Below are 144,179 nucleotides of genomic sequence, written 5' to 3'. Positions count from 1 at the left end.
CAGTTTTTTTAAAGTATCTATCTTTTGTTTTTTATGCTTTTGGTGTCCTATTTAAGAAACCGTTGTTAAATATTAAGTCCCAAAACACTACCGCTCTGTTTTCTTCTAAGAATTTTATAGTTTTAGTTCTCCAGTTTAGTCCTTAATGCATTTTACATTGATATTAATGTATAGTTTAAGGTAGGGGTTCAGCTTTATTCTTTTATATGTGGACACCCATATGTCCCAACATCATTTATTAAAGAGACTATTATTTTCCCATTGAATGGACTTAGAAATCTTGTGAACAATCAATTGATCATAAATGTGCAGCTTCATTTCTGAACTCTCAATTCTATTCCATTGATCAATATATCTATCATTTATACCAGTATTATACTGTTTCATTACTGTATCTTTGTACCATGATTTGAGATTGTGATGTGTGAGTCCTCCTACTTTGTTTTTCTTTTTCAAGATTGCTTTGGCTATTTGGGGTCCCTTGCAGTTTCATGGAAATTTTAGGATTGACTTTTCCATCACTGCAAACAATGCTGTTGAAATTTTTATTGAGATTGTGTTGACTTCCAAGATTGACTCAGAAAACTTAATATTATTAAAATGTCAGTATTATTCCATGTTCTTTTATAAACATTTTCTCATTTACTTTTCACAGTAAAACTATAAAGTAGGAAGCAACAGAACTATTTTTCAGTAGTTTAATTTCTGAGCAATCTAGTTAGTTGTCCAGTCACATGGCTGCTAAGTGATTAAACTAGGATTAAAGTCTGAATCTTCAAAACTCAAGAGCCTGTTATATCATATCCTTACATCTTAAAAAAAAAAAAAGTGCTCAAAATGAATTATTTTTTACCACACTTTTACCATAAATTCTAAATATAGTATCAAAAACAGGAATAAATTGAACCACTTTTAAGGTCCATTAGATATTTTCATAAAATAATGAAAAAAAATTGTTAGTGAATTCCATTATGTTGTACGTAAATTCTAGGCATGTTTTAATGATTTGTAATTAATTTATTCTAAAATACAACATTTTATAAAGGTAAATTAGGATACTATAACCTGTAGGTTATGTGCACTTAAGACATTATTAATTTTTAGAAGGACTAAGTTTTTTTCAATTAGTACACTGAGAGTTTCACCTATTTTTCATATCCTGATTTTAATAATTTATTCGTCCTATTTTTTTTTTTTTTTTTTTTACCATGCAGTGCTGTGTCGGTGGAGGGTGTAGTTGAGAGAAGGTAAGGGTCTGTTGTAGCTATATTAAATTTGATTAAACGTGAAAACAGCTGAATAAATGAAATGGTAGTTCTTTATTGCAACTTTTGTGTAAAGATAGAAAGTAACAAATTGGAGCAATAAGTACTATCCCAGGAAGTAATCAATAATTTCTCATTTCTATTCTTCAGTTTATGACACAAGTGGGAATTATATCAAGTAGAGGTTGAATGCCTGGTGTTGGGCAGTCCTAGTACTGATTCATGCTACTGTATGGTTTCCAGTGTTTTCCTGGAATAGTTTATTATTGTTTTATTCCATGCATTAAAATAGTCTTTTACATCTATCAGTAATAAATTTTGTTATTTTATATTTGACTCTTCACTAACCAGGAAAAATCATTTCTGAATCTGGTTCTATTATATATTGTGTTTGTACATCTCTTAGTTTTGTTTATTGTAGAATTGTGACCAGCTATGTATACCTTTTCCAAGCTACTGGTAAATATGAGGATGGATTGAATACAGAACATCATTCTACATTTTCTAAAGACCTCCTAGGGAGACATCAATCCATGGATTTGAATTTTTTTTTTTTAATGTTTACCAACAAAGCTCAACATTAAAAAAAAAAAAAATCCCACAATGGGTCAAATAAATGACATCGTGATAAACAGAGAAAAGATTGAAATTGTCAAGGATTTAATTTTGTTTGGATCAACAATCAATGCCCATGGAAGCAACAGTCAAGAAATCAGATGATGTATTGCATTGGGCAAATTGGCTGCAAAAGATCTCTTTAAAGTGTTCAAAAGCAAAGACGTCACTTTGAAGACTAAGGTCCATCTGACCCAAGCCACGGTGTTTTCAATTGCATCATATTCATGTGAAAGCTGAACAGTGAATAAGGATGACTGAAGAAGCATTGATGCCTTTGAGTTATGGTATTTGTGAAGAATATTGAATATACCATGGAGTGCCAGAAGAACAAACAAATATGTCTTGAAAGAAGTACAGCCAGAATGCTCCTTAAAAGCAAGGATGGTGAGACTCCGTCTCATGTACTTTGGACATGTCATCAGGAGAGACCAATTGTTGGAGGGCATCATGCTTACTAAATAGAGGGTCAGCAAAAATGGTGAAGATTCTCAGCAAGATGGATTGACACAGTGGCTACAAAGATGAGATCAAGGGTAACAAAGATGAGATCAAGGGTAACAATTATGAGGATTATGCAGTACCAGGCAATGTTTTGTTCTGTTGTACATGAGTCAGTACTGACTTGATGGTACCTAACAACAACAACCATCCAACCATATATACATGAAACAAATCATATTATCCTCAAGTGCAATGTCTCTCTTTTGTCCCCCAAGACAAAATGAGTAAGTTTTTAGTTGTCTTATTAAAATCTTGATGTATTAAGCAGACTGAATGCAATTCATCTACCAGTTCTTGTCTCTTCTTAATAATTTACTTCAAAATTCTTGCTCAATAGCAGAGATCTACAGAATTCCATACTTAGGGACATTTCAAATAGAATCATGTAATTTAATAAAGATAGGAATAAACCAGCAAAATTTTATTTATCTGACAGCAATAGCTTTTTAACATTCTTTATTATGAAATATATTGCTGTTAGTTGCTACTGAGTCAGTTCCGACTCATGGAGACCTTATGTATAACAGAATAAAATGTTGCCCAGTCCTGTGTTGTCTTCATGATTATTTTGAAATATACCCTAGAAAAGTACACAAAACAAAAATGTACGACTCAATGATATAACAGAAAGTGAATCCATGTAATCAGAACACAAATCAAGGTATGGAATATTAGTAACTCCCCAAAAGGCCCTTCATTCTATTTCAAATCTCTCCTCATTCCTCCACTCTCTTAATGATAAACATTATCCCAAATTGCATAACATTAACTTCATTGCATTTATCAATATTTTATCACCCAAGAGTGCACACTAAACATTCTAGTTTCATTTGGCTCATAATTTTATATGTATAAAAATATAATCACCCAACATGTTTGATTTTGTGCCTGGCTTCTTTTTCTCAACATATATGTGTTAATTAGTGTGCTTATAATTCTTTTATTTTCATACTGTATAATTTTGCATCATATCAATTTACAGCAATCTATCTAATCCACTCTTATTGGATATTTGAGTTGTTTTCAATTTCTAATTTATTATAAAAAAAAATAAGAGCACATGCACATGAATGTCAGCTGGGTTTATACCTAAGAATGAACTCTCTCTTTAGTGATGTATTTGCCTGTTCAACTTTATTAGAAGATTCCAAATGACTTTCAAAGGGATGTTTTAACAATTTATATTCCCTCATGTATAGAGTTCCTACTGATCCTTATCTTCCTCATCACATTGTTAGAGTTTTTCTTTACATTTCTTTCTTTTCTTTGTTTAAACATTGGCCATTTAAAAAATATATATTTTATTGTATTTTAGATGAAGGTTTACAGAGAAAATCAATTTCTTACTAAACAATTAATTCACATATTGTTTTGTGGCATTGGTTGCAACCCCACAACATGTCAACACTCCCATTCTCGACCTTGATCCCCGTTTCCATTTCGTGTCCCCTCCTGCCTTCTCATCCTTGCCCCTGGGCTGGTGTGCCCATTTAGTCTCGTTTTGTTTTATGGGTCTGTCTAATCGGCTGAAGGGTGAACATCAGGAGTCTATTTAGTACTGAGTTAAAAAGGGAGTCTGTGGGCCATACACTCGGGGTTTCCCCAGCCTCTGTCAGACCAGTAAGTCTGTTTTTGTTTGTGAGTTGGAAGTGTGTTCTACATTTTCCTCCAGCTCTGTCAAGAACCCTCTGTCGTGATTCCTGTTAGAGCAGTTGGTGGTAGTAGCCAGGAACCATCTAGTTGTGTTGGATTCTGTCTGGTGGAGGCTGTGGTACTTGTGGTCCATTAGTCTTTTGGACTAATCTTTTCCTTGTGTCGTTGGTTTTCTTCATTCTCCTTTGCTCCAGACAGGGTGGCACCAGTGGAGTATCTTAGATGGCAACTCTCAGGCTTTTAAGACCCCAGACGCTACTCCCCAAATTAAGATGCAGAGCATTTTCTTTATAAACTGTGATATGCTGATTGAGCTAGAAGTTCCCTGAGACCACTGTCACCAGGAGTAAGCCCAGTAATTCGGTCCCTGAAGGAGTTTGGATGTGTCTGTGGAGCTTCCAGAAACGCTGGTGGCATAGTGGTTAAGAGCTACAGCTGCTAACCAAAAGATCGGCAGTTTGAATCCACCAGGAACTCCTTGGAAATTCTATGGGGCAGTTCTACTCTCTCCGTTAGGGTCCGTATGAGTCAGAATCGACTTGACGGCAACCAGGTTCTTTTTTTCTTCAGTTTATGGAGCTTCCATGACCTTGTCTTGGTCAAGTTGTGTTGGCTTCTCCATTATCGTGTACTGTCTTACACTTCACCAAAGTTACCACTTCAGTGTTTTTCCATCCCCACCTCTCCCCACCTTAGTAACCATCGAAGAGATTGTTTCTTTTTGTGTGTAAACCTTTTCATGAGTTTTTATAATAGTGATCTCCAACAATATCTGTCCTTTTGTGATTGACTTATTTCACTCAGCATAATACCCTCCAGATTCATCCACATCATGAGATGTTTCACAGATTCATCATTGTTCTTTACCATTGCATAGTATTCCATTGTGTATGTTTATCCACTCAGCTGTTAATATGTACTTAGTTTGTTTCCATCTTTTTGTTATTGTGAATAATGCTACAGTGAACGAGGGTTTTCATGTGTCTATTCATGTGACCAATCTTGTTTCTCTAGGATATATGCCTAGGAGTGGAATTGCTGGATTATATATTTCAATTTCTAGCTTTTTAAGGAAGCATAATAGCGTTTTCCAAAATGGTTGTACCATTCTGCATTCTGAGTAGCAGTGCATAAGAGTTCCAATCTCCCCGAAGCCTCTTCAACATTAGTTATTTTCTTTTTGATTCCTGTCAGTAACGTCAGGGTGAGATGGTATCTCATTGTAGTTTTGATTTGCATTTCTCTAATGGCTAGTGATCACGAACATTTCCTAATGTCTCTGTTAGCAGCCTGCATGTCTTCTTTGGTTAAGTGACTGTTCATATTCTTTGCACTTTTTTTTTTTTTACTGGATTATTTGTCTTTTTGTTGTTGAGGTGTTGTATTTTCCTGTAGATTTTAGAAATTAAGACCTTTGTCGGTTTTGTCATAGCCAAAATTTTTTTCCCAGTAAGTGGGGTTCTCTTTTTACTCTTTTGGTGAAGTCTTTTGATGAAAACCAAACCAAACAAAACCCAGTGCCGTCGAGTTGATTCTGACTCATAGCGGCCCTATAGGACAGAGTAGAACTGCCCCATAGAGTTCCCAAGGAGCGCGTGGCAGATTCAAACTGCCGACCCTTTGGTTAGCAGCTGTAGCACTTAACCACTACGCCACCAGGGTTTCTGTCTTTTGTTGAGCATAGTGTTTAATCTTAACAAGATCTCAGTTATCTAGCTTGTCTTCTGGAGTTTGTGTGTTGTTATGGTTTGTATCCTGTTTGTGCTGTGTGTTAGGGCCTTTAGTGCTGACAGTATTTTTTCTTCTATGATCTTTATTGTTTTTGGTTTTATATTTAGGCCTTTGATCCATTTTGCATTATTTTTATGTATGGTTTGAGGTATGGGTCTTGTTCCTTTTCTTTTTTACAGATGGGCATCCAGTTTTGCCAGCATTGTTTGTTAGAAAGACTTTCTTTTCTCCATTTGATAGTCTTTGGGCGTTTGTGGAAGATCAGGTGACCTTAGGTAGGTGGATTTACATCTGAGTTCTCAATTCTGTTCCATTGGTCAATGTGTCTGTCATCATATCAGTACCGGGCTGTTTTGACTACCATAGCTGTAGAGTAGCTTCTGAAGTCAGATAGCGTGAGTAGTCCTTTTTTCTTCTATAACAGTGCTTTATTTATCCAGGGCCACTTCCCTTTCCATGTTAAGTTAAGGATTTGTTTTTCCATCCCTTTAAAGAACGCCGTTGGTATTTAGATTAATATTGTGTTGTGTTTGTAGATTTCTTTGGGTAGAATTGGCATTTTCTCAGTGTCGAGTCTACCTATCCATGAGCGTGGTATGTTTTTCCATTTATGTAGGTCTCTTTTGATTTCTTGTAGTAGTCTTTTGTACTTTTCTTTGCATAGGTCTTTTACATCTCTGATTAAATTTATTCCTAAGTGTTTAATTTTTTTTTTAGAGGCTGTTATAAATAGTACTGTTTTCCTGATTTCCTTTTCATAGTTCTCTTTATTGGCACATAGGAATCCAACTGATTTTTGTACGTTTAGCTTGTATTCTGCTACACTGCTGAACCTTTCTATTAGTTCCAGTAGTTTTCTCATGGAGTCTTTTGGGATTTCTATGTGTAGTATCATATCATCCACAAATAGGGGCAGTTTCACTTCTTCCTTACCAATTTGGATGCTCTTTATTTCTTTTTCTTGCCTTACTGCTCTTGCTAGGACTTCTAGCACAATGTTAAATAGCAGTGGTGATAAAGTAAAACCTTGTCTTGTTCCTTTATTCAAGGGGAAAGTTTTCAGCCTCTGTTCATTGAGAATGATGTTGGCTGTTGGTTTTGTATAGATGCCCTCTATTATGCTGAGGAATTTCCCTTCTATATCTATTTTATTGAGAGTTTTTATCAGGAATGGATGTTGGACTTTGTCAGATGCGTTTTCTGCATTGATTAAGATGATCATGTGATTTTTTAAAAAATTTTATTTATGTGGTCAATTGCATCGATTGATTTTTTAATGCTGAAGCATTTTTGCATATCTGGTATGAACCCCACTTGGTTGTGGTGTACTGTTTTTTTTTTTTTTGATATGATGCTGAATTCTATTGGCTGGAATTTTGTTGAGAATATTTGCATTTATATTCATGAGGGAAACCCTGGTGGTGTAGTGGTTAAGTGCTATGGCTGCTAACCAAGAGGTCGGCAGTTCGAATTTGCCAGGCGCTCCTTGGAAATTCTATGGGGCAGTTCAACCCTGGCCTATAGGGCCGCTATTAGTCAGAATTGACTTGATGGCAGTGGGTGGGTGGTATATTCATGAGAGATACTGGTCTGTAATTTTCTTTTTTTTGTAGTGCCTTTTCCTGGTTTTGGTTTCGGCATTATGCTGGTTTCATAGAATGAATTCAGAAGTATCCCTTCCTTCTCTACGCTCTGAAATAAGTTGAATAGTACTAGCGTAAGCTCCTCATTTAATGTTTGGTAGAATTCTCCAGTGAAACCATCTGGGCCAGGGCTTTTCTTTGTTGAGAGTTTTTTTTTTTTTTTTTTTTTTAATTACCTTTTCAATCTCTTCTTTAGTTATGGGTCTGTTCAGATTTTCAACTGTTAGTTTGGGTAGGTAGTGTGTTTCTAGAAATTTGTCCATTTCTTCTAAGTTTTCAGAATTGTTGGTGTATCCTTTTTCATAGTACTCTGTTATGGTCCTTTTTATTTCAGTTGGGTCTATTGTAATATCCTCCATTTCATTTCTTATTTGGGTTATTTGTGTCCTCTCCTGTTTTTCTTTTGTCAGTTGGGCTAGAGTTTTGTCAATTTTATTGATCCTTTCAAAGAAGGAACTTTTGTTTTTTTTTAATTCTTTCTATTGTTTTTCTATTCTCTATTTCATTTTTTCTTCTCTGATCTTTATTATTTCCCCTTTTCTGGTGGCTATGGGTTTCTTTTGCTGTTCTCTTTTTTTGTTCGAGTTGTGTAGGTAATGCTTTGATTTTGTCCCTTTCTTATTTTTAGATGTATGCATCTATTGCTATAAATTGACCTCTGAGTATCGCCTTTGCTGTGTCCCAAAGGTTTTGGTATGATGTGTTTTCATTCTTATTTGATTCTAGGAATTTTTTGATTCTATCTTTGATTTCTTCTGTTACCCTTTGGTTTTTAAGCAGGATGTTATTCAGTTTTCATGTATTCAATTTTTTGTTTTCCTTGCTCTTCCTGTTATCAGTTTATTCTCTGATGGCGTTGTGATCAGAGAGGATACTTCATATTATCTCAGTGTTTTGGATTTTATCGAGGGTTGCTTCGTGGCCTAAGATGTGGTCTATTTTGGAAAATGTTTCATGTATGTTGGGACAGAATGTGTGCTTTGCTGCTGTCGGGTGGAGTGTTCTATGTATTCCTATGAGGTCAAGTTGGTTGATTGTGGCCTTTAGATCTTCTGTATCTTTGTCGAGTTTCTTTCTAGATATTCTGTCCTTCACCAGGAGTGGCATGTTGAAGTCTCCTGCTATTATTGTAGAACTCTCAATTTCTTTTTCAATGCTGTTCGAGTTTGTTTTACATAATTTGGAGCCCTGTCCTTGGGCGTGTATATATTTATTGTTGTTATGTCTTCATGGTGGATTGCCCCTTTAATCATTATGTAATGTCCCCCTTGTCTTTTATGGTTCATTTTGTTTTGAAGTCTAGTTTATCTGAGATTAGTACTGCCACTCCTCTCTTTTGGTTACTCTTGGCTTGATATATTTTGTCCATCCTTTGATTTTTAATATATGTATGTCTTTGTTTCTAAGGTGTGTTTCTTGTAGACAGCATATTGATGGGTCCTATTTTTTTAATCCATTCTGTCACTCTCTGTCTCTTTATGGGTGCATTTAAGCCATTTATGTTCAGTGTGATTATATACAGGTATGAGTTTATTGCTGACATTTTTAGTGCTTTTTTTTAGGATTCTGACATTTTCTTTTTTCCTCTTAGTCTCCTGTGCTGAATTCCTTTTGTTTATGGATTTTTTTGTTGTTTCTTTCATTTTGTAAATTTTATGTTTACTGAGACCTTATGTTTTTCTTCTTTATTTGGATGAGTAGGTTTGTTAACTTTCTTTGTGGCTACCTTGAAATTTACCCCTACCTTCCTAAGTTTGAACCAGTCTTTTATTGCTTGCTATCACCTTGACTTCTTTCCGTTTCAAGTTCTATATGAATGCCATTTATTTCCTTTTTTATTGTTCTGACGTTGTTGTCATTTACAGATTGACCTCTCTGGCCCCTTTTCAAATTTTTAAATTTTGCTTTATCGTTGAGAGTTCATTACCTAGGTTGGTGTCTTACTGATGTGGTTTTGCTTCTTCAGTTAAGGCGTTGCCTGATATTGTTGGTTCTCTAACCAAAGGACTTACTTTAATAATTCTTGTAAGTTTTGTTTGGTTTTTATATATTCCCTTAATTTTATCTCTCAATGGCCTATTTTTGCCATCATATTTCAGTGCGAGTTTTGCAGGGTATGTTATGCTCGCTTGGCAATTTTTTTCTTTCTTTCAATTTTTTTATATATGTTTTCCCATTGCATTCTTGACTGCATGGTTTCTGCCAAGTAATCAGAACTTAATCTTGTTGTTTCCCCTATGTATGTGACTTTTCGTTTTTCTCAAGCTGCTCTCATGATTCTTTCTTTGGTTTTGGGAAGTGAGTATCATGTATGTCTTGCTGTTTTTCTTTTGGGGTCTGTCCTATATGGGATTCGTTGAGCTGCTTGGATGGTCAGCTTTTCATCTCTCATGATACTTGGGTAGCTTTTAATCAGTAAATCTTCAATGATTCTCTCTGGGTTTTCTGTTTTATCCCCCTATTCTGGAACTCCAATCACATGTGAATTTTTACTTTTGATTGTATCCCACATCATTCTAAGGGTTTCTTCTTTTTTCTTTTCTCTGATTTTTCTTCAAACAAAGTGGTATCCAAGAATTTGTCTTTAATTTAATTGATCCTGCCTTCTATTGTTTCAAATTTGCTCCTAAAACCTTCTATGGCACTGTCCATTTCTGTAATCTTGTTGTTTATCTTTTGGATTTTTAATTGCTGTATTATTTTCTTGAATTTTTCCATTGTTTTCTCTGTCTTTTCCATGATTTTGTTTGTATTTTCCATGATTTTGTCTTTTTTTTAATTTTTGTCTGTGTTTCCCTTCATCTCTTGGAAAACACTGAACATTAGAGTTTTGAATGTTCTTTTAGGTTGTCCCAAGCCTTTTCCTCTATCTGAAGATCATGGGGTATTTTATTTTGGATGTTTTCTGTAGCCATCCTTTTTTTTTTTTTTTTAATGGTTTTATATTGTGTGCTGTCTTCAGGGCATTCAGAAATTATTTTCTTTGTTTTTTGATTGCAGTTTTGTTTGTTTCTTCCTTTTTTGTTTTATTTGATTATGTCTGGGCAGGTGGGCTGGGCATTCTTTGTTGTGTGTTCATCTGTGGGCAAGATGCTTCTCAACACTTTGTCCAGGTGGACAGGACCAGTCACTCAGTTATGGTATAGTAGTGTAGGTCCAGTGGAGGGGTAAGGGTTTAGATGGTTCATTTGCAGCATGTTTTGGGTCCTATAGGCTGGGGTGTCCTGTAGACCACTCCTATGCTGCTCAGGGTCAAGACACTCAGTACACAGTGCAGTTAGGCAGGAGGGAAGGAGGAAGATGTGATGTGTGGTGCTGAGTGTGGGTAAGGAGAGAGAATAGAAAGAAACAGAAGCCAAGAATAAAAAATAAAAACAAGCACACACACACAGAAAAAACTAAACAAAGAAAAATTGGTGCTATGGGAGCATGCCTGTGGAGTGATATAGATCCTGGGAAGCTGTGTGTTGGAGGCTTTCTAGCTGGCACAGCCCATCAAGAAGGAGTAGAGAGGCACACGTAGCTAGGTGGGTGGGGGAATGAAAAGAAGGTGTGTAGAGAGAGGCAAGGAATGGAGAAAAAAAAATGGCCTGAGGGAACCCACTGATGTGGCGGCACATACTGGGGAAGCTGTATGCCAGCGACTTCCCAGCCAAACGGTATGGTATAGTCCATAAAAAAGCAGTGGGGACTGCACACACAGCCAGGTGCTCAGGAGAAAGGAAAGGAAAGGAAGAGACAAGAAATTGAGAAAGGAAAATGTTTATATTCTGCATTTTCCCTTTCTAGCAATTAACAATTAACAGAGTAGTCATTTTTAATATACAACTTTTATAGAGAGTAAAATCCTCATTAGAAATTGTTACAAAAAAACAACTTGCTGTTGAACCAGTTCTGACTCATAGGGATTCTATAGGGCAAAGTAGAACTGTCCCATACAGTTTCCAAGGCTGTTATCTTTCTGGAAGCAGATTGTCATATCTGTCTCCCACAGAGAGGCAGGTGGATTTAAACCACAGACCTTTCGGTTAGCAGATGAGCGCTTAACCACAGCAACGTCAAACCTTCTTATTATTGTTATAACCAGAAAACTAAAACCAAACCCATTGACGTCAAGTTGATTCCAACTCATAGTGATCCTATTGGACAGAGGAGAACTGCCACTTAAATTATCCAAGGATCAGCTGGTGAGTTTTTGTTTTGAAGCCTTTGTTTAGCAGCTGTGCTCTTAACCACAGCACCATTAATTTTATAATGCATGGCAATAATAATAATAGCATTGTTTTTATAACCATGCATTAAAGAAATTAGTCAAGGATTTGTACCGTCTTGTATATTTAGCTTATTTTTGCACTTCTATTTATTTAAAAAAATGCAGAAATTATCGAACAATATCATTAATACCACACACAAGTAAAATTTTGCTGAAGATCATTCAAAAATTGTTGCAATAGTACATTGACAGGAATCCGCCAGAAATTCAAGCTTGATTCAAAAGAGGATACGGAAAGAGGGATATCATTGCAGATGTCAGAGGGATCCTGGCCGAAAAAAGCAGAGAATACCAAAAAGATATATTTACCTGTGTTTTAATGACTATGCAAAGTCATTCAACTGTGTGAATCACGACAAATTATAGATAACATTGCAACATTGTGAAGAATGGGAATTTCAGAACACTTAATTGTGCTCATGAGAAACCCCCACACAGACCAAGACACAGTTGTTTGAACAGAATAAGGGGATACTGAGTGATTTAAAATCAGAAAAGGTGTGCATCAGGTTTGCATCCTTATACTATACTTATACAGTCTGTATGCTGAGCAAATAATTTGAGAAGCTAGACTATATGAAAAAGAACACAGGATCAGGATTAGGGAAGATTCATTAATCTGTGTTATGCAGATGACACAGCCTTGCTTGCTGAAAGTGAAGATGACTTGAAGCACTTATTGATGAAGATCAAAGACTACAGGCTTCAGTATGGATTGTAGTTCAACATAAAGTAAAAAATCTTCACAGCTGAACCAATGAGCAACATCATGATAAATGGAGAAAAGATTCAAGTTGTCAAGGATTTCATTTTACTTGGATCTACAATCAATGCCCAAGGAAGTGTCAGTCAAGAAATCAAAGGACATATTGCATTGGGCAAATTGGGAGCAAAGGACCTCTTTAAGGTATTCAAAAGCAAAAATGCATGCAAAAGCTGGACAATGAATAAGGAAGACCAAAAATGAAGTGTTGCCCTTGAATTATGGTGTTTTCACAGAATATTGAATATACCATGGGCTGCCAGAAGAACAAACAAATCTGTCTTGGAAGAAGTACAGCCAGAATACTCCTTTGAAGCAAGGATGGCAAGTCTTCATCTCACATAATTTGGATATCTTAACGGGAGGGACCTGTCCCTGGAAAAGGACATCGTACTTGGTAAAGTAGAGGGCCAGTGAAAAAGAGGAAGACCCCCAGTGGATGCATTGACACAGTGGCTGCAACAATAGGCAATGATTGTGAGGATGGCACAGAACCAGGCTATGTTTTGTTCTGTTGTACATAGGGTTGCTATCAGTCAGAACTCACTTGAGGGCACCTAACAACAGCAGCAAATTTATTTTCATTAATAATCTTTGTGCACTTACACTACTTTTTCCTAGAAAAAAAATCTTAATATAGAGTATCCATAAATTAATTTCGAAGAACTTTAGGAATATTAACATTAGAAAATGGCTTTTTTATTTTTAATTTGTTTCCACATTTTTCTCTTTACCATTGCTTCTAAAATATCAGTGTCTTTTATAAAGTAAAATGTGGACATTGCTTCTCCCCCACAACATTCTTCACCTTGATGCCAAGGATAATCTTTCTGAAGTACATATCTCTTCATTTCATTCCACTGCTTAAAATAATTCAGTGCCTCTCCAACAACTTCAAATTAACACGGAAACTCACTAGCATAGAGAACAAAGTCATTTGTAATCTCAAACTTTTTTTTTAACCACTTCAGTCTCACTCCTTCTATTATTCTCCTCTTATCTATATTGCAGACACACCGGAGAAGCCAAATCCCCAAGAACGAGCATTGTTTCTTGTCTCCATGTCTTTGCAAATGACTTTCTCTTTGCTTGAAAGGTGTCCTTCTCCACTTTCTAACTAACTGGAACTTATCCTTGAAGGGTCAAACTAGAGATGCCTTTCCTAATCCTGTGCTCTCCATCAAACTTTTTTGTTCTAATTTATCATAGCCCAGTGCATGCCACTGTAAGTACATAATCAATACCGTAATTATCTCTTTACTAGTCAGTATTCCTTCCAGAATCTTAATTCGCCTCTGTAACCCTAGAACTAAACATAATGCCAGGAAGCTCAATCATTTTGTTAAATGAGTGAATGAAAATACCAGTATTGTGGGCACGCACTTACGTTCCTTACTGTTTTGTCAGGTAACTAGTCTTCCTGCCTTTTATCTCCTTTCTCTATTCTCGTTATACTACAGTTAACATCCTGTGGATACATGTTTCATTCATGTGCCTGTTGTCTCTGGCAGATTTCTGCAGTTCACCCTCGGTGCTACTTAGCATCTGCTAGCTTCCCTTCAGCTCCTAGTTTAAATAATGTTCCATATGCATTCTTCAAGGTTTATTGATTCTGCTCTCTAGAGAATGGCCTATACTTCAAGTGAAGAATTTGAAAATATGAGCATCATTAAAATAAATTCCTGTGTTTTGGCCAAAGTTCAGTTATGGTGCTGGAGTTGTTTACAGATTTCAGGGTGGAAGCAATGTTATACGATACAAAACATTAAAGATAAGCACCTAAACAACAGATTACTAAAGGAATTTTCTAGGTCTTAATTTTAATCAGTTTATTTGCCACAAGAGAACAGTGTTTGAAGTCAAGGTTTAAAATTTAAATACGTATTAATGGAAATCATCATTTCAAAGCATAAAAATTATAAATAAAGCTATATTACAGATAAAACAAAATTCAGAATATAAAGAGAGACCTGAAATCTCACTGATATTATGGTAGAATTTTACTTATTTTTTTTTATAAGTCCTACTTATTTTATAAAATTTATCCCGTAAATTTTGTAAAGTTCACATATTATTATATTTCCTAACTTTAGATACTTAATGTAAATAGGATTCCAGAATTCCTATCTCTAATTCAGACTTTCTTTTGAATGTGCAAAATAATAATAATAATAATAATAATAATAATAATAATAATAATAATAATAATAATAATAATAATTGTGGATATATGCACATGACTGCCCCAGATTGTTGTTAGGTGCTGTCGAATCGGTTCCGACTCATAGCGACCCTGTGTACAACAGAACGAAGCTGTGCCTGATCCTGCGCAATCCTCACGATCATTGTTAAGCTTCGGCCCATTGTTGCAGCCACTGTGTCAGTCCATCCTGTTGAGGGTCTTCCTCTTTTTCACTGACCCTGTACCAAGCATGATCTCCTTCTCCAGGGACTGATCCCTCCTGATAACATGTCCAGAGTATGTGAGACGAAGTCTCACCGTCCTTGCTTCTAAGGAGCATTCCGGTTGTACTTCTTTCAGGACAGATTTGTTCCTTCTTTTGGCATTCCACGGTGTAGTCAATATTCTTTGCCAACCCAATAATTCAAAGGCTTCAATTCATCTTGGTCTTCCTTATTCATTGCCCAGCTTTCACATGGGTATCAGGCGCTTGAAATCACCGTGGCTTGGGTCAGATTGCCCAATAAGGATCTCAAACTCAGCATGCCAAAATCTGAGTTTGAGTGTCATCATTCACTCTCAAATCCTCTACTTCTACCATTTTAAGGATCTTTATTATTGGTCTCTTCATCAACTAAACCACACCAAGTATGAATCACCTCTTTCTCTCATCCTTTTCTCATCAGATTTGACTGATTAATTCTACAGGCAAATTATCAGTGTCTCTCCAGTCCCACTATTATATATTTTGGTTACACTTTAATTTGTATATGAATAATTGAAACACACCCATTACTGTTTTAAATCGAACAAACCCTTGGTCTCCCCCATCTAGACAACAGAACTACTATCTACCCTATTATTTAGCTCAAAGTCTTAGAAATCATCTTCATTTTCATTCTGTCTCCAATCCGTATCTAATCTTTCATTACGTCCTATAAGCTCTACCTCAGAAATGTATCCTTAATTTAACCATATTTATTTATTCCTGTTATAAGACCAGTTGTTCTCATCAGGACTTTTGCAACATCCTTCAAATTGCTTATTGTATCTTTACTCTTGCTCAATCTCATCTGTACAGCAATCTGAAACACTGTTCTAAGGGGTAAATCAGATGATAATCTCTATTTCTTGCATATGATTGTTTACACACACACAAAGAAGCCTCTTACAACACTTGTAGAAATGCTTGATAAAATATTTTTAAAACCTTTTTAACTGTATAGCTGTGACTGTAAGAAAGTTAAGTAAATTCCCAAAGGCCAAAACATAAAGAGCAACCATGAAACCAGAGAAATAAGTTTGCACTGATACTCAGCTTCCCAGAGGAAGTTTATGAATCTGTGTAAGCAAGAGGTTTATATTTAAAGGTCAGAAGAGGTTTACATTTAAAGAACCAACTCAAAGGCACCTAACAACAAACAACAAAAAGATTCTATCTTTCCTGAAAAAGTATAGAGTAGAATATACAGTTATTCACCAGGAAAGGGCAACAACAAGGATACATCTTTGTCTCATCCTATGCTTTACGTGGAAAAAATACTGTCCCCCAAGAAATCATCAGCACAAACACCGCTGGTTTTGGATGTAAATTTGTGCTACAGGTTAGCCCAGGAAATACAGAATATGTAACTGCCAGGGGAAATGTCCCCACTGGAAAGCATTTCAGAAGGAAATAAGAAGCTCTGCTGGAAGGATATACTTCAAGACACAACTGCAGTTCATTTCCACCAGTAAATCTCTGCCTGAGCTCATTAAAAAACACAATAAAATCACAAAACATAGAAAAAACAAAACTCAAGGTACCGTGAGTAGAAAAAGCAGAAAGAATAAACAGCAGAAATAAATCCTTCCAATAATTTTAGCTATCATTTCATGAAAGTTTACCACTGTGTGTAACAGAGTATTCTCAGTTCTTTAAAGGTGCTAACTTATTTGATTTTCAAAAGAATGCAAATGGATGGGTATTAACAATGTTTTCATTTGCCTTAAGTAAAAAATTAAACAGATAAGAACATTGCCTCTTTTCACATATGTAAGAAAAGTTACATATTCAAACTCAGGCACTCTTACTTTTAACAGCTATGCTATGTAGCTTCCTATTGGAAAGATCAGCTGCAGAATATAAGTTTAAAATGATAATATAACTAAAAAATGGACCAGGTGGTATGAACAAGAGCCTATTGCAAACAAAACAAAATAAAACAAGCAAATTAAAAAAAAAAAAAGAAAGAAAAACCCTACTGTAATATAAAGGAATAGAAAAAAAAAAAATTAGAAACAAAAGTATGCCTACAAAGATTAAATCTGTGTTATAGAATTAGCTGAGTTCATTTTTTATATTTAATAAAGTAGTTCTTTAAAATGCATTGGTTTAAGTATGCTGAATTTTTTTAAAGTAATTATTTAATGGAGCTTTGAAAACCAAAAACCACACCCAGTGCCGCTGAGTTGATTCCGACTCATAGCGACCCTATAGGACAGAGTAGAACTGTCCCATAGAGTTTCCAAGGAGCTCCTGGCGTATTCGAACTACTGACCCTTTGGTTAGCAGCCATAGCACTTAACCACTATGCCACCAGGGTTTCCCCAATGGAGCTTTAGGGCATTCAAATTCAAGTATTAAGATAAAATATAGTTTTTTTTTTTTTGTCTAAGCTACCCTGAGGGACAAGGGAGGAGCTTCTATAGTCTTAGGTATCTGGCCCAGACTGCCTGGGAATTCTGAAGAAACAAACCAAGATTTTCTTGTCTTCTCTGCTTCCTCTAGAGTCTTTTGAAGATGCCAGGTAACAAAAATAATGGGATTTTTTAAACATAAAATCTCCTAATATAATTCTTTAGGGGCTGGAAATTGGCATATTTTCTAAATTTTATAGATGCTGTAATCATCTATGGTATCCTAAGAACTAATGCAAAGTGTGGTACATGAAACAGCCATCCAAATTCTAAAGTCCTGAGCTAACTAGGGGCTCTACAGGGGGAAGGCAGCCCAAGCTGCAGGAGCTGACGAAACTCTAAATCTTGTCAGAGAGAGGAAAACTCTTGGGTAAGATTAATCATAATAACATGCTGAGGATCATGAATTTTAGACTTCAATTTTTCAGGATTTTTATTTAGGAAGGTGAAGTATATCGGATTTCAGGCTAATTATTTTGGTATTTAAGAATTTTAGATTTTTATTTCTTTGGAAATCTACTCTTGAATTTTAATCTCCCGTGGGGGAAACATTACATTGGGGGGAAAAAAAAAGTTACCTATTGGATTTGTGACAAATCAGTATAATTGGAATTTAAGTATTGGAATGTCTTCATGTTGTCATTAATGTTCTCCATTGTTGCAGTCACTCTATTAGTCCATCTCATTGACGATCTTTCTCTTTGTCACTGACCCTCCACTTTACTAATCCTGGGGTTCTTCTGCAGGGATTGGTCACTCCTGATAACTTGTCCAAAGTGAGAAGAAGTCTTGCCATCCTTGCTTCCAAGGGTCACTCTGGCTGTACTTCTTCTGAGACAGACTTGTTTGTTCTTCTGGCATTCCACAGTATATTCAATATTCTTCATCAACACCATAATTCAAAGGCATCAATTTTTCTTCTGTCTTCCTTATTCATTCTCCTGCTTTTGAATGCTTATAAGGCAATTGAAAACACCATGGCCTAGGTCAGGTGCACCTTAGTCCTCAAAGTGATATATTCGCTTTTTAACACCTTAAAGAGGCCTTTTGGAGCAGACTTGCCCAATGCAAAATGTCATTTGATATCTTTACTGCTTCTTCCATGGGCATTGATTGTGAATCCAAGTAAAATAGACAGATTGATCTTTTTTTCCATTTATCATAATGTTCCTTATCGGTCCAGTTGTGAGGGTTTTTGTTTCTTTATGTTGAGGTGTAATGCTTACTGAAGACTGCGGTCTTTGATCTTCAACAGTAAGTGCTTCAAGGCCTCTTCACTTTCAGCAAGCAAGGTTGTGTCATCTGAATATCAGGGGTTGTTAATGAGTCTTCCTCCATTCCTGATGCTGTTTTCTTTTTTTCATATAGTCCAGCTTCTCAGATTATTTGCTCAGCATACAGATCGAATAAATGTAGTGAAAAGATACAGCTCTTGACACATACCTTTCCTGATTTTAATTATGCAGTATGCCCTTGTTCTATTTGAACTACTGCCTCTTGGCCTATGTACAGGTTCCTCATGAGCACACTTAAATGTTCTGGAATTCCCCATTCTTCACAATGTTATCCATAATTTATTATGATCCACACAGTCAAAAGCAATGTCTCAGTTATCTAGTGCTGATATAACAGAAATACCACAAGTGAATGGCTTTAACTAAAAAAGATTTATTCTCTCACAGTGTAGGAGACTAGAAATCCAAATTCAGGGTGTCAGTTACAGGGAAAGGCCTTCTCTCTCTGTTGGGTCTGGAGGAAGGTCCTTATCATCAATCTTCCCCTGGACTGGGAGCTTCTCCACATAGGAACCTCTGATCCAAGGATATGCTCTGCTTCTGGTGCTGCTTTCTTGGTGGTGTGAAGTTCTCTGCTTTCTTCTCTCTTTTATATCTCAGCAGAGATTGGCTTAAAACAAAATCTAATCTTGTAGATTGAGTGCTGCTTCATTAGCATAACTGCCAATAATCCCATCTTATCAAGATCATACAGATAGGATTTTCAACACGGAGGAAAATCACATCAGATGACAAAATGGTGAACAATCACAAAATATTGGGAGTCATGGCCTATCCAAGTTGACAGATATTTTGGGATGATACAGTTCAATCCATGATAATCAATGAAACACAATTAAACCTCTTTCTGGTATACTCTGCTTTTAGCCAAGATTCATCTGATGTCAGCAATGCTATTCCTCCTTCCACGTCCTCTTCTGAATCCAGCTTGAATTTTTGGCAATTCTTTGTTAATATACTGCTGCAACCATTTTTGAATTATCTTCAACAAAATTTTACTTGTATGTAATATTACTGGGTGGCAGGTAATATTAATGATATTGGTCAGTAATTTTCACATTCTGTTGGATCACCTTTCTTTAGAATTGGTGCATATATGGATCTTTTCCAGATGGTTGGCCAGGTAGCTGTCTGCCAATTTTCTTGTCATAGAAGAGTAAACTATTGCAGAGTTGCATCCTTTTGCTGAAGAACCTCTAACAGTATTCCATGAATTCCTGGAGCCATGTTTTTCGCCAGTGTCTTCACTGAAGCTCACACTTCTTCCTTCAGTACCATCAGTTCTTGATCATATGCTACCTCCTGAAATGGTTTAACTGTTAAGCAATTCTTCTTGGTGTAGTGACTCTGTGCATTCTTAACATTTAAAAAAAAAAAAAATTTTTGTTGCTTCCTGCATCATTCAACATTTTGTCCATAAAATAAAAACAAACCTGTTGCAGTTGAGTCAATTCCCACTCATAATGACCCTATAGGAAAGAGTAGAACTGCCCCATAGTGTTTCCAAAGAATGGCTGACAGATTTGAACTGCTGACCTTTTAGTGCACAGTGGAGCTCTTAACCATGGTGCCACCAGAACCCTTCAAAATTGCAACTCGAGTCTTGAATTTTTTTTCTTCTGTTTTTTAGCTTGAAAAATGCCTAATATGTTCTTCCCTCTTGGTTTACTAATTCCAGGTTTTTCTACATTTCATTATTCTTTATTTTACTTTACTGTACTTTGTCTTCTTGAGGTGCCCTTTGAAATCTTCTTTCAGCTCTTTTACGTCATTTATTTAGTTCGCTTTAGCTGCTGTATGTTCAAGGACAAGTTTGAGAGTCTCTGCTGACATCCATCTTGGTTCTTTCTTTAGTTTCTGTCTTTTTCTGACCTTTTGCCTTTTTCCTGTATGATGTCTTAGATGCCATTCCACAACTCGTCTGGTTTTCAGTCATTAGTGTTCAATGTGTCAGATTTATTCTTGAGATGGTCTCTAAATTCAGGTGGATACATTCAAGGTAGTACTTTGGCTCTTGTGAACTTCTTTTAATTTTCTTCATCTTCAACTCTAACTTCCACGTGAGCAATTGATGGTCTGTTCTTCAGCCAGTCTCTGGCCTTGCTCTGATTGATGTTACTGACCTTCTGCATTGTCTGTTTCCTCAGATGTAGTCAATTTGATTCCTGTGTATTCCCTCCTGTGAGGTCCACATGTACAGTCACTATTTATGTTAAAAAAAAAAAGTATTTGAAATGAATAAGTCGTTGTTCTTGCTAAATTCTATCATGTGATCTCCAGCACTATTTTTATCACCAAAGCCATATTTTCCAACTACTGATCCTTCTTTATTTCTGACCTTCTCAAGCCAATCACCATTAATTACCAATGCATTTTGATTGCATGTTTGTTCAATTTCAGGCTGCAGAAGTTAGTAAACATCTTCACTTTCTTCATCTGTGACATTGGTGATTGGTGCTTAAATTTGAGTAATAGCATATTAACTGGTCTTGCTTGTAGGCATATGGGTGTTATTCTGTCACTGATGGTATTGTACTTCAGAACTGTGCTTGAAATTTTTTTTTTTTTTTTTGACAACGAATGTTAAACCTTTCCTCTTCAATTTGTCATTCCAGGTATAGTAGACCATATTGTTGTCCAATTCAAAATGGCCAATATCTGACCATTTTGGCTCACTAATGCTTATGATATTCATCTTCAAGCATTCCATTTCATTTTTTACCACTTCCAATTTTCCTTGATCCATACTTTGTACATTTTGTGTTTTGATTACTAATGAATGTTTGCAGCTCTTCTCATTTTGATTTGTGCCACGTAAGCAAATGAAGGTTCTGAAAGTTTTACTCTATCCACATCATTAAGGACTACTCTACTTGAGGATCCAGTTGTATTTTGAGTGCCTTCCAACCAGAAAGAGTCATATTCAAGCTCTATTTCAGAGAATGTTCTCCTTATATCCATAAGAATTTCATTGGCTGATTTCTTTCAGAAGTAGATCTTCATTTCCTTCTTCCTAGTATGTCTTGGTCTGGAATCTCTGCTAAAACGTCCTCTATGGTTGACCCTGCTGCTGTTTGAAATACCGGTGACATAGCTTCCAGCACTGCAGCACTATGCAAGCCACTTCAGAATGACAAACTGACAGAGTAGTGATGGTCCTCTAAAGGAGAAGCATTTAAATCCCACAAATTATGCCTTCATTTTTATGCTGGACATTTCAGTTAAATACTATATTTTCTCCTTTGCAAAGCATAACCCTGTGTTTCTCAGAAATACATTTTACATGAAGAACAAACTAACAATTTAGATAATTTTTATACTGATTAATACTTTATAAAAATATCTCCGAATCAACACAAAAATTATTGGAGCATTGCTATGGTTAATTTATTAGCCAAAAACTATGCAAACATAAAATAGTTATGAATAAAGTCATATACATTTAATATGGGCTTAGGCCACATTTCCACCTGGAGAAAGTATATATTGGAAACTCCATAAAAGGCAAATTAGTTGACCCTCCTTCCAAATACATGGGGAAATAAGCACATGTTCTGCCTTCCTTTTAAATTTCCATGTCACATTTTGATATTACCTTTTTTAGTGAGTTGAATTGAAATTTTCTGTAGAATAGAAAGATAAACTTTTTTCTGTCTGTTATGTTTTATTTTCATATATTTCAAATGGTATTAGCAAGATATTTACCTATGTAAATACCACTGTTCTAAAAAATAGATGAGAATTATTCTCAATAGGGGTGGGTAAGCTAGGTGACCGAGATTAAATCTTAAACACATGGAGACTGATGTCAGACTAGTTTTCTCATTGCCCTCATGTGAAAAGTAGGAATATTATGAATATTGCCGTGTAAAGCCCTGACAATTTCATGAGACAATCCACATAAAACTCTTAGCACAGTGTATGTGTAATAACAGTCAAAACTGGTGAAAATTTTAGCTTTCTTAGTTCCAAAATAACCACTGTAGAGGTTTTTTACTCTATTAGATACATTGACTCAATTATCATAGATTCAAAATTTATTGACTAGTAATAATAAAATTTTTATTAATTATGTTTACACTATATTTTAGTATAACCGAATTTGTTCTGTATATGTGACTTTTTTTTTCTAGGTCTGAGTTTGCACGTACATGTATTATCTGTAAGCATTAGCAACTTTATAAATTTCAACTGCTCTTTTTTCTATCTTACATTTTAAATTATAAATGTTTACTAATCTGAACATGATTGCACACTACTCTCATTTTCTTTATTAAAAAAGATTGGCATTAAAGTTGAATACTTCAATTTGTGACCATATTTATGAACATCATATGACTTTTTTTAATGGTAGTACCCAGCAATCTCCAAACACAATAGAACATAAGGGTCAATAAGCAATCTATTTTTCAGTTCAAAATATTAGCAGAGTATTTTACTTAATTCCTTAAAACTAATTTATGTTCTTCAGTAATAACGTACATGAATCATCTCTTTGTCTCACACTCACATATACACATGCATGAGAAACTAAGATAACAAAATTAAAACATGACAAATATTGTAAACAAATTTAAACAATGACTAATATTATAAATCAATTCATAGACAAAATTACATGTATGGCAGTTGTAGAAGAAAATGTGCCCAATATGAAGAATAGTGTAAAATAAATAAATAGATACTTTGCCTTCTCAAGCTTATCTTCGAAATCTGTTCAACTCTTTTCCTTCACCATTTCTTCCTTTTGCTTTAGCTACTGGATGTTCAAAAGCAAGTTTCAGAGTCTCTTCTGACATCCATTTTGGTCTATTCTTTCTTTCCTGTCTTTTTAATGACCTCTTTCTTTCTTCATGTATGATATCCTTGATGTCATTCCTCAACTAGTCTGACCTTTGGCCATTAGTGGTCAATGCCCCAAATCTATTCTTGAAATGGTCTCTAAATTCAGGTGAAATATACTCAAGGTCATACTTTGGCTCTCGTCAACTTGTTCTAATTTTCTGCAGTTTCAACTTGAACTCGCATATGAGCAATTGATGGTCTCTTACACAGTTGGCCCCTAGTCTTTTTCTGACTGATGAGATCCATATTTATGCCCATTCCCAAGAAAGGTGATCACACTGAATGTGAAAATTATCAAACAATATTAATATCACGGGCAAGTAAAATTTTGCTGAAGATCATTCAAAAGTGACTGCAGCAGTATATCCACAGAGAACTTTCAGAAGTTCAAGCCAGATTCAGAAGACGACTGAGAACCAAGGATATCATTGCTGATGTCAGATGGATAATGGCTGAAAGCAGAGAACACCAGAAAAATGTTTACCTCTGTTTTATTGACCATGCAAAGGCATTTGACTGTGTGGATCATAACAATTTATGGATAACATTGCAAAGAATGGGGTTTTAGAACACTTAAGCATGCTCATGAGGAACGTGTACATAGATCAAGAGACAGTCATTCAAACAGAACAAGGGGATACTGCCTGGCTTAAAGTCAGGGAAGATGTGTGTCAGGGTTGTATACTTTTACCATACCTGTTCAATTTGTATGCTGAGAAAATATTCCAAGAAGCTGGACTATATGAAGAAAAATGGGCATCAGGATTGGAGGAAAACTCACTAACAACTTGCATTATGCAGATGACACAAACTTGCTTGTGAAAGTGAAGAGGACTTGAAGCACTTACTGATGAAGATCAAAGACCACAACCTTCAGTATGGATTATACCTCAACATAAAGGAAACAAAAATACTCACAACTGGACCAATAAACAACATCACGCTGAATGGAGAAAAGATTGAAGTTGTTAAAGATTTTATTTTACATGGATCCGCAATCAACACCCATGAAAGCAGCAGTTAAGAAATCAAAAGATGCCTTGCATTGAGCAAATCTGGTACAAAAGACCTCTTTAAAGTGTTGAAAAGGAAAGATGTCAACTTGAAGACTAAGGTCCGCCTGACCCAAGACACGGTGTTTTCAATTGCATCATATGCATGTGAAAGCTGGACAATTAATAAGGAAGACCAAAGAAGAATTGACACCTTTGAATTGTGGTGTTGGAGAAGAATATTGAATATACCATGGACTGCCAAAAGAATGAGAAGATCTGTTTTGGAAGAAGTACAACCAGAATGCTCCTTAGAAACAAAGATAGCAAGACTACATCTCACATACTTTGGACATGTTGTCAGGAGGGATCAGTCTTTGGAGAAGACCATCATGCTTGATAAAGTAGAGGGTCGGCAAAAAAGAGGAAGACCCTCAATGAGATGGATTGACATAGTGGCTGCAACAATGGGCCTAAGCATAACAATGATTGTGGGGATGGTGCTGGACTGGTCAGTGTTTGGTTCTGTTGTACATAGGGCCGCTATGGGTGGGAACTGACTAGATGGCACCTAACAATAACAACAACAAATGAATAGATAAATCAATAAATTAATAAAACTTTGTCTTCAAGGAACAGTGAAGCCCTGTGAATTGTTTGAGGGTATCTTTATCAGAAGAGGATCATTATAACATGTTTGGGCAAAATTCAGGTTTTTTAGGATGTGCCTAGACATTTAGAGGGAAAAGGAATTATGAATCATATTGTGATGGTTAAGATTGTGTGTCAACTTGTTTGGGCCATGATTCTCAGTGTTTTGGAGTTGTATAATGTTGTGATCACTTCCCTTTTGAAAATTGATACATGATTACCCCCATGATGGGATCTGTGGTGAATGGTGCCAGCAGGGGTGGAGTCTATGGTGGCTTACCACCCCCTTAGCCTTCATCTTCCTGCCCTCCACTGCCTAGCTCTTTCTGCTCTCCTTGCCAGGGCTTTTGCTTTTTCTGCATCCTGTAACTGGCTCTTGTTCATCTGATGTCCAGTTCTTGAGACTTGAGCAAGCAGCTTACCTGCAGTCTTGCCTGCTGATCTTGAGATTTATTGATCTTCATAGCCTGTAAGCAATAGCCCTCCTCTCCGGCCCTGCCCATCTTGGGTTTGACAGCCTCTGTGGCTATGTGAGTCAGGAGAAACCTCTTTCCTTTTCCATGAACTTGGGTCATTACAGCCTCTAAAAACCGTGTGAGACATTTCTGTGATGTAAATCTCTCTCTCTCTATTTATACACATTACTGGTTTTGCTTTTCTAGAGAACCTAGCCTAAGAGACATATCAAGAGAGAACCAAAACCAAACCCAAACTCACTGCCATTAAGTCAATTCCAACCTATAACGACCCTATATGACAGAGTAGAACTGCCTCACAGGGTTTCTAAGGAGCAACCAGTGGATTCAACCTGCCAACCTTTTGATTAACAGCTGAACACCTAACCACTGTGCCACCAGGGCTCCTCTCGAGAAAGAAAGGTGAATAAGTATCTCCGTTATTTATTAGAAAACTGAAGTGGTCCTACTTCTCTGAGTTTTTTTTTTTTTAAGTGTGGGGACCACCTTTTTATTACAGTTATTGGAAAATGCTATTGGCTCATTTTGCCTGAAGGACGTGGTTGCCAATAGCATGCAGTGCATGAGACCAGCTCGCTCAATGTCCCTGTGCAAAAAAAAAAAAAAAATCCTTCTAGTTATAATTTTTGATGTCCTGGTTTGTAATTTTGGACACAGTTTCAGATTTTGACAAAACTCACCATAGTAACTGATTATTTTAAATTTTACTGTTTGGCTTTAATGAATTCTGTGAACCTTTTGAGAAATTCAAATATGAATACCTCATTAGAATAAGTTTCACTGATACTAATGCTTAGGATGACAATATACAATATATATGAAAAATTATCTATCCAAATTTACTTATAATTTATGAATTAATTTTACAATTATGATGTGGTTTGTTTTATATCCATTAGATTATTTCTAGAGTTTTAATATTCCATCAATAAATAAAGTGATTATTTGGAGTAGGTCTTATACATGCTACACATAATACCTACTCATAATACATTTGCATTACACTTAACATTTTGTAAATACTTGCTCTTTCCATGTTATGTAATATAGAATCTAGCTATAATAGAAGTTGTTGAGAGGTAATTAAAAGAAATCTTTATTCAGAAATAAAAGAAACCTCAAAGTTCCAATTGACATATCCATTTAAAAACAAATATACATGCACACAGATATGTGCCTGAAAAAGTTTTTTTTTTCCTGTTCTTCTAATAATGTAGATTAGAATGAGGTGAGCATTACATATAAGTTGTAGAGATGTGTCCACAACAAGGATTTTTCCAGGCTTGTATGCCATTAACGTAACTATGAAACCAGATTGGGATTCTTCTAGGTTCTGTTGTTATTCAGAAAACAAAAGTAATAGTGTGTCTATTACCACCATTTACTATATCTTACTATCTGTCTTTCCTTATTAAACTCTTGACCAATGTACTCAATGAGGAACACCTAGGTATGTATTCATATCACAGTGTTGAAATTAATCTCTTCGGAGATTTCATTCTTTAAATAAATCAATTTCTATATATTTAGAAGGGTGTAGCTTATTTTTGTTGTATATCAACATTTGCAGCTCTGTGTAAAAGTCAATACAATATTATAGCTTGTCCACAAATGTCAAAGTTTAAAAGATTTATATTGATTTTTCCATTCATAACATTTAATCAAATATCAACAGTTTATTGAATATTAAGCTGGTATTGATTGGGCATAAATTTGCTATTGAGTTAGTGCCCTGTTATATGCACTGTAAGTAACAAATATCAAACAAAACATACTGAAAGGAAAGCATCAATATAACTGAATGCCACTCCTGGAAATGTCATAGTATAGACATTCTGGAAACAGAACAAAACAGTACAACAAACAAACAAAACAAAAACTCAGTAAAAACGTAAGTGCTAAATCAATTATAGCAAAAATATTGTATAAAATAATACTGAACTCACAAGACATAAGGGAATTAGCAAAAAATAGAGAAGAGAGAAGTTGTAACTAAGGTGTTGTTGAACACAGAAGACATAGTTTTCGTCATTTCTTAACAAGTCCAGGAACATAAGTGTGTGGGGATGAATGGCTCCATAAGGAATAGAATTCTGGTTTTTGGACCCTAAAAATAGATTCATCATTGTTCATTTAGTTTAAGTACACCTAATATGCATTTACAACAAAAACAGAGTAATATATTACATGAGAAGACTATCCACTATAAACATGAGCCATTAAAAACAGAACATAATAAATATATTTGACTACACAGTCTACTTGAGTACTGCAAAAATGAAGTTATGAAATACAGATAATAACTGTAAAAATAATGCATGTAAAATTTAAAATGAGCAAGTACAAAAGATTATAAAAATAGGAATCTTTTACATACTTAGAAGTAAACAAGTTATAACTTCTAGAAATTAAAAGTATTGCCATTAATATTTTTTAATCTTAGAAGATATTTCATATAATAAATCAGACAAGTATAGAAATACTTAACGATACAGCAAAAAGAAAGAAAAATATGAAGGAGAAGTAAGAGACGCTTTCAGTGAAGTAAGAATGTGTAGGTACCATACATGTAATCTGAATTTCAGAAAAGAGTAAAGAAAGCAATGGAAAGACAATTCTAAAAAATATGGTGGGTATTTTCCAAAACTGATAAAACATGTAAAGTCTACATTTCATGACGTATAATCTGTTGCAAGCAAAATAAAGAAATTTACATCTAAAGAATATAAAAGACAAAGAAAATATCTAAAAGCAGCCAAATAGAAAAGGCAGATCATGTACACAGAAATGAATGTTAGACTCATAGCACTTTTCTCAGGAGCAATTCAGAAAATATTACAATGATAATATGAAAATGCCAGAAGAAAATATTTGTCAATATGAAATCGTGTCCTTAGGGAAACTCTTAATATTGAGGGAAAAATAAGCACATTTTCAGATAAGGTAAAAAACAGTTACCAACAATAGAACAATTCTAAAAATACTTCTTTAAAAATGTGCTTCCATAAAAAATGTTTAATTTCATAATTTCGGTATCACTTGACAACATTGCTTTCTGCTGCCATAGGTTACAGAATGCTAAGAATATTAATCTACAGTATTTGAGAATGCCTAAATTGTTCTCTGCACAGTAATTTGATTCTGAGTTTAACATTATGCAGGAATTCTTTTTTCCGCTTTTTGTGACTTGCTGGACAATTGGCTTTATTATTTCATTAGGCATTTATGATAGTTTAGAAAAGTTTCAGAACAAGAAATTGTTGTCAAGAGGCAAGACAATCGCTGGTAGCCTGAAGAAATGGTCCTGCTTTCAGGCCATACATGTTCAGCCACAATTGTTTGCTTTATTATTGCCATTGTTGTGTTGTTTTTTTGGTGCCTTGAGACAGTTTCAACTCACAGCAACCCCATGTACAACAGAACAAAACACTGACTGGTCCTGCACTATTCTAATAATCATTGCTATATTTGAGCCCATTGTTGCAGCCACTGTGTCAATTCGTCTCATTAAGGGTCTTCTTCTTTTTCATTGACGCTTTACTTTACCAAGCATGCTGTTCTTCTCCAAAGACTGATCCCTCCTGATAACATGTCTAAAATATTTGAGATGAATTCTTGCCATCCATGCTTTCAAGACAGATTTGTTCATTCTTTTGGCAGTCTATGGTATATTCAATATTCTTTGGTAACACCATAATTCAAATGCATCAGTTCATCTTCATCTTCCTTATTCATTGTACAATTTTCCCATTCATATGAGGCGATTGAAAATATCATGGCTTGGGTCAGGTGCACCTTAGTCCTCAAAGTGATATCTTTTCAACACTTTAAAGGGATCTTTTGTAGCACATTTGCCCAATGCAATACACTGTTTGGTTTCTTGAGTGCTGTTTACATGGGCATTGATTGTGGATTCAAGAAAAATGAAATCCTTGAAAATTTCGATCTTTTCTCCATTTATCATGATGTTGCTTATTGGTCCAGTTGTGAGGAGTTTTGTTTTCTTTATGTTGAGGTATAATCCATACTGAAGGCTGTAGTCTTTGATCTTCATCAGTTAAGTGTTTCAAGTCCTCTTTGCTTTCAGCAAGCAACGTTGTGTCATCTGCATATCGAAAATTGTTAAGAGTCTTCCTCCAATCCAGATGCTGCATTCTTTTTCATACAGTCCAGTTTCTTGGATTGTTTGCTCAGCATGCATATTGAATAAATATGGTGAAAGGAAACAACACTGACACACGCCTTTCCTGATTTTAAACCACTCCGTATTCCCTTGTTCTTTTAGAATGAGTTCCTCTTGGTCTATGTACGGTTTTCTCATGAGCACAATTAAATGCTGTTGTTGTTAGTTGTGGTCTAGTAGATTCCAATTCATGGCAATCCCATATGTCAAAGTAGAACTACTCCATAGGATTTTCAAGGCTGTGACTTTTTCAGAAGCAGATACCAGACCTGTCTTCCAAGGCACCGCTGGGTGATTTTGAATAGCTAACCTTTCAACTAGCAGTACTTAACCTTTTGGGTCACACAGGAACTCCCATTGTTTGCTTACCATTTTGTTCCTCACCTGAGTTTTGTATACCCTTAGAATTATGCAAAATGAGACATACTAGCAGCACCTAAACGCACAAAATACACATAGAATATTATTATTATGAGATTATGTTTTTATAGTAAAAAACAGTAACACAGAGTGGAATATAATAATATACATGACTTTAAAATAATAAGTTATGATATGTCAACTGAATTTTGCACTTGTTTGATTCTACTTCACAATATGCGTTCTCTCCCCTGCCCAAATTCTACACGTGCAGGTATATCCTATAGCAGCCTATTATCTCCATGATATCCCATAAAAACCATGGGCCCTGTTTTTTAGTTTGTAATGTTTAAAGGATCCTACTTTTTAAATGAAACCTCCCAATATGTCACTGTTTTCATCTAATTCCCAAATTTAAATACTGTCTTAAAGTAAATCCTGTATGACCAAAAACAAATGTGTTTCAGGATATATTTCAGAGGCCGCCCCTTTATTGTGTTTGCTAAATTCTCCCTATAACCTTACATATAACCCCTACAGTCGCTGAGTTAAACCTAAATGAACACATTTTACCACCTCAAATAATTCTGGACTGAGGCCTGTAGTAAAAAACTCACATTTGAATGGAGGAGCCCTGGTGGTGTAGTGGTTAAGAGCTTGGCTGCTAAGCAAAAGGTTGGCAGTTCGAATCCACCAACTGCTTCTTGAAACCCTATGGAGCAATTCTACTCTGTCCTGTAGGGTCGCTATGAGTCAGAATTGACTCATCAGCAAGGGTTTTTTTTTTTTTTTTTATTTAATAAGTTCCATAAAAGCAGAGATATGGCCTATGTTGTTCATCATTTCACAGTGTGCCCACTGACTACAAAAATGCCTGGCACATAAGTTCTGAGTTAATGCTTGTAAACAATAATAATTATTATAATGAATAAAAGGGGCCTAGGTGACACACACAGTAGTAAAGCACTCGGTTGCTAACCGAAATGTTGGGAGTTCAAACTCACCGGCCGCTCCACAGGAAAAAGAAATGGCAGTCTGCTTCTGTAAAGATTTCAGCCTTAGAAACCCTATGGGAGAGTTCTGCTCTGCTCTGTAGGGTCACTATGAGTCAGAATCAACTCGACAGCAGTGGGCTTGGGTATAATGAATAAATGATGAATGATGTAACACATGTAGAGCCTTTAGCCTTCAATCTTATCAATAGGAAGTTTTCCTCACCATCTCTTACATGTATGGAACCTAACTTGATAATAAATACTTTGAATTTTGCTTGAGTGTCCTCAGTGAGTTTCTCTTAGTCACTTAAAGTAAGTATTCAAGAACATGTAGTCTGAGATCTAGGGCTAGAGCCATTTCCTTCTCCATCTCCACCATCAGACATTGAACTAACAAAAGTTGTCAGATGAATTTCTTTTTTTTAGGAAAGTTATAGAATGTATTTCCTATGAGAGAATTGTTTCCTGAATGTCCTTGATATGATATTTATCCAATGATTTTCAATTTTTTTTTCCATAATGACATCATTTTTGAAGGGGTATATAATTAAACGATTATGTAATTTTTGACAATAGCTGAACTGACAACTATCTCAAGTTTATGTAACTCTAAAACTTCTTTCTTCCTCTGAATATGCTTTCTCATTCAAGTTCTTTGCCCTTGCTGTCCACACTGACTAAAATGCTCAACCTCCCCTTTTCCTGGCTTCATGAATTCTTCTATGTCATTGCAGTGCCATGGGAGGAGTCTTTCATATGATCACCTATAGGTTTACCACCTTAATTTGCCAATTAGAACTTTTGCTTCTAGAAGGCTGGGACTGTATCTTGTTCCCTGTTGTGTTTATAGCACTTAGCCAATTAACTGGTCCGTTATTGGTGTTCAACAAATACTGGATATGTGAGTGAATAAATGACTGTTTTATTGGACTCCTTAAGAAAGTGTCTTCTGCCACCATGGTTCTGAAATTTCAGTGCTTAGCATTCAAACACATGTAGATATTTCCTTTATTTTTTACTTCTCTTTCATTCAATATTAAATCACCAGAGCTCTATTAACTAGAATTTCAGTATTTATTTGGAATGATGATAATGTGAACGCCTTGATGCTGACTCATTTTCTATTAAATTACATCCAGTATGATTTAACAACACTTTTAATATGCTCTATTTGGATTAAAAAACATGATATGCACAGTAGCACTGATCCAAATATTTGATTAACTATTATACCACATATCCCTGTCATTAAAAATAATAGATAATTTATTTTTCTTGTTGCAATGATTTTAATATTCTAACTAAATGAGTCTATTTAAATCTAATGCTAAAACTTTTATTGTGGCTGATTAAGATCCATAATTCCATACGCTATTTAACATGTTTTAATATACTATATACTTTAAAAAAAATGCAGGGAATCTATTTTTCCTGTGCATATATTTATGAAATGAGAATAACATTGAAGAATCAGTAACTAGTGATCATCTCCATTCTACACTTTTTCCTCAGGAGTGTATCACCCACATAATAGAACCCTAGAGTTTTCTGTGGGATATTTAATACAGTGGAGCCCTGAGGATGCATTTTAACAGCAACAGCAAATATTTCCCTTTTGGGAGAGAGGACGTTCCAGTGATATAATGTGTAATAAGGCATTGTGCTTCTAATCTTGGAGGTTTGTGGGTAATGAGGAGATAAAACAAATAAAATAACTGGCAGCAGTTTGCTCAATGTGAGATACACTAAAGAAGTAATCTGAACCCTGAGTATTGGCTAAGATAAGAACAAGCAGAACTAGAGGACTTTCTAAGTTACAGACCAGCCAGCCTTGCACACTGAATTAATAAGTAATCAGATGCTAGCAGATGGAAAGAGCTGTTGATTGGTGCTTTGATTTTTCTTTTCTCCTAGAAGCGCTTGGTTCTTCTTAGTGAACAGTGAGCCAAAAGTAATCTGCAAAATAAAACAATAGACAAACTTAAGTCTTCCTGCAGGCATAGCCCTGCCATTATGAAAGCAAAGCATGGGGATGAGAAAAATGCTGCTCTAAAATGCAATGTTCTGATTATAATTGATGTTCTAGTTTCTATGAATCCATGTTGCAGTACAATAGACAAAGATGAAATTCTAGTGCTTTCAAGCTTTCCTGGGCTGGATGGCCTTTTGGGAGAATGCTGAAAAAAAAAGAAAAGATTTCATGGCTCCACACAATAGTAACACACCATTTCATTATTTACACCAGTATTTACTTAATTTCCGTTTGAAACACAGTAGATATATATATCTTCTAAAAGAGAATGCCACTATTTTAACTAAGACATTTTGTCAGAAGCAGTTTTCAAGTGTCTGAAATTTCTCTTCTTGTTTTCCTCATCATCTTTTCTACCTCTGTTGTAACAATATGTGATCCTTGAAATACTTATTTCGTTTTTATTAATTAATTCCATTATCTTTCATAATCAGTTTTATTAGTCATAAATTTGTCCATTTCAGCAGTTAAGCCAAGCTGGAGGAATATCTAAAGTGGTTTTGGAACTAGAAATTTTAGTTTTGATTGTTGCCTTTACCACTCAGGCATCTGGAAGTTGAGTTTGAACAAAGCTTTTGACCTTCTTACAAGAAGCTTGGTGAAAAAAACCTTAATCTTAAGCCCTATACGGTGGCCCTTTCTTTAAGGTAATGCTGAAATGAGGGCCAAGTAGTATAACCTTTACAATATTGATTTCCTTCAGAATAACCGAAGAATGTACAGAAGGCTTTGCAGCTGGAGGTGGAGGTGCTCCAAAGAAGAAAACAAATAAACAGAGCTTGTAAAAGCCACAAGAGACAACTCTGAGAGTTCTAAGAATGCTTCACAACAACTCCAGTGAAGAGATCTGTATAATATTTTACAATTAAAAGAGATACAAATTCAAGACAGGAACAGTGAAAATTTGTTAAACTTCGAATGAATGATTACAACTATTTATTGATTTTTTTCAAGTTTATAAAAAAAGTTAATCACATCATTATTTTAACAGATTCACTTAAGAAAAATCTATAGTGTATTATCAGATTACCACGTTAAATTGTCAAAATTCTGTCCAACATGGCAAACAGCATTACGTGGTGTACATAAGGAAAACTTCCCATTTACTTTACACGTTTGTTATCATGTAAATGGTATTTCCCATTGTTAGACTTTAGTTAAATTTAACTACTTTGAAGCAATGCCTTTTTCTGATGCATTCAGTAGTGGTACACTATTTAAAAAAACTGGTCCATGTGAATGAGATTATGATGTAATTTCCCTTTAATATCCCCAATTTCAATGTTTTTCTGGATGGCTCTCCTATTTGTACAATAACTTTGGTTCAACCAGTTTTTTAAGTAGTCAGTAATAGCACAAACCTTTTTTTTTTTCCTTTAGAGTCATGGCATATCAGTAAACGAAGGTCTCAAAGGCTTTACCCCATTCTTTCAATTAAAATTGACTCTGCTTTGAGGAGCCACATGTTGAATGCTCTCCAACACGAGAAGCTCATCTTTCAGCACTGTACCCGATAATGTTTTGTTGCTATCCGTAAAGTTTTTATTGTTAATTTTCAGAAGTAGATCACCAGGACTTTCTTTCTAGTATGTCTTAGTCTGAAAGTGCCACTGAAACCTGTCCACCATGGGTAGCCCTGCTGGCATAGCTTCTGGCATCATAACAACATTCAAGCCACCACAATGTAACAAACTGACAGACTTGCAGGACTCAAAATAAGAAATAACGCATGCAAACGTCCATTAGTGATCGGAAAATGGAATGTACAAACATGAATCAATGAAACTTGGAAGTTGCCAAAAATGAAATGGAACATATGAAGTTTGATATCCTAAGCATTAGCAAGCCGAAATGGACAGATACTGGCCATTTTGAATCCAATAATCATATAGCCTACTATGACGGGAATGACAAATTGAAAGGGAATGGTGTTGCATTCTTCATCAAAAAGAACATTTCAAGATCCATCCAGAAGTAAAACACTGTCAATGGTAGAATAATATCTACACACCTACAAGGAAGAACTGTCAATACGACTATTATTAAATTTATGCACCAACCGTGAATGCCAAAGATGAAGAAACTAAAGATATTTATGAACTACTGTAGTCAGAAATTGATCAAATGCATGATCAAGATGCATTGATAATTACTGGTGATTGAAATGCAAAAGTTGGAAACAAAGAAGAAGGAATAGTTGTTGGAAAATAGTCTTGCTGATAGAAACAATGTTGATATCTGAAGATCGCATGGTAGAATTCTGCAAGACCAGTGACTTATTCATGGGAAATATTTCAAACAACACAATGGTTGAGTATACACATGGACCTTACCAGATGGAGTTAAATTTAACTACTTTGAGGCAATGCCTCTTTCTGATGCATTAAGTAGTGGTACACTATTTAAAAAAAACTAGTCTATGTGAATGAGATTATGATATAATTTCCCTTAAATATCCCCAATTTCATTGTTTTTCTGGATTGCTCTCCTATTTGTACAGGAATCAAAGCTACTATATCTGTGGAAAGAGACAGCGGAGTAGGTCAGTATTATCAGTCAAGACAAAACCAAGGAACAGACTTGTTCATAGGCAATTTCAAGGTGAAACTAAAGAAAATCATAGCAAGTCCATAAAAACTGAAGTACAACCTTGAATACATCCCACCTGAGTTTAGAGAACCTTTCAAGAGTAGATTTGACTCACTGAACACTAATAACTGAAGACCAGAAAAGTTTTGGGGTGACATTAAGGATATCACACAGGAATACACTGAAAGGTAGTTAAAAAGACAGGAAAAAAGAAAAAGACCTAAATGGATGTCACAAGAGTCTCTGAAATCTTTTAAGCAGAATGTAGCTAAAGTGAATGGAAGAAATGATGAAGTAAGAGAGCTGAACAGATGATTTGAAAAGATGGCTCATGAAGACAAGATAAAGTATTGTAACGAAATGTGCAAAGTCCTGCAGTTAGAAAATCAAGGTTGAAGAGCATGATAAGCATTTTTCAAGCTGAAAGAAATGAAGTGATAACTCCGCAGTTGTGAAACTGAAGAGTTCTCTGAGCAAAAATGTGAATGATGTAGAAAGCATAAAAAAAGATGGAAGGAATACACAGTACGGAGTCATTGTATCAAAATAATCGTTCAGTGCTCAACCATTGCAGAAAATAACATGATCAAGAATTGCCAGTACCAAAGGAAGAAATACAAGCTAAATTGAAAGCATTGACTAAAAACGAGTCTCCAGAAATTGATGAAATATCAATTGAGGTGCTTCAACAAACAAGTGCAATGCTTCTATGTCAAGAAATTTGGAGGGCAGCTAGTAGATCAATGACTAGAAGAGATCTATTTGGTGCCCATTCCAAAGAAAGGTGATTCAATAGAATGTGGAAATTATTAAACAATTTCATTAATATCATATGCTAGCAAAATTTTGCTGAAGAAAATTTAAAAATGGCTGTGGCTATGTATCAACAGTGAACTACCAGAAGTTCAAGCTTAATTCAGAAGAGGGCATGAAATGAGGGATATCATGGTTGATGTCAGATGGATCTTTTTCAAAATCAAAGACTACCAGAAAGATGTTTACCTATGTTTTATCAACTCAAAAAAAAAAAAAAAAAAAATTCAACTGTGTGGATCAGAATAAATCATGGATAACATTATGAAGAATGGAAATTCCCAAACATTTACTTGTTCTCATGCAGAGCTTGTACATGGATCAAGAGGCAGCTGTTAGAACAGAACTAGGGGAAATTTCTGGTTTTTGTTAGTTGATTACTACTCACCATGAAAATTAGAAAAAGTGTGTGGCAGGGTTGCATTATTTTACCTTACTTATTAAATCTGTGTACCGAACAAATACTCTGAGAAACCATACTACATGAAGAACATGGCATCAGTATTGTAGGAAGATTCATTAACAACCTGCGATATGCAGATGACACAACCTTGCTTCCACAAGGTGAAGACAACTTGAAACACTTAAGATGAAGGTCGAAGTCAACAGCCTTCAATATGGATTATGTCTGAGCATAAAGAAAATGAAAATGCTCACAACTAGACCAATAAACATCATGGTGATAAGTGGTAAATAAATTGAATTTGTCAAGGATCTCATTTTACTTGGATCAATAATCAATGTCCATGGCAGTAGCAGTCAAGAAATCAAAATACTTATTATATTGGAAAAACCTGCCACAAAAAAAAAAAAAAAAAACACTTTAAATTGTTCAAAAGCAAAGATGTAACACTGATGAGTATGGTCCCTCTGACCCAAGCCACGGTCTTTTTCATTGTCTCATACACGAGTTGGAGGTGAGTTGATGGCAACTAGCAAAACAACTACAAGAACACAAAATGAACCCATCTTAAGGTGAATAGGATTGCCAAGCTTTACTGAATCCTGCCTTTATGCCATAACTATGACTGTCATGGGATGTGATCAGTTATTCTGTATGGAGCCTTTTAGTGCCCGTAATCCGTCATGACTACAGGCTCAGTCTCAAAAACACCTTTCCATCTCATGTTAGTTGAAGTAAAAGGGCCTGGTATTCTATTTTTATTCTCGTGTATAAATATTATCAAAATAGCAATGTGTATTGTTGTCCTAAGTGAATTACAATCACTACATGTTGCTATTAATTTTCTAAATGGTAAAATGAAGATGAGTATGTGTGTGTATGTATAGAATTTATATCATATACTGGTATTTAAAAAGCACTGCTATTAATTTTATATAGCTTGACAAAAGGGCATAAATTAGAAATTTAATATCTCTCATCATTTCTGTATTTAGAATAACTATTGCATACTGTCTTGTTGCATATCCTTTTTGTTTGTTTCTTGATTAAAAGCTACCATAATGTATTAAGCACTGACTGTGCCTATGAGTGACTGTGCAAACCAATTCAATAATTTATCTCATAGTATATAACCCTAATAAGAAGATATCAAAGAGATTGTACTAATATCATTTTACTATAGAAAAAACTGGGGCATGGAGAAAATAAGCAATTTTCCCAATATCACATAACCAAAAAAAAAAAAAAAAAACCTGTTGCCTTCGAGTCAATTCTGACTCATAGCAACCCTGTAGGACAGAGTAGAACTGCCTCATAAGGTTTCCAAGGAACAGCTGGTGGATTCAAATTGTTGACCTTTTGGTTAGCAGCCAAGCTCTTAACCACTGTACCACCAGGGATCCCAAACTAGTACACCATTCATAAATTTGATTAATTGTTCATTATCTCTTGTCCCACTAGAATGTAGTTCCCATGACAGCAGGGATTTGTAATGTTCATGTTCATTGCACAGTCTCCAAAATTTTGAACAGTACCTAAAGATTTGTTTTGGTTAGCAGCCAAGCTCTTAACCATTGTGCACCAGAGCTCTGTAGACAAATACAAATTCAGGCTATCTTAAACCCTGGCTGTCTGTAGAGGAATCATGTTGTACATTCTCTTTTATAACCTGAACCTTAAAAATCTCTCAAGGGTTATGCAGGCCATTTTTGATATAAACATTATGGACATAGCAGGCATTGAAGACAGAAATGAGTTCGGATTGAGAAATTGTTCTATCTAGAACTATTTGACAAAGATACCAAAGAGTTGATGCCTTTTCTGTCACCTATATTTATAAGTTTGAATTTTCAGAAACTAGAGCCACAATTTGCTAGTTGTGCCAGTTAGTTGGGGAAAAAAATAATGCAGTAATAACGTAAAATTGCTTTACTTAGATGTAAACTTTCAAAGAAATACCTAGATATTTTTTGGTAAAAAATTAAATATTCTACCTTGTTTTAGAAGTCCCTGGATAGAAATGGTTAAGCACTACACTACTAGCTGAAAAGGTTGGAGGTTCATTCAACCCAGAGGCACCTTGAAGGACAGACCTGGAAGTCTGCTTGCAAAAGGTTACAGTCTTGAAAATCCTATGGAGCCATTCTACTCTGCACACATGGAGTCGCCATGAGTTGAAATTGACATGAGGGCAGCTAACAACAACAAATACTCAGAAATAGTGAATGAAATTTCAAATGATAATAATTATTTAAAAGAAAAAATATAATTAAAGAACCAAAATAGTATTGAACTGTATAGGGAAAAAAAAAATACCACAATGAATTACTACTTAGATATGTTCTTTTATTTAATGCTTACAAAAAGACTTTGAGCTAGGTGTTACTATTATTTTCATTTTGTAAATGAGGAAAATATGGTACATAGAGTATAAGTACTTTGTTCCAATTCATCTACATTTTAGGCTGTACCTAGGATTTGAACCCACATCCGCCTCACTTGAGAGCGAAGGCTCTTGTTCTTAATTACTTTGCCATAATGCCTTTAATGACACTCCCCTCCCCTCCTTCAACCTTCTGAATATAAATTATCTGCCTCCTAAGTGGCACAGTGGTTAAGAGCTCAGCTGCTAACCAAAAAGTTGGCAGTTCGGATCCACAAGCTTTTTCTTGAAAACCCTGTAGGGGAGTTCTACTCTGTGCTTCAGGGTAGCTGTGAGTCAGAATCCACTGGACAGCAAGGAGCTTTTTTTTTTTGGTTTTTAAGTGTGAAGTAGTCATTATGCCCTTTCTTTCTCACAAGCTGAAAACAAATCTGAATAAATAGTCCTTGTTACTTAAGAGACTGACAGCTCTTCACATTTTTTTTCAATTTGTCAATAGAATATGTTCATAGTTTATTAAATAGATGTAAGTATGGGTATATGTATTTATTCTGCATAGGCAATTTAATAGTTATAATAATTATAATAAGAACCAAATCAAACCAATACATTGTTTCAGAAATGCACTAATCTTTATGGACATTTCTACTTCTAAGTGAAAAAAACAGAAAAACCATCTAACAGAATTTAAATAAAATGTGTATGTAATTAAGTGAAGAGTAGGAATCCAGACAAAGTTTTGAACTAAGACAGAGTTATAGAGGGTAACCGTTCTATAAAAGTGAAAAGACTTCCCGACCCATAATAATTTTCCTCATTACCAGTTTCACTCTGATTAATTTAAAGGACAGTTAGTATGCAATTCTAGTTGGCGATAGAATAAACCATTATTTATTTCCAAATATCTAAGTATAACCCAATTACATGTGTTGTCTTATTTCTCTATACAAGACAATTAAATTTTATAAAACATTTGTAGGAGACCACAAGCTCATTTATTCACAAAGTACATAAAGTAAATATGAGGTAGAACATTTTCTGCATATCTTTGATTTTGCCATTTTTGAGAAAGATATGTGTACACAGAATATCCCTCTATCATTTGAAAAATGATGGGCAAATGTGGTGATATAACACAATATGCATTTGGCCTCTGTTAAAGAGCTACAATAAGGCCTGGCAGGAATTGCGGAGACTTGGAGAGTGCGTGGCCTGCGTAAATGAGGCAGACACTAAGGAGTTCCTGTTGTTTGATACTGAACCTAGGGCTGCCAGAAAGTCTGACATTTTAAGATATCTGATAAACCATAATTTATGTGAATTCTTTCAATTTTTGAACGTTTGGTTAACAGTTGTGTGCCAAACAAACTACATGTACTGGATAAATCTGACCTTTATATCACTAGTGTACAACCTCTGATAGACTGGCTTTGGTTTCAGTCTTCTCAAAATGGTGAAGACAATTTGAAGTGACATCAATCAAAGTCATGTTTGTGATTCAGTTTTCAAAGCTAGCCACTTTTTTGTTTAATCTTGGATACTCTGGTATGATAGTCAAACCATCATCATCTCTCTCCTGGATTACTGACTAGGACTCCCAAATGCTCTCTTACTTTGCTTTTGATCCCTTTTGTCTTTTCTTCACAGAGCAGCCACAGTGTGTCTGTCAAGGCTTAAGGCAGGTCATGTCAATTTCCTGCCCAAAGCATTTCAATTTGGAGTAAAAGACAAATCCTTACATGTTCTCACATGATAGGCCCCTATTAACTTTCCAAACATACCTCTTATGACACTCCTCACCCCTCCATCTTCTTCAACTTCAACTCATAAGCCTCCTCAAAGTTTCTCCAGCACTACAGACAGGCTCTTCCTTGAGGGCCTTTGTTGTATACTCTGCCTGAATATCTCTTTCTGCTTATACCTGCATAGCCAGTTTTCCCATTTCTTTCAGATTTTTATTTAAAAGTCACTCTTTGAATAAGGCCTTTCCTGACTGCATCCCTAGAGTTTAACCACTTATCCCTGACTCTTCATGTCATCTTTGCATATCTCATTTTTCCTCCAAAATCTAACATACACACCTGTACTATGTGCTGTTTGTGATGTCTATCCCCACCCTAGCCTGAATTAACATTATTCAGTTATAACTAAAACAAAACAAAATAAACAAATAAATTTCATTCATGCAGATGATTTGTCTATATTCTTAATAAAATGGACAGCATAATATTAAATTGAATTTGAAAAGAAACATTTCAGGGGATAGAATGGATAAAATGTTTTCTGATGACTCATTTTATTAAAGAGATGTAAGCCAAAGATAATTAATAATTAAAAATAGATGTCTCTTTCAAATATTTAAAGTCTACAGCATGTCTTCTGCAAGCCTAACCTATTGATTAAAGCATAAGATAGTTACTCAAGTGTATATCATAATGAAAAAAGGTAGGTTAAATATTGAGGTTAGCTGTCCAAGGGAATATTCTGATATTATGTAACCATAAATATATTTTCTACAAGTATACTCAAATATTATCTATTGAGTAGCCAATATAATACTTAATGTTGCATAAGTCAGACTATATCACTCCTCTTTTTCAAAACTCTCAAACAGCTTTTTATATCACATAGAATAAAATTTATTACCATGGCTTGATCAGCCACCTCCTTCAGACCCTCACTTACACATCACCTTTGGTGTTACATTCCCGATGGTACTAATTAAAATGAGAGTATCTACAGTCTTCTATCCCCCCTTTCATTGTTTTGTTTTGTTTTTGTTTTTTGCTTCATATTTCTTTGTTTATACCTTTCTTTACTACTAATGTAAGCTATTCAAGGGCAAAGAATCTCACCTGAATTTTTCACTAAATTATCTCCTATGCCTATATGATTGCCAAATTAATCAATTACTTCAGCACTTATAAACATATGTTGTATATAAGTATGTATGTACGTTGTTGTTTGCTGTTGATTCTATTCCAACTCATAGCTACCCTATAAGACAGAGTAGAGCTGCCTCATAGGATCTCCTAGCCTATAATCATTATGGAAGCAAATCATCATCATTTTTCTCCTGTGAAGCCACTGGGTGGGTTTGAACCTCTAACATTTTGTTAGCAGCCATGTGCTTACTCATTGCAATACTAGAGCTCATTTATATGTGCATACACAATATATATGGAGTGAATAGAAGCATGAAATAAACATTGATTATTATCTCTGAATTCTCATTTTTATTCCTAATTCACAATGATATTAATTATTTAAAACATTAGACCAATAATTCTTAGTAAATAAGAGAGAAGTATGTGTAGAAGTGATTGGACAAAATCCACTTGAAATAGTTCAACGTGTAACAAATACATGAGTCAAAATTTGCATTTCTGAACCATTAAAGAACATTCTAATTTAATTAAAAATTATAATTTCTGAATGCTTTCAGAATTTTATGTTGCCCTTTGTAACCAAAATTCATTCATAAATTCAGTTGCACATTGTTTCAGTCAGGATAAGTTAGGTGATCTTGTGACTCTCAGTGGCTAAACACAGTATTGGGACTGAAGGAAGACTCATTAACAACGTGCAATATGCAGATGACAGCCTTGTTTGCTGAAAGTGAAGAGTACTTGAACCAATTACTGATGAAGATCAAAGACTACAGACTTCAGAATGGATTACACCTCAACATAAAGAAAACAAAAATCTTCACAACTGGAACAATGAGCAACATCATGATAAATGGAGAAAAGATTGAAGTTGTCAAGGATTTCATTTTACTTGGATCCACAATCAATGCCCATGGAAGCAGAAGTAGAGAAATCAAAAGATGCATTGTATTGGGCAAATCTGCTGCAAAACGACTCTTTAAAGTGTTAAAAAGCAAAAGTGTCACTTTAAGGACTAAGGTGTTTCTGACCCAAGCCCTGTTGTTTTCAGTTGTGTCACATGCATGTGAAAGCTGGACAGTGACTGAGGAAGACCAAGGAAGAATCCATGCCTTTGAATTGCAGGGTCGGCAAAGAATATTGTCTATAATATGGACTGCAGAAAGGATGAACAAATCTGTCTTGGAAGAAGTACAGCCAGAATGCCCCTTAGAATCAAGGATGGCAAAACTTCGTCTCACATACTTTGGACATGTTATCAGGAGGGATCAGTCCCTGGAGAATGACATAATGTTTGGTAAAGTAAAGTGTCATCAATAAAGAGGAAGACCTTCAATGAGAAGGATGAACACAGGGCTGAAACAATGGACTCAAGCATCACAACGATCATGGGGATGGCCCAGGATTGGGCAATGTTTTGTTCTGTTGTGTCACTATAAGTCAGAACCAACTCATGGGCACCTAACAAAAACGACAAAACACGATATTGGTTTATTTTTATTTATACTACATGTCTAGAGAGGATTTTTTGTTTCATTTTATTTTCATTTTTTGCATTGGGGCAACAGATTTTCTCATTGTAGTCCCTCAAGGATGGAGAATCAGAGAGGATCCATCTGGATATATGCTTTCATGACCAACTAGACAAGCAGAGGAAGACCAACAGAGCAAAAATAATGTTTGAAATTTCTGTCCAGAATGAACATTCACATTGAATTCATGAAATCAAGTGATAGGGACATGTCTGACTTCAAATAGGATGTGGGATAGAATAGTAGTATCTTGAGCTTAGATGGAAGAGGACCAGAAATAGGAGGACCAAAGTATGTGACAATGTGTGAACACCACTAATGACTACTCAGGGATATTTAAAAAGCGATGTGAAGATGTCTGCTATAGAAAATGCCAATGAATATAGAGTTGTTGATAGTGTCTAAAAGAAAACTGTTCAACTTTTGATAGATTATTGTTGAAATTCATTGATCACACACCACCAGAAGCACATCAATGGGCAAAACAGATAAACAGTTTATTGAGTTTGTGGCAACAAGGGAAAATATACCTCAGAGGAGCCATAAGGCAGCACATATGAAAGAAATACAGATTTGGAGGGGCTTCAAAGCCTTCTAATAAGATCTGTGCCTGTGCTAGAGATTCTAAGAAGGCTTTAATGAAATGGGACGTAACTGCATACTGCCAAGAAGAGGGAGTAATCTGTGACTGAGTGTCTTAATTTTATCTAGGGTGTGGCAAGACCAAAGCTGAGCTAGATTTGCCATTGCTGGAGGGGCAGTGTGGTTGTGAATTGGCCTTGCCTTTGTCATGGTTCAGTTCAGCTCACAGAGAGGCCTTGCTGGAACGCTTGTATTCTGGGAGGATTACTTATGTTTACATGGTAACACCATGCCCTGGCTGCCAGCTGAACTAGTTCTGCTTTTCACAGGATTTAGTAATTTGAAATTTATTATTTTAAATAAAACTCAGTCATCATTTTGGCCAGGAAAATAAAGTTTATTTTAGCATGATGCTGATAGGTGGCACAGTACAGATGCAGTCTTAGCTTCAGCATCTTTTTGGTTCATTGCTGAGGCTAATGATGAATAATGGAAAGAAAATATAGATATGGATTGACAATGAAGGCCTTAATAATGAACTGACCTAAGAATCAATGATGGTTCTGGACTTGATACAACAGAACTGTATAATCTTAGGATTTGTATTAACATTCTCTCTTCAGTTTCTCTATCAAAAAAAATGCTAACATTAGTAATTAATTCTGTGATATGTACTTAGAATTCAGTGAGTATTACAATCTTAAATAACACAGAAAGTGAAAGTGTTCTCTCAGAACATGTTTTTATTGGTCTTTCATGCTTGATCTATAGTTTCAGTGATCCAGTCAACCAATTTTCTGATATTTAAGTGAATAATTAAGCATTTCCAAATAGTATATATTTAACAATGCCAGGTTATGTCTAGAAATAATATCAACATAAAAGCTCCATGTCAGAAGTGTGTTCCTTTGTGACAAAAATAAACAACAAAAGTTTTATTGAATTATCACTAGGCATAAACATTAGTCTTACTTTGAAACTCATTTGAGTTGCTTCAGAATGGACACACACACATACACACCTACACAGATATATGCATTCATATATGTCCTTATGGGGCAGGGTCAAAAGAATATTAACCAAGAAAATTATATATTAAATAATACATATATGGACAATGAAGATGTTTATAAAAGATTTCAGGAGCTAACTATAAAAGTTATTTTAAAATTGATTATTATATTATTAATCACATATATTATGCAATGTTTTCATATGAAATAAAGATGTAATAGACATGCATTTTTTAATCAAGTTAAATCAGCTAAACAAAAATGCTTCATTTTAAATTAAAAAAATACACTCACAAATAACAAACCAAAGAAGTGGGAGAGTGATGTGAGTGTAAGGAAGAATTTATGGAAGGAAAGACCTAAGACAAGTGGATGCCAGTTAGTCTCCCTTCAATAGGCTGAAAATCCAAAGTACAACAAGGTAAAAAAAGTCAACATTTGAAGGGAAAGAAGACATCATCAGTAGGGGGGATTTTAGAATTTGTTTTAATTGATAGAGTATGGTGAGTAGTATGAGATACAAAACAAGTAACAGCATTGTGGTAGGCTGAAAGATGGCTCATAAAGACATCAGGTCCTAATCCCTGGAAGCGGTCAATGTTATAAGGAAAAAAAACATTTTTGCATATAGCATTAAGTTAAAGACCTTGAGATGGGAGATTATCCTGGATTAACAAGGAGTGTCCTAAATGCAATCACTTGGGAGACAGATAGATGAAAATTTCATACAAACATGCAAACACCATACATACTCACACACAGAAAACATTGTGAAGTCAGAGGAGAAAGAGATTTGAAGATGCTGGCCTTGAAGCTTGGAATGATGCATCCACTAACCAGTAGCCATCAGAAACTGGAAGATTCAAGAAAAGAATTCCCCCCGAGAGTCTGTGGAGGCAATGTGACTCTACTGACACATTGGTTTTGTCTTAGTGATAGTGATTTTTTGACTCTTAATCTCTAGAAATGGGAGATAAAAAATTTTGGTCATTTTAATTCAACCTGTGTGTGGTAATTTGTAAAAGCAGTCATGGAAAACTAATACACACATCATATGAAAATTAGGTTATAACATTGCATAGATTTTCTGATTATTTAAATAACTTTTTAATGTGATGAAAAATCTGCTATTGTGTCTCTGTCATTTCTAGTACAAGCTTTGAGCTTGGAGGAGACAAAGCTAAACCAGGCTGAATTCTTTACAGAGGAGAAATTTCTGACAGGAAAGTTTTGGGTTTTTTGTTTGTTTAATTGATGTAAATTAATTCTATTATTTCTGAGAAAATTAGATTATTTATATACCTGTATAACCTGTTGCCATCGAGTTGATTCCAACTCATGGTGACCCTACAGGAGAAAGTAGAACTGCCACATAGGGTTTCCAGGGAGAGGCTGGGAGATTCAAACTGTTGACCTTTTGGTTAGCAGCCAAGCTCTTAACTACTGAGTAACCAGGACTCCAATTATTTACAGAAAGTCATATTATTTCAGTTTTGAGAGAAAAAATGTTCTCCAAAGAACTTAACCTGAGTGATACCTGTCTTCGTATCTGTTAAGAACTAGTTCAACTTCTGGAAAGTCAGCAGAGTCTTTGCAATACTCCATTCATGAAAAACATCATAATTTAACACATAACCAAAAAAAGGAGTAAAACTATAAAATATCCTTATCTCTGCTGAAAATGCTAGGAAAGGTCACAACCTCATATTACAAACATAGAGTAATTAAAAGATACACTATTGTTTAATTCCAATTAAAAGGGGTGCCTGGAAACTGGGTTGATGAAGCTACCATTTATTGATATAGGTCATAGGGGGAGAAGTAGGTTTAGAGTATTAAAAAAATATATATATTGTATCTCCATAACAATATTATGACATTAATTAGACCTCAAATTTACATATAAAGTAGGCAATTCAATATACAACTGAATAACCCAATTCCTACTCATAGTGACCCTACAGGACAGAGTCGAACTACTCCGTAGGGTTTCCAAGGAGGGGCTGTTGGATTCAAAGTGCTGAACTTTTGGTTAGCCACTATAGCACTCAACTACTGTGCCACCAGGGCTCCATATAGCTGAGTAGTTCAGACAAAATATAAATTTAAACCAGTTAAGTATATGATAATGATTTGTCCTAGGACTTGGAAGAGACTGTACGTGGAAAAGATAGGGAGTCTCAGGAAAGGACAGTATATTATGCTGTTATCTAAATATGGAGAATTAGGCTTGGAGAAAATTAACCTTACTCAAACAAAAGGATGGAAAAAAGGTTTCGTGGAAATAAAATGCTGTAAAAAAAAAAGAAAATCTCAATATACAAAAATATAAATGAAGAAAAATTAGGGGAAAAAAAAGGTTTACTACAGATTTACATTCACACTCTAAGTGAGTTACAAAAAATACAAACTCTATGAAGAAAAATGAGACAATGAAATGTGATGGTAACTGAACCAGGCAAACTAAGAGAATAATTTAAGAAGAAATTACACAACTGGAGACTATGAAGTAGAAATTAAGTGGAAAAGGGAGAATCAATAGTGTAGAAAGACAAATCAATTCCGTGAAAGACTGGCTTCAGAAAATCATTCAGAATATGAAAAAAAGAGCAAAGAGGGACAGTCAGTTCATATGAAGAATAAAATAACTAAGGAGGACAGACAAAGGAGATCTGAAATAGTGATCGATATAGTTTACAAAAAAATAATAAAAGAAATGAAACAGAAAATAGATTTAAAAAAAATTTCAATAAAATAAAGGAAACCATGAAAACTTAATTTTAAAAAATCACTATTTTTTCCAACAAAAATGAATGTAATTTAACAACATAAATTTGTACATTGCATTGCAATATTGAAAATTGCAATTATGCATTTCTCTTTGGGACCACAGCCTTCTTTCATGTGACTTCATAGTTCTTCCCACTAGATTTGGAATTTACTTCTCTGCCCTACTGATGATGGGCTTAGACATTTTGACCCAGAAGCATGGGCAAAAAAGTTAGTATGCAAACTCTAAGCCTAGGCTTAAAGAGACATCACATGTTTTCCTCTTTCCCCTTCTGTTAAGGATTAAATTGTGTCTCCAAAATATATATGTTGTAAATTCTAATCCCTAACCTGTGGTAAGGAGCCCTGATGGTACAGTGGTTAAGCACTTGGCTGCTAACCTAAATGTTTGCAGTTCAAACCCACCAGCCACTCCATGGGAGAAAGATGTGGCAGTCACTTTCTGTAAAGATTCACAGCCTTGGAAACCCTATGGGGCAGTTCTACCCTGTCCTGTATGTTCACTATAAGTCATAATTAACTCTAACTCAAAGGCAATGGATTTATACCTGTGATTACAGTCCCATTTGGGAATGGGTTTTTGGTAATGTTAGGCAATATTAGTGTAGGGTGTGTCTTAAACCAGTATCTTTTGAGAAATAAAAACAGATTGAGCAAGTAGCAAGGCAAGCAAGCACAGATGGGGGAAGATAGATCCCAGGCCACATGAAATCTCCCAGGAACAAAGAAACAGAAGTTGAAAAGAGACAAGGCTCTTCAACAGAGAGAGAAAGCCTTCCCCTAGAGTCCGTGTCCTGAATTCAGACTTCTAGCCTTCTGAACTATGAGAAAATACATTTCTGTTTGTTAAAGCAACCCAGTTGTGGTATTTCTATTATAACAACTCTAAATAACCAAGAAAGAGCATGTTACCAGAGAGTGGGATGCTGCCCTAACAAATATCTAAACTATAAAAGTGATTTTGGAATTGAGTAATGGGTGGAGGTTGGAAGAATTTTAAGGTGTCTAAAAGAAAAAGCCACCACACATCTGTCAGTTTGTCATACTATGGTAGTTTGCATGTTGCTGTAATTTTGGAAGCTTTGCCATCAGTATTTCTAATACTAGCAGGGTCGCCCTTGGTAGACAGCTTTCAGTGGAGCTTCCAGATTAAGACAGACTAGGAAGAAGGACCTGGAAGTCTACTTCTAAAAAAATTGGCTGGTGAAAACCTTATGAACAGTAGCAGAACATTGTCTGATATCGGGCAAGAAGATGATCCCCTCAGATTGGAAGACACTTGTTGTGGATTGATTTGTGTCTCCAAAAATGCGTGTAACCTTGGCTAAGCCATGACTCCTAGTATTGAGCAATTGCTACAATTTTGTCATCTGAAGTGATTTTTGTATGAGTTGTAAATCCTACCTCTATGACGCTAATGGGGCAGGATTAGAGGTAATTATATTAATGAGGCAGAACTCAATCTATAAGATCAAGTTGTATCTTGAGTCGATCTTTTGAGATACAGAACAGAGAAACAAGCAGAGAGACAGAGGGACTGCCAACTACCAAGAAAGCAGAGCTTGGAGTACAGTGTGTCCTTGTACCTGTGGTCCTTGCACAGAGATGCTGTTAGGCCAGGGGAAGATTGATGACAAGAACCTTCCCCCCAGAGCTGACAGAGAAAGAAAGCCTTCCCCAGAAATAGACACCCTGAATTCTATCTTCTAGTCTCCTAAATTGTGAGAGAACAAATTTCTGTTTGCTAGAGCCATCCACTTGTGGTATTTCTGTTATAGTAGCAATGGATAACATGTTCTGGAATTCCCATTCTTCATAATATTTCCCATAACTGTTATGATCCACACAAACGCCTTTGCTTAGTCAACAAAACAGAGATAAACATTTTTCTGGTATTCTCTGCTTTCAGTCAGGATCCATCTGACATCAGCAATGATATTCCACATTCCCCATCCTCTTCTGAATCTGGCTTGAATTTCCGGCAGTTCCCCGTGGATATACTGCTGCAACTGCTTTTGAATGATCTTCAGCAAAATTTTACTTGTGTGTGATATTAATGGAAACCTTGGTGACGTAGTGGTTAAGTCCTATGGCCACTAACCAAAGGGTCGGCAGTTCGAATCTGCCAGGCACTCCTTGGAAACTCTATGGGGCAGTTCTACTCTGTCCTATAGGATCACTATGAGTTGGAATCAACTCGATGGCACTGAGTTTGTTTTGGTTTTGGTTTTGGTTTGGGTTTTTAGTGATATTAATGACATCATTTGATAATTTCCACATTCTTTTGGATCACCATTCTTTGGAATAGGCATAATATGGATCTCTTCCAGCCCTTTGGCTAGGTAGCTGTCTCCCACATTTCTTGGCATAGACGAGTGAGTACTTCCAGCGCTGCATCCTTTTGTTTAAACATCTCAGTTGGTATTCTGTCAAGTCCTGGAACATTGCTTTTCACCAATGTCATCAGTGAAGCATGGACTTCTTCTTGCAGAACTATCAGTTCTTGATCATATACTACCTTCTGAAATGGTTGAACATCGACCAATTCGTTTTGGTACAGTGACCGTATGTATTCCTTCCATCTTTTTTTAATGCTTCCTGTGTTGTTCAATATTTTGCCCATAGAATTCTTCACTATTGCAACTTGAGGTTTAACTGTTTTATTCAGTTCTTTCAGCTTGAGAAATGCTGAGTGTGTTCTTCCCTTTTGGTTTTCTGACTCCAGGTCTTTGCTCATGTCATTATAACACTTTACTTTGTCTTCCTCTCATACAAATATAGGAGAAAAAACACTTTGGGTTAAATTGGATGGATGAATACATTAACCCAACACATCTGCCTCAGGTACTGTTCTACGTACTTAGAATATGTTAGTAGACAAAGGATTTTATATTAAGGTCTATTCAACTCTCAAGGAACAGCCCTTCTCAATCTTATCCAAACTATTGCAGAGAGTAGAAGGCATAAAGAAAATTTTCCAACTGATTAATGAGTCCAATAAATCTTTGAAACTGAAACTATACAGATATGAAAGTAAATAAAAGGCCAATTTCACTAATGAAAATAGTTTTAAAAAAATAGTTTAAAATATTCTAAATAAAATATTAGTATTTTGACCAAATTTAATTATAAAGCCTTTTTATCAAATTCTCAATGCTGTTGTTGTTGTCACTTGCCGTGGAGTCCGTTCCAACTCGTGGTAACCCCAGGTATCATGCTACAACAGAACTGTTCCATAGGGTTTTCTTGGCTGTATTCTTAATGGAAGCAAATTGCCAGGTACAGCTAGGTGGATTTGAATTGGCAACTTTTAGGTTATCAGCCAAGTGTAAATTATTTGCAGCACCTGGAAATTTTCAATTCGCCTAAAGAAATTAAAATTACATATCAGTCTTATTGAAATTTAAAAAAATAAAATGATTTACTTAAAGTCCAAAATAAACATTTCATTTCCTTTTTACTTAAAAGGGCCAAATTACTTAAATTTGCATCAGATTTAGGTCCAAAATTATCCCCAATTCCTTTTTCTTTATCTCAAGTAGATATCTTCTCAAAGTTTGTTTTCTTTCAGCAGTGGCAGCCTGGGCTATTTTGTTCAGCAATTGGTAAAGTTCCTTCAAGTCTCTGAAATAGTGTTGGTTCAATGTATGGCCTGTAATGGGTCTAACTGTTTTTTCAACTAGTCAAGTTTAACTGTATAATTTAGTAGATTTTTACAAATGACTACAGTCATGTAACCATCACCACAAACATGATATCTAACATTTCCATCACCACAGAAGGCTCCCTTGTACTGCTTTTCAGTCAGTCCCTGGAATCTGGCAGCCACTGAACTGCATTATGACTGTAGTTTTCATTTTCTCAAATTTCATATAAATAGAATGATTTAGTATGTATCCTTTGTGTCTGGCTTCTTACCTCTTTTAAGTTGAATTCATGTTGTTAGTTCCTTCTTCTAGAATGTACACAGCAGCTTTATCTGTAAAGCCCAAAACCTGGAAACAATCCAGTATCTGCCAACTGGTCAATAGATGAATATATTATCCATAAACAATGGGTACCTTTATATTTTACAAAGATCAAAATATTAGTAAGGAACAAGATCCTTGGAGAACTGTACAACCACCACATTTAGAAAATAAATTCATTCCTTATCCTCATACCAGTTGTGCCACGACAGAGTACTTAGGATTACAAAAGTATGGAGATGAGGTTTATAAATTTATAAATGAGAGTGTGTATACAGAAGTCTTCTTTTAGTTTTAATGTTACTGGAATACTAGGCAATCTGCCAGGACCTGGAATCAATGACTAGTACACCACTCGTCAACTAGGAAAAGTCCCAACAAGAAGTTAACTTTGACAAAACACATTTACCGCATGTACAGACCAGCCATTCTATGTATCTGCCTACCACGTGAGATCTTCACTTCCTCCCCACATTTGTTTCAGCTGGAAAATCATCCTCACCATATTCCTGAACACTGAAACTGCTAGAAAAGGTTCTGTATTTATAGCACTTGCACCACTGGTGGAAGGGTGGGAGAGCAGGAGAGGGAGTCAGGGGCATGGGTATCCACCAAGCCTTGGCTATGTACTCCTCAGATTATTTTTTCCTTCATTTGCAGTTCCATAAATTGTTCAGTAATGTTCCCTCTGGGGATATTACTGTATACTTACTTAATATAATTCTTTCACCATAAAATAAACTCAGTAATACTTTCTTAGGGTATTTTTTTTTTTTCATTCTTGAGCCTGTGGGCAAGTCTCTATATCCCTCCACAGAATCCTCTACGGCCCTGGATGTGGAATGGGATTTGATTCAGTATATTTAGCCATGTCTACATAAGCCTTACTCTAACAATTTAAAGCTGGAAATTCCCCTGTGCTCTATAGCACAAGTAAACTCAGATGCTTTGCATTTTAAATGCAATAGAAATTCTTTTGCACACAAGGGCTTTATAACAGCAGGAAAGAGCCAAATCCTTGCTTCAGCCAAACATTCCACCTGTGTTGAAAGCTAGCAAAAGCCTGCAAACTAAGACTGTTCTAGCCTGCATAAGTTGCTAAGTAACACTAGTGCAGGCCAAGAAATAGTGTACAAATGTTTTTAAAATCTTCACTCAGATGAAAGCTCATACGTGGTCCTATTGCTTCATTTGGATGATTTCTCTCCCTCTTTTTTTTTTTTTCCTGGATTGAAAAAAGCTGTACAGTGTTAGTTTCTTGGCTAATTAACTCTCTTCCATTCTATAAAAAATATCTGGTCACTTTTTGTGGTTGTTCTTTCAGAACTATTGTCACATACATTTGACCCATTGATTCTTACTATTTATAATTAATTTCAAAAAGCTTATCATGCAATAAAATTTAACTCAAACTCCAGTAGTAGCAACTTAATCAAACCCCCTTTCATAAAAACCCTTCAATATTTTTTTTCTGAAATCTCCACTTCCTCCAAGCCCTTAGAACCAGTACCTAGAACCACCACATTTCACTGTAAATTTTTTAAGGTTACATTAAATTTTCTTTACTATTTTGTCATCTGTATTGTTCTCTTGTGAACAGCTAATATGTTAATAATAAACATCAAGGAAGAGAACTTGGAATTACCTGAGTTTGAATAGCAGCTCTGTCACTCCCTACCTGTTATGGCTCTGTAAGACTGAAACATTTATAAAAGGGGTTAATGTTAACTACATTACAAGATTGTAGTGAGGCTTAAATGAGATACTATTTTCAGAATGGCACCCATAATGCATGGTTGGTGCATATCACCACCAAACAATAATATCCCCTAGGTCAGGGAGGTTGTTGTATTCATATGTATATTCTCCAAATCTCATACTTTCTGGCACATAAAAACAAAAAACGATTGCCACTCATAGCAACCCTGTAGGACAGAGTAGAACTGCCCCCATAGGATTTCCAAGGAATGGCTGGTGGATTCAAAATGACAACTTTTGGTTAGCAGCCAAGCTCTTAACCACTGTGCCACAAGTGCTCTTTTCTGTCACATAGTAGATCTGAATTGAAATACTTATGGAATCAAAGAGGACTGTTTTAGTTTTCTATTGCTACATAACAAACTACCGGAAATTTAACAGCTTAAAAACAACACTCATTCATTGGCTCACAGTCCTAGAGGTAGGTCACAAGTTTGGGCATGATGTGGCTGGATGCTTTGCTCAGGGTCTCACAAGGATAAAGGCAGTATTGGCCAGGCTTTGTTCAGATCTGGGGCTCAGAGTTCTCTGTTAAGCTCGTATGATAGTAGCAGAGTTCAGTTCATTATGACTGTAGGACTGAGGTCCCTGATTTCTTGCAGGTTGTCAACTAGGGATCATTTCAGCAACTAGAGGCCACATACCATGCCCTGCCATGTATCCCCCTTCATCTTCCTTTTGCACTTTCAATATTTATGACTTTGAATCTCTTTTACCAGGAAGAACCCTACCCTATAAGAGCTAACTTGATTAGGTCATGCACCCAGGATAACCCTGTTTAAAAAGTCAACTGTGCAATTTATCATAACCTAATCATGGGGGAAACCCTGGTGGCATAGTGGTTAAGTGCTACAGCTGCTAACCAAAGGGACGGCGGTTTGAATCCACCAGGCACTCCTTGGAAACTCTATGAGGAAGTTCTACCCTGTCCTATAGGGTTGCTATGAGTCAGAATTGACTCGACGGCACCAGGTTTGGGTTTGGTTTGGTTTAGAATCATGAGGGTGATATTTCAACATGTTCAGTCCACACTACACTGGCAGCAAATATTCAAAGGCTTGTATCATTGACAGAAATCTGTATACCACAAGTATTATTCTTTCTTCGCAAAACCAATATCTGTAATACATAGCTTATAAATCACTTCGACTTGCGAAAGACAATTTTAAAATGGAATATAAATATGACAATGTTTAGTTCAAATTGGAGCCCTGGTGGCACAGTGGTTAAGAGCTATGATGAACTATGGCTGCTAACCAAAAGGTCAGCAGTTTAAATCCCCTAGCTGCTCTTTGGAAACCCATAGTGCAGTTCTACTCTGTCATTGGAGAGTCAGAGTGAGGCCAGAAGTGAGGGAGAGGAGGAGCAGGAGTGGCACAGAAGATGAGAGAACCTATACGCTAACATCATGAGTGGTCACTCATCACAGCCATTTTGGAATGGGGCTAGGCAACATCCCAAACAGGGAACACAGAAAGGGAGCTAATGTAATTAGCCTGAATTTTTTAAAGCAGTACAAATCGGCCGTGCAAGTTCATGGGCCACACAATTGGGAAGTGGAGAAGGAAGATGATGATCCTGTGAGAGAGTGCTGTTGAATCTTGCTAAGGCTTAAGACAGATAGGCACTAGGACCTGATGGAACTGCATGGGTAGCAAGGCAAGAGGAATACTTCAGACCGACAGGTGACAAAGAGCAACATTCACAGTGCAGGGGTGCCCTTGAGGGAAAGACATAGAAAGCCCCCCACCTTCACGACAGGAAAGACAAGCTCCACTGCTTATGTCAGTGTCTGTGAACAGGTAAACCCGCTCCCCCTATGTGTGTATTGCATTCAAGAGATCAAGCATTCAGATCTCCTGAATTGGCACTGCAAAATATAATGATAAGAGCGTCCTCTAGTGGTTTTTGGGAGAAGATACCAAGGACACTTCCACCAGATCAATTCTGACTCAGTGAACCTGTGGGATGGAGTGGAGCTGCTCTGTGGGTTTCCCAGGGCTGTGAGTCTTTCTGGAGGTGGGCTGCCACATCTTTCTCCCACAGATGGGCTGGTAGGGGTGGGCCCCAGCCCTCCTGTTCATAGTCATGTGGTTGGCCACTGTGTCACCAGGGCATCTGATCAGAAAATTTTCCCACAAAAGCCAGAATACAAAATTTAAAGGAAAAAAATAAAAAAAGATAACAATGTGGCCCAAGTTCAACAAAAAAATAGTGAAACACAAAAATCACAAGGGAAGAAGGACCAATCAAAAACAAAATATGAAGAAGAGGAAATTTCTCCTATGGAGGCCAAACTAATGAAAATAATTGATTGTTTTCAGGCTATGATGTTAAATATGTCTAAAGGAAGCAAAAAGCACACTGAAAACCACCTAGCAGAAATCAGGAAACAAATGGAGGAACAAAATGAAAGACTCAACAAGTAAGTTAAAAACAACAAAACAAAAAGAGAACTACTAGAACTGAAGAAAAAAGCAATTGAATTAGAAAAAGCAAGAGAGATCCTCAGTAATAGAATGAAAAAGTCAGAAGACAGAAAAAAATGTACTAGAAGACAAAATAACTTATCAAGTCTCAAGAGAAACAAGAGAAATGAACAAATCAAAAAGAACAAACCCAAAAGAAGAGATTCGATTAAGAAATGTAACATTAGAACAATTGGAATCCCTGAACACAGAAGCAATTTTCCAAGAGATAATCAGAGACAATTCTCCAGATTTGAACAAAGAACCAAGACTGCAAATATAGGAAGCTACAGGAACCCCAATCAGAAGAGACACAAGACTATCAACTCTGTGCCATATCCTAATAAAATTCTTGAATACCAAAGATAAGGAGAGAATTCTGAAAACAGCAAGAGAAAAATGCAATATAACATACCAAGGATCGTTCATAAGAACTAGTGTGGATTTTTCGCCAGAAACTCTAGAGCCAGAAGACAATGGAGCAACATATCTAAAATACTGAGTGAACACAACTGCCAACCAAGAATTCTTTACCCAGCAAAGTCATCATTCAAATACTAGGGGTAAGTCAAGACAGTCCCAAACAAACAGAAGCTATGGGAATTTACCACTACCAGACCAGCTTTACAAGTATTACTCAAGGTAGTACTCCAAATGGAAATACAAGAGCATTAAATAAATATTCTTACCTATTTTTTTTTAGTTATACCTGGAAAAAAATAAGTAAAAAATAAGAGAGACAGAGAGAGCTCCAAAAAAACGCAACATGGGGAATCAAAAAGACCTAGTATGTGATATTTTCAGAGAATAAACTCAGTAACTAAATCCTGCAAGCAATACAACATCAAGTCTATAAGAAATAAACACAAAGTAAACTTATGGAAATTAGGTTGTATATTGATGTTAATGGAGACACAGCAACAGAAATGAGGGAGGGAAGAACATATGAGGAATCAATTTATTATGTTAAGGCTTGCTAGTAAGTATTCACATTTTAAATATGGTTGCATTTTTAAGTTGCATAATGTAATGTATGTAGTAACTACTAAGACATCACCAAGAAAAAAAAATTCAGAAGAAGGAAGAAATTAAAAAGACTGTTCACAAGAAAGCAGCCAAATGCAAACAAAAGAAAAATCAAAATTAAAAACAAAAACAAACCGACAAACAAAAACAAAAAGAATAAAGAAGATACAAAACCGTCAAAAAACAAATAACAAATGAGTGAGGGAGATACTTTATTTTCAGTAATAACCTTAAATATAAATGTTCTAAACATCCCATGCAAAAAGGCAGAAAGTGGCAGAATGGGTAAAAAAAAATCATGATCCATCCTTTAGCTGTCTACAAGAAACACATCTTAGACATAAGAACACAAACAGACTAAAAATAAAAGGATGGAGAAAAATATTCCATGCAACCAGTAAACAAAAAAGAGCAGGTGTGCCCATACTGATATCAGATAAAGTAGACTTTAAATCAAAACTTATTACAAGAGATAAAGAAAGACATTACATAATAGTAAAAGAATCAATCCAGAAAGAAAACAACAATTATAAATACATATGCACCTAACAGCAATGCACAAAAACACAGGAAACAAATACTGACAGATGTGAAAGGGGAGAAATATACAGCACCACAATACTAGTACAGGACTTCAACACGCCAGTTTCAATTATGGACAGAACATCTAAAAAGAAGACTTGTAAGGACGTTGACAACTTAAACCACAAGCCAACCGGACCGAATGGACATATATAGAACACTTCACCCAGCATCAGAATAATACACATTTTTTCTTCAGTATAAGTGGATCATTTTATAGAATAGACCATATGCTAGAACACAAAATAAATCTCAACAAATTTTAAAGGACTGAAATCATACAAAGCATTTTCTCAGACCATAATGGTATGATGCTAAAAATCAATAATAGGAAAAGTAAATAAATACATGGAAACTAAATAATATACTGCTAAAAAAGTATTGGGTCATAGAAGAAATCCAAAGCAAAACTGAAAATCCCTAGAATCAAATGAAAATGAAAACAGAAGTTGGTTCTTTGCCATGATCAATAAAATAGACAATCCACTGCTAAACAGAAAAAAGAAAAAAAAAAGGCAAATAATCAAATTAGGAAATGAAATCAGTAACCTTATAACTTATTCAACAGAGATAAAGAAGATAATAAAACTGTACTCCAATGAATTTGAAAACCTAGATGAAATGGACAAATTCCTATAAACATACTGCTTTCTCAAACTGAAACAGAGGAAGAAAATTTAAACAGACTCATTACATAAGAAGAAACTGAAAATGTCATTAAAAACTCCCAACAAAAAAAGCCCAGGACCAGATAGCTACACTGGAGAATTCAATCCAACATTCAGAGAAGTGTTCAAACCAATCCTACGCAATCTCTTCAAAACATATTAGAAGAAGAAACACAACTGCACTCTTTCTGTGCAGCCAGCATAACCTTGATACCCAAACCAGGCAAAGACATTACAAAAAGAGAAAATTACAGCCCAATATCCCTTATGGATATAGATGCAAAATTTTTCAACAAACTTCTAGCCAACAGACTTCAGTAATATATCAGAAAAATCATACACCAGGACAGAGTTCTATTCATACCAGGATTACAAGGGTGGTTCAACATTAGCAAATCAATCAATGTTAATTCACCACATGAATAAAACAAAAGAACCATATGATCATATCAATTGATGCAGAAAAGACGTTCGAGAGGCAGAGCCAACATGGACCTCTAGACAGAAGGGCACATTTGTAACACCAACAGCCAAATTTATATTCAGCGTGCAAAGGATGAAAGCCTTTCCTTTGAGAATGGTAATGAGACAAGGATGCCCATTATTACCACTCTTATTCAACATTATACTGAAGTCCTGGCCAGAGTAATAAGACAAGAAAGAGAAGTAAAAGGTTTCCAAATGGAAAAGGAAAAAATAAAATTATATTTATTTGAAAATGATAGGATTTTATGTATAGAAGAAAAAAAAATTTTTTTATCGAAGACTCTAACAATTCCATAAGAACACTACCTGCACTAATAGAAGAATTTAACAATGTTGCAGGATATAAGATCAACACAAAAGAAATCAGTTGGGTTCCTCTACACTAACAAAGACTTCTCCAAAGAAGAAGTCAAGGAAATACCATTTACAATAGCCCCCAAATCAATACAATACCTGGGAATTAACCTACCTGGGAACATAAGAGATTTATACAATGTAAATTATAAAACACTATGTAAGAGACTAAAAGAGAGCTAAAAAAATAGACATGCTGTGCTCACGGATTTGAAGACTTAAGGTGATCTTCAGATACCATGCAATCCCAATACAAATCCCAACAACATTCTTTACTGAAATAGAAAAACTAGGAACCAACATTCTTGTGGAAAGGAAATAAACTCCTAATAGCCAAAGCAATATTGAAGAAAAGAACAAAGTAGGAATTCTCACACTCTCCAATATCAAAACATATTATATACAACTACTGTAATTGAAACAGCCTAGTATTGGTTCAAACAAAGACACGTAGATCAGTGGAATGGAATGAAGAACTCAGACTTAAACCCAGCCATCTATGAACGACTGATTTTTGACAGGGGTCAAAGTCCATTCAGTGGGGCATGAACAGTCTATTTAATAAACAATGCTGAAAAAACTATATATACACCTACAGGAAAATGAAAGAGGACCTATACCTCTCACCATTGTTAACCTAAAATGATAAAATTTCTGGGAAAAAAAAAAATAGGGAGAAAATTATGGGACCTAAGCTTTTGTAAAAATGGGATAACAAACATAACAAATGCACAAATAGAAGAAAACAAAATAGATTAATGGGACTTCATAAAAGTTAAAAACTTATGCTCATCAAAGGACTTTATTAAAGAATAAATAGACAACCAACAGATTTGGAAAAAAATCTTCAGATAGGACTTACCTGATAAGGACCTAATCTTTAAAATCTATAGAAAACTGCAGCGATGCAATGACAAAAAAAAAAAAAAAACCCAATCACAAAATGGGCAAAGGGCATAAACAGAATCTTTACTGAAGAGAATATCCAAGCAGCCACCACACATTTGAAAAGATGCTCACAATCTTTAGCCATTAAAGGATGTAAATCCAAACTACAATGAGATACCATCTTACCCTGGCTAAAATAGCACTGATTAAAAACAAAAACAGATAACAAGTTTTGGCAAGGATGTGGGAAGATTGGAACCTTTGTCCACTGTGGGCCTGTAAAATGGAACAATCACTATGGAAAGTAGTATGGCACTTTCTCAAATAACTAGAAATAGAACTACCCCATGATCCAGCAATCTCACTCCTAGGTGTATATCCTAAAACCAAACAAATAAATCCACTGCCGAAAAGTCAATTCCAAACCATAGCAACCTTATAAGACAGAGTAGAAATGCCCCTTAGGGTTTCCAAGGCTGTAAATCTTTACATAAGCACTCTGCTACATTTTTCTCCTTCAGAGCAGCTGGTGGGTTTGAACTGCAAACCTTCCAGTTAGCAGCAGAGCACTTAACCACTACACCACCAGAGCTCTTGCTATATACCCTAAAAATAATGACACTGACAGTCATAAACACACCTATGTTCATTGTTGTTATATTCACAATAGCAAATAGGTGGAAATAACTGAAGTGCTCATCAACAGATGAATGGATTAGCAAATTGTAGTATATACATACAAAGGAATACTATGCAACCATAAAGAACAATGATGAGTATGCAAAACATTGTAACATGGATAGACCTGGAGGGCATAATGCTAAGTGAAATAAGTCAAGCATATAAGCATAAATAGTGTATGATTCCTCTTTAATTTGAAGACAAGAATAGATCCAGAAAGAGACCAGTGTTCACTGGTGGTTACCAGAAAGAAGAAAGGAGGAAAGGAAAGTATGCTTCAGATTGTAGAGACTTGTAATTTTTTTTTTTTTTTAGTGATGGGAAAAGTGGCACAAATGTGGATGTAGTAGGCACAGAACAACCAAAATAAAAGCCAGTGTTTGAGCACATATGGATGGGTATAGTTATACTGGTATATGGGCAGGCACAGGAGTATACATAGATGAGAACAGATAGAAATTTGGTTAGCAGTCAAACATGTAACCACTGTGCCACCAGGGCTCAGAAGTGTCTATAGGCACATGTAAATACAAATATGTGGACGCAGGCACATATATTCATTGAAGACACAAATACGGACATAACCAAACACCTTCAAAGATTGGTTTTCCGAGTTTGAAAGCTTGAACCATGATCTCAGGGGACAGCTCGGTCAATTGGTATAACATAATTCACAAAATTATTATCTGCATTTTAGTGAAATGAGTAGTATCTGAGGTCTTAAAAGCTTGGAAGCAGCCACCTAAGATGCAACTATGGATATCTACTCACCAGGAGCAAAACAGTAAGAAGGAAACCAATAGCTCAGAGAAGAAACTAGTCTACATGAGACACAATTTCATCTACCCTGAGAACAGAAGAACTAGATGGTGCCCAGCTACTACTACTGAACATTCTGAGCAGGGTCACCATAGATGGTCCTGGATAGAACGGGAGAAAAATGTGGAGTGGAACTCAAATTCTTATTTAAAAAAAAAAAAATCAGATGAACTGGAACAGCAGAAAACAGAGGATTCCATGAAACTATCACTCTGAGGCACTATTTAAACCTAGAATGGTATCTATTCCCTGAGATCTACCTTTAGTGAAATAGCAGAGTGGCACACAAAACAGGATATTACCCGTAAGATTGGTGTTCTACTTGAAAATCATCAGTGTGAGACCAAAGGGTCAACAATTACTCAAAAACAAAGATGCAAAGATAAGAGGGCAGGGAAACTAGAGTACTGGAAATAGAACAAACAGAACACAATTAAAGAGACTTGTGACACATTCTGATAAACGTAACTAATGTCACCAAACAATTTGTGTGGAAATTGTCAAATGGGAGCCTACCTTACTGTCTAAACTTTCACCAAGATTGAATAAAAAACAAAAGAAACAAAAAAATAAATAAATGTAATTTATCCTTAAAGACCCAATTCATTTGGAGAATCACCTGTGATATAATAACTTCACATGTTTCTTAGAAAGATTTCACTGTGCAGTTAACTTCTCCTTTGTAAATCATTTATCAGCTTCTCTGTATTCATACATTGAAGCTTGTCCCTGGGAATGAACTTTAATTCTCACCATCTGTGCCTTGGCGAGGAATGTCCATATTCTTTTAATGCATAAATACATCCTGAATATTTCTCATTCTTCTAGTGGGAGCTGTGAAGCACAGAAAATAATGTTTCAAAGAGGAACCACGAGGGATCATTTATTGCTTCAGCACTTTGAAAAATCTATGAAATTCCTTTACAGCTTCTTTATTATATTTTCAGTGGAACAATTAGTTTGAGTGGCTACAAACACTGAATTTTCATGACCACATTAGCCTTTGAAGCCAAAATTATTGAATGCATTATTCTCTATGCAAAATAGAGTGGGATGTTGTAAGTCTGTGATTAAAAAGCCTGAGTGGCCTCCAACTGGAAAACTAGTTGAGAGTTAATTTCCTAACAGCCTATCTGGTCACACTTTAAAACTCACAAAGTTTGCATAATTCTGTAGCTTGTTCCAGGGATCTATTTTACAAGTCTTGAGAGCAGTAACTCTGACTTTTTATTTTAATATTTAGTAAAGATCTTGCAATGAATATTTCAAGCACAAAAGTAAATCCCTTGAAAAACACAGTTGCAATCTCTAAACATTGTAAGACATTCCTGTGCCCATTTCTTCTAGTCCACACTATAATTACCTAATAATGACTGAGAGCACGACTGTGGCACCAACTGAAGTAGATTCCCACTGCTTGACAGAGTGAAACCATGACAGAAATATAATAAAATTATATGGCTTTATCTCTCCTATAGGATATTACATATTTCATACTTTTTTAAATTTTGGGAAGTTCAGGTAATTAATGTGTGTTTTAACTCTGCAACAGGGATCAACAAACTTTTTTCTTTGAAGAAATAGGTATTAAATATCTTAAGATTTGTAACAAATGATTTTTGTGCAAACTACTCAACTCTGTAACACAAAGCAGCCATAGATAAGAGTTAAACAACTGGATGTGACTGTGTCCCCATGAAATTTATTTACAAAAGCACACAGCTGATGGGATTTGGCTCTTAGGCCCAAGCTTACCAGCTCCTATTCGAGACAATAGAATCACTCTCATGTCTCCATTTCCGTAAGCCAAAGCAAGTTTCCTGGTGGAAAGAGCCAGTCATATCAAGAAATGAATAAATTGCTCTCTTTGGAAACACATACTCTATTTCTTACGGGAATGCTGCTTCACTCAGTGGATTTAAACCATAAACCATTTTCTTTCCAATACCTGAAAAGGCAAAAGTCTGTACTATAACCCTTCCTCTCCAATGGAACTAAAATTATCATTGAACAACAAGTATCACACAGAGATCTATTGTAGTCAGTACTGTCTAATAATCGCAGTTTAAACATTCAATAACATGTGTTTTGGTAAAGATTACCTTTTCTAATTTCAATACTTTCCCCAAGCTAATATTTAGTATAATAACCTGCTATTTTTAAAACTTATGTCCATTTCTTCCTAAATATAAATGACTGAAGTCCTAGCAACATAGTATGGAGACATTTATTTCTCAGGATTAATTCCTTCTTGTTTTTTGGATGCAAATATCTCCTCAGTTTCTTAGCAATTCGGCCAAGAATTAAAAATAGATATAATCTAGTCATATGTATATGTATGCATATATCATATGTACATCTGTGTACATATGTAAATATATTTATATGTATACAGTTATAAATACATATAGATAATATATTTAGCACTTTTAGATTTCTTGTCCTAGAAGGTGTTTTAAGTATATTCAGTGCTGTGTTGCAAAAAAAATGAAGCTATCTCATTGGGTTTAAATCTAATCATGATAAAAAAAAAAAAATTTTTTTTTTTTGATAAATGACATATATTTATATATATTGGGTCATTCCAAGATTTTATAGTATATGTTGCAGGGTGACTTGATACACAGTTTCATGGCCAATTGTTTTTGTTGAAAAAATCTAAAATCCTAGCATTTTTTCTTTTTCACAGGATTGAAAAGCAGTACTTATTTTGTTTTGTTTTTACTCTAACTTTCTTCTTTTTTTAACATAGTTTTAATACTCAGGGAAGAAATAAGAACATATTTAGAAGAAAATATTGTGTTATAGAGAATCTAACCTATCACCACCTATGTTGTGATGAGCTCACATGAAAAATGGGCTCTTGGAGGGCTGTGTGGTTGTTATGTGCCGAGTTGATTACAACTCATAGAGACACTATAGGACAGAGTAGAACTGCCTCAAAGGGTTTCCTAGGCTGAAGTTTTTATGGGAGCAAATTGCCAGGTCTTTTCTTCTGCATAGCAGCTGGGTATTCGAACTGACCATGTTTCGATTAGCAGCCAAGAGATTAACCACTGTGCCACCAGGGGTCTTTTAAAGGGCTATGTCATTGTTGTCCTCAGGTGTCTGCAAGTTGGTTTCAACTCATAGTGCCCCTGTGTACAACAGAATGAAACATTGCCTGATCCTGTGCCATCCTCACAATCATTGCTATGTTTGAGCCCATTGTTGCAGGCACTGTGTCAACCCATCTCATTGAGGGTCTTCCTCTTTTTTGCTCACCCTCTAACTTTCCAAGCATGATGTCCTTCAGGGACTGGTCCCACCTGTTAACACGTCCAAAGTATGTCGGAAGAAGTCCTTTCATTCTCGCTTCTAAGGAGCATTCTGACTGTACTTCTTTCAAGACAGATTTCTTCATTTTTTTGGCTGTTGTTGTTCTTAGGTGCCATCCAGTCGGTTCCGACTCATAGCGATACTATGCACAACAGAATGAAACACTGCCTGGTCCTGTGCCATCTTCACAATTGTTGCTATGCTCGAGCCCATTGTTACAGCCACTGTATCAATGCAACCACTGAAGCTCTTCCTCTTTTTCACTGACCAAGCATGACGTCTCTTTCCCTCCTGATAACATACCTAAAGTATGTGAGATGAAGTCTCACCATCCTTGCTTCTGGATGTACTTCTTCCAAGACAGATTTGTTTGTTCTTTGGCAGTCCATGGTATATTCAGTATTCTTAGCCAACACCATTCAAAGATGTCAATACTTCTTCAATCTTCCTTATTCTTTGTCCAGCTTAGGTGTGCATATGAGGTGATTGAAATCACCATGGCTTGGGTCAGGTGCTGTTTAGTCCTCAAAGTGATGTCTTTGCTTTTTAACACTTTAAAGAGGTTTTCTGCAGCAGATTTGCCCAATGCAAACCATCTTTTGATTCCTCGACTGCTGCTTCCATGAGTGTTGATTGTGAATCCAAGTAAAATGATATCCTTGATAACTTCGATCTTTTCTCCGTTTATCATGTTGTTGTTTATTGGTCCAGTTGTCAGGATTTTTTGGCTTCTTTTTGTTGAGGTGCAATCCATACTGAAGTCTTCAATTTCAGCAAGCAAGCTTGTGTCATCTGCGTATCGCAGGTTGTTAATAGTCTTCTTCCAATCCTCATGCTGTGTTTTTATTCAAATAATAAATAAAAAGGCTCTCAGTAATTAATTGACATTACCCAGTAGAGTTTTACAAGCTTTTTATTTACTTACATAGTGGTAAGGATGCAGATGAATGGGGTAAGGTTTATCATGAGGTCAGTCACCCTCAGACTCCTGTCCCATGGTGAGTTGACATAGGAAACCCCTTCTGTACACATAAGGCTCCAAGTTTGCATTGCAGGTGAAAGACCGTGAAACAAAGGGGCTGAAAGTTTTATTCTTCAGAGAGCATGGGTACAAGGAAATTCATAAGTGGAATGGGGCCTTTGTTCAGCTGCATCTGGCCTGACTACCCTATTGCTAAACTTTGTTTAAATTTAAAAAGCATGGCAGTTCTGTAACCATGGATGGAGGATCAAAAATAACATTTCCTCCCCAACTAGCTACAATATTAATTACTTTGGTACAGTTAAGTGGTCATAGGTGTCATGGACACAGAGAAAGTTACTGTGGGCTTAGAACAGGTAGGTAGCTTTCTCTGACCGGTAGAGGAGACTGGGAGGAAGCGAAAGACCAAATTTTCAGTCTTCATACCTGAGAATGCTCTCACCCCAAGATCCCAACTTAGGCAGCCTGGATGGGAACCACTATTCATCAGTCAGTTTGTCCATTTGTGGTAACTTGCATGTTGCTAATGCTGGAAGCCAGGCCACTGGTATTTCAAATACAAGAAGAGCCAGACATGGTGGACAAATTTCAGTGGAGTTTCTAGACAAAGAAGAAAGGCCGGGCAAATTATTTCCAAAAATTTACCAATGAAAACCAATTACTTGCTTTGGACAAGTCATAAGAATAAACTGCTGGAGGAGGATATCATGTTCGGTGAAGTAGAGGGCCAGTGAGGGTGAGGGTGATCCTCTGTGAGGTGAATTATGAAAATAATCACAATGATTGACTCAGACGTGCCTGCAGTCATAAGGATAACACAAGACCTGGCAGCATTTTGGATGGTTGTACATGAGGTTGCCATGAGCTGGAGTTGACTCAATGGCAGTTATCTATATAGTTAATCTTTATAGGCCTGGCCATTTCATATCAAAACACAAGATCTCAGAAATGAACTTGTGCTGCCTGAATCAGAAAGCAGTTGGTCACAAACCCTGGGAGGAAAACTGAGCACAGTTAGTCTTATCCTAATGTGGTCTGAGCTATGAAACAAATGATAAGTCCTATTATTATTGCTCATGTAGGAAGCTGTATCTTTTCCAGTCACTCAGTTAGGATTGGTGTGTCATTCCCACATGGACTATGCTTCTCGGTCATAGGAATTCTCAGAAAAAAAAGCAGAATCACTTCACTAATGAGTCCTGCCCCAGAATTCTAAATAAATATATATTCTTTTAAAGAAGAGCAGGGAGGATGAAAATGATAGTCTCTTCATTTTTTGATTCATAAGAGAGACTTAGCCTATTATTTTCATTTTAATGCTCTAAGTCCATAGTTTCCCTTGAGATTATTTACTGTTTGTTTCAATTTCAATGCATGAAAGCATTAGAGGTAGGATTTAAAAACTACCTCAAACTATCTAACATTAACAACCAAAATGCCATTGCAGAGAAATGGCTTAAGTCTTACATAATTAACCCATATTCTATATATGTGTAACAATATTTGTTGCTCTTGTTAGGTGCCATCGAGTTGGTTCCAACTCATAGCAACCCTATGCACAACAGAACAAAACACTGCCCGGTCCTGTACCATCCTTACAATCGTTGCTATGCTTGAGCTCATTATTGCAACCACTGTGTCAATCCACCTCGTTGACAGTCTTCCTCTTTTCCACTGACCCTGTATTTTGCCAAGCATGATGTCTTTCTCCAGAGACTGATCCCTCCTGACAACGTGCCCAAGGTATGTAAAACACAGTCTCACCATCCTTGCTTCTAAGGAGCATTCTGGTTGTACTTCTCCCAAAACAGATTTGTTCATTCTTTTGACAGTAACAATATTTAAAAACATTTTTATTTAATTAAATCTTGTGAAATATGCCATAGTTTAAGCTCAGGGAATCAAAGACTATCAATTTGAAAAGTAAATTCTTAAGAATGAAACAGCCAAGTCTCAGAAAAAATAGACTAGCATATGATGATTTTGTTTTAATTCTTTATATGCTTTATCTCTCATTATCTTTGATAAAAATATTACCATTAATTATACATATATTATATGTAGTATAGTGGTTAAAGCGCCTGGCTGCTAACCAAAAGGCCAGGGGTTGGAACCCACCAGCTACTCTGCTGGAGAAAGATGTGGCAATCTGCTTCTGTAAAGATTACAGCCTTGGAAACCCTATGGGGCAGTTCTACTCTGTCATGTAGGGTCGCTATGAGTCGGAATTGACTTAAGGGCAATGGATTATATAGATATAATGCATTAAAAACTTTATACATATTTAAAATTACCAACAGTGTTGCAATACATGTATTTTTATACCTATTGCCATGTATGATTTTAATTTTAAACATAAATAAAGAAATGCTTAGGTTTCACATGCATAAATAGTTTATTGCAAAGTAGCCATGGCAAGGCAGGCAAGTAAGACCTCAGGACACTGATTTAGAACCAGAGAATCAGAATTAACAACTCAATTACGATGCTTGTTCAATGATTAGAATTCAAATCTTTAGACTTCAAGCATCTACATTTTACAAGTGGTTTGGAGAGGAAGGTTTGACCTTGGCTCAAACACAGGGAGGGTATCTCATAAATAAGTCCATCACAGCTAGGCCAGAGGTTGGTGGCGGGCAGAATTTCAGTACAGAGTCTTAGTACTCAGAGAGAGTCAGATTCTACAATGAAGTTCCATCTAGGTCTTCTCTCAGTGAGTAAGCAGAAATTCAAGATTTATATGTGAATTTTTCATCTTGGCCTCTCACAATAAGGGCCAGTATGGCTTTAAAAGCTAGTATGTTATTATTTTTTTTTTTCCTCCGGGGTTAAATATTAACCAAATGTGGCATCTTTTCTTCAAGGTTGTTTAGACTTATGTCTCAAGGCTGGTTTACAAAGATTAACTATATGTTATATATTCTATCACATTATGCCAACTCAAAGTCAACTGAAAGGTTGTTTACATTCTTCACATACTTCCCATGCTTTTATGTCTGCATCTAGAAATCACAAAATAATATATATACAGCCTAACTTCAACAAAAAGCCTGACATCTCAACTGTTGAACTGTTATAATAAATACAATTTTTAAATAAATGCAACAATATAGAGTGATATAAATGGCAAACAAGTTTGATCTATGTCAAAGCTTTCAGATAATTTTGTGTATTTTCACATTTATCTTGCATACTAAATTGTATCAATTTTAAAATTTTACAGTAATTAATCAAAAAGACCCAGTGACCATATGTCAGAGTATGCCTAGAACAATCTGGTTTCACATGTTATCTATCCCTGTGTCCTGCTCAAGTTAGCACCTTTAACACAGTAGTATAAATACATCATAGATTTGGTAGACCTTCAACTGTACTTCTGCTAACTTGTCACTTAGTAATACATGAGATTCATGCACAAATGAATAAAGTTAAATCTGAAAGCTGATGTGTCTCACTTTTCAAGACCATGTACAGTTGCAATGGAATTAGTGCCCCCTTTTTTTTTCAAGGAGCACATGTAGGATGGTCACTGATAAAACCCAATGTTGTCCTCTGCAAGGGGCTAAAAACAGCTAACTCTATGAGGTGGAGGGTATTAATGGAAGAAATATTTAATATTGTTACTACTGACAGCCACTTGGTGTGGAGACTCTTGGTCCTTAGCCCAACTGTGGAACACAAAGCTTCCAGGTGACTTGTCAGTAGGTTCAATAGAAATGTGGGAAGTTGTAGATTAGGTATATTTGAAATATGTGTGGGAAATAGTGGTTGAGCAATCTTGTTAGAAAGTGTATAGACAGTGGTCTGAACACTCTTTTTACAATGGTTTTCTATGGTATAAATCTGTAAATTCACCAGCAGTTTATCATACTATAGTGGCTTGCATGTTGCTGTGATGCTGGAAGTTATGCCACCGGTTTTTCAAATACCAGCAGAGTCTTCCATGGTAGACAGGTTTCAACGGAGCTTCCAGACTAAGACAGAGTAGGAACAAAGGCCTGGTGATCTACTTCTGAAAATTAACAAATGAAAACCATATTAATCACAGAATATTGTCTCAGACTTCTAATCATTTACTTTGGACACATCATCAAGAAGGATCAATCACTGGAGAAAACATCATGTTTCATAAAAAAAAGGTCTAAGTATGGTGTGAGAAATCCTCTGTGTAATGGACTGACACAATAGCCAGAACAATGGACTCAAACATGCCAAGGATCATGAAGATAGCATAGGACTGGGCAACATCTCATTCTGTTATATGTGCGTGGGGTTCCACGAGGCCAAGCCTAGTGGATGGCAACTAACAACAACAACAGATCTATAAATATATTTTTGTAATTTTCTAAAACCATTGCAACAAAATGTTATGGAAGCCATGAGTTAAAAATTAAAACTACATATGTAATGACCAATTAAATACTGTATTTCATTTCTAAAGGTAGTTCATGATAAATGTTGAATTTTGTTTAAAATCAATTGGATGTCACTAATCAATGTTGACATGGAATGAAGCACACACAAAAAAACAAGGTTTTAGTTAACTGATATTAATGACAAGAAACCTTTAAAACCAGTGAATACTGACTTTTTTCCTACAAAATAATGAAGGAATCTAACAAATGAAACAGTAAGAATTCTAATAGCATAATTTGGAATCCTGTCATTGAGTTTTGAGCTATTTCAACCTTAATAGAGAAATCTTTAAATAAAGCTCCTATTTTGATTGAATAAATGTTTTAGTATTGAAATAAAGTATATTGAGAAAGCCTATGACATTGTGACATCTCAATCTGCCAAAATTCAGAAGAATTATAAATAGGGGCAATTTATGTGACAAGCTTGTTCTTTAAAAATTATTTGTATCTAGGACCCATTTGCTTTACTTCCCTTTATATACCACAACCATCTGTACTTCTTTCCTTCATTGTGGCCTGGGGTGGAAAGGGGCTATGGGATAGGCACAGCTTCCAGAAGTCTGTGCAAAAGGGAACAATGTTATCTATTGTGCTACATCTGGGATTCTCATAAATTTGAATTAATATAGTGTGAAGGGCAGAGGAGAGGAACACCTGCTTCCCTGGGTCTGGGGCAAAATTTCCTCCAAATCCTATTTTTCATCTATGTAATTTTATTTACTTATTTCTTATCATTTTTAAATCTTACACTAATGCAAGCACTATATTCAATCTTATGAGAAATGCAATATTCCAGAGAGAAGTGCCGGTTTATTCTATGTTCACAGTGTCTCTGTTAATTACTTTGCTGCCTAGTAATAGGGGCAATTGTTCCAACAGAGAAACCCAATGAGTCTTCAGTAGATTCCTTAAGGGACAGAGTGTGGCCTGGAGAACAAAATCTTCTGTCTGTAAAACTAGCTGTTCTCACTGCCCCATGTCATCAAGTTTGCTTTGCTATTTAGTGATATTTCAGGGGCTTAGGAAAATAATACAATCAATATTTCTGTATGACAAATAATTGTATTCAGACATGGAAAACAATAAACAGAAGATTTTGAGTGTTCTCTGGAGCCAAAAAAGTTGGTGTTATGTAAGTATATTGAATTAGACAGGAATGCTAACAAAAATAATGAGGACAGTAAATATATCAACCAAGTGTTTAACGATAAATCAAAAATTTGCACGTTTCTGAGAATGTCTAGCAGATGATGAGCAATGTTGATATACTGGAAAATCTGTGACTATATTATGTGCTACAATGATATTAAATTAACAGTACATCATTTATTAAAAATCAGAAATGGGAATAAATACCTACTTAAAGTTTCCTTACCTCCATTGGTCCTATATTTTTTTATTCTTCCACTGAAATGTATCTATTCATAGGTTCAAATGAAATGAAAATAATAATAATGATAATAAAAACCTTGATTACCAAACTTAAAGAAAAAAGAAAGTTCCTGCTCAGTAGCCTCTGCCTCATGGCAACCCCATGTGTGTCAGAAAAGGACTGTACTCCACAGGGTTTTCAGTGGCTGATTTTTTGAAAGTGGATCACAAGGACTTCTGGAGGCTCCTCTGTGTGAACTCGAATTTCCAAACTTAGGGTTAGCATCAGAGCATGTTAGCTGTTGGCACTATCCAGAAACTCCTAACTCAACTTAATATGCAAAAAAAAAAAAAAAAAAAAATCCTTTGTCATAAGATTATAATTGAATTTTTTGTATTTTTACTACCTAGATCCCTCGTCTATCTTAATGTAAATCAAGTTTCTATTGCTTTGCTGAATGAGAACAATTGGGCTAAAAAACCATACTGTACTATAGAAGTAATTTCTGTCTTATAATAATAGACGGGGCTGTATCATACTTTATTTTTTCTTATCAGTCTACTGTTAATTGAATCCTCTGCTTCAACAAATTTAACCCACAATATACTAGGTGATCAAAAAACTCATGCCAAATTCATGAGTTAAGTATAAATTCTCTATTTTATATATACACTGAGATTCAGATAAGTTAATGCAATTTGCTCAAGGTCAAATAAAAGCAACAAAGCTAAGATTTGAAATTAATGTCTTTTAACTTTATTACTTTGCATCACTTTATTAAAAAAGATCTGTGTGTAAATAAAAATGCACTTGGTTTGTGCTCAATACATTTTAACAGTTATTATTCATTCTTCCATGAAGAATTTCAAGGACAAAATTTTGGTAACAGGAGAATTTGTCTAGTATTTATTTTCTTTTTTCTTAGCTTGTTTCTGACCAATGTAACCTTTTAATGATAGATTATAACTATGAAACTATTTTACATAATGAAGGGAACCTGCATTTCCCTTTTTACAAGAATTATGGAATTTATTAAGTAGTATTTAATCTCAAGAAATCATACCTGTGCTCAAACACTTGCTTAATCCCTTAGTAATACAGACTTGAGCAAGACATCTATTCTTTCTGAGGCTCACTTTTCTGCAATGTCAGATAATGAATGCATAACAGGCTAAATGTGTGCTGATGAGGTAATACCCCATGCTGGCCACAGTGCCAAACATTTAATGGGCATGCGTATTGGACAGGTTAGTTACTATGCAGGTCCTGCCCAAATCTTCTTCTACTTCTAATTTTCCATTCGTAACTCCTCAGGGAAGCTGTGTCAAGCTTCTCTTTACAAAGAAATAACTAAAGATTGAATCTGGTATATTGGTGACTACCTGAGCTGAGGCTAGCCTTTACGTAAGTTAGTTGGCCAACTGCTTTGTGACCAAAAGTGCTGATAAATAACTAACACAGCCAAATGAACTATCTCTCTGCTGAGGGATATGTAGAAACTTGATTAGATTATATATGATTAGAGAAGTCTTGAAGAGAAGAAAGAGAGGAAGACAGAAAGACATAAAGAAAGAGAGATGAATAAATTATGACCATGAAAGCAATGAAGTGGGATTAACCTACTTATAAAAAAAAAATATATGATTAGCGAAGTCTTGAAGAAAAGAAAGAGAGGAAGACAGAAAGACATAAAGAGAGATGAATAAATTATGACCATGAAAGCAATAAAGTGGGATTAACCTACTTATAGCACTGATTTAATTCCTCATTTTTTTTTGTTTGTTTACTTCCACTGTCAGAGTGTGTGTGTATATATATATATATATATATATATATATATATATGTAACATAAACCTTATCATCTGAAACCAGACAGAATGAGTCTCTACTCAACATAGTGATATTAGCATATTAGTAACCAGCCCTCACAGGAGACTTGGGCTTTCTGCAACAGCAGAGCAGAATGAGAGGTGTTAAGGTCCTCCATTCCATGACTGGATGTTAGAGGACTGAGATCTGTGGAGAAAAGGCAGTTCATAAACAATTTCATCTTTTATAATGTTGGATCAAGTATTGGCCTCCATAGGTAAGGTTTTGACAGTAGGGAATATTTTGCAAACACTGCTTTACTTCGTTTATAATGGAACAAGCAAAGAAAGCAGGAATGCTATTCTACAGTTTCCACGTTGAACACTTTCACAAGAGAAAAAACAGATCCATGCCTTAAGATATCTGAAAAGAAATAGTTTCTAGAAACTAAAAATTTCTAAAAAAAAATTTGTCTGGCTGATTGACAGGAAGCTGATTTCCAAGTTTATTGAATACACAAGCTAGTTAGGTTTCTGTCGCTAAAATTCAAACCTAATTAATAAGATTTATTAATATCCTTACGTATATTATTCTAACATTAATGATAGATTATAACTACGATAATATTTTACATAATGGGTGAAGGAAACCTGCATTTCCCTTATTTCAGGAAACCCTCACTTTTCCCTCTCTCTCTTTCTCTTTATGTTGACTAATGAGAACGCGTTACTTTCCATCCAAGAAAGCCCAGCTAATATGAGGTTCAACAAATATTAGTTATTTTCATTTCACACAAATCAGCAGTAATAAAAACAAAAAAAAAACAACAACAAACATAATGTATCTCACTAGTTACATAGTGTATTTTTGGGCTTTTTAAATAGTTCCAAATATTTCTTGCTTGATGTTGATGTTTTTATTCATGTGTTCATATCTTTAGCTAGGGTGCTAACCATAAGTTCAGCAGTTCAAATCCACCAGCTGCTCCTTGGAAACATTATGGGTCAGTTCTACTCTGTCCTACATGGTCATTATGAGTTGGAATTGACTCTATGGCAGTGGGTTTCGTTTTTTGTTTATTTGTCTTTTACCCAAGCATTGTGACTGCTACAAAGAATAAGACACAGCTTTAGACATAAAGGGTAAAATTATCTAAAGGGAAGGTATTATGGATTGAATTGTGTACCCCAAAAATATGTGTCAACTTGGCTAGGCCATGATTCTCAGTATTGCGTGGTTGTACTAGTACTATTTTGTGATCTGATGTGATTATACTGTGCGTTATAAATTCTAAACTCTGTGATGTTAAGGAGGCAGGGTTAGAGACAGTTATGTTAATGAGGCAGGACTCAATCAATGGGTTTAGGGATAGGACTGTATCTTAACTCAAGCTCTTTGAGATGTGAAAGAGAGAATTGAGCAGAGAAGAGAAGGGCCTCATACCACCAAGACCAGAGCCAGGACTAGAGTGTTTCCTTTGGACCCAGAGTGCCTGCACTCAGATGCTCCTAGAAGACTGATATCAAGGACCTTTCCCCAGAGCCAACAGAGAAAGAAAGCCTTCCTCTGGAGCTGGCCCCCTGAATTCAGACTTCTAGGCTCCTAGATTGTGAGAGGGTAAATTTCTGTTTGTTAAAGCCATTCACTTGTGGTATTTCTGTTATAGTGGCACTCAATAACTAAGACAGAAGATTTGCAGGCAAATGGACAATTGCAACACTAGAAAAAAGATGCCAGCAGTATATTGTGGAAGCACAGAGAGAAGACTAATTCTATAAGAAAACAAACAAAAAACAGACTGTATAGTCAATTATTTAAGAATTTGGCCTCCAAATATAATTTGTTTAGATTAATAATATCTGTTCATACATTTCTCTATTAATAAAAAATAGTTTCACATGAAAACCAGCCTTCAAATTGCCAATTAATTTAATAGTTGGTTTAGGTACAACAAATAACAATAAAATTATGGTTTCTGTATGGAAAACCTTTATTTTATTATTTTTTTAGCTTTATGGGAAGTGAAGTAGTAGTAGATGTATATAACTTATTTAAAAAAAAATCCTATTTAAAAAGGTGAAAAGTAGGAAATTTTGTAAAGATGGAAATGTCATTTTTTTTTACTCGATGCTCATAAACACTCCACAGAAAGGCCTTGTTCACACCTACATAAGAAATACGCTAATAGAATGAAAGGAGAAGGTAGATGTTTATGTAGGAAATCATTACAATGGTAAAAACAAACAAGGAAGTATATAAAAGTATCCTGGTGAGTAAAGAGCTAGCGTTGAGGTGTTTTCTGCAATAGTGTGCCCACTGTTTTATCTGGTTGCATAAGTTTCTGTAAAACACAGTAAAAAGGCATAAATTTAACAGTGTTTCTAATTGATGAAAAAATCACCAAGCACTGTAAATCTTGTCCCAGCATCTGCTTATTCCTCTATTTTTAGAAATGATTAAAGGACATATTACTTAAACTTTGGCTATGGGAAGAAAACCTGAAAAAATGTGTATATATATGCATATTTATATACGTATGCATATATATACATACATATATACATATACATACATAAGTATATATATATACATATTTGCAAATTATACATATTTGTGAAATATACATATGCATATATATACATATGTATATATATGCATATGTATATTTCAAAATTTATTTTAGTCTTCTTCACCCTTCAATTGATAATTTTAAAATATGATGTAATATTACATTATTTCCATTACCAAACATAAAAAAAACTTCTCCCTTTGAGAAAAATATGTATTTTCTGTGTTGTTAACTAATTTTTAAATTGTTTAGATTGAGAAACTTGTTTTGACAAGTTTCATATTGTTTCATAAACAATATGAAATGACAAGCAAATATGTTTTATACTAGCAATTGGAGTTTTATTCAACTTTTCAATTATATTTGTAATTTTTTAAAGTCACCCACATATAAGTTTCAGCAGCTAGTGCTTAAATGCTGCCAAATATGCCTCTGATTTATATGATTTTATAGATACAGAAAATTGACATTTTTAGTTATTATCTCATAAATCAAGGCTTCAAGCAGTGATGAAAGTCAGGATCCTTTGTCCCAAAGCCCTAACTTTAATTACTCAGGCCACCTTTCACCTTGACAAGTGAAAGTGCTTTCAGAGGAAAGACGCAGACTTCATAGTTTTTATAGAGTGGTTATGAACATGATTTTGACCTGGTGACATTTACATGGACTAAGTTACATGATATTTCCAAGACTGGCTGAAGTTAGTTTATGGGACTAAAATGATTTAAAATGCTGTGAAAGGAAATGGGAAAAAGCAAAAATGTTTCCTGGAGCTCCATTCTCCTGTTCTTCAAATTAGGGGCGAATGTGCAATTTGCCCAGGTGCAGTCCTGCACTGAGTCAGTTGTATCCCGTTGATGTCCCTCCCACCATCTGTTCCCTCTCCTGTGACTAGCTGCTCACGTTGGGGATGGTATGTTGTCAGAGATGGTGTTATAAACACCAAAATCTCCTGAATTTGTCTCCATATTCAGTGGAAATATATTAATAGTCTTACCTCGTTTTACTTTCAGAGAGCAAAAACACAGTATAGGTGGACTTCCGCTAATAAATACAAAGTGCAGAACATATATTACTCTATAAAAAAAAAAAATTAAGTGCTGCTTTATGAAAGGATTGTTTACTCCAAAAAGAAATTTATTGTATACTAGTGAATGCATTTTAATGATATAATTTTAAAAATATCAATTTACACCAAAAATTAAGAAAAATATTTTAAAACAATGGGTAAAAGTCATTAATAGTAAAAAAGTAAACACCCAGTGTGTACATTTGAGTAAAATAAACACATGTATAACTGTGTCAACAAAAACCATTTGCATCCACACGTAGAGCTAATCTGAAACAAACCTGAATAAGACTGCTTCATTTTTGGTATGAATCTAAGATTTGGAAATAAAATTTCAGGCCATGTTATAGGCATCAAAAAAAACATAAGTAGACTTAATATGGATTGTAAAGTTCTTGAAAGGTTTGCAATTTTATATAAAAATATCAAATATTGAAATTCTCAACAAAAGATAATTGCAAAATCTTTTCTTTGTGATATTTTTAGCATTATTACATACAGCAGCTAATCAGAACTAAGAAAGTACACATTTTAGAAGGCTATTGGATAAATCTGTGGTACATACCCACTGCCATCGAGTTGATTCTGACTCATAGAGACCCTATAGGACAGAGGAGAGCTGCCTCATAGGGTTTCTAAGGCTATAAATCTTTACAGAAGCTGGCTGCCACATCTTTCACCCAGGGGACAGCTGGTGGGTTCGAACCACAGACCTTATGATCAGCAGTTGGGTGCTTTATCCACTGTGGCACTGGGGCTGCTCTGTGGTCCAAAAAAAACCCAAAACCAAACCCATTGCTGTCAAATCGATTCCGACTCATAGTGACCCTATAGGATAGAGTAGAACTGCCCCATAGTGTTTCAAGTAGCACGTGGTGGATTTGAACTGTAGACCTTTTGATTAGCAGAGGCTACAGTTAACTACTACACCACCAGGGTTTCCTGTTCTGTGGTGGGTGCTTCAAATTCATCCTGGGGTTCTATAGTAGATGGGGCTATGTTGGAATTTATTTATTCTATTTTTTCACATCTTTCTAAGAAAAGATCCAATGAAGGTAATATTGGTTAAAATACATTTTAGTAACTTAATAAATATATTTTATTCCATTTAGTAGATTCAAAATATTGAAAATATGTGTTAAGAGGAGCTACCAGAGCTCTGCTTGCTTTATGTATCACAGCCTTTATTCTGCAACTAGACACAAAGCCATCTTTATCAGGATTTAATAGGAGCTCCTGCCATCCCTACACACACCAAAATTACCTGAAAAGCTTCTCAAAATGAAAGTCATATATTCTTTAATATGGCCTAATCTTTCTCCCTAACAAAATTTCCTAAATCTTCACTACTTCTCCGAATCTGCCGCTCACTTTGTTGCTCTTACTGAAACACCGCTGTCCCCTGAGGCTAATGGTTCCCCTGCAGACCTTTTAGAAGGTGACCGTTTTGCTTACAACCCATATGCCATAATGCCCACCATGAGATTTGTATGTGCTCCCTCTCTCCCTACCCTGTGCCCTTTAATCTTTGTTGCTACAGTCTCCAAGAGACGGTATGCTTTTCTTTCTGTTCAAGTGTAGCGATCTCAAAGTTCTTCACCATGATATGGAGCTTAGTTATTCAGATAAGTAATTCAGTCAACTGTTCATAACATTAGGACCACCTTCAATTTTATCTTTCAATATTTGTTGACACTAAATTACTGCTGTGGTGGGATTCTTGTATATGGCTACACTCTGAGATTGAATAATGGATTTCTCTGAATTTATCTGGGTTATACAAGTATCAAATATTTTTGAATATTCATGAACCTATGACTCTACAATATCAATTTTAAAACATCACTCTACATCTTCATGTCTAGCAACCCCTAGCCTTGATCTCTTGAAAATCTTACCTGTAGTTTATCCAGGCAAAATTGATGTTATTTATACCTTTCATAGTTTTGTTCCCCCTTTCTCTTGCACACACTATTCTCTTCAACTGACCATTTATAGGGATAACTGCTAGTCTATTTTAAAACTCAGTCTCCTTGTATGGGAGAAGCCTTTGTTTTTTTGAATCTTTCATTCAAGACTGGATAAGGTGAATTTACTATTAAGGCCTGTTTCATAACAATCTTTATATTGCAAGTTTCCAGTACCTGAACTCAACTGATGCTTAATAAAATAATGTATGAAAGCCTGTGAGACTGGCTGGAAAAAAAAAAAAAAAGTTTCTGCCAATTTATGGAGGAAGAAAGCTAAGAAGAAAGTAAATAAATTAAAAAAAAAAAGTGACAGATAATGCTGATTGGCTACGCAACAACAAATGCCTGTTTCTTACTTGCATTCTTTTTATGCAGTAATCCATAGCAACATCCTATGTTTCATGGAATAACACATATTTGCTCTATGAAATTATGGAGTCCCACCTTCACTTGCCAGTAATCAATCATCTTAAGGATAGACAAATAACCTACTTCTAATATTTGAGTCATAAAGGGAATTAAGTTGGGAATATCTTAGTTATCTAGAGCTGCTATAACAGAAATACCACAAGTGGATAGCTTTAACAAAGAGAAATTTATTTTCTCACAGTCTGGCAGACTTGAAGTCCAAATTCAGGGCATTAGCTCCAGTGGAAGGCTTTATTTCCCTTGGGCTCTGGAGGAACGTCCTTCTCATCAGTCAGCCTCTGGACTAGGAGTTTCTCCAAGCAGGAACTCCAGGTCTAAAGGACACATCCTACTCCTGGTGCTGCTTTCTTGGTGGTATAAGGTCCCTCGTCTCTCTGCTCGCTTCTCTCTTTTATATCCCAAAAGAGTTTGGCTCAAGACACAATCCAAACTTGTAGATTGAGTCCTGCCTCATTAACATAACTGCCACTTATCCCACCTCATTAACATTATAGAGGTAGAATTTACAACACATAGGAAAATCACATCAGATGACAAAATGGTGTACAATCACACAATATTGGGAATCATGGCCTAGCCAAATTGATACACATAATTTTAGGGAACACAATTCAATCTATGATGGGAGTTCTAGGAAACTTTTTTCCTCTCTGATAAAAAAAGATACATAGGATAAACAGCCTTATCCTCTATTCAGGCATTGTTTTGTGAGGAAATGATGCTCAGAGCTTACTGCAACCCTCTTGTAACCAAAAGCACGGACCTAGAATGTAGCAGTGAAATCGCCTCAGATGCTTAATTTGTTCACCTTCTGTATCAGAACTGGAACTTCTCGTACATGGACTACTTATTACATGGAAATGTACAATTCTACTATTTAACCTACTTTAAGTCTGTTAAAGTAGGTTTCTTGTAATTAGAGAGATTCTACCAAACGTATCAACAATCATGAAAATGACAGAGGACCAGCCAGAATTTTTTTCTGTTATATATAAAATCAACATGAGTCAGAGCCGACTTCACAGCAACTAACAATAACAACAACCTGACCCAGGGTGGGCAGTGGTGGTTCAGTGGTTGAAATCTCCCCTTCTATGCAGGAAACCTGGGTTCGATTCCTGGTCACTGCACCTCATGCACAGTCACCACTAGTATGTCAGTGGATGCTTGCATGTTGCTATAATGCAGGTTTCAGTGAAGCTTCCAGACTAAAATGGGCTAGGAAGAGAGGTCTAGATAGCAATCTACTTCATAATGAATAAGCCAATGAAAACCCTCAACCAAATATAAGCATGTCCCAGGATTAGGCAGTGTTTCATTTCCTTGTGCATGGGTCCCCATGAGACTAGAAGGCAATTTGACAGCAGGTAAAAACAATAACCTGATACAGAAAGCTGGTAACGGCAAGTAACAATAGATTGTCTGTTCAGAAACAGGTCTCAAGTGTGCCCTTCAAAAATACCACCTTTAATCGGAGGCCTATTGCACACATTTTCCAGGTTTCCTTGGTCCTTTCATCCTGCCAGCACTATCTATGATGGTAACTTTTTATTTGCCCATGGAGGTATTTCCTTTCTTTGCTTTCCTACATCAGAAGTTCATTGTTGTGTGAAAAGATACTAAGATCTCTGAGAGAAAGTGGTGCAAAGCAAACCCATGTGTCTGTAGATAGCTAAACTATTATAAAAGTCATGACCAGTGCACTGGATAAATCAGCAATCAAACTGCTGTGTTAAGGCCTATGGCATTTTTAAAGCTTATTATTTCTCCCTAGAAAGGGTCAATGATCTTAATATCTTAATGTGGAGAATGGTTTCTTCCATTTGAAGGAATTGCATTTTTATTATCAGGTGTTAATATAAAGCGTCTTTTCGCCCACCTTCACTGCTCCCTCCAAACCTCTAAAATTCTTAGATCATTGCTAAAACGGTAGCTTTTTCTGTATTAGACATAGGAAACACCTTAACCACCATGCATGGAGTGCATGAAAATGAATGTATGGACAGGTAGATGTGCGTGAATGTATTGTGATTGTGACATTTTGATTGCCATTGAATGACTCTTATGAACTAACAGACCCAGAAAATTGTGTGGGGTAATTGGTATTTGAATTTATACTTAATTTCCACTGTAGAATGTGGCCCAGTGGAGCATTTTAAGAGTTTACAAATGGAACTTAAAATCTCTGTGCCTTAATTATTCCATCCATAACATTGTATAAAATCAGCTACTTAACGATGATGCTATCATAATTGGAAACACTACCTTCAAAGAAGCAGAAAACCTTATTGTTAAATGGCACACAATGACTAACCTAAGCAGATACAGGTAAATTAAAAAAAAAAAATGTAAATCTAGTATAGCAAAAGAGCAAAAAAAAAAAAAAAGATTTTGAATGACCAGTTCATTCCTGAAATACCTTTTACTAAAAAAAAAAACAAAAAAAAACACAAACTTCATTTCATTAGGAGATTCAGATTTAAAACATAGAAACTCCATTTTTTAAATGACAAATCCCCCTATGGATTAGATAATTCTGCACACTTCAGTTTACTTTGTGCCCTTCCTGTAGCCCAAGTCAGACTGCTTATTCTCATGCTAAATTCCATTCCACACCCTGGAGAATAATGATGGTTTACAAAAGTGGTTGAATTAGTGTAATACCTCTTTGTCACATAAACATTTATTTATTTATTATTCAAGGTATATATTATATTCGTAGGTTGTTCTGCTTCCCATAAGCCACAGGTTTTTAATGGTTGGAGTTGCTACAGAAAACCATCCTTGCAAGTTTGTTTGTTGATATAGTTAAGCTATAAATCATAGAGATTGGCATTAGTCAGATCTAGATTTTTGTTTAAAGAATAGTATCAGCATTTTTTTTTTTTTTATCAGCATGTAGAAAATTTAGTTTAAAACTTATGCCATTTGAAAAAATGCATGGTTCTCCGGTAAGAATACAGGCATCTCATTGATCAGCTTGCCCTGAATCCTCTAAACTATGATATAGAACTATCAATTCACCTACAAAGAAGAGAAAGGAATCTGACCTTTAAGTTGTTATACATTCTATATTCCCAACCAAAATTTATGAGGATTCAAAAGAATTGATTTTATCACTCTGTATTGTTGTCGTTGTTGTTAGGTGCCATCAAGTCAGTTTCGACTCACAGTGACCCTATCTACGACAGAACTAAACACTGCTGGTCCTGCGCCATCTTCACAATCGTTGCTATCTTTGAGCCCAGTGCTGTAGCCACCTTGTCAATCCTTCTCCTTGAGGGCCTTCATCTTTTTTGCTGACCCTCTACTCTGTAATACTTTGTATCATTCTGTATTAAAAAAAAAAAAAAAAAATCCACTGCCATGGAGTAGATTCCAACTCAGAGCAACCCTAGAGTACAGAGTAGAACTGCCCCATAGAGTTTCCAAGGAGCGCCTGGCGGATTCGAAATGCCGACCTCTTGGTTAGCACCCCTAGCACCTAACCACTGTGCCACCAGGGTGTAAATATACCAACAATCAGGAAGATGGTACAGGACTGGGCAATATTTTGTCCTGTTATGCATGGGGTTTCCATCAGTCAGACTCAATTCGATGGCAACTAAAAAGATACGCCTTATTTTATTGATATTTATGTAATACAGAATGATACTTTACTTACATATATCTCAATAAATTATGTAATATATGTGTAATACAGAATGATATTTTACTTACATATATAACAATAGATTAAGCCATATCCTTTTAGTTGCCATCGAACTGATTCTGACTGATGGAAACCCCACACATAACAGGACAAAATATTGCCCAGTCCTGCACCATCTTCATGATTGTTGGTATGTTTGAATTCATGGCTGCAGCTATATCTTAGCGGGCATAATGTATAACCTTAAATAATAGACAGTGAGGGTCTCCCTTTCACTTAAATGTAACTGTTGTTATTGTTAGGTGCCGTCGAATCGATTCCGACTCATAGCGACCCTATGCACAACAGAACGAAACACTGCCCGGTCCAGTCCTGTGCCATCCTTATAATAGTTGTTATGCTTGAGCTCATTGTTCTAGCCACTGTGTCAATTCACTTTGTTGAGGGTCTTCCTCTTTTCCGTTGACCCTGTACTCTGCCAAGCCTGATGTCCTTCTCCAGGGACTGATCCCTCCTGACAACATGTCCAAAGTATCTAAGAGGCAGTCTCACCATACTTGCCTCCAAGGAGCATTCTGGCCACACTTCTTCCAAGACAGATTTGTTCGTTCTTTTGGCAGTCCATGGTATATTCAATATTCTTCGCCGACACCACAATTCAAAGCCGTCAACTCTTCTTCTGTCTTCCTTATTCATTGTCCAGCTTTCACATGCATATGATGTGATTGAAAATACCATGGCTTGGGTCAGGCACACCTTAGTCTTCAGGGTGACATCTTTGCTCTTCAACACTTTGAAGAGGTCCTTTGCAGCAGATTTGCCCAGTGCAATGCGTCTTTTGATTTCTTGACTGCTGCTTCCCATGGCTGTTGATTGTGGATGCAAGTAAAATGAAATCCTTGACAACTTCAATCTTTTCTCTGTTTATCATGATGTTGCTCATTGGTCCAGTTGTGAGGATTTTTGTTTTCTTTACGTTCAGGTGTAATCCATACTGAAGGCTGTGGTCTTTGATCTTCATTAGTATGTGCTTCAAGTCCTCTTCACTTTATCAGCAAGCAAGGTTGTGTCATCCACATAACACAGGTTGTTAATGAATCTTCCTCCAATTTTGATGCCCCATTCGTCTTCATATAGTCCAGCTTCTCGTGTAATTTGTTCAGCATACAGATTAAATAGGTATGTTGAAAGAATTCAACCCTGACGCACACTTTTCCTGACTTTAAACCAATCAGTATCCCCTTGTTCTGTCCGAACAACTGCCTCTTGATCTATGTAAAGTTTCCTCATGAGCACAATTAAGTGTTCTGGAATTCCCATTCTTCGCAGTGTTATCCATAGTTTGTTATGATCCACACAGTCGAATACCTTTGCATAATCAATAAAACACAGGTAAACATCCTTCTCGTATTCTCTGCCTTCAGCCAGGATCCATCTCATATCAGCAGTGATATCCCTGGTTCCGCATCCTCTTCTGAAACTGGCCTGAACTTCTGGCAGTTCCCTGTAGATATACTGCTGTAGCAGTTTTTGAATGATCTTCAGAAGAATTTTGCTTGTGTGTGATATTAATGATACTGTTCTATAATTTCCACATTCGTTTGGATCACCTTTCTTGGGAATAGGCATAAATATGGATCTCTTCCAATCAGTTGGCCAGGAAGCTGTCTTCCATATTTCTTGGTATAGACGAGTGAGCACCTCCAGCGCTGCATCTGTTTGTTGAAACATCTCAACTAATATTCCATCAATTCCTGGAGGCTTGTTTTTTGCCAATGCCTTCAGAGCAGCTTGGACTTCTTCCTTCAATACCATCAGTTCCTGATCATATGCTGCCTCTTGAAATGGTTGAATATCGACTAATTCTTTTTGGTATAATGACTCTGTATTCCTTCCATCTTCTTTTGATGCTTCCTGCATCATTTAATATTTTCCCCATGGAATCCCTCACTATTGCAACTCGAGGCTTGAATTTTTCCTTCAGTTCTTTCAGCTTGAGAAACGCCAAGCGTGTTCTTCCCTTTTGGTTTTCCATCTCTAGCTCTTTGCACATGTCGTTGTAATACTTTATTTTGTCTTCTCGAGAGGCCCTTTGAAATCTTCTGTTCAGTTCTTTTACTTCATCAATTCTTCCTTTTGCTTTAGCAGCTTGACGCTCAAGAGCAAGTTTCAGAGTCTCCTCTGACATCCACCTTGGTCTTTCCTTTCTTTCCTGTCTTTTCAGTGACCTCTTGCTTTCTTCATGGATGATGTCCTTGATGTCATTCCACAACTCGTCTGGTCTTCGGTCACTAGTGTTCAATGTGTCAAATCTATTCTAGAGATGGTCTCTGAATTCACGTGGGATGTACTCAAAGTCATATTTTGGCTCTCGTGGGCTTGCTTTGATTTTCTTCAGTTTCAGCTTGAACTTGCATATGAGCAATTGATGATCTGTTCCACGGTCAGCCCCTGGCCTTGTTCTGACTGATGATATTGAGCTTTTCCATCGTCTCTTTCCACAGATGTAGTCAATTTGATTTCTCTGTGTTCCATCTGGCGAGGTCCATGTGTATAGTCACCTTTTATGTTGGTGAAAGAAAGTATTTGCAATGAAGAAGTCATTGGTCTTACAAAATTCTATCATTCGATCTCTGGCATTGTTTCTATGAGCAAGGCCATATTTTCCAACTACTGATCCTTCTTCATTGTTTCCAACTTTCACATTCCAAAAGCCAGTAATTATCAATGCATCTTGATTGCATGCTCAATCAATTTCAGACTGTAGCAGCCAATAAAAATCTTCTATTTCTTCATCTTTGGTCCTAGTGGTTAGTGCATAAATTTGAATAATAGTTGTATAAACTGGTCTTCCTTGTAGGCATATGGATATTATCCTATTACTGACAGCGTTATAATTCAGTATAGATCTTGAAATGTTCTTTTTGACGATGAATGCAACACCATTCCTCTTCGAGTTGTCATTCCCAGCGTAGTAGTCTATATGATTGTCCATTTCAAAATGGCCAATACTGGTCCATTATAGCTCACTAATGCCTAGGATATCTATTTTTATGCATTCCATTTCATTTGTGATGATTTCCAATTTTTCTAGGTTCATACTTCATACATTCTAGGTTCTGATTATTAATGGATGTTTGTGTCTGTTTCTTCTCATTTTGAGTCCTGCCACATCAGCGAATGAAGGTCCCGAAAGCTTTACTCCATCCACATTATTAAGGTCGACTCTACTTTGAGGAGGCAGCTCTTCCCCAGTCATCTTTTGAGTGCCTTCCAACCTGGGGGGCTCATCTTCCAGCACTATATCAGACAATGTTCTGCTACTATTCATAAGGTTTTCACTGGCTAATGCTTTTCAGAAGTAGACTGCCAGGTCCTTCTTCCTAGTTTGCCTTATTCTGGAAGCTCACCTGAAACCTGTCCTCTATCTGAATACCGGTGGCATAGCTTCCAGCAACACACAAGGCCCCACAGTACGACAAACTGACAGACACGGGGGGGAACCTCTAGTATATAGTCTATAAATTTGAATATATTCAAAATAAGTGTTAATTTCAAAACCTGTAAGCTGGGCTTCTTTACATTGATGATTTCTATTAATTAAATATCCAAAGAAATTAATTTAGTTAGTTATATAATGAAAGGTGCCATGGTGGCACAGTGGTTAAGAGCTTGCTGCTAACCAAAGGGTCAGCACTTCAAATCTAGCAGCCAATCCTTGGAAACCCTGTGGGGCAGTTCTACTCTGTCCTATAGGGTCGCTATGAGTTGGAATCAACTCAAAGGGCACCTAAAAACAACAATATATAATAAAAGAAACATCTGTGTATGTAGCCGATGCAATACTGGAGACGTAAAAATTGTTTTGATATCCAGAGATTTAAGGATCTTCTACTTTGATTTCAGACTCTCTGAATGCAAGCCGATGTAAATCTGGAGTTCTTGTCCATCTTTTCTGTAAATATATTGCAGGAAAAAAAAGAGAGAAATGCTTCAATTTCATAATTTCAATTTTGCTGAGAATAATTATGTTTATAGACATATATTTTATCTTTGAAGTACTTAAAAGAATCTGTCTCAACTAATAATATGTAGCCTATGTTTCACTAGAATTATCATAAGAGGGAAAATAAGGTCGCAATAAAAAAGCACCTAACTTTATTTTTCCAGATGTACCATCTCTCTGCAAATACCTGTATAACCACCAATCCCCAAATTTTCCAAATTATTCTGTGATTTCACAGCAAATTCTAATGTGTTCCTTGAATTATACCTTGGGTCCAAAATGATGAATCTGACATAGTCTCTAAGGTTGACCACAGATTTTGAGTTTAAATTCTGGCTCTACAATATAATATGTGACCTTTAGCAAGAGGGTGAATATCACAGGATTCAGTGAAGTAATATTTTTAAAACCTTGAAAAGTGTATGGTACACAGAAAGTGTCATAAACACGTTCAGTTATTTTCACCATTAATGATAGCTTCTAGTACTGTGGACACCAAAAGCAATAGCTCAGCCACAGATATCACCAAAGTTGCTGCCACCACATTGCCTTTGGCTTAACAATATGCAGGTAAGGTGCCACGAAAGATGCCAAGATCTGATGTTATAAGCACTGTTGTGCTCTGTGAGAAGCTGCTTGCTTTTGGCACTGCCTTCCATCCCTGCTGAAGCTTCTGGCTCACAGGATGCTGATTCTGTACCTCTCTGTCTCACAGAGACCTCAGTCAAACTGCACACTTTCCCACTTGTTCTTTCACCCTAGTCCTCCTTCCTTCATGTGACACAAGTGCAGTGGGCCATTTTCTTTGACACCATATAAATGTCAATGAAGCCTTTGGACAGAAAAAAAAAAAAAAAAACTAAAAAGATTAATGAGGAGGGGAGAAGCTGATAAATATAAAGAACCAGGACTAGAAGGAATTCAACATAATGGTTCATTTAGGTATTCCTGAGGAAAAGATACAAACAAAAACAACAAAATAAATATTTATCTTAATAATACTTTCTGACATTATGAATTAATAAAAAACAAAAAACCCAGTGCCGTCGAGTCGATTCCGACTCATAGCGAGCCTATAGAACAGAGTAGAACTGCCCCATAGAGTTTCCTATGAATTAATAGCATACGCTATTTGAAAATACTGAACATTATCAAGAATTTATGTAACCCTATAAAATTTTAGAACATTACTAAGAAAATATCCTAAGAATCTTAATATTAAAATGTTAAATATAATTTTTCTAAAAGAGAAAAAAATGTTTTTGGTTTTTATATTTCTCTGGAATACTAAATGCAAGAGCTTACAGAATGTATATTATAATTCTGAGGAAAACATTTCCCAAAAATTTTAATGAGGCCTTTTTTTTCATGTGTTAGTGTGTGTACATCCAGAAGTTAGTCAGAGAGAAGCAACTGCTCAGAAAATTTAATATCCACATAACTTTAGTATATATTATTTGCTATTGTACTTCAGTTGATTATGAAATTACTATAAAGCGTCATAAAGAAGGAAGAAAAATAATTGTGCACATACATTATCAGGAAGTTTTTTTCACAGAATTTATCATTTAAGATGAGGCCTGAATGACAAGGAGCCAGTCATTTGAGGATCTCAGAGATGTGCAGTGGAAGAGAGTTAATAAGCATAAGACATGAGGCCATTTCATGTAGGACTTGCAGGCCAGAGTGAGATGTCAAACAGCAAGACCAGATAGGTGCTTTTATAGTGGCAGCAGAATAATTCTCACCTTGCTTGTAGAAGACCATGGTTCAATCACTAATTAACGCGCCTAATGCATAAAAGAACACCGAGATTTCAAAGGGCGGCTCAAGAACAAAAAGTAGAGTATTATAATAACATGTGCAAAGACCTGGAATTAGAAAATCAAAACGGAAGAACACACTCAGCATATTTTAAGTTGAAAGACTCGAAGAAAAAATTCAAGCCTCAAGATGCAATTTTGAAGGATTCTACAGGGAAAACATTAAATGATTCAGGAAGCATCAAAAGAAGATGGAGGGAATACAGAGTCACTATACCAAAAAGAACAGGTCAAAGTTCAATAATTTCAGGAGGTAGCATATGATCAAGAGCAAATGGTCCTGAAGGAAGAGGTTCAAGGTACACTGAAGGCACTGGTGAAAAACAAGGTTGCAGGAATTGATAGAATATCGATTGAGATGTTTCAACAAATGGATGCAACACTGGAATCCTTCACTCGTCTATGGCAAGAAATTTGGCAGACAGTTAATTGGCCAAACTATTGGAAGATGTCCATATTTGCACCCATTCCAAAGAAAGAGAATCCAACAGAATGCAGAAATTATTGAACAGTATCATTAAGATCACACATAAGTAAAATTTTGCTGAAGATCATTCAATAGTGGCTGTGGGGGTGCATCGACAGGGAACTGCCAGAAATTCAAGCCAGATTCAGAAGAGGACATGGAAAGAGGGACATCATTGCTGATGTCAAATGGATAATGGCAGAAAGAGAGGATACAAGAGCTATGCAAGGTCGTTTGACTATGCGGCTCCTAACAAATTATAACGTTGCAAAGAATGGGAGTTCCAGAACACTTAATTGTGCTCATGAGGAACCTGTACTTAGACCAAGAGGCAGTCATTTGAACAGAACAAGGGGGTAGTACGTGGTTTAAAGTCAGAAAGGTGTGCATCAGAGTTGTATTCTTTCACCATACTTAATCTGTATGATGAGCAAATAATCTGAGAAGCTGGATTCTATGAAGAAGAACAGGGAATCAGGATTGAAGGAAGACTCATTACCAACCTGCTGTATGCAGATGACATACCTTGCTTGCCAAAACTGAAGACTATTTGAAACACTTACACATGAATATCCAAGACCATAGGCTTCAGTGTGGATTACACCTCAACATAAAAAAAAAAAACAAGTCCTCACAACTGAACTAATAAGCTGCGTCATGGTAAGTGGAGACAAGATCAAAGTTGTCAAGGGCTTCATTTTACGTGGATCCATAATCAATGCCCATGGAAGCAGCAATAAGGAAATCTAATGACACATTGCATTGGGCAAATATGCTGCAAAAGATCTCTTTAAAGTGTTAAAAAGCGAAGTTGTCACTTTAAGGACTAAGATGTGCGTGACCCAAGCCATGGTGTTTTCAATTGCCTCATATGCATGTGAAAGCTGTACAATGAGTAAGGAAGATGGAAGATGAATTATGGTTTTGGTGAAGAATATTGAATATCCCATGGATTGTCAGAATATCAAACGAGTCTGTCTTGGAAGAATTACAACCATAATGTTCCTTAGAAGCAAGAATGGTGAGACATCATCTCATGTACTTCAGATGTGTTATCAGGAGGGACTGGTCCTGGAGAAGGATATCATGCTTGGTAGAGGGTTGATGAAAAAGAGCAAAACCCTCAGTGAGATGAGTTGACACAGTGGCTGCAACAACGGGCTCAAACAAAGCAACAATTGTGAGGATGGCGCAGGACTGAGCAGGTTTCCTTCTGTTATACATAGTCACTATGAGTCCGAATTGACAGCACCTGACAACAACAACCAATTATATTACAATATTCTATGACAGCATGTTAGCTATAGTTGCTCCTGAGTGTTGTAACAAATTCATATTTCTTTTACTTACCCTTTCAAATTTTATTGTATTTCTTCAATTTATTCTTTTTAAATTTTCAGTAATATATTTTAAATTTATAGTGAAAAAAACATTAATTTTCTGTGAGATTTTGAATTATATTTAAAATATTTAGAATCCTATCAGAAAATTTTCAGGAAATTAGGGGAACAATAAATAACAGTCATAACTCCCACGTAAGATTTGAACTAAATGAGTAACATGGGGTGAAAATAGTATATCTGATGTGAAATCAAAATACACCTTGGTGAAATAAAGCTATTTTCTTCTGGTTAGTTGATTTCTTAATATTAAATCCCAAATGTGATGTATTCTTCCAGTCATAGGTAATATTGGGCCGCTTCTTATGTGCTTATTAAAGTAAAACTTATAACATGTAAAAGTAGAAAAGAGTGGATTTTTCTGTGCGCAGACTGACTCTGAGGAGAAAAGAGAAGAGGAAATAGCTGAGCCGTATAGGCTTGCCAGATTCTGCTCTTAAACTCAGTAGCCAAATAATCTTTTAACAGGTTAAAAGCCAATTTTTAACTTAGTATTTTTTTTTTATGATACCTAGAACAAAAAAGTAATACTCTTCTGATGGTGAATTTATATTTCACAGTTACTAATTTTTCTTAAGAAATTAGAACAGACTTAAAAATATATTTATCAAATATATCTATGTTTAGGAAACCCTGGTGGCATAGTGGTTAAGTGCCACAGCTGCTAAGAGGTCGGCAGTTCAAATCTGCCAGGTACTCCTTGGAAACTCTATGGGGTTCTATAGAGTTCTACTCTGTTCTATAGGGTCGCTGTGAGTTGGAATCGACTTGAAGGCAGTGGGTTTGGTTTTGGTTTGGATCTATGTTTAAATATATTATATATACATATATATTCAGAGTATCAAAAATCATGATTGTGGATTAAGAAGAAAATATATCTTAATTCATCAGTGTTTTAGTTACCCAGCTCTGCGATAGCAGAAAAATCACAAGTAGGTGAATTTAACAAACAGAAATTTATTCTCTCAAAGTTTAGGAGGCTGGAAGTCCTAGTTCAGGGTGCCATTTCCAGAGGAAGTCTTTCTCTCTCTGTCAGCTCTGGGAGAAGGTTCTTGTCATCAATCTTCCCTTGAGCTAAGAGCGTCTCAGTGCAGGGACCTGGGGTCCAAATGACACATTCTGCTCCTGGCTCTTCTTGCTTGGCGATAATGGCACCCTCCTCCTCTCTGCTAGTTTCTTTCTTTTATACCTCAAAAAAGATTGACTCAAATGCAAACTAATCCTATAAATTTCATCCTACTTCATGAACATAACTTCCCCTAATCCTGCCTCATTAACATCATAGAAATTAATATTTACAGCACATTGAATAAATACGTCAGTTCACAAAATGGAAGACAACCACTCAATATTGGGAATCATGGCCTAGCCAAGTTGACACATATTTTTGGAGGACACAATTTAATCCATGTCATCCATATAGATAGATGAATAATAATCCTGATAGCCATGAAAATATTAGTTCTCTCTGGAAGCAGAGAAATAGATGGATAGAATATATGCCTTAAACGTGACACATTGAAATGAGTATTTCTAAGAATGGAACCCTGATGATACAGTGGTTAAGAGCTGAACTGCTAACCAAAAGGTCGGCATTTCAAATCCACCAGTCACTCCTTGGAGACCCTATGGGGCAGTTCTGATCTGTCCGATAGGGTTGCTATGAGTCTGAATCAACTCAACGGCAACAGGTTTATTTCTAAGAATGTATTGAGTACCTTATAATTTTGCTCTAAATGCATAGATAAACACTATGCATACTTAACATTAGTAACCAAAGAATGGTGTATGTCACTCACACATTCGAAGAACAAATCCTTTGGAAATATAAATATGCATATTGTATACTTTTCATTGCCTGATTATACATTGCTAGTCTTAGACTGTATAGGCCATACTGCAGCAGGTTCTATATAACATCTATAATCTCCTTGAAGGCAGAGACTGTGTTTGATTCATCTACCTATCTTCACCACTTAATAGAGTGACTGAAGTGTTGGTCATAACAGATATTGTTGCCTAATGAATGAATGAATCAATTATATCTATAAACATTGCAAGTTAAAAATTGTGACAAGCTTCTAAACGTACCTAAAGATAGAATGCTGCTGTTAGAATATATATTTGAGAGGAAAACACCTCTTTTTGTATATAAAATAATGTCCTCCCCTTTCTCAAATGGAAAGTTTTAAATAATTGTTAAGTACAATTTTTTTTTCCAAAGTTCAACGATGCTATAGCCTCTAAAACATTTTTTATTTTATTCAGCAAAATACACTGGACATATATTTTTTTTCCTATGGCAGCGTATGGAGATAAACTTATTTATTTTAATAAATGTAAAGCATTCTACTGAATGGGCATTTAAATTTTTTTTAATCTAATTTTCTCTCTGTAAAAAAAAAAAAATAGAAGGCATTAAAAGTGCAGCCAATAATTTTCTTGGAAATACATTGTTCTCAGCTTATTTCTCTAGACTAAAATATCAGAATCAAGAGGTCCAGGTAAAGAAAGACACCGCTAAATTTTTATCTATTCCAAATGATACCATTCATAAAACTTAATTGAAAAAGCATTTTCACCTGACATAATTGTTACTTTGCGTAGGTTGCCAGTTCTTTTAATGTGTTGTGTGCTTTTTTTACACTGTATTTGAATAGAGCAAAAATTATTAAAAATGTTTGATTAGTTGTCATGTATTTCTGCAGCCTAGCAAAGCTATGAATGTAATATTTAAGAATACATAATTACATAATATTTTGGAGAAAATTAGTAAAGTATAGTAAATGTATACTTATTCCAAGGGCTGATTGTAATGTGTTTCCAATTAAGATATTTAAATAAGTAAAGGAATAATTGGCATGGTTTGTTTAGAAATATCTCTAACAATGTGTCCATGCAGAATTTGCACTAAAAAGAAAAAAAAAATTCTTTTTAGAATATGTATTCCAACAGCAATAGCCAATCTTTAGGTGTATTTAGAAGATTAATTTGTCACAATTTCTAACTTGCAATGTTTAAGTAAATAGCGAATTTATCCGTCCATTCATTTACCAACAAGATAAGGTATAACCTGCTCTGAATCTAAGGAGATCTCCAGATCTGAGGAGTAAACCTGCATATATAGTTACTAGGCAGGCCCAGAATTTTGTTATGGAATTTTGAACAGGCAGCTTGGTGTGTTCCAATTCCAAACGTCCAATTGTAAACACGCACTCACCTTGCCTCAATTTGTTTTGGCCACAATTCATTATGAACACTTTTTTCTTTTTAATAGTAAAGGCATTTCTTCATATAATGTCCAATATATTTTTTAAACATTTTCCACTGGGGGCCTTACAAACTGTGCATAATAATCTTCAAACCCCCCCTTACCTTTACCAAACCAAACCAATTGTTGTCAGTCAATTCTAACTCATGACTACTTCATGTGTGCAGAGTAGAATTTTGCTTCATAGGGTTTCTATGACTGAGGCCTTTTGAAAGCAGATCACTAGGCTATTCTTTTGAGGCACCTCTGAGTAGTTTTGAACAAATCAACTTTTTGGTTAGTAGCCTAGTGTTTAGCCACTTGTGCCACCCCATTATTTTCAAATTAAAGTAAAAAAAAAAAAAAAGAATAAAAATGTTTTCTTTTTATATGATGGGTTAGATGATTACAAACTTAGTATTTATTGTTGTTGTTTTTGCTATGTGCCTTCAACTCAATTCTGACTCACAGCAACTCCTCTGTATAACAGAACAAAACATGGCCAAAGCCTGAGCCATCCTCAGAATAGTTGCTGTTTGAGCCCATTGCTGCAGCCGCTGTGTCAATCCATGTCATTAAGGGTCTTCCTTTTTTTTCACTGACCCTCTACTTTACAAAACTTGATGCCCTACCCCAGGGCATGGTCCCTCCTGATAACATGCCCAAATACCTTAGATGAAATCTTACCATCCTCACTTCTAAGGAGAATTCTGGTTGTAGTTCTCTAAAGAGAGATTTGTTCATCCTTCTGGCAGTCCATGGTATATTCAATATTCTTTGCCAACATCCTAATTCAAAGTCATCAATTCTTCCTTCTACTTCCATATTCATTCTCCAGCTTTCACATACATATGAGTCAATTAGAAGTACTTTGACTTAGGTCAGATACAATTAGCTCTCAAAGTGGCATCTTTGCTTTTTAACACTTCAGAGAGGTCTTTTGCCGCAGATATGCCCAATGAAATACATTGTTTGATTTCTTGATTCTACTTCCAAGGGCATTGATTGTGGATACAAGTAAAATGAAATCTTTGACAACTTCACTATTTTCTTCATTTATCATGATGTTGCCTATTTGTCCAGTTGTGAGGATTTTTGTTTTATGTTGAGATGTAATCCATACTAAAGGCTGTGATCTTGGATCTTCATCAGTAAACGCTTTAAGTCCTCTTCAATTTTAGCAAGCACAGTTGTGTCATCTCCATATCGTGGGGCTTTTAATGAGTCTTCCTCCAATCCTGAGGCTGTCTTCTTCTTCATATATTCCAGCTTCTCACATTATTTGCTCATCATAAAGATTGAATAAGTATAGTGAAAGCATACAGCTCTGATGAACACCTTTTTAGATTTTAAACCACTCAGTATCCTCTTGTTTTGCTTCAATGACTGTCTCTTGTTCTATATGCAGATTCCTCATGAGCACAAATAAGTGTTCTGGAATTCCCATTCTTTGCAATGTTATCCATAATTTGTTATGATCAACACAGCTCAATGCCTTTGCATAGTCAATAAAACACAGGGAAACTTCTTATTGTTATTCTCTGCTTTCATCTAAGATCAATCTGACATCAACAATGATATCCCTTGTTCCACATCCTTTTCTGAATCCATCTTGAATTTCTGGAAGTTCCCTGTTGATGTACTGTTGCAAACTTTTTTGACTTTTTTGCAGCAAATTTTTACTTGTGTGTGTTATTAATGATATTGTTCGATAATTTCCACATTCTATTGGATAGCCTTTCTTTGGAATGGTCACAAATATGGATCTCTTCCAGTTGGTTGGCCAGATAATTGTCTTCCAAGTTTCTTGGCATAGACAAGTGTGTGCTTCTAGAATTTCATTCATTTGTTGAAACATTTCAACTGAGATTCTGTCAATTCCACCACACTTCTGTCAGTTTGCCATACTGTGGTGACTTGCGTGTTGCTCTGATACTGGAAGCTTTGCCACCGTATTTCAAATGCCAACACGGTCACCCTTGGTGGAACATATTCAGCAGAGCTTCCAGACTAAGGCAGCCTAGAAAGAAGGACCTAGCAGTCTACTTCTGAAAAAACTGACCAGTGAAAACCTTATAAATAGCAGCAGAATATTGTCGGATATAGTGCTGGAAAATGAGCCCCTCAGGTTTGAAAGCACCCAAAATACAACTGGGGAAAAGCTGCTTCTTATAAGGTGAATTGACCATAATGACATGGATGGAGTCAAGCTTTCAGGACCTTCATTTGCTTATGTTACAACTCAAAATAAGAAGAAACAGCTGCAAACATTCATTAATAATCAGAACATGGAATGTATAAGTATGAATAAAGGAAAATTGGAAATCATCAAAAATGAAATGGAATGCATAAACATTGATATCCTGGGCATTAGTGAGATGAAATGGACTGGTACTGGTCATTTTGAACTGGACAATCATATGGTCTACTATGCTGGGAATGACAGCTTGAAGACGAATGGCATTTCAAGATCTATTCTGAAGTTCAATGTTGTCAGTAATAGCACAAGGAAGGTTGGTTAATACAAGAATTATTAAAATTACTCATCAACCATGAGGAAATTGAAGACTTTTACCATCTTCTGCAGTCTGAAATTGATCAAAGATGCAATAAAGATGCATTGATAATTGCTGGTGATTGGTATGCAAAAGATGGACACAAAGAAAAAAAGCATTGGTAGTTGGAAAATATGGCCTAGGTGATACAAACAACACCGGGGGTCACATGGTAAAATTTTAAGACCAGTGATCTTCATCGTAAATACCTTTTTTTTTTTTTCAAACAACATAAATGACAATTGTACATGTGGGCCTCGCAGGATAAAGTACACAGAAATCAAATTGACTACATCTATGGAGAGCTCAATATCATCATTCAGAACAAGGCCAGGGTCCAACTGTGGAATAGGCAATCACTTGCTCGTATGAAAATTTAAGTTGAAAAGCTGAAGAAAATTGGAGCGAGTCTATGAGAGCCTAAATATGACCTTGAGTATATCCCACCTGAATTTAGAGACCATTTCAGGAATAAATTTGACACATTGAACAGTAACGATCAAAGACAAGATGTGTTGTGGGATGACATCAAGGACATCATAGGTAAAGAAAGTAAGAGGTCATTAAAAAGACCGGGAAGAAAGAAAAGACCAAAGTGGATGTCAGAAGGGACGCTGAAACTTACTCTTGAACATTGAGTAGCTAAAACGAAGGGAAGACATCATGAAGTAAAAGAGCTGAACAGGAGATTTCAAAGGGCTGCTGAAGAAGACAAAGTAAAGTATTATTACGAAATGTGCAAAGACCTAAAGTTAGAAAACCAAAAGTGTAGAACACACTCAGCATTTCAAAAGCTGAAAGAAATGAAGAAGAAAATCAAGCCTCAAGTTACAATATTAAAGAATTCTACAGCGAAAATATTGAATGACACAGGAAGCATCAAAAGAAGATGGAAGGAATGCAGTGTCACTGTACCAAAAAGAATTAGTTGATGTTCAACCATTTCAGGAGGTAGCATATTTTAAGAACCAATGCTATTGAAGGAAGAAGTTCAAGCTGCACTGAAGGCATTGGCGAAAACAAGATTCCAGGAATTGATGGAATATCAATTGAGATGTTTAAACAAACAGATGGTGCTCTTTTGTCTCTGTTAAGAAATTTGAAAGACAGGTGCCTGGCCAATGGACTGGAAGAGATCTATATTTATGCCCATTCCAAAGAAAAGTGATTGAACAGTATACAGAAATTATCGAACAGTACCATTAATATCATATAAAAAAAATACATAACTAAAATTATGCTGAAAATCATTCAAAACCAGTTGTAGCAGTACATCGACACGGAACTGCCAGAAATTCAAGCCAGTTTCAGAAGAGGGAATAGAAGGAGGGATATCATTGCTGATGTCAGATGGATCATGGTTGAAAGCAGAGAATACCAGAAAGATGTTTATCTGTGTTTCACTGAGTATGTAAAGGCATTTGACTATGTGGATCATAACACTGAGAAGAATGGAATCCCAGAACACTTTAATTGTGCACATGTGGGATCTGTACATAGACCAAGAAGCAGTCGTTTGAACAGAAGACGGGGATACCACATGGTTTAAAGTCAGGAAAGTGTGGATCAGGGTTGTATCTTTCATCATACACATTCCTTCTGTATGCTGAGCAAATAATCCAAGAAGCTGAACTATATGAAGAAAAATGTGGCATCAAATTTGGAGGAAGACTCATTAACAACTTATGATATGTAGATAACACAACCTTGCTTGAAGAAAGTGAAAAGGATTTGAAGCACTTACTGATGAAGATCAAAGACCACAGCCTTCAGCATGGATTCCACATCAACCTAAAGAAAACAAAAATCCTCACAACTGGACCAATAAACAACGTCTTGATAAATGGAGAAAATATTGAAATTGTTAAGAGCTTCATTTTACTTGGATCTATAATCAACAGTTATAGAAGCAGCAGTCAAGAAATCAAATGAGATATTGCCTTGGGCAAACCTGCTGCAAAAGACCTCTTTAAAGTGTTGGAAAGCAAAGAATTCACTTTGTGCAATAAGGTGTGCCTTAATCTACGGAATTGTCAATTGCCTCATATGTATGTGAAAGCTGGACAATGAATAATAAAGATGAAGAAGAATTAACACCTCTTTTTTTTTTTTTTTTAATTATGATGTTGGCAAAGAATGTTGAATATACCATGGACTGCCAGAAGAAAGAACAAATCCACTTTGGAAGAAGTACAGCCGGAACGCTCCTTGGAAGTGAGCATGACAAGACTTCCTTTAGTACTTTTGTACTTTTGGCATCATGATTGATAAATTAGAGGGTCAGTGACAAAGAGGAAGACACTTAATGAGGTGGATTGACACTGTGGCTGCAATGTTGGGCTCAAGCATAACAAAAATTGTGAGTATAGCACAGGACAGTGTTTTGTTCTGTTTTACATAGGGATACTAAGAGTCAGAACAAACTTAAAGGCACCTAACAAAAATTCCTGGAGACTTCTTTTTTTCACAAATGCCTTCAGTGCATCTTGAACTTCTTCTTTCAGTGCCATTGATTCTTCTTGATTATATGCTACCTCCTGAAATGACAGAAAGTTGATCAATTCTTTTCAGTGTAGTGACTTTGTACATTCCTTTCATCTTCTTTTGCCCACAGAATCCTTCAAAATTGCAACTTGAAGCTTGATTTTTTTTTCATCAACTTTCAGCTTGAGAAATGCCAAGCTTGTTCTTCCCTTTTTGTTTTCTAACTCCAGATCTTTCCATATTTCCTTATCATGCTTTATTTGTTTGAGTTGCCCTTTGAAATCTTCTGTTCAACTTCTTGCTTTATCAATTCTTCCTTTTTCTTTAGCTACTTGAGGTTCAAGAGCAATTTTTGTAGCCTCTCCTGACATTCATTTTGTTCTTTTCTTTCTTTCTTGCCTTTTTAATAACACTTTGTTTCTTCAAATATGATATCCTTGATATCATCCCACAACTTTTCTGATCTTTAGTCATTTAATGTGTCTAATTTGTTCTTGATATGGTGTCTAAATTTAGGTGGATTATAATCAAGGTTGTACTTGGGATATCATGGACATGTTTTAATTTTCTTCAACTTCAACTTGAACTTACAAATGAGCAATTGATGGTCTGTTCCGCAGTTGGCCCCTGACATCACCTTTCACATTGTCTCTTTCCACAAATGTAATTGATTTGATTTCTGTGTATTCTATCCAGCAGGTCCATGTGTACAGCTGTAGTTTATGTTGTTGAAAAAAAGCTATTTGCGATGAATAAGTCATTGGTCTTGTAAAATTGTATCATGCTACCCCTGCAGCTTTCTATCACCACGCCCATCCTTTCCAACTACTGATCTCTCTTCTTTGTTTCCAACTTTTGCATTCTTCCCACTTATTAAATCTATCATTTGCCACTTAAACTGAGGTAACATGGGAATCAGCATTAAGGAGAATTTTCTTCTAAAGGAGAAGCTCAAGTCCCAACCAGAATATGCATTTTAAAATAGAGTCTGGGGTAGGGCCAATATGGTGGAGTAGTCAGATGCTTCCTGTGAACCCTTTTACAACAAGGAGGGAGAGACAGTTCAGAAGCGGAAGGGAGTCGTTGGACCGGAATCGCTGGGAAACCTCAGGCTGCTGTAAGCTGGTAGTAACGTTCAACCACAGTTTCCTCAGGGAAAAACAGCAAGCTGCACAGCCTACACACACCTCCAGAACCCAAGAGGAAGGGTGCTCTTGGCAAAAACTAAGTACTTGTGTATATTTTACCACACCTCTAGCCCCCAAGCCAGCTTCACTGGCTGTTGATTTCCCTGGGCCTGAGATAGGTCCCACTCCCCACTCTGAGCCATTCTCCCAGCCTTGGAGGAGAAATAAATTCACAACTGAGGGAAAAGATAATCTTAAAGCTCCACCAACCTGGGGAGCTTAGGAAAGAAGCGACTCCTGTCCAGGGATAAATGGTCCATGAACTTTGAATACCTATCCGCCCTGCATGAACCTGTGTGGTCCTATTTTAGGAGAATAGGCCCTTGTTGGCAGACTGCAACTGTTTCAGCTAGGTGGTGGAGAGGTGGGTGTTTGATGTTTGACACCGCTTTGCCTATTAAACACAGTCCTCACTTACCCACATCAGGGGCATAAGCACTGGCAGCTCCATGCAGGTCACCCAGCCACCCATGACAGGAGTCCAAGGATAACTGGTACCTCCCAGTCTCTACAACTAAAAGCATTGGGTGCCCAGGGCCTGGCTGCAGAACCCACCCACCTGTGTACTCTAGGGAACAGGGACACACTTTCCTCACAGACACTTGGGGGACAATTGTCAGCCTACTGCCTTGTTCAGAGCATGACCCCTCACTGGAACCAGATCCTGGTACCTACACCAATCACCCCTGCCCTTCTAAGACTGTAGGACAGAGCCTGTACCACACACTTGAAGACCAACTACCTGGACCCTTGAGCTAAACCCATACAAGAAAAGTGAATGGACTCCTAGGCTGATATACCTAATAACAGCTCTAGCCATCTGGTGACAGGATACTAGAGCTTCAAAGGTGAAAATAATCAAACTAGCTCACTCAAGCAACCTATGTGGGCATATCAAAACAAAACAAAGCAAGAAGCTACGATACAGTAAGCAAACCTAAAATAAACTAATACAATAACTTATAGAGGGCTCAGAGACAATAGTTGATATTAAACCACATAAAAAAACAGACCAAGATCGCTTCCACAAGATCTCAAAACAAAGAATCAAAAGATCTTCTGGATGAAAGTGCCTTCCTGGAATTACAGGATGCAGAATTCAAAAAATCAATATATAGAACTCTCCAAGACATCAGGAACGAGATCAGGAAGGAGATCAGGCAATACACAGAACAAACCAAGGAACACACAGATGAAGCAGTTGAAGAAATTTAAAAGGTTATTCAAGAACATAATGAAAAACTTAATAAGATGTAAGAATTTATAGAGAGCAATCAGAATTTCAGGTTAACAATAAAATTACAGAATTAGACAAATCAATAGAAAGAGGAGCAGAATTGAGCAAGTGGAAGACAGAATTGGTGAGATTGAAAATAAAGCACTTGGCACCAATATATTTGAAGAAAAATCAGATAAAATAATTGAAAAAAATAAAACGAAGAAACGCTAAGAATCATGTGGGACTCTATCAAGAGAAATAACCTACGAGTGATTGGAGAACCAGAACAGGGTGGGATAACAGAAAAAACAGAGATAATTGTTGACGATTCGTTAACAGAAAGTTTCCCTGATATTGTGAAAGATGAGAAGATATCTACCCAAGATACTCATTGAACTCCACATAAGGTAGATCTTAAAAGAAAGTCACCAAGGCATATTATACTCAAACTTGCCAAAACCAAAGACAAAGAGAGAATTTTGAGAGCAGCAAGGGATAAAAGAAAAGTCACCTACAAAGGAGAGTCAGTAAGAATAAGCTCAGACTACTCAGCAGAAACCATGCAGGCAAGAAGGCAATGACATGACTTATACAAGGCATTAAAGAAAAAAAAAAAAAAAATTGCCAGCTAAGAATCATAAATCCAGCAAAAATGTCTCTGGAATATGAAGACGAAACTAGAACATTTCCAGAAAAACAGAAGCTTAGGAAGTTCGTAAAAACCAAACCAAAACTACAAGAAATACTAAAGGGAGTTCCCTGCTTAGAAAATCAATAATATCAGGTATCAACCCAAGACTGGAACACTGGACAGAGCAATCACATGTAAACCCAGATAGGGAAATCATAAAAATAAATCAAGATAAAAAAATGGCTTAAACAAGGAAACAGCGATGTTATGCAAAAGAAGACAACATTAAGACAATAAAGAGGGACTAATTTACATATTCATAGATATTTCATATGGAGAGGGAGACAAAGTGATATAAAGAAATAAAAGTTAGGTTTAAACATAGAAAAATAAGGGTAAATATTAAAGTAACCACAAATCAGACTAACAATCCAAACCATCAAAATAAAATGCAAGAAAAAAAAAAGACTCAGAAGAAACAAAATCAATAACAATGAATACGAGAAAAACACAATATATAAAAATAAACTACTCAACACAAAAAATACATAGGAAAAAGAAACTGTTGACAACATACAAAAAAAGGCATCAAAATGACAGCACTAAATTCATACCTATCCATAATTACAATGAATGTAAATGGACTAAATGCACCAATAAAGAGACACAGAAAGGCAGAATGGATTAAAAAAAAAAAAAAAAACAACAACAACAAAAAAAAAAAAACATGATCCATCTATATGCTGCCTACAAGAGACACACCTTAGACTTAAAGACACAAAAAAACTAAAACTCAAAGGCTGGAAAAAAAATATATCAAGCAAACAATCAAAAAAGAGCAGGAGTGGCAATATTAATTTCTGAAAAAATAGATTTAGAGTAAAATCCACCACAGTGAATGAGGAAGGATACTATATAATGATTAAAGGGACAATTGACCAGGAGGATATAACCATATTAAATATTTATGCACCCAATGACAGGGCTGCAAGATACATAAAACAAACTCTAACAGCATTGAAAAATGAGATAGACAGCTCCACAATTATAGTAGGAGACTTCAATATATCACTTTCGGTGAAGGAGAGAACATCCAGAAAGAAGCTCAATAAAGACACGGAAGATCTAAATTCCACAATCAACCAACTTGACCTCATAGACATACACAACACGCAACAGTACCCAAGTATACTTTTTTTTTTCCAATGCGGAGGGAACATTCTCTAGAAAACACCACATAATTAGGTCATAAAGTAAGTCTTAGCAGAATCCAAAACTTCAAAATATTACAAAGTGTCTTCTCTGATTACAAGGCCATAAAAGTGGAAATCAACAACAGAAAAACAAGGGAAAAGATATCAAATACTCCGGAAACTGAACAATACCCTGCTCAAGAATGGAATAAAGAAATTCATAGAGTCCAATGAGAATGAAAACACTTCCTATTAGAACCTTTGGGTCACAGCGAAAGCAGTGCTCAGAGGTCAATTTATATCAATAAAAGCACATCTACAAAAAGAAGAAAGAGCCAAAATCAAAGAATTATCCCTAAAACTTGAACAAATAGAGAGCAACAAAAGAAACCCTCAGGCACAGAAGAAAGCAAATTAAAAAAAAAAAATTAGAGCAGAATTAAATGAAACAGAGAACAGAAAAACAATTGAAAGAGTTAACAGGAACAAAAACTGGTACTCTGAAAAAATTAACAAAATTTATATACCCTTGGCCAATCTGACAAAAGAAAAACAGGAGAGGAGACAAATAACCCAAATAAGAAATGAGATGGGTGATATCACAACAGACCCTACTGAAATTAAAAGAATCTTATCAGATTACTATGAAAAATTATACTCTAACAAATTTGAAAACCTAGAAGAAATGGAAAAATTTCTAGAAACACACTACCTACCTAAAATAACACAAACAGAAGTAGAAAAACTAAATAAACCCATAACAAAAGAAGAGATTGGAAAGGTAATCAAAAAACTCCCCAGAATGAAAAAAGGCCTGGCCCAGATGGCTTCACTGAAGATTTCTACCAAACTTTCAGAGAATAGTTAACACCACTACTTCTAAAGGTTTTTCAGAGCATAGAAAAGGACAGAATACTCTAAAACTCATTCTATGATGCCAGCATATCCCTGATATCAAAACGAGGTAAAGACAGCAGAAAAAAAGAAAATTAGAGACCTATATCCCTCATGAACTTAGATGTAAAAATCCTCAATGAAATTCTAGCCGATAGAATTCAACAACATATCAAAAAACTAATTCACCATGACCAAGTGGGATTCATACCAGGTATACAGAGATGGTCCAACACTAGAAAAACAGTTAATGTAATCCATCATATAAATAAAACAAAAGACAAGAACCACATGATCTTATCAATTGATACAGAAAAGGCATTTGACAAAGTTCAACACCCATTCATGATAAAAACTCTCAGCAAAATAGGGATAGAAGGAAAATTCCTCAACATAATAAAGGGCATTTATACAAAGCCAATAGCCAACATCATCCTAAATGAGAGAGTCTGAAAACACTCCCTTGAGATCCAGAACCAGACAAGGATGTCCTTTATCACTGCTTTTAATCAACATTGTGTTGGAGGTCCTAGCCAGAGCAATTAGGCTAGATAAAGAAATAAAGGACAACCAGATTGGACAGGAAGAAGTAAAAATATTTCTATTTGCAGATGACATGATATTATACACAGAAAACCCTAAAAATCCTGAAGAAAACTATTGAAACTAAGAGAAGAGTTCAACAGAGTATCGGGATACAAGATAAACATACAAAAATCAGTTGGATTCCTCTATACCAACAAAAACAACATTGAAGAGGAAATCCCCAAATCAATACCATTTACAGTAGCCCCCAAGAAGATAAAATGCTTAGGAATAAATCTTACCAGAGATATAAAAGTCCTATACAAAGAAATACAAAGAAAACTACAAGACACTACTGTAAGAAAGCAAAAGAAACCTACATAAATGGAAAAAACGTACCTTGCTCATGGATAGGAAGACTTAGCAGTGTAAAAAATGTCTGTTCTACCAAAAGCCATCTCTAGGTACAATGCAATTCAGATCCAAATTCCAATGACATTTTTCAAGGAGATGGAGAAACAAATTACCAACTTCATGTGGAAGGGAAAGAGGCCCCAGATAAGTAAAGCATTAATGAAAAAGAAGAACAAAGTGGGAGGCCTCACAGTACCTGATTTTAGAACCTATTATACTGCCACAGTAGTCAAAACAGCCTCGTACTGGTACAACAACAGATACATCGATCAACAGAACAAAATTGAGAATCCAGACATAAATCCATCCATATATAAGAAGCTGATATTTGACAAAGGCCCAAAGTCATTTAAATGGGGAAAAGACAGTCTGTTAACAAATGGTGCTGGCATAACTGGATATCCATCTGCAAAAAAACAAAACAAGACCCATACCTCACTCATTGCTCAAAGGCCAACTCAAAATGGATCAAAGACTTAAAATATGAAATCCAAAATGATAAAGATCATGGAAGAAAAAACAGGGACAATGCTAACAGCCCTAATACATGGCATAAACAGTACACAAAACTACTAATAATACAGAAGAGAAACTGGATAACTGGGAGCTCCTAAAAATCAAACACCTATGGTCATCGAAAGACTTCACCAAAAGAGTAGAAAGATTACCTACAGACTGAGAAAAAGTTTTAGCTATGACATCTCCGATCAGCACCTGATCTCTAAAATCTACATGATACAGCAAAAACTCAACTACAAAAAGACAAATAACCCAATTAAAAAAATGGGCAAAGGATATGAACAGGCACTTCACTAAAAAAGACACTCAGGTAGCTAACAGATAAATGAGGAAATGCTAACGATCATTAGCCATTAGAGAAATGCAATTTGAAACTAAAATGAGATTCCATCTCACTCCAACAAGGCTGGCATTAATCCAAAAAAACACAAAATAATAAAAGTTGGAAAGGTTGTGGAGAGACTGGAACACTTATACACTGCTGGTGGGAATGGAAAATGTTACAACCACTCTGGAAATTGATTTGGCGCTTTCTTAAAAGACTAAAAATAGAACTACCATAGGATCCAGCAATCCCAGTCCTTGGAATATATCCTAGAGAAATAAGAGCCTTTACACGAACAGATATATGCACACCCATGTTCATTGCAGCACTGTTTACAATAGCAAAATGATGGAAGCAACCATGGTGCCCATCAATGGATGAATCTATAAATGAATTATTTTATATTCACACAATGGAATACTACGCATCCATAAGGAACAAAGATGAATCCGTGAAACATTTCACTACGTAGAGGAATCTGGAAGGCATTATGCTGAGTGAAATTAGTCAGTTGCAAAAGGACAAATATTGTATGATAACCACAGTTATAAGAGCTTGAAAATTAGTTTAAATAGAGAAGAAAATATTCTTTGAGGGTTATGAGAACTTGGAGGGAGGGGAAGAGGTTTTCACTAATTAGGTAGTAGACAAGAACTATTTTAGGTGAAGGGAAAGACAACACACAATACAGGGAGGTCAGCACAACTGGACTAAACTAAAAGCAAAGAGGTTTTCTGAATAAACTGAATGCTTAGGAGTCCAGAGTAGCAGGGGCGGGGGCTTGGGGACTATGGTTTCAGGGAACATCTAAGTCAATTGGCATAATAAAATCTATTTAGAAAACATTCTGCATCCCACTTTGGAGAGTGGCTTCTTGGGTCTTAAACGCTAGCAAGCGGCCATCTCAGATGCATCAATGGGTCTCAAGCCACCTGGAGCAAAGGGGAATGAAGATCACCAAAGACACAAGGTAATTATGAGGCCAAGAGGCAGAAAGGGCCACATAAACCAGAGACTACATCAGCCTGAGACCAGAAGATCTGGATGGTGCCGGCTACAATCAATGACTGCCCAGACAGGGAACAACACAGAGAATCCCCGAGGAAGCAGTAGAGCTGTAGGATGCAGACCTCAAATTCTCATAAAAAGACCAGACCTAATGGTCTGACTGAGACTAGAAGGGCCCCGGAGGTCATGATCCCCAGACATTCTGTTAGCTGAACACAGGAACCATTCCCAAAGCCAACTCTTCAGACGGCATTTGGACTGGACTGTGGGATAGAAAATGATACTGGTGAAGAGTGAGCTTCTTGGATCAAGTAGACACATGAGACTATGTGGGCAGCTCCTGTCAGGAGAGAAGATGAGAGAGGGCAGGGGGGTTAGAAGCTGGTCAAATGGACGCGAAAATAGAGAGTGGAGGTAAGGAGTGTGCTGTCTCATTTGAAGAAGAGCAACTAGGAGAATATAGCAGGGTGTATATAAATTTTTGTACAAGAAACTGACTTGATTTAGAAACTTTCACTTAAAGCACAATGAAAAATTAAAAAAAATAGTCTGGTGTTATACTAATGGTATTTTAGAGTTCTACAGAATTGTGTGGTGATTGAAACATATGAGATAAGGTTAAAATGAGGAATAGCAGGTTGAAAAGGAGATAGGATCCCATTCAGTTAGTATATCCTATTCAATCAGTATAGGAGTGGATGAAGGATAAATTGAAATGGTAAGGCACATGTGCTGTTTTGATGACTCTTCAGCTATGTTTCCCTTCAGAATACCTAATGAACCTTGCAGCATTCTAAGATGGTTGTGAAATGATGTTCTAAACTCTGATGAAAAAAAATCACCCATTCTGGGTCTGCAAGTCAATTGACCTAAATGGCGACTCTATCAAACATGTTGAATGTTTTAACTTAGTTTTGAACAATTATCAACTGTATTGTTTTTCAGTTGTATGTTCACTGCAACGAGTAAATGAAAAAACCACCAGGCCTCTAAAGCCTATCTGTTATGGATTGGATTGTGTCCACTAAAAATATGTGTTTAAATCCTAATTTCCAAACCTGTAATTATGACTCTGGTTGGAAATAATAATTTTCTTTTGTCATGTTGTTGTTTTTAGGTGCTGTCGAGTTGGTTCTGACTCATAGTGACCCTATGCACACCAGAACGAAGCACTGCCCAGTCCTGAGCCACCCTTACAATTGTTATGATTGAGTTCATTGTTGCAGCCACTGTGTCAATCCACCTCATTGAGGGTCTTCCTCTTTTCCACTGACCCTTAACTCTGCCAAGCATGACGTCCTTCACCAGGGACTGATCCCTACAGACAACATGTGACTCTGTCTTGCCATCATTGCTTCTAAGGAGCATTTAGGCTGTGGTTCTTCTAAGACAGATTTGTTTATTATTTGGCAGTCCATGGTATATTCAATATTCTTTGTCAACACCACAATTCAAAGGCGTCAACTCTTCTTCGGTCTTCCATAGTGGTTGTCCAGCTTTCACATGCATATGATGTGATTGAAAATACCATGGCTTGGGTCAGGTGCACCTTATTCTCCAAGGTGACATCTTTGCTCTTCAACACTTTGAAGAGGTCCTTTGCAGCAGATTTGCCCAGTGCAATGCGTCTTTTGATTTCTTAACTGCTGCTTCCATGGGTGTTGATTGCGGATGCAAGTAAAATGAAATCCTTGACAACTTCAATCTTTTCTCTGTTTATCATGATGTTGCTCATTGGTCCAGTTGTGAGGATCTTTGTTTTCTTTATGTTGAGGTGCAATCCATACTGGAGGCTGTGGTCTTTGATCTTCATTAGTAAGTGCTTCAAGTCCTCTTTACTTTCATCAAGCAAGGTTGTGTCATCTGCATAACGCAGGTTGTTAACGAGTCTTCCTCCAATCCTGATGCCCCATTCTTCTTCATATAGTCCAGCTTCTCATATTATTTGCTCAGCATACAGATTGAATAGGTATGGTGAAAGAATACAACCCTGACGCACACCTTTCCTGACTTTAAACCAATCAGTATCCCCTTGTTCTGCCTGAACAACTGCCTCTTCATCTATGTAAAGTTTCCTAATGAGCACAATTAAGTGCTCCGGAATTCCCATTTTTCGCAGTGTTACCCGTAGTTTGTTATGATCCACACAGTCGAATGCCTTTGCACCGTCAATAAAACACAGGTAAACATCCTTCTGGTATTCTCTGCTTTCAGCCAGAATCCATCTGACATCAGCAATGATATCCCTGGTTCCATGTCCTCTTCTGAAACCAGCCTGAATTTCTGGCAGTTCCCTGTCAATATACTGCTGCAGCCATTTTTGAATGATCTTCAGCAAAATTTTGCTTGCATGTGATATTAATGGTATTGTTCTATAATTTCCACAGTTGGTTGGATCAACTTTCTTGGGAATAGGCATAAATATGGATCTCTTCCAGCCAGCTGACCAGGAAGATGTCTTCCATATTTCTTGGCATAAACGAGTGAGCACCTCCAGCGCTCCTTCTGTTTGTTGAAACATCTCAATTGATATTCCATCAACTCCTGGAGCCTTGTTTTTCACCAGTGACTTCAGAGCACCTTGGACATCTTCCTTCAGTACCATTGTTTCCAGATCACGTGCCACCTCTTGAAATGGTTGAACATTGACTAATGATTTTTGGTATAATGACTGTGTATTCCTTCCATCTTCTTTTTATGCTTCCTGCATCGTTTAATATTTTCCCCATAGAATCCTTCACTATTGCAACTTGAGGCTTGAATTTTTACTTCAGTTCTTTCAGCTTGAGAAACTCCGAGCGTGTTCTTCCCTTTTAGTTCCCCATATCCAGCTCATTGCACATGTCATTATAATACTTTACTTTGTCTTCTCGAGACGCCCTTTGAAATCTTCTGTTTAGTCCTTTTACTTCATCAATTCTTCCTTTTGCTTTAGCTTCTCGACGTTCGAGAGCAAGTTTCAGAGTCTCCTCTGACATCCACCTTGGTCTTTTCTTTCTTTCCTGTCTTTTCAATGACCTCTTGCTTTCTTCATATAGGATGTCCTTGATGTCATTCCACAACTCATCTGGTCTTCGGCCACTAGTGTTCAATGTGTCAAATCTATTCTTCAGAAGGTCTCTAAATTCAGGTGGGATATACTCAAGGTCATATTTTCGCTCTCGTTCTTGCTCTGATTTTCTTCAGTTTCAGCTTGAACTTGCATATGAGCAAATGATGGTCTGTTCCACAGTTGGCCTCTGGCCTTGTTCTGACTGCTGATATTGTGCTTTTCCATTGTCTCTTTCTACAGATGTAGTCAGTTTGATTTTTGTGTGTTGCATCAGGCAAGGTCCATGTGTATAGTCACTGTTTATGTTGGTGAAAGAAGGTACTTGCAATGAAGTCGTTGGTCTTGCAAAATTCTATCATTCAATCTCCGGCATTTTTTCTGTCACCAAGGCTGTATTTTCCAACTACTGATCCTTCTTCTTTGTTTCCAACTTTTGCATTCCAATTGCCAGTAATTATCAATGCATCTTGATTGCATGTTGGATCAATTTCAGACTGCAGCAGCTGATAAAAGTCTTCTGTTTCTTCATCTTTGGCCCTAGTGGTTGGTGCATAAATTTGAATAATAGTCGTATTAATTGATCTTACTTGTCCAAACAACAATACTTGTAGGCATATGGATATTATCCTATCACTGACAGCATTGTACTTCAGGATATATCTTGAAATGTTCTTTCTGACAATGAATGCGACGCCATTCCTCTTCAAGTTGTCATTCCCAGCATAGTAGACTATATGATTGTCCGATTCAAAATGGCCAATACCGGTCCATTTTAGCTCACTAATGCCTAGGATATCGATGTTTATGTGTTCCATTTCATTTTTGATGATTTCCAATTTTCCTGAGTTCATACTTCGTACATTCTAGGTTCTGATTATTAATAGATGTTTGTATCTGTTTCTTCTCATTTTGAGTCCTGCCACATCAGCGAATGAAGGTCCCGAAAGCTTTACTCCATCCACATCATTAAGGTCGACTCTACTTTGAGGAGGCAGCTCTTCCCCAGTCATCTTTTGAGTGCCTTCCAACCTGTGGGGCTCATCTTCCAACACTATATCAGACAATGTTCTGCTACTATTCATAAGGTTTTCACTGGCTAATGCTTTTCAGAAGTAGACTGCCAGGTCCTTCTTCCTAGTTTGCCTTATTCTGGAAGCTCAGCTGAAACCTGTCCTCCATGGGTGACCTTGCTGGTATCTAAATACCAGTGGCATATCTTCCACCATCACAGCAATGCACATGCCCCCACGGTATGACAAACTGACAGATATGTGGGGGTTTGTCATGTTAGTGAAGTCATGACAGAGTAGGGTCAATCCTAAGCTTAACCACCCTGAGCTATAAAGACAGTAGAATAGAAATAGAGGCACACACAGGAGGAAGGTTCCATATGAAAACAGGCATGCAGAGCAGATGCATCTAAAAGCCTGGGAATGCCAAGGATTGCTGGCAAATACTAGAAACTCAGATACACAAATAATGTCCTCCCCCTGGATTCTCACCCAGAATTCTGACTTCTAGCCTAAATTTCAAAGGAACGCCTTTCTGTTCTTTAAACCACCCTATTGTGATATTTCTTGTTACAGCAACACAGGTTATTAAACATTGTCCTTTCATGAAATTTGGAAGAATGTCCTAAGTGGAGGCTTTCTTGACACTCAGGTAGAATTATTATCACCCTTATTTCTGCTATTATAGTAGACATAGACAACCTTGAAAACAGGCCAGCTCTCTCTATTGCTGTAGCTTTAACCTATGGCACAGCTCCTAGACATAGCAGGGACTTTCTACTTGTTTAGTTAATGAGGAACAGATTGACGAAATGAAAAAAATAATGGGAAAAACAGTATAATTAAAAGAGCTTTCATTTGTTATAGTCTAGTAAGGAGAAAAATGTAGAGCTGTGACTTCAGTCATTGTATGGAAAGGGTCATTTAGCTGTAGTGCCCATCCCATGATTTTTCAAGTGGCAGCTGCTCCATTTATCCAGCAGGTAATGCCAGCTACTCCATCACTGATAACCTAAGGGAAGACCACTTAGGGAGTGACTGCCGCTTTTGGGAAAGTTCATATTTGCAGAGATGGCAGGCCACTGAGTCTATTCTGTGTTCTATTTATGTTCCACACAACTTCTGAACACAAACAACATGATTTTTAAAAGAATTATATTGAATCCAGTTGTCCTCTCTGCCATAGCCAGGTAACTGAGTCGTGTAAATCCACATTACAGAGTTATAAAAGTCCATTTGAAAAATAGATAAAAGAGAGAAGCAAGATAATGTAACTAAAATTTTAAAATGAATTTTATGTATCATTAATTTTGATAAATGATTTTATTGATTTGGAAAATTATTATGGCAGTCTGCTACAAAATACTTAACCTAATTTAAATTTCAGAACACATTTTTTGGCAAATCACTAGAAGCAATATTTTTAATCAATGAAGTGGATCTAATTTGGATTTCAGATGCACCAAGAGGGGAAAAAAATAAGCTTCCTAAGGTACACACTTTGTATTTCATGGCTGTGTTTTAAATGTTGCAGGGAGCAAAATTGAATAATGACTACTTATGTCTGTGTAGAAAACCCACAAAAAGATCAAAATCTAAACTGTTTCCTCATTGGTATATTTTAATTGATTTTTTATACAGTTATCATGATTACGGGAACTACTTTATGACCACTAAGCATTCTAATATTGTCAAGAACCAGATGCCGTTTAGGAATTAAATTAGTATGTCTAACAAACATTATTTCAGGAATTAGGATTTTAAAATTGTTATCACTTTGCTCTGACCAAGAATTTAAGTTCATCAAGTTATTCTGATTCTCGAAAGTTTAAAACAGGAAAGAAGACCACAAAGTTTCTAATATTTAATTTTTTCTCTTACTTTAGATTTCTTTGGTGGCATCACCTTTATGAAAAAGTTTGGCTGCATCAAGCATTCATGCTATAAATGGAGGTTTCTGATGGAAAATAGAATCTCTACTTTCCATTTGCTCACTGTAAAATGTTGGTGAGTATGATAAGAAGCAATGTTCATATCAGTCAGTTGTCTACATGCCGTGAATTGTAGGCAGCACTCACAGAATCCAGGCTTCACTGTCTTGTTTTATTTCTTCTTAGCGCAATCATCCATGATAGTAGCAAATAAAGCCATCCACTGCACTTAACCTAAAACCTAAATGAGGTCAGTGACTGTCAGAGTCTAATGGGTGCCAGCAGTACATAAACTGGTCCCTCCTCTGGACATTGTTGAGGAATGCAAACATTTTTTAAAATGATTCATGTGTGTTGATAGGAGGAAAAGTGGATTAACTCTGCTTATTCAAGGGAGTTCAGAAGCTTTAAAATCAATGGGCCAAATTCTGCTTTTCTTTATGTGCCTATAACTCCTGGCAAGTCAAGACACATATAAATGAAAGCAGAAGACTTCCCAGCTCATGTTAGATATTATCTAGTTTTTGCTTTGTCTTAAAAATGATCTCATATATCATGCATAAAAAAAAAGTTATGTACAAAGCAACAATTTGTAACACATGTGACTGACAAGCCATGTTTTTCTAACATGCCTTTCCTTTCTTCTTGTGTCATTGTTAGGCACCCTTGAGTAGTGTCATGGATTGAATTGTGGCCCCCCAAAATGTGTCAATTTGGCTAGGCCATGATTCCCAGTATTGAGTGATTGTCCACCATTTTTGGCATCTGATGTGGTTTTCCTGTGTGTTGTAAACCCTATCTCTATGATGTTGGCGAGATGGGATTAGCGGCAGTTATGTTAATGAGGCAGGACTCAAACTACAAGATTTGATTGTGTCTTAAGCCAATTGTTTTTGATATATAAAAGGGAGAAGTGAGCAGAGAGACATACCACCAAGAAACAAGAGCCAAGAGAATAGTGCATCCTTTGGACCAAGTGTCCCTGGGCTCACAAACTCCTCAACCAGGGGAAGATTGATGAGAAGGAACTTTCTCCAGACCTGACAGAGCGAGAAAGAGTTCCCCTGGAGCTGATACCCTACTAGACTGTGAGAGAATAAAGTTCTCTTTGTTAAAGACATTCACTTGTGGTATTTATGTTATAGCAGCACTAGAAAACTAAGACAAGTACATTCCAACTCATAGTGACCCTATGCGCCATGGAACAAAACACATACCTGTTCTATGTCAACCTCACAATCCTTGCCATGTTTAAGCCCATGGTTGCAGCTGCTGTGTCAATCCATCTCTTTGTGGATATTCCTCTTTTCCACTGACCCACTACTTTACTAAACATGATGTCCTTCTCCAAGGATTGGTCCCTCCTGATAACATGTCCAAAGTATGTTAGATGGGGTCTCACCATTCTTCTAAGGAGAGTTCTGGTTGTACTTCTTCGAAGACAGATCTGTTCTTTTTTCTGGCAGCCGTAGTATATTCAATATTCTTTACCAACAACGTAATTCAGATGTATGAATTCTTTTTTTTTAATAATTTTTATTGTGCTTTAAGTGAAAGTTTACAAATTAAGATGGGGGCTGAGAACTGACCCCAGAGTGTCTCTGAGGAAAGTGCGTCCCTGTTCCCTAGAGCATGCAGGTGGGTGGGTTCTGCAGATGGACCAGGGGCACTCAAAGTTTTTGGTTGTAAGGGCTGGGAGGTACTAGTTATCCTTGGACCCCTGTAGCGGGTGGCTGGGTGGCCTGAGTGGAGTTATCAGTCCTTAGGTCCCTGATGTGGGTAAGTGAGGACCTTGTTTAATAAGCAAAGCAATGTCAAACATCAAATACCCACCTCTCCACCGCACAGCTGAAATGGTTGGAGTCTGCCAACAAGGGCCTATTTTCCTGAAATAGGCCCACACAGCTCCATGCAGAGGGGAAAGGTGCTCAAAGTCCACGGATAGGATGCCTGGACAGGAGCCACTTCTGTCCTGAGCTCCCCCGGTTAGTGGAGCTAGCAAATTACCTTTCCCCCCAATTGCAATTTTTTTCCTTCCCCGAGGCCCAGGGATTCAGCCGCTGAAGCCGGCTTGGGGAAGGGGGGGTGGCACGTTAAAATATACGCAAGTACTTAGCTTTTGCTGAGAGCGTGCCATTCTCCTCAGGTTCCAGAAGTATGAGTAGGCTGTGCGGCTGGCTGCTTCTCCCTGAGGAAACTGCAGCCAAATGCTAGTACCAGCCTGTCGCCTCTGCTGCTGCTGCCGCCGCTCCAGAAATGGTGCCTGAGGGCTCCCCGCGATTCAGGTCTGGTAACTCCTCTCTGCTTCTGAACGATTTGTTCCTCCCCCTGCCCCTCAGTTCGTTTTCTAAGCTTGCCTTTGAAGCTCAGGGCTCCTAGCTTGTCACAAACATACTCATTTCACTTGTTTTTTGGGTCTTTGTTGTAAAAAGGGCTCACCGGAAGAGTCTGTCTATTCTGCCATCTTGGCTCCTCCTCCAAATGTATCAATTCTTCTTCGGCCTTCCTTATTCATTGTCCAGCTTCCAGTTCTTGTCCCTTCCTGCCTTCTCATTTTGCTTTTGAGCAGGAGTTGCCCATTTGATCTTGTATATTTGATTGAAGTAAGAAGCAAGTTTCTCACATGTGTTATTGTTTGTTTTATAGCCCTGTCTAATCTTTGTCTGAAAAGTGGGCTTCCGGTGTGGTTTCAGTTCTGAGTTTGCAAAGTGTCCAGGGGCCATAGTCTCGGGGGTTCCTCCAGTCTAAGTCAAACCAGTAAGTCTTGTCTTTTTTCATAAATTTGAATTCTGTTCTACATTGTTCTCCCATTCTGTCAGGAACTCTTTGTTGTGATTCTTGTGCGAGTGGTGGGTGGTGGTAGCTGGGTACCATCTAGATCCTCTGGGCTCAGGCTGATGGAGACTCTGGTTCATGCAGTCCTTTTGTCCTTTGGGCTAATATTTTCCTTGTGCCTTTGGCTTTCTTCATTTCCCTTTGCTCTGCATGGAATGGGACCAATAGATGTATCTTAGATGACCACTCATAAAGTTTTGAGACCCCAGACACTACTCACCAAAGTGGGATATAGAACATGTTCTTTATGAACTATGTTATGCCAATTGACCTAGATGTCCCCTGAGACTATAGTCGCCAGCCCTCAGCCCAAGCAGCTCAGTCCCTCAAGGTGTTTGAGTGTGTCCAGCAAATTTCTATGCCTTTGTTTTGGTCAAGTTGCTGACTTCTGCTATCTTGTGTGTTGTCTCTCCCTTCACCAAAGTTGACACTTGTCCACTATCTAGTTAATGACTCTTCCTCTTTTACCTTCCCTCACTTTTAACCATCATATATATATATATATATATTCTTTTTTTCTGTGTGTAAATCTTTTCTTGAGTTCTTATAATAGTGGTCTCATGCAATATTTGTCCTTTTGTGACTGACTTATTTCACTCAGCATAATGCCCTCCACATTCATCCATGTTGTGAAATGTTTCACAGATTCATCATTGTTCCTTAACATTGCATAGTATTCCATTGTGAGTATGTACTGTAATTTGTGTGTTCCTTCATTTGTTGATGGACATTTAGGTTGTTTCCATCTTTTTCCTATTGTGAATAGTGCTGCAATGAACTTGAGGGTGCATATGTCTGTTTGTGTGACAGCTCTTATTTCTTGAGTGTATATTCCTAAAAATGGGATAGTGGGATCACATGGTATTTCTACATCTAGCTTCTTAAGGAAACGTCATTTTCTAATGTAGTTGTACCATTTTACAGTCCTGCCAGAGGTGCATAAAGATTCCAATCTTCCTGGAACCTCTCCAACATTTGTTATTTTCTGGTTTTTGGATTAGTACCAGTATCATCAGAGTGAAATGGTATCTCACTTTAGTTTTGATTTGCATTTCTCTAATGGCTAACGATTGTGAGCATTTCCTCATGTGCCTTTGGTAAAGTGTCTGTTAATATCCTTTGTCCATTTTTTAATTGGATTATTTGTCTTTTTGTTATTGAGGTTCTGAAGTAGTTAGTAAGTTTTAGAGATTAGAGCTTGTCGGATATGTTGTAACCAAAATTTTTTCCCCATTCTGTAGGTTCTATTTTTACTCTTTTTTTTTAATTTTTATTGTGCTTTAGGTGAAAGTTTACAAATCAAGTCAGTCTCTCACACAAAAACTTATATGCACCTTGCTACATACTCCCAATTGCTCTACCCCTAATGGGACAGCCCGCTCCCTCCCTCTACTCTCTCTTTTTGCTACCATTCCACCAGCTTCTAACCCTCTCTACTCTCTCATCTTCCTTCTAGGCAGGAGATTCCAACATAGTGTCAAGCGTCCACCTGATCGAAGAAGCTCACTCCTCACCAACATCCCTCGCCAACTGACTATCCAGTCCAATCCTTGTCTGACGAGTTGGCTTTGGGAATGGTTCCTGTCCTGGACCTACAGAAAGTCTGGGGCCCATGACCACGGGGGTCCTTCTAGTCTCAGTCAGACCATTAAGTCTGGTCTTTTTATGAGAATTTGGGGTCTGCATCCCACTGCTCTCCTGCTGCCCCAGGGGTTCTCTGTTGTGTTCCCTGTCAGGGCAGCCATAGGTTGTAGCGGGGCACCATCTAGTTCTTCTGGTCTCAGGATGATGTAGTCTCTGGTTCATGTGGCCCTTTCTGTTTCTTGGGTTTGTAATTACCTTGAGTCCTTGGTGTTCTTCATTCTCCTTTGATCCAGGTGGGTTGAGACCAATTGATGCATCTTAGATGGCCGCTTGCCAGCGTTTAAGATCCCAGACGCCACTCTCCAAAGTGGGGTGAAGAATGTTTTCTTAATACATTTTATATTGCCAATTGACTTAAATGTCCCCTGAAATCATGGTCCCCAAACCCCTGCTTCTGGTATGCTGGCCTTCAAAGCATTCAGTTTATTCAGGAAACTTATTTGCTTTTGGTTTAGCCCAGTTGTGCTAACCTAGCCTGTGTTGTGTGTTGTCTTTCCCGTCGCCTGAAGTAGTTCTTATCGACTATCTAATTAGTGAATACTCCTCTCCCACTGTCCCTCCCTCCCTTCCCACTCTTGTAACTATCAAAGAATATTTTCTTCTCTGTTTAAACTATGTCTCAAGTTCTTATAATAGTAGTCTTATACAAAATTTGTCCTTTTGCAACTAATTCCAGATTCCTCCATATTATGAAATGTTTCACAGATTCATCACAGTTCTTTATCGCTGCGTAGTATTCCATTGTGTGAATATACCATAATTTCTTTATCCATTCATCCATTGATGGGCACGTTGCTTGTTCCCATCGTTTTGCTAATGTAAACAGCGCTGCAATGAAAATGGGTGTGCATGTATCTGTTTGTGTAAAAGCTCTTATTTCTCTAGGATATATTCCAAGGAGTGGGACTGCTGGATGGTAGTTCTATTTCTAGCTTTTTAAGGAAGGGCCAAATCGATTTCCAAAGTGTTTGTACCATTTTACATTCCCACCGGCAGTGTGGAAGTGTTCCAGTCTCTCCACAGCCTCTCCAACATTTCTTATTTTGTGTTTTTTGGATTAATGCCAGCCTTGTTGGAGTGAGATGGAATCTCATTGTAGTTTTGATTTGCATTTCTCTAACGGCTAATGATCATGAGCATTTTCTCATGTATCTGTTAGCTACCTGAATGTCTTTAGTGAAGCGCCTGTTCATATCTTTTGCCCATTTTTTAATTGTGTTATTTTTCTGTTTGTAGTTGAGTTTTTGCTGTATCATGTAGATTTTAAAGATCAGGTGCTGATCAGAAATATCATAGCTAAAAACTTTTTCCCAGTCTGTAGGTAATCTTTTTACTCTTTTGGTGAAGTCTTTGGATGAGCATAGGTGTTTGATTTTTAGGAGCTCCTAGTTATCCAGTTTTCCTCTGCATTGTTAGTAATGTTTTCTATACTGTTTATGCTGTGTATTAGGGCCCCAACATTGTCCCTATCTTTTCTTCCATGATCTTTATTGTTTTAGATTTTATATTTAGGTCTTTGTTCCATTTTCAGTTTGTTTTTGTGCATGGACCAAGGTATGGGTCTTGTTTCATTTTTTTTTTGCATATGGATATCCAGTTATGCCAGCACCATTTGTTGAAAAGACTGTCTTTCCCCATTTAACTGTTTTGGGGCCTTTGTAAAATATCAACTGCTTAAATGTGGATGGATTTATGTCCGGATTCTCAATTCTATTCCATTGGCCTATGTGTCTGTTGTTGTACCAGTACCAGGCTGTTTTGACTACTGTGGCAGTATAATAGGTTCTAAAATCAGGTGAAGTAAGGCCTCCCACTCTGTTCTTCGTTTCAGTAATGCTTTACTTGTCTGGGGCCTCTTTCCCTTCCATATGAAGTTGGTGATTTGTTTCTCCATCTCATTAAAAAATGCCATTGGAATTTGGATCAGAATTGCATTAAATCCATAGATCGCTTTTGGCAGAATAGACATTTTTATAATGTTAAGTCTTCCTATCCACGAGCAAGGTATGTTTTTCCACTTATGTGGGTCTCTTTTTGTTTCTTGCAGAAGTGTTTTGTAGTTTTCTTTGTATAAGTCTTTTACATCACTGGTAAGATTTATTCCTAAGTTTTTTATCTTCTTGGGGGCTTCTGTAAATGATATTGATTTGGTGGTTTCCTCTTCAATGTCCTTTTTGTTGGTGTAGAGGAATACAACTGGTTTTTGTATGTTTATCTTTCATCCTGATACTCTGCTGAACATTTCTATTAGTTTCAGTGGTTTTCTGGAGGATTCCTCAGGGGTTTCTGTGTATAAGATCATGTCATAGACAGATAGAGACACTTTTACTTCTTTCTTGCCAATCTGGATGCCCTTTATTTCTTTATCTAGCCTAATTGCTCTTGCTAGGACCTCCAGCAGAATACTGAATAAGAACGGTGATAAAGGACATCTTGTCTGGTGTCCAATCTCAAAGGGAATGCTTTCAGGCTCTCTCCGTTTAGGATGATGTTGGCTATTGGCTTTCTAAATGCTCTTAATTATGTCAAGGAATTTTCCTTCTATTCCTATTTTGATGAGAGTTTTTATCATGAATGGATGTTGAACTCTGGCAAATGCCTTTTCTGCATCAATTGATAAAATCATGTGATTCTTGTCTTTTGTTTTATGTATATGATGGATTACATTAATTGTTTTTCTAATGTTGAACCAGAAACCCTGGTGGTGTAGTGGTTAAGTGCTACAGCTGCTAACCAAAGGGTTGGAAGTTTGAATCTGCCAGGTGCTCATTGGAAACTATGGGGCAGTTCTATTCTGTCCTATAAGGTCGCTATGAGTTGGAATCAACTCGACAGCACTGGGTTTGGTTCTGGTCTTTTGGAATGTTGAACCATCCCTGCATACCTGGTATGAATCCCACTTGGTCATGGTGAATTGATTTTTTGATATGTTGCTGAATTCTACTGGCTAGAATTTTGTTGAGGATTTTTGCATCTGTGTTCGTGAGGGATATAGGTCTGTAATTTTCCTTTTCTTGTGGTGTCTTTTTTTTTTTTTTTTTACCTGGGTTTAGTATCAGGGATATGCTGGCTTCACAGAATGAGTTTGGGAGTATTCTGTCCTTTTCTATGCTCTGGAACACCTTTAATAGTAGTGGTGTTAACTCTTTGAATGTTTGGTAGAACTCTGCCGTGAAGCCTCTGAGCCAGTGCTTTTTGTTGTTGGGAGTTTTTTGATTACCTTTTCAATGTTTTGTTATGGGTCTATTTAGTTGTTCTACTTCTGTTTTAGTTTAGGTAGGTAGTGTGTTTGTAGGAATTCATCCATTTCTTTTAGGTTTTTCAATTTGTTAGGGTACAATTTTTTGTAGTAATCTCATATGATTCTTTTTCAGTTGTGTCTATTGTAATATTGCCCATCTTATTTCTTATTCGGGTTATTTGCTTCCTCTCCTGTTTTTCTTTTGTCAATTTGGCCAATGGTTTAACAATTTTGTTGATTTTTCCAGAGACCCAGCTTTTGGTCTTCTTAATTCTTTCAATTGTTTTTCTGTTTTCTATTTCATTTACTTCTGCTCTAATTTTATTATTTGTTTTCTCCTGGTATCTGAGGGTTTCTTTTGTTGTTCTCTTTGTATTTGTTCAAGTTGTGGGAACAATTCTTTGATTTTGGCCCTTTGTTCTTTTTGTATGTGTGCATTTATTAATGTAAATTGACCTCGAGCACTGCTTTTGCTGTGTCCCAAAGGTTCTGATAGGAAGTGTTTTCATTATCATTGGATTCTATGAATTTCTTTATTCCATCCTTAATGTCTTCCATAATCATCTTTTTTGAGCAGGGTATTGTTCAGTTTCCAAGTGTTCGATTTCTTTTTTTCTGCTTTTTCTGTTATTGATTTCTGTTTTTATGGCCTTATGGTCAGAGAAGATGCTAAGGCTTGCTTTATGACCTAATATGTGGTCTATTCTAGAGAATGTTCCATGTGCACTAAGAAAGAAAGTATACTTGGCTGCTGTCAGGTGGAGTGTTCTGTATATTTCTATGAGGCCAAGTTGGTTGATTGTGGCATTTAGATCTTTATTGAGCTTCTTTCTGGATGTTCTGCCTTTCACTGAAAGTGGTGTGTTGAAGTATCCTACTATTATTATGCTGCTGTCTACCTCACTTTTCAGTGCTGTTAGAGTTTGTTTTTTGTATTTTGAACCACTGTTGTTGGGTGTGTAAATATTTAATATGGTTATATCCTCCTGTTATATTGTCTTTTTAACCATTATATAGTGTCCTTCCTTATCCTTTGTGGTGGATTTAGCTTTAAAGTCTATTTTTTCAGGAATTAATGTTGTCACTCCTGCTCATTTTTGAATGTTGTTTGCTTGATATATTTTCTCCCATCCTTTAAATTTTAGTTTGTGTCTTTAGGTCTAAGGTGTGTTTCGTGTAGGCAGCATATAGATGGGCCATGTTTTTTAATCCATTCTGCCAACTCTGTCTCTTTATTGGCATTTAGTCCATTACATTCAGTGTAATTATGGATAGGTATGCGTTCAGTGCTGTCATTTTGGTGTCTTTTTTTGTGTGTTGTTGACTCTTTCTTTTTTCCATTTAACCTTTTGTGCTGAGTAGTTTTTTGTTATATATTGCCTTTTCCTCTTATTCATTGTTGTTGATTTTGTATTTGCTAAGTCTTTATGTTTTTCTTGAATTTTATTTTGATTTGTAGGATTGTTAGTCTCTTTTGTGGTTACCTTAATATTTGCCAGTATTTTTTAAGTTTAAAACAAACTTTTATTTCTTTATATCACCTTGACTTCCTCTCCATATGAAAGATCTATGACTACATTTTTTAGTCCCTCTTTATCGTTTTATGTTGTCATCTTTTACAGAATGACATTTCTGTTTCCTTGTTTTGAGCATTTTTTATTTTAATTTATTTTTGTGATTTCCCTAACTGGGTTGACATCTGGTTGCCCTGTCCTGTGTTCTTGTCTTTGGTTGATATCTGATATTATTGATTTTCCAACCAGAGAACTCCCTTTTGTATTTCTTGTTTTGGTTTGGTCTTTACAGATTCCCTAAACTTCTATTTATCTGGAAATGTCCTCATTTTGCCTTCATATTTGAGAAACAGTTTTGCTGGATATATGATTCTTGGTTGGCAATTTTTTTTCTTTCAATGCTTTATGTAAGTCATCCCATTGCCTTCTTACCTGCATGGTTTCTCCAAGTGGTCTGAAGTTATTCTTTTGACTCCCCTTTGTAGACGACTTTTCTTTTATCCCTAGCTGCTCTTAAAATTCTCTCTTTATCTTTGGTTTTGGCAAGTTTGATTATAATATGTCTTGGTGACTTTCTTTTAAGGTCTACCTTATGTGGGGTTCCATGAGCATCTTAGATAGATATCATCTCATCTTTCATGATATCAGGGAAGTTTTCTGCCAACAAATCTTCAACAATTCTATCTGTGTTTTCTGTTCTCCCTCGCTGTTCTGGTACTCCAATCACTCGTAGGTTATTTCTCTTGATAGAGTCCTGCATCATTCTTAGGGCTGCTTCATTTTTAAAATCCTTTTATCTGATTTTTCTTTGAATATATTGGTGCCAAGTGTTTTGTCTTCAATCTCACTAATTCTGACTTTCCTCAATTCTGCTCTTCTGCCTTTCTTTTGAGTTATCTACTTCTTTAATTTTATTTTAATAGTCTGAATTTCTGATTCCTGTCTCTCTTTGGATTCTTGTAGCCTATTAGATTTTTTGTTATGTTCTTGCATAACCTTTTTTAATTTCTTCAACTGCTTTGTCTGTATGTTCCTTGGATTGCTCTGCATTTTACCTGATCTCCTTCCTGATGTCTGAACAGTACTATGCATTAATCTTTTGTATTCTACACCTGGTAATTCCAGGAATACATCTTCATCTGGAAGATTCCTTGATTCTTTTTTTAAGAGCTTGTTGAAGTGATCGTGGTCTGCTTCTTTACGTAATTTGATATTTACTGTTGTTTTTGAGCCCTCTATAAGCAATTTTTAAAATTTATCACGTGTTTGCTTACTGTATCCTACCTTCTTGCTTTTTTTTTTTTGTTGTTGTTGTTATGCCCAGATAGGTTGCTTATGTGAGCTAACGTCATTATTTTCACCTTTGCTGCCCTAACATTCTATCACCAAATGGCTACAGCTTTTACCAGGTATATGAGCCTAGGAGTCCATTCACTTTTCTTATACAGATTCAGCTCAGGTGTCCAGGTAGCTGGTCATCATGCATGTGGTACAGGCTCTGTCCTACAGTCTTAGAGGGGCAGGTGTGATTGGTGTAGGCACAGATATCTAGTTGCAGCAGTGGGTCACACTCCGAACAAGGCAGGGGGCTCACAACCAACCCCCAAGTGTCTGTGAGGAAAGCATGTCCCTGTTCCCCAAAGCTCACAAGTGGGTGGTTTCTGCAGCTGGACCATGGACACCCAATGCTTTTGGTTGGAAGGACTGGGAGGTACCACTTACTCTTGGACCCCTGTCATGAGTGGCTAGGTGAGCTACCGGTCCTCAAGCCCCTGATGTGAGTAGGTGAGGACCCTGTTTAATAGGCAAAGCACTGTTAAGCATTGAAAATCCACCTTTCCACTGCTCAGCTGAAACAATTGAAGTTAAATCTCAAGCACATACACTGTTGCAGTTTGCCAAGGGCCTAATCTCCTGAAATGGGCCCACACAGGTCCATGCAGGGGGTAAAAGGTATTCAAAGTCTGTGGACTGTTTGTGCATGGACAGAAGCCACTTATGTCTTGAGCTCCCCAGCTTAGTGGAGCTGGCAGATTGTCTTTTCCCCCAACTGTTAATTTATTCCTTCTCCAAGGCCTGGAGAATGGCACAGAGCATGCGGCAGGACCTATCTCAGGCCCAGGGAAAATGACAGCCGTGAAGCCAGCTTGGGGGCTAAGGGTAGTGTAAAATAAATGCAAAGACATAGCTTTTGCCAAAAGCGCTATTCTTCTCTGGTTCCAGAGGTCTGAGTAGACTGTGTAGCTTGCTGTCTCTCCCTGAGGAAGCTGCATCCCAAACGCTACCACCAGCCCCACCACAGTCACTGCAGGGGATCATTCTTGAGGGGTGCTTGTTCCCACTGAGTCAGGTCCAGCAAATCCTTGCCACTTCTGAACCGCCTCTCCCTCCCCATGCCACTCAGTCTGATTTCCTAACTTTGCCTTGATGTTCAGAGCTCCTAGCTTGTCATATATATAATCATTTCACTTGTTTTTTCCAGGTCTTTTTTTGTAAAAGGGATCACTGGAAGCGTCTGACTACTCTGCTATATTGGCCCCGCCTCCCTTAGATCATTTGTATCTTTGTTGGGTTTCTTTTTAGATGTTCTGTCTTTCACCAAAAGTTGTGTGTTAAAGTCTCCTACTATTATTGTGGAACAGCCTATTTCTCTTTTCAGTGATGTTGAGTTTGTTTGTATTTTGGAGCCCTGTCATTGTGTGAGTGTGTATTTATTAAAGTTATGTCCTCCTGGCATATTGACCCTTTAGTTATTGTATACTGTCCTTCCTAATCCTTTATGGCAGATTTTGGTTTAAAGTCTATTTTTTCAGAGATTAATATTGCCACTCCTCTTTTTTGGTTATTATTTCTTGATTTTTTTTAAACCTTTGAGTTTTAGTTTACTTAGGTCTTTGTGTTTAAAGTGTGTCTTTGTAGATAGCATGTAGGCAGATCATTTTTTTTTTTTTTTTAGTCCATTCTGTTACTCTCTGTCTCTTTATAGACCTATCATAGCCACATTTATTTTTGCCATTTGGCTGCTGTGTAATCTGTAAGGAGCTGGACAATGCATGTAGGTGACTATAATTATTTGTATCCTATTCTAAACTGCTGAACAAAAGGAAAAGCACCAAATCATTTTACAGATGTGGGTACAAACCATAAAAGATGGTGGCCTTTAAAGACAGTGGATAAGGACAATCTCCCCAGGAGGCAGAGCTACAAACATTGCACTGGTCATTTACTTCATATAGAAGGAGAAGTGGTGTAAGGAGAGAAAATGATGATATAGATAAAAATTTTTTTTTTACACATATACATATTCATATATAGTTGTATATATGGATGTATATGTAGATTCTTGTCCAGTGGCCAAAGTTCTGGCTGTCTGATCCAGGGTCTGGAAAAAGAAGGCCTGAAATATTGAAGACGAGAATGGGTTACAGCCATGTGGGTGGGCATTGGGATTAGGCACAAAGACTGAAGTAATTTTTATTATACTTTAATGGTCATGAGAACCAACACTTAAGGACACTGAATAATCAAGTAGACAAAATGACTTAATCAGTTTGAACAGCCTTCAGCATTATCTACTCTGGAGCTGGCACAATGGGCACATGTAGAAAGTGACCATGATAGTGGAGATTGAGGTGGTAGCATGAATATATATATAAATTTTTTTTCTTGTCAAGGCTGATCTAACTATTGTTGTCTCTGAAAGTCCAAATTACCAGCAACAGAGACCTTCTTTGAGACACCAGTTTGGCAGTATTCATTAAGGAGATATATTGAAAATTTTCTATCCAGATGCATGAAAAATAGTGTCTGGTCATAGGATATACTTCATATTAAAGGAAGTGTAAGAGTGCGTCCATGACCATGGAGTCCTGGGATCCACTAGTAGAATAAAATACTGTACCATTCATAAGCAGTTGGCCTCATAGAGAGCTGGAATGGCACAGCTGAGGCATTGTTTTAGAAGTAACAGTCTGAAAGAATGGGATTCCATCCTTCAGGGTAGAGTATAATGTATTAGATACATTTGTATGGCATTACGTTCACAAAGAACAAATTCGTGTTCAGCCATTGATGGGTGGAAGTAGATGTGAACACACTTACCCTATATCCCAGTGGGGGAATGTGTGTTTCTTGTCCTCACAACTCTGCTGTCTACACAGTTGGAGGCCTAGGTCGCTAGAAGTGTATACTATTGTTTGGGGACACAGCAAGTGAACTATAAACTATGGCTGTTGTTGAGGCACTGTAGAGTCCTTGAATATAAGGACTAGCAGACAAGAAGAGTTACCATTGTGACAAGGATAATTGACCTTAATCACTGGGGAAGTTTTAACTTCTTTTACATATGAGGACAGGGAAATATACACGTGGAACTCACATAATTCTCTCGGGTACCTCCTGGTATTCACTTATCCCACTAGAACTGTGGACAGACATGTAAACCAAGCCTAGCCTAAGAAAAGCATGATTTTCAAGGGCTCAGACCATTCAGCAATGAAGGTCTCTGGGACTCCAACAGGTAAGACAGCATGACCTGCCAAGGTAATGGCTGAGAACAAGGATGAGAGTGAGGGAAATTTAGAATGGACAGTGTGGGAGGGGTAAAATGAGTGTCAGCTGGGGTCCTATAACAAACTGTAGCAAAGAGAGTTTTTGCTTGTCCAACAAGCCTTCCTATTCCGAACTTCCTCCCAGGAAGAGAGGCTCATGAGAATCATGGAGAGTCTACTCCCAAAACCTGTTGAGTAAGTTAAGATCTGTGAGATGCAAGGTATAAATAAAATAATGGAGCCTACGAATATATGCAGCTCGGATCTCCTGCTTTGGGAGCATGCTTGACTGGTCACGCAAGCTGCTGACCCTCTAGATACATCATTGTGCTCATGCTGAAGCTGTACTTCTCACTGACTTCCCTTACTTACTGACTTGGCATTGTGTGGTTATAAATGTGGGAGCATTTTTGCAAGATTCAGAGCACCTCTGCTGGGAAACTTTGGCTGCAGGTATTCCATTGGCTTGGATTAACCTTTCCTGGTACTACACTGCTGCCTGAGATTCTTTCTACCTAACTCCCTTTCTTCCTCTCTCTCATGAATATGTGTCATACCTGCATCACAGTCTGAGGGTTTTCCCTTTTTTTTTTTTTACCTCTCATTTATCCTTGACCAAAATTTGCCCTCACAAGTCTCTTGAAAGTCTTATCTCATCTTGGTGTCTGCTTCTTGGAGACCTCAAACTAACACAGTCTGTAATGTGCTAGACACGTAAAGGAATTTTCCATCATGTTAACAATCTTCTGCATAGTAATATCATCACCATCACTATGCCAATTAAAAAATTGAGGCTGTAGAGGTCATCATTTTTTTCCAGATTAAAACAGCTAGAAAACTGTGGGGCAAAATCTTTCTAAATCTCACTTTCCACTGTGCCTGCAAGTGATCCTTGACCTCTAGATCCCAATCCAATTATTATCAAGTATCTAAAATTCAATCACTTTTTCTATTCCAACAACCTTCAACTTGGTCCAAACTCCAAAATCCCTCTCACTCTCTTCCATCCATCCAGAATAACTTCTTCCATTTCCTCAAATGCTTAATATTCCCTTCTACAACAGAGTCAATGTTTTCTACAGAGAAAAATATCCTCACTGTCTCCTTTGGCTAGTTAGCTTCTCTTTATTCATTCAATCTCAGATCAAATTTTACTTTTTCAGGAAAATCTCCTATTATGAACTTTGTTAATAGATTAGGGGTCTTTGGTCAATATATGTGTTATATTCTGCAGGGATTTTGAAGGGTTTGGGATCTTGTTTTGTTTTACATTATGCCTTTCATGGGATGCTTGTTTATACTGGTAAGTGACCTATGGTCATCTATGCTTTTCCTGTTGACAAATTTATCCTCTCAGGAGATTTCTTTATAGTGGTGGTCTCCCTGATGAATCTTAAATGTCACACCAGTGCACACTATGGTAATGTCATTTGCATGTATGACCAAGACACTTCAGTAAATTAAATGTATTTATACTGGTGTGTAGATCAGCATAAACACAGAGGAGAATGACAGTGAAGTGCATGAATAACACACAAAGATTTATTACTCACTGGTCCATGAGTGGAGAGGGATGCCGATGAAGGCCAACAGAAAGGCCAGGTGGAGGGTCAAGCGCAACCAGCAGGTGTGGATCAAGCGCAACCAGCAGGCAAGTAATCCAGGGGCTACAGCCTTTATTAGGGTCTAGGGTGTTGCTAAGTATATTTCTTAAGTGTAGGTGTGACTGGTTGGTTTGAAGCAGGGCTTTGAACTAGTTCTACCCAATTTAGTCATGTCCAATGAAGTGAAACCGGAACAGACCAGAATTTTAAAATTTGGGTGAAGTGGAGTGATAACCAGAATGGAAAAAAATACTGGTCAAAGTTCTGGTAGAAATTTAATCGACCACTTAGAAAACAAGGGCAGCATTCACCTTGCCTAGCAACCAAGTCTCTTCCCCACTAGATTTTGAGCAGAATTGGAAGCAGTGGTGTCCTGCTCAAAGATGACTTGTGCCACTTTGAATGTGTGTCTTCCTCCACAGTCTTACAAATAATCCACTCTTCCACATAAGGCTCCTGAAAGGGCTCACAACACCTCTTCTTCATTTCCATTCCAGAGCTTTGACCCACAATTTTTTCTATTCTGGTTATCATTCTGGATCACCTAAATTTTGAAAATTCGTATCTATTCTGACTTCACTTTGTCGGCCATGACTGAATCTCCTGAAACTAGTTTGAAGCCCTGGTTTGAGGTATGAGTGGCACAAATTCTGGGGGCTCAAAGGAGACAGGTTATCTAAGAGCAGCTGAGCGTGGAAGGTGGCTCAATAGGAGGCTTAGTTCTGTGGGATAGGAGCAAAAGAGAAGCTGAAGAGAGGAACTAAGATGGGTGCTAAAGCAGCAAATTGCATAAGCCATAAATTGACTTTATAACGTCCTCTAACTTCTATTTAGCTACACTCAATAATGTGTGGCTATTTGATTAATTTCAGTCCCTGCACCCAATTTAGCCATTATGAGACATAGATAATGGCTGATTTTTTCATGCCTTTTTTTCTAGCTCCTAGTACGCCTTCCACACTAGGCATTGGCTAATATTTTAGTTTTTGTTAAAACACTGAATAAACTACTAAATTTATATACTATGCTACTTTTTAACACTTAGTTTTTTTTGTTTGTTTATCATGCTTTAATTGTTTCAAAATCTGACTGCAAAGGATGACTAGACAAGGTCACATATACTTTTTGCTTTACTTGCCATAGTTTTAATAAACTTCAGTCATCATGCAATAACTCTTAAAGCTTAAGCCAGAAGGATTGAAAACTCAGCAAACAAGATTAGATAAAAATGACAACACTTAAATTTTGTCAAACCAGAAAATTAACAATTGAGGTGACTTTGAAAAGCATGAAATCACTGTTTCTTATTTTCTTTCTAAAAAAATCACATAAGCCCAATTGTAGAAAGTGAGAAATGTATGGTTTGTAAATTGAGTAAAACTAGTGATATTCACCATTTTCAAGTCCCTTCTCCTCCCATGTATATGCTGTTGTTGTTAGCTGCCTTTGAGTTGACTCTTAACTCATGGTGACCTTATGTACAACAGGAAGAAACTGCCCAGTCCTGCCTCATGTTCAAAATTGCCAACATGGTCAAGTCCATCATGATAGCTATTGTGCCAAAACATCTCACCAAGGGTCTCCCAAGAGCTCTTTGGCCCTCTACTTTACCAAACACTATGTTTTTCTCCAGTGATTGAAACCCCCTGATGATGTGTCCAAAGCAAGTGAATCAGAGAGTGTTCTGTTGTGATCCATAAGGTTTTCACTGGCTACTTTTCAGGAGTTAATTATCAGGACTTTCTTCTTAGCCTGTCATAGACTGGAAGCTCTGCTGTAACCTGTTCACCATAGGTGGACCTGCTAGTATTTAAAATGCCAGTGGTATAGCAGCGCACTAGCTACCACAGTACAGCAAACTGACACATTAGTGGTGGCCCATATGTGTAGAAGATTCAATTTCCTATCCCTTTGCATTTGCATGTGGCCATGTAACTAGTTCTGACTATGAAATGCGACTAGAAGTGAAACGTGTTAAACTTTCCAGTTCTCATTTTCCGTTTCGTAGAGACCTTGAATGGATATATTGAGATGTCTGAGCATGCAGGTCCATTACTGTGTAGTGCAGAATTCTGGGCCTTGTAACAAAAGCAAGAATAAAACATTTACTATTTAAAGGCACTGATATTAGAGGTTATTCTTCCTTACATTGAAACATATCCTAGCCTGTCTCTTACACTAAGCCTTTGTGTACTTTTGGAAAAGTGTAGTTGTGTGAAGGAGGAAATATCTACCTGAGCACATATCTTAAAAATTCTTGGCTAGCTGAATGAGAGGACATACAATTGAGATTAAAAATTAAAAAAAAGTAGTAGCAATAATTACGCATATAGTATTCACTGATATTTGGGTCTTACATATGATGTTTTATAACATATAATTGATATCCATTTAACAGTTAATGATAAGGTCATAGGTTGTTTTCATTAGGTGGGATTTCTTAAAAAGTTTACTACAACACTATTTTTTCATGTCCTTTTTCAGAGTGGTTATTTAAAAATTACCTGAAGAATAATTATTAAAAAATGTATAAATCTTCAATACAAGGATAGTTTCTGAAGTAGAAAACAAAAATATGAATTGGCAACACACTTTTATGTTTTCCTGCAATAGTCCACTGAGATATTTCAGTGCCATGAAGTTTTTCTTTGTTTTTTTTTTCTCTTTTTTTATTAGTTTCTCAATAACATAAATGTTTGCAATAATATTTTTTCAAGAGGTTAAAGATACTATGCTTTGTTAATGCTACTTCATTCCTTTATAGTGTAGTTTTAATGTTAATAGTTTCTACATAATAAAGTCAATGTTTGTGATCTTGCAACCCCACTCCTAGGAATATATCTTAGATAAATAAGAGTCGTCACACGAATAGACATATGCACACCCATATTCGTTGCAGCGTTGTTCACAGTAGCAAAAAGATGGAAACAACCTAGATGCCCATCAACAGGTGAATGGATAAACAAACTGTAGTATATACACACAATGGAGTATCACACAATGATAAAGAACAATAATGAACCTGTGAAGCATCTCATAACATTGATGAATCTGGAGGGCATTATGCTGAGTGAAATAAGTCAGTTACAAAAAGACAAATATTGTATGAGACCACTACTGTAAAAACCCATGAAAAGTTTACATAAAAAAGAAACAATCCTTGATGGTTATGAGGGAGGGGAGTGGTGGAGATGGAAAAACACTTAATAGATAATAGATAAGTGGTAACTTTGGTGAGGGGTAAGACAGTACTCAATATGGGGAAGCCAGCACAACCTGTACAAGGCAAGGTCATGGTAGCTCCATAGATATATCCAAACTCCCTGAGGGACTGAATTGCAGGGGTGAAGACTGTGGGGCCATGGTCTTGGGTAACATGTATCTCAATTGGCATAACACAGTTTTTAAAGAAAATGTTCCACATTCTACTTTGATGAGTAGCATGTGGGGTCTTAAAAGTCTGCGAGCAGCCATCTAGGATACTCTACTGGTCTCACCCCTTCAGGAGCAAGGAAGAATGAAGAAAACTAAAGACACAAGAGAAAGGTTAGTCCAAAGGACTAACGGACCACATCTACCAAAGCCTCCACCAAGCTGAGTCCAGTGCAACTAGGTGGTACCCAGCTGCCACCACTGACAGCTCTGACAGGGATCACAATAGGGGGTTCTGGCCAGAGCTGGAGAAAAATGTAGAATAAAATTCTAATTCAAAAAGAAAGACCAGACTTGGTGGCCTGGCAGAGACTGAAGAAAACCTGAGAGTATGGTCCCCCGAACACCCTTTCAGCTCAGTAATATAGTCACTCCTGATGTTCACCCTTCAGCCAAAGATTGAACAGGCCAATGGAACAAAACAAGACTAAAGGGACATACCAGCCCTGGGGCAGGCACTGGAAGGCAGGAGGGAACAGGGAAGGTGTTAATAGGGAACCCAGGGTTGAGAAGGGAGAGTGTTGACACGTGGTGGGGTGGTTAACCAATGTCATACAACAATGTGTATACTAACGTTTAGGTGAGAAACTAATTTGTTTTGTAAACCTTCATCTAAAGCTCAATTAAAAAAAAAAGAAAAGGAACTCGATGTTTGTAAGAAAAATGGAGTAAAATTTTAGAATACAACTGAAATACTTATTTTCACATGTACGGCATGGCCATAATATAAGCATTGTGAAAAGCCTCAGCATTGTAATTGTACTCTGCCTATTTAATTTCTCTTGCCTTCAGAGTAGCAGACACAAGAAAATTTACTTCTCTATTTCTTTTTTATCTCTACCACCTTGTCTTGATGGATTAGGTACCATAAGAGGGTTGCTTTCCAGTAATTGATAAGTGGATACTTCCACAGAGTTAGTAAGGGAAGTTTATAAAATGTTACTTCTTATGGCTTGTAAACTTCTCTCTCTTAACAACTCTTAAGGAACGAAAATCCTTTTAGTTATTTTCTTGCTTCTTGAGGAAATAACATTTGTCATCCATAGAATTTCATGGCTAACATGTTGTGTTTGATTTGGCTTCTTAGTCACATAGTAGGACATCCAACTCATAGACAAGTAACTAAATTAACCATAATTTATTAATTAGAGTCACTATTTTTAAAATTAATTTTCTTAATATTGTTGTTATTAATATTTGAGTCCTTAAATTATTTATTTTATCAAAATCCAACTCAAACTTCAATTTACAAAATCTTATAAAAAGATGATTAAATGATCATAGTAGCATATTCACAATAGCCAAAAAGTGGAAACAACCCAAATGTCAGTCAATTAGTGAATGAATAGACATAATATATGTTCTTACAATAGAGTACTATTCAGCAAGAAAAATGAATGGAATACAAATGCATGCTATAAAAAAAAACAGGGATAAAACTCAGAGATACGGTATCAGGTGGAAGAAGCCAGAAACAAATAGCGTATATTGTGTAAGTCAAATTATATGAAACATACAGAAAACACAAATAGTAGATTAGTGATTGCCTGGCAATCTTGGGTGATACCCAAAATCAAATCTGTTGTGCTTCAGTCGTTTCCCACGCACAGTAGCAACCCTATAGGACAAAGACAACTGCTCCATAGAGTTTACAAGGCTGTAATCGTTATGGAAACAGGCTGCTACATCTTTCTCCCTCAGATAGGCTGGTGGGTTCAAACTGCTGACCTTTTGGTTAACAGGCAAGCACTTAACCATTGTGCCAACAGAGCAACTTGCTGAGATGATAACGGTGATTAATTGTAAATGGACACTTTGATTTATGGAAATGTGATAAAACTGAATATTAATGATGGTTTAACAACCTGATAAATTTACTAAAAAAAAAAAAAATAGTATATTTAAAATGAGTAAATTTTACGGTATATACATTATATATAAATAAGGTTTTTTTTTTTTTTTTTTAAGATAACTAACAATATTGGAAACCCTGGTGGCATAGTGGTTAAGTGCTACGGCTGCTAACCAAAAGATCAGCAGTTTGAATCCACCAGACGCTCCTTGGAAACTCTATGGCGCAGTTCAGAATCAACTCGATGGCAACAAGTAACTTAATGTTATTGAGCAAATTAATGTAAAATCTACCAAGGAAAAAAATAACTGAAACAAAATTAAAGAAAACTCCATAGTTAGTATTTTCATAATTCACGTATATGTTGTTGTTGTTGCTGTTGTGAGGTTGAGATGGTCGACACATAAGAACCCTATCTGTGTACAACACAACAAAACACTGTCCGGTCCTGTGAGGCCTTCACAATCACTGGAATGCTTGAGCCTGTTGTTGCAGCCACTATGTCAGTTCATCTCATTAATGCTTTTTCTCTTTTTCACTGACCCTCTAATTTACCAAGCATGATGTCCTTCTCCAGGGACTGGTCCTTCCTGTTAACATGTCGGAAGAACATAAGTAAAGCCCTCGCCGTCCTCCCTTCTAAGGAGCATTTTGGCAGAACTTCGTTCAAGATACATTTATTTGTTCAGGCAGTCCACGGTTTAAACAGTATTCTTCTCCAACACCATAGCTCAAAGGCATTAATTCTTGTTCGGTCATCCTTATTCATTGTCCAGCTTCCACATTTGTATGAGGCGAATGAAAAGAACATGGCTTTGGTCTGGAGCACCATAGTCCTGAAAGTGATATCTTTGCTTTTTAACACTTTGAAGAGGTCTTTTGGAGCAGATTTGCTCAACACAACATATGCTTTGATTTCTTGACTGCTGCTTCCATGGGTGTTGATTGTGGATCCAAGTAAAATGAAATTCTTGACAACTTCCATCTGGTCTCCATTTATCATGATGTTTCCAATTGGTCCAGTTGTGAAGATTTTGTTTTCTTTATGTTGAGATGTAATTTATACTGAAGGCTATAGTCACTGATCTTCATCAGTTAATGCTTCAAGTTCTCTTCATATTCAGGAAAGAAGGCTAGGTCATCTTCATATTGCAGGTGGTTAATGAGTCTTCCTTCAATCCTGATATAGTGTTCTTCTTCATATATTCCGGTTTCTTGGATTGTTTGTTCAGTTTTGAGATTGAATAAGTATGGTGAGAGGATACAAAGCTGACTTACACCTTTCCTGATTTTAAGCCATGCAGTATTCCCTTGTTCTGTTTATATGACTGGCTTTCGGTCTATGTACAGGTTCCCCATGAGCACAATTAAGTATTTTGAAATTTCCATTCTTTGTGATGTTATCCATAATTTGTTATAATCTACAGAGTTGAATGCCTTAACATAGTCAATAAAGCAATGGTAAACATCTTTCTGGTATTCACTGTTTTCAGCCAAGATTCATCTGACCTCAACATCCAAGTCCTTTTCTGAATCTGGCTTGAATTTCTGGCAGTTCCCTGTCTATGTATTGCTGCAATAGTTTTGTAATTTTTTTCAGGAGCATTTTATGTGCGTGTGATATTAATGATGTTGTTAAATAATGTCTGCATTCTCTTGGATCACCTGTCTTTGGAATGGACACAAATATGGATCTTTTCTAGTCAGTCGGCCAGATAGCTGTCTTCCAAATTTCTTGGCATAGACAAGTGAGTACTTCCAGTGTTGCAACCATTTGTTGAAACATCTTAATTGGTATTGCATTAATTCCTGGAGCCTTGTTTTTCACCAATGCCTTTAGTGCAGCTTGGACTTTTTCCTTCAACACCATCATTTTTTGATCATATGCTATCTCCTGAAATGGTTGAACTTGGACCAATTCTTTGTGGTATAGAGACTCTGTGTATTCCTTCCATCTTCTTTTGATGCTTCAAGTATTGTTCAATATTTTGCCCATAGAATCTTTCAATATTGCTACTCAAGACTTGAATTTTCTCTTCAGTTCTTTCAGCTTGAGAAATTCTAAGTGTCTTCTTCCCTTTTGGTTTTCTAACTCTAGACCTTTGTACATTTCATTATAATATTTTACTTTGTGTTCTCTAGCTACCCTTTGAAATCTATGTTCTTCTCTTTTACTACATCATTTCTTCCATGCACTATAGCTATTCTACTTTCAATAACAAGTTTCACATTCTCTTCTGACATCCATTTTGGTGTTTTTTTTTTTTTTCTTTCCTGCCTTTTTAGTGATCTTTTTGCTTTCTTCATGTATAATGTCCTTGATATTATCTCACAATTCATCTGATATTCAGTTTTTACTATTTGGTGCATCCCATCTGTTCTTGAGATCTTTTCTAAATTCAAGTGAGATATACTTGAAGTCATACTTTGGCTCTTGTGGACTTGTTTTAATTTTCTTAAGCTTTGACTTTAACTTGCATGGGAGAATTGATTGTCTTTTTCACAGTCAATCCCTGGTCTTGTTCTGACTGATGATATTAAGCCTCTCCACCATCTCTTTCCAGAGATGTAATCCATTTGATTACTGTGTATTCCATCTGGTGAGGTCCACGTGTATAGTCACCACAGCAATGAATTCCCCAATAAGCAAAGTAAGCATGTGCTTATGGCATCAGCTAAACAGGGACACCAGCACCAGTTGTCCAAAGCAAAGACCCATAGATGCCATGCAGACAGCACACAAGGAAAACAGTGCTGCAGTGGGAGGTAACTTGCAGGGAATTAAATGAAATTGATACCATTTTATAAATTTTGTATATGACAGTGATTATATTTTCATTTTCATTTTTTACTTTTTGGGTATAACCTCACATTCAGTTGCCTCTCATCAACCACATAAATACACACCAGTTGCACTATAATCACGACTCGTGACATATTTTCAGATTGAGCATACCCTTGTATTTGTATCATGCTCTCTGCAATAGTTCTTACCCCTTTTGGGTGTAAACAGTAGTCCAATGAACTGTGAAGATGCACCAGCAAGGGATAGAAGTGAATGCATAAGTTTTTTTAAAGTATTATTTCAAGACAAAAAGGACTCATAGAAATCTGTGAAGGGTTTGCCAACAAACATTGTAGGACAAACGAATGAAAGGATTTCCGACTGCCTTGTAAGTTTTTTTGTAAGTACTATTTCTTCTGATTTTTTCAGAAGAACAAAATTACATTTTCCAAATCAGTTTTTTCATGAAGTAATTTTCAAATATTAATATTTGCTTTAAAGTCCAAACTCAGATGTAAATTTTATTTGTTTTATAAATTTTATTTATGTCAAGTATTCAAATATATTTGCTATGGTAGAACCAAATTTAAAAAGTGGCATAATTTTTTATCTAGGTAAAATGAAATGGCAACAACTAAGCAGTGTGCAAAAATGAAAGCTGGCAGAAGATAAAGTGAAAAGGGTTTGTGAATCCCTAAAGACAATTTCAATATTAACTTCCTTTTTAAAACCTAATGAATCAGAAGAGACTTCTGTTGAATGCTTTAGTTTAACCGGTACTGAAATTACTAATGGCAATACAAATATAACAGATTTTGCTTAATTCTGCATCTATTCCTTGCTATAGCAAAAAAAAAAAAGTAATAATTTTGTAGAGAATGAAACTAGTTTAGAATCTGAAATTGTCAAATCTGCAGATTCCACAAATAAGAGAAATACAGATTCTGCTTTGTTGAATTATTTTTCTTCTAATGATGTTCATTACTGGATTAAAAGAGGGTCAAGTGATTGTCAACATCACAATTGAACATTTGAAAATTTGTGTCCAAAATTTCTGAATGGTAAGCAAGCAAGGTTCTGTAGCCCCAATATATTTCTACGGTACAAAGCTAATGGTTAAAATTATAAGGAGTGGCTACTTTATTCTTCATCAGTCGGTTCTCTATATTGTTTAGTTTGCAAACTATTCAGTCCTAAATTGTTTAATTCTCAATTTGCTATGGATAGATTCAGTGATTGGCACAACTTGAATATCATTGATAAATATAAAAACAGTTCAATTCATAGAGATTTTATGTAATTATATTTAAACCAAAGACACAATTTTGTCTGAAGTTATGAAGTGGAAACACAAATTAATGAAGACCATCAGTACTGGAAAGCCATTTTGCAATATTTTATTGCTGGCATAACAATCTCTGATTGTGGATTATCTTCTTAAGGAAGATATGACGTGTTTGAGTCTCCACGAAATGGAATTTTTTAAGGTTTCCTTGAATTTGTTTGACAGTTTGTTCCCTGGTTATCAGGTCACACCTCAAAATATGGTAACACAGGAAAGGGCAACCCATCATGTCTATCTAAAGCAACATGTGAAAAATTAATAAACAATAAGTGAAAAAGTTCAATCAACTATTTTCAGTGAAATAAGTATAGCTTGATAATTTAGTTTGTCCATAGATTCCACTCCTGATCTTTCTCATCAGATCAGCTAAGTATTGTTTTAAGATTTGTAACTCCATAGATGGAAAACCTATTGAGCAACTTATCACATTTACTAGTTTAAAAAGTCATACTAGTGAAGACATTGCAGATCAAGAACTTCACTATTTACATGAAGTTTGAAAAATTGATTTTTCTAATGCAGAGGCCAGTCCTATGACAATGCTGTCAATATGTCAGAGTGTAATAAAGGCTTGCAACAGAAAATTTTAGAGCAAAATGAATATGCTGTTTTCATATCATGTACTGCACATTCACTTAATCTTCTAAGAGTTTGTGCAGTAGATTGTTGTTTGGAGGCAGCTGATTTTTTTCTACCGTTCAGATACTCTACACATTTTTTGTCATGATGAGTTAAAATCCACTCGATGGCTACGGGTTTGGTTTACTAACCAATAAGAAATTCTTAAAATGTATTTATGCAATGATTGAGTATTAAAATGTCTTTCTAATACACATTGGAAAGGGCAAGCTATACCAATGACTGCAATCCTGGAATCCTAAATTCAGATTCTAGATGCCTTAGAATATATTGCTGAAAATCAGACACAAAAAGGAGATACAAAAAGAGAAGCTGAAAACCTCACCAACAAAATGTAAACATGAGAATATGTATTTATGTTGGTTATGTAGAACACTCATTAACAACATGCAATGTGTAGATGAATTAACCTTGCTTACCGAGAGTGAAGAGGACATGAAGCTTTTGCTGATTAAGATCAAAGACTACAGCCTTCAGCATGGATTATATGTCAACATAAAGAAAACAAAAATCCTCACACTGAACCAATAAACAACATTACGATAAATGGAGAAAAGTTTGAAGTTGCCAAAGATTTCATTTTACTTTGATCCACAATCAATGCCCATAGAAACAGCAGTCAAGAAATCAAATGATTCATTGTATTGGGCAAAATTGCTGCAAAAGATCTCTTTAAAGTGTTAAAAAGCAAAGATGTCATCTTGAAGACTAAGGTGTGCCTGACCCAAGCCATGATACTTTCAATTGCCTCATGTGCATGTGAAAGCTGGACAATTAATAGGGAAGACTGAAGAAGAATTGATGCCTTTGAATTATGGTGTTTGTGCAGAATATTGAATACACAATGGACTGGCAGAAGAACAAACAAATCTGTCTTGGAAGAGGTACAACCAGAATGCTCATTAGAAGCAAGAATGGAGAGACTTCATCTCACATACTTTGGACATGTTATCAAGAGGAACCAGTTCATCATGCTTGGTAAAATAAACAGCAAAAGAGAGGAAGACCCTCAACAAGATGGACCGACAAAGTGGCTGCAACAATGGGTTCAATCATGGCAACAATTTTAAGGATGGTACAGGAGCAGGCAGTGTTGCCTTTTGTTGTGTACGGGGTTGCTACGAGTCAGAGCTCACTTAATTGGACTTAACAGCAAGAACAGCAACAGGTAGTATATATACTGCAGCATTTTCATTGGATTTATCAAGCTCTCCAAGATTCAGAAGTAAATTTAAAGACATGCACAGATCTCTTTAATCTTTAACAGGATATTTACATAATTTAAGAGAAGATTTTGAAAACACAACAAAACATATATTGCCTAATACTGATTATTAAGCAGTTCACCTTCATAGAAGCATTGAAAACAACAAGTTAATGAAAGAAGTTCACCAGAAGTATCAGTGAGTACCAGAGACTAATATCTCATGACCACATACTACACCATCATTGACACACTTGAATTTCAAATAGATTTTCCTTCTTATCTGCCTGTTGTGTCAATTCTGACTTATACTGACCCTACAGGACAGAGTAGAACTGCCCCACAATGTTGCCAAGGAGCAACAGGTAGATTCGAACTGCTTACCTTTTGGTTAGCAGCCAAGCTCTTAACCACTGTGCTGCCAGGGCTTCTTATATAATATACAGGTTGGAAGTCACTCAAAACACGACTGAGAAAGAGCTCCCTCCTCAATATACCATGAATATACCATGGGCTGTCAGAAGAACAAACAAATCTGCCTTGGAGGAAGTACAACCAGAATGCCCCTTAGACGCAGGGATGGTGAGACTTCATCTCATGTTTTTTGGACATGTTAGCAGAAGGGACCATTCCCTGGGGAGGGACATCATGCTTGGTATAACAGTTGGTCAGTGAAAAAGAGGAAGACCTTGAACTAGATGGATTTACTCAGTGGCTGCAACAATGGGCTCAACCATAGCAATTATTGTGAGGATGGCTCAGGATCGGGCAGTGTTTTGTTCTGTTTTACACAGGGTCACTATGTATTGGAACTGACTTGATGGCACCTAACACCAACAATAGTTTTCATATAGCATCTTATTTGTTGAGCATCTCATAACACAATAGTGTTACTAGTTGTATCTCATGTGATATTAACAATAAAACTTCTGAGATAGGCAAAATAGGAAGCATTTATTTTCACGTTAAAAAAAAAACTTCTGATGCTCAGAAAGTTTAAATCCTTTTCAGCATGCTTATTGCAATAGTAAGGAGGAAACAGGAACCTTTGCCATTAAAGTTTGCACTCTGGAAGCTCTGCCTTACTTTGCTATCTCCAGGTTTCTTCTCACTCTGTATCCTCCACTGGGTTTCCTTATCTGTGCAAGACCATGCTTAACTTCTCTGGAGAATTAAGGGTGCTGAACTTTCCTCTAAGAAAGTTTCAGATAGAAGAACAGTAATTAAAGCACCTAAGAACCTTGCTTTTATCTCACATCATACCAAACTGTGTAATTCAGGTGTGAGAGATGGACAGAATTGTTGGTCTTAAACTAAAGGATGAACACAAATTTTCCTTTCTCCTCAAAAATGTTGCTCTTTACAACAACTTGACTTTTTCACTTCCCAATACAAGTGAGTATACCTTTCTCCTTAGCACTGGTTTATTTTCCAAAGGTGCACTCAATCCAGTGCCTGAAAGAGAAAATGTGTCCTTAGAGTTTCCTGACCAGCTGTCTTACTCAAATCTTCAATTTTCTTTAAAGTAGGCAATGACCCATTTAAATTTTATAATGAAATAAAAACTTTGTAAAACAGATAGTCCCTTCATGTTAATTCTATTCTAGATAATACATTTATTACTTGTCAGCTCTATGATGCTTCTTATGGTCTCTCAGTATATTTTGTAAGTAATTGAATAAATACTTCTAAATATTAAAGTGTGTTAGATATTAATTGTAAAATGTGTACTAAATGGAAACCCTGGCGGTATAATGGTTAAGAGCTATGGCTGCTAACCAAAAGGTTAGCAGTTCAAGTCTACCAGGCGCTCCTTGGAAAGCCTATGGGACAGTTCTACTCTGGTTGCAATAAAAAGAATAAGAATTGCTATTATTTGGTTTTGTGATACCTTCAAGCATATTTAATGTTTGTGGGGCCCTTTTAAAATTAAACATAATTTTAATTAAAATCTGGTACAGGATCTTAGAAGGAATTCCAGCGAGTAAATTTCCTGAAGCTCTGTTAGCTTCATGGTAAAGCAACCTTTGCTGACATATATTAAATGTTTTCCTGATAGGCTCCATAGCAAACATTTTTCATGTACTTTTTCATTTTTTTTCTTAGAATTACCATTTGATTTAGATACTTTTATTAACTATAAGTGTTGAAGAAGGGCGCTAAGGCAGAGAAAGATTAAGAACACATTCTCAGTAAGTGGTAGAACTAGAAAGAAACCCAACAGCCTCTTTTTTGAATTCCTTAAACTATTAAAAATTTTTTTAAAAAATGAGACATAAAACAATAATTGTGGGCCATTTTGCCCAAAGCCCTTATTTTATATGTGAGAATTTAAGATCAGAAAATTTAAGTGACTTAGCTAAGGTCACATAGCTGTAGAGTTAAAACCTAAACTTTAAGTGACTCTTGAATTTCATTTCAGTTGTTTTCCTCTCAAGAATTTTTCCAGGAGTTGTCACCACATTTAGCCATGTTAACTGATTTTGTTTCAAAATTATTTACTTTCCGGCAATTCCAGGTTTAGCCATCTTATTTTGTTCACTAAGGCATTGTGTTTATCTTTGGATGTCTCCAGTCTCTGACATCTAGGCCACAGAAAGTCATAATGCCAGATTCCATTTGTTCTTCTGCCCATTGCAATTTTGTTCGTGTAAACCTCTCAATTCCACTTATTTTTATCCTAGCTTTGGAGTTGGTTACTTGCTTCCTTATCTGTCTAAATTAGATACTTTCTCTCTTGTCTCTCTGTTAATTCAGTGACATATCATTCTAGACTGACCTGTCAGTCTTGTGGATTTGTATTCAGCATAATTCACATTTTGCTTAGTTTCTCAGGAACCTGTGTGTCTATCTTGACAAGAGAATATCTCCCTGAATTGTGGAAATTTATGCTGTGTATGGGTGAGCACATAAACTTTACCATTATTTCCATGACTTTCTCCTTAAATTTAAATCTGGTCTTTCATTACAAAAGATGTTCCTATTTTTATCAGATGCATTGCAATGAAACAAATACCTCTATCTTTCTTGTTTATAAATTATTACTTTTAAAAACATTTTCTGTAAGAATATACTGCATTATTAATTTTGGAAAGTAAGGATTGGTATACCACAAAAACTGATTTTATACCTTTTCAAATAATCAAAAGAGAAAATGGGTTATGAGAAGTACTACATTATATAAATCACATAACCAATCTTTTTTTCACCAATATACTGTCCAAAACACTAGCAACTTCCCAGAAATTCAGGATTATTGGCTTAACTCTTTTTTTTTTTAAGTATTTTATGAAAGGAATAGTAGATGAAATGAGTTTTTTTGTTTTATTTTGTTTTTCTAAGAATTTATTTAGTACTTGAAAAAATTGGAGTAATTGTAATCCTCTGTTGTATTGCCTTTGAAAGTTAGATTGGAATAAATGTATTATTCCCCCAAATAAACAAGAAACAGTTGTATCAGATCAGTGGTTTTAAAAAATTAACAAAAGAACCCATTTGGAGATAAGATCAGACAATAACTTTTGATGTGTAAAGGAGATACATAAGAAGCTACTCAATTTCATAAGGTGATTGGACATCTTAGGGCCCTGCTTTTTTCTCCTTCTACACCACCACAGCACTTACCTCTATAGCTTCAGAGAAGTTGTTTGGGGCTCTAGAAGTTCTGTAGAGAACAGTATGAAAACTTCTGACTTCATATGTGTTTTAAATTTACAGAATTTCTAAAGCCTTTTTATTTTTTTACCCCTCCAATTCCTATCTTCTCCACTTGTGGAAAGAGGTTCTATGTTAAGACAAAGTAAATCAGCATGCACTTTTTAGTAACGGGGCATTGACATTCTGTAATGAATGGAAAGACGGTTTCTGTTCAACATCTATGTAAAATTTTATGTGAAGATTGTGTTAATGCTGGGATTATAAACCCCTGACATGCAACGACATCATAATTACTGAAGTTTTCACCTACATTTGCTCGTGATGACCTATGGGTGAAAGGGAGGGTATTGGAAGATCAAGCGGCTTCTGAACTTGCTTGATATGGGAACAATGCTAGTTTTAATCTCTCTCTTCTCCATAGTAAAACTGAAGTGATACCAAAACCCAGGAAGCATTGGAGAGTTTACTGATATTTTATTTTATTGCATTTTAGGTGAAAATTTATACAGCAAAGTCGTTTCCCATTTAACAATTTTTATACAAATTGTTCCATGATATTGGCTACAGT

Source organism: Elephas maximus, chromosome 5, assembly GCF_024166365.1.
Source record: "Elephas maximus indicus isolate mEleMax1 chromosome 5, mEleMax1 primary haplotype, whole genome shotgun sequence".
Lineage (NCBI taxonomy): Eukaryota > Metazoa > Chordata > Mammalia > Proboscidea > Elephantidae > Elephas > Elephas maximus.
The sequence above is the reverse complement of the archived record's forward strand: the minus strand, read 5'-3'. Positions refer to the sequence as shown.